The sequence below is a fragment of the Watersipora subatra genome, chromosome 8 (assembly GCF_963576615.1).
Source record: "Watersipora subatra chromosome 8, tzWatSuba1.1, whole genome shotgun sequence".
Classification (NCBI taxonomy): Eukaryota; Metazoa; Bryozoa; class Gymnolaemata; order Cheilostomatida; family Watersiporidae; genus Watersipora; species Watersipora subatra.
In genome coordinates, this window is record NC_088715.1 from 23,700,504 (window position 1) to 23,844,682 (window position 144,179).

Here is a 144,179-nt window from a genome sequence, read left to right on the forward strand (position 1 = left end):
GACTCCTTCCTAACTGCGTAAATTGTAATTTTCTCTATTGATACGAATGCTATTGATAGTAATTGATTTACTAGGCGTTTCAACTGAGATATGGTTCAGACACGCTGCTTATTGAATTATATATATCCTTTCTTGAGCATGCATTTTATAGCTGTACAGTTCATACCAAAATGGTTTGTTGGAGTTGTGTTTCCACTGAGAGGGTTGGAATGGCTTCTAATCTGTTTACGATTTGAAATATGTTTTGCTAAGACTTTACACCAACTCAAACTGTGACTATGCAAAATGGGTCATCTTTTTAGCCAATGAAATACAACATTGATATCCATTCCATTTGCTTGTATTTTCGGCCCTATTAACATTGCAAAATATGATTGGTCAGTTTAATGTTGTTCTCTGTCAATAACAGCTCTCAAACAGACAAACATTGTATTCAGCATTTTACCGATCTTGTGTCAGCGATTGGGAAAAAATCAATATTAACGACTGGTTTTCGTTTTACACTAAACAAACTTTGTCGTCATGGAAACAACTCCGATAAATAATCCTAGTGTAAACGCAGCTCGACTCCCCGTTGGTTGATATCAACATTTGCTTTCGTTTAAAATGCTGCCGAGTTTTATTTTCTCAGCTTATCTCTAGGATAGGCTTGTGGACTATCATAATCTCACTCTATGTTTTTTACTCTATAAAATTATTCGGACTTAAATGACTGTAATTAGTTATTGTTTTTTTTTGTCATTCTACAGAACTTTCTAACGGTAAGTAACAGATTTCAGCTAATCTCATCGGCATTCTGGGATGCGATTGATAAACAATCATTGGAACAATGTTTAAACAATTTGAAGGAAGGACAGATTAAGAGAGAAATGAGTGCTGGGAACATAGAATCATGTCAGCTGAGATAGATTCATGGAATGGATAAGTAAAAGGGATATAGAAAGAGGAAATCTTTCTAAGATGATAGGAGAGTTGGCATAGAGAGTGATAGAAGTGGGACAGTCGAGTTTAAGGTGCATTAAGATAAGATGGGATTTATAATAGTCAGGGAAGGAAATAGAGAATGATAAGCGGTAAGAAAAAAGATAAAATATGATGCAATGGAGATTATAAGTAACGCTACCATCTGATGATAGAGGGAGACTAGGTGTTGAGTATTGTGAGAGGGTGTGGAGTGAAGATACAGCACTGCCAGAAGTTATGAGACCACCCAATTTGTTGCAACTTTGTTCATCATGGCACCCTTGCTGGAGCCATGTTAATCTATTTAATTATCACATATATTGCACATCGATAGATGCAGAAATATATATTTCTTCTAGAAAAATAAAGCAAAAGCCTTTCAATCTCATTTCTTTGCAGATGTGATGGAGTTAGTGTAATCATGTTATATCTATATTAATGGTAATCCAATCACTTTTTACACCCCGGTAACATCTTTCAGGGCCAGCGAATATTAAAAGAGTTGTTGAAACTATCTTGCAATACTATCACGAAATTATTTAGTTACGATAAGCAAATAACTATCCTATCTTTTGATTTTTGTCAAGGTCACTTGCATACGCATTTGCATTGAAAAAAAATTAATTGCCAGTTTCTGCTTCCTGAAAACTCACTCCATATGATTGATAAAAAATTCTGCATCTACTGGTGTATGGTTTGTAACGGTCTCTAGCAAAATTAAAGCAGTACATCATCGCAAATATCTCTGAAAATGTGAGGTGGTCTCATAACTTCTGGCAGCACTGTACATGTGCCCATTTGTGAAGTGGCAGCAAAGCTACAGTGATTGTGGCGAATGTGATTAATTTTTCTGGAAATTATTTGAATCATTGTGTCATGATTTCATCTATTTCTACTTCTGATGAATGGTGATTGGTTCCCACATACTGTTTATCCCACTTTCTTTTATCTTCCTTTGATTAAAACCTATTGATGTTTTTAGACTGTTTGACCAAGGTCCAGATTTTTGTACACAACTCCTTTTGCTAGTTGACAGCTATGGATGATTTCACTATAATATTATATACCCATGTATGCAACTCTCTCGTACTTTGATGAAATTATTGTTGTGCTCCTGATGTGTGGAGACGCTACTGGCTTTAAACGCACCCGTATAAAAATTAGTAGTTTATGCGTGTTTACACGGTACACAACTGTAATACAAGTGGTGTACTAATTTTATACCTGTTACCTAGGGTGGGGAGGTGACATGTGAAGGTAGGAATGATGGTGAGGAGTTTGTCAGCATCAAGGCAGCTATGAAGGTCCTCATGTTTAATGATGAAGAGATTTGGGACATCATGAAGATTCTAGCTGCTTTGCTTCACCTCGGCAACATCAGATACAGCGGTGAGAACTCTATTCACTGATCCTGTTTGTTTCAACTTATCAAAAATTCTGTGTTATATGACTAGCACAGTTCTGTTATAAAACCTACCTGTTTCCACCTGTATAACCCAGCATCCTTGTTAACACCACAGCACTCAGACTAAAAGTTAAGCAGGATATTCACTGTTTTACTTCAATTTACTTTAATTTGCACCTATATTTTGAATTATAAAAACAAAATTTACATTTTTATATCATTACGCTACCATCAATATTATTATTGTGTTTCCAGATTGATAATTGTTGTGATAACAAGTTACTTCAGATTTGGAAGGAGCTAAATGAAAATGGCTTTTAGGTCACATGACTTGTTGCAAGCCAATCAAATTTGGTATCATTGTGTGGCTAAAAGATTACTCCTAGCTTAAGTAGAAGTTCTTCACTTATTATGCATATTTGTGGCAGGACATCTCAACAAAATTGTTGTTATATATATATATATGCCATTTGGGTTACTTTGGGGTTAAAGCAGGATGGCTGAAAATCATTTTAGATGGTATCCATTTATTTATGCTCAGGGCTGCTTCAGTTCTCCTTTGATGCCTCGCATCTCATAGGGTTTCTTGGCATTATATCTTGCACTGATACACCTTTTTCAACACGCTAAATTCTTTTTGTCATATCTAATCAAAGTGCTTCTACAGTATCCACAGCTCAAGCGTAGATAAATTGAACTTGCTTATCTTTTGTGGTGACTTGTCGACAAGTATGTTTGGAGTTAAAATAATGATTGATCTCCAGATGGTCTAGATGTGTCGCAAAGTACATTAACTTCCCTCTCGTTTGAGATATCTATGATTGTATAAATGAAGAATGAACAATGAATACTTTCTAACTGATAACTTTATGGATATACATATGTTCAAAATAATAGGAACCTCACTTAACTTTACTGCAAACTATAGAGATCTAAATAGTTCAAAAATCTTGTCTTTTAACAAAATTTGATTTATCCTGAACTATACATATTTGTCATTTCCGTTGTGTTTAAAAATGGATAATATTAGTATATGCATTGCAAGAGAGTAATATTTTTATATACGAGGTTCTCACATCAACATATCTACCTGATTTCTTATCATCATCATCATCTCTCTCTAAACAATTTTGACTATTTGTAGACATTTTTCTGGCTAAAACTGTCTTCTGCATAAACATCCTGTAAACCTGTAAATCCTTTTTCTCCTGTAAACCTCACTGGATTTATACCCTTCGGTTGCCAAAAATTTGATGCCTGATTTTGGTTCAATTCTGGAGCATTTGTGTTGATAAGCTATTTGGGAAAGCTTTACAAAATCACATCACGTAATCTCTAAAGAAAAATGATATGAGTCATCAGTAGAGATTATAAAAACTTTCAAAAAAGTACTAGGTTTCTATAAATATAATTCTTTTTCATAAATATTGAATATCTTCAATATTAAATTATATATTCAATTATATTAAATATATTTACTTTATTCTGCTTTATTGAATGACCGTTGTAAATTGAGAACTCCAGAAGGTTTCTGCATGAGCCATCTTGTATTGAATAACGTCTCCGCTCTGTGGGCAACTCTCATATAGTTTCATAGCAAGTTAAGGGACTTTTCTCATCCAACTTGCAGCCACTGAAGTGTCAAATATCGAGTCAGCCGAAATTCAGGACCGGACAGAGGTGGAGCTTGTCGCTAAACTGCTGGGAGCAGATTCTGGGCGGCTGTACAAGGGCCTTACCACAAAGACCATTCACACAAGAGAGGACTCGGTCACCTCCAATCTTTCCCAGCAATCCTCTCTAGATGTCAGGGATGCTTTTGTCAAGGTATATCTTCTCTAACTCCAAAGAGTTGGATGTTTATCAGGGAGTATTGTCAGGCTGTGTGACATGTACATGTACTATAAAAAAGAATATAGTTGATTAGATATCTAACTGTAGACTTATTCAGGAGGATGCAACTCTAGACAGCATACAATTTCATTTGATTTTTTAAGATATAGTGTACTGTACTTTTCGGACTATTAGCCGCTACTTTTTTCTGATGATTTGAGTCATGCGGCTTATATAAGGGTGCAGCTAATCTTTGGGTTTTTCTTTCACCGCTAGGGCGCGCTAACCAGGATCTCCTGTTAGTGCACCTCTAGCGGTGAAAGAAAATACGAAACAATGCCCAACAGTACTGTTCCATTAGGCACTAGGTTAAAAAGCGTCGGTTAATACGAAACAGTGCCGTTAGGCACTGTCCTGTTTTAAACAGCAAAGTCGCTGCCGCATTAAACAGCACCGTCCTAATTTCTGCGGCCTATACAAAGGTGCGACTTATGTATTGTTTTATTATCGGTTTTTGGAAAATAAAGCAGATGCAGCTTATATAAGGGTGCGGTTTATAGTCCGAAAAGTGCGGTATATATATACACTCACTACAACTAAATGTAATCCATTGTTTTCAGATCCATCCACAATGTGGCTTACAGTCTTAACTAAAATCTTTGAAGCACTTTCATGAATGATGAGAATCATATTCAGGAATGCGATACACCATTGCTATAGATACACCATTGCTATAGATACACCATTGCTATAGATACACCATTGCTATAGATACACCATTGCTATAGATACACCATTGCTATAGATACACCATTGCTATAGATACACCATTGCTATAGATACACCATTGCTATAGATACACCATTGCTATAGATACACCATTGCTATAGATACACCATTGCTATAGATACACCATTGCTATAGATACACCATTGCTATAGATACACCATTGCTATAGATACACCATTGCTATAGATACACCATTGCTATAGATACACCATTGCTATAGATACACCATTGCTATAGATACACCATTGCTATAGATACACCATTGCTATAGATACACCATTGCTATAGATACACCATTGCTATAGATACACCATTGCTATAGATACACCATTGCTATAGATACACCATTACTATAGATACACCATTGCTATAGATACACCATTGCTATAGATACACCATTGCTATAGATACACCATTGCTATAGATACACCATTGCTATAGATACACCATTGCTATAGATACACCATTGCTATAGATACACCATTGCTATAGATACACCATTGCTATAGATACACCATTGCTATAGATACACCATTGCTATAGATACACCATTGCTATAGATACACCATTGCTATAGATACACCATTGCTATAGATACACCATTGCTATAGATACACCATTGCTATAGATACACCATTGCTATAGATACACCATTGCTATAGATACACCATTGCTATAGATACACCATTGCTATAGATACACCATTGCTATAGATACACCATTGCTATAGATACACCATTGCTATAGATACACCATTGCTATAGATACACCATTGCTATAGATACACCATTGCTATAGATACACCATTGCTATAGATACACCATTGCTATAGATACACCATTGCTATAGATACACCATTGCTATAGATACACCATTGCTATAGATACACCATTGCTATAGATACACCATTGCTATAGATACACCATTGCTATAGATACACCATTGCTATAGATACACCATTGCTATAGATACACCATTGCTATAGATACACCATTGCTATAGATACACCATTGCTATAGATACACCATTGCTATAGATACACCATTGCTATAGATACACCATTGCTATAGATACACCATTGCTATAGATACACCATTGCTATAGATACACCATTGCTATAGATACACCATTGCTATAGATACACCATTGCTATAGATACACCATTGCTATAGATACACCATTGCTATAGATACACCATTGCTATAGATACACCATTGCTATGATGTACCAAAGCCCATTTTCCAGCTCTAAAGATTAATTTTTTTAAACTTTGAAATAACATCGAAATAATACCTGTATCCAGCGAATAGTTTTTACTCAAAGTAGTTCCATGTTTAACTCGGTCTGACACTTCCACGTACATGAAAAATGGTTTAGCAAAATGTTGAGGCTGACAAAATTAATGATGCTCCGCCCCTATGAGAGTACAAAATATAGGCAACATTAGCATCACTTCATTCGTAAAGGTTTAAATTTATCTTCCCAAAATTCTGACAATCCAGTTGAAAAATACACCACCACCCTCTATTTAAGCACCACCTCTGATAAAACGTCACTATAGGGAAAGGTTGAAAAATAGAGGTTTTACAGTATATATATATATATATATATATATATGTATATGTATATATATATATATATATATATATATATATATATATATATATATATATATGTTGTAAATCATATAATTGCATATTGTATATATGAGTAATAATAAATGTATACTATATATACTATTCTAACTATAATATATACTTAGTAGTACATATACGCTACTAAGTAACTCATGGCAAATGTGCAATTAATGAATGGTGGTAGGTATTGGGTTCCAAGCAGGAATATAATAGATGGTATCTGCTCAAGATCTCTACTCTTATAAAGGTCTTTATCTGTTCTAAAGATTATAGCTAAGTTGTACTACTGGACTAGCACTAATGATATTATGCAGCTCGTAATACTGATCAGGAGTCGTGCCGCCCCAGGGGGTTATGATCATAATATTGAGGCCAGACCGATGAATCAATGGCTATTGTAAAATTCCTCGTCTGGCTGTTGTAGGGAATCTATGGAAGAATGTTCATTTGGATTGTGGAGAAAATAAACTCTGCTGTGTATAAACCGACAAACCCAGGTCAAAAGGTCAGATCAATCGGAGTCCTTGACATATTTGGCTTTGAGCTCTTCGATAATAACAGGTGAGACTAGAAACAAGATCAGTGTAAGACACTGACAAATAATTTTTTTAGAGTATTTGATGTTTGGAAACCTTAAAGACATGAAGGTTGCATTGATAATAAACTGGAAGATTTTAAATTAAAATGTAATTAAACCTGAGAAATATTTAGCTTTGCTGGTGTTTTATGCAGAGGGAGACAGCAGCTTTTTCAAAGGTTGTTCGTTCGTTCTTACAGGCCTGTTAATCTCAGCGAGTAGTTTGAGGTTCTTATGAATTGGTTCACTTTTGACGGGCATGTAACAACCCCCCTCACTGTCCCTCATAACTAATAATTTATTCGATGTACATACATTCTTTTTCACTTACACTGCAACTCCATGCTTCAATTGGGTTCAGATTTGCTCCCACTCTAAATCTTAAGAGAATTGGTAAAATTTGAATGCATTTGACACATTTATTCGAAGGCATTTGCCATAAGAGTACTATTCGCATCATAGCTCACTGCTGAAGCATCCGACTCGATGATATTCAGCTAAACTCTTTCCAGAGAAGCTAAATAAATTTATCACATTTTGACCAAGCATCCCTGCTTAGTCAGTGCGATTAGTTGCCTACGCATGCACTGAGACTAGTTGCCTACGCATGCACTGAGACTAGTTGCCTACGCATGCACTGAGACTAGTTGCCTACGCATGCACTGAGACTAGTTGCCTACGCATGCACTGAGACTAGTTGCCTACGCATGCACTGAGACTAGTTGCCTACGCATGCACTGAGACTAGTTGCCTACGCATGCACTGAGACTAGTTGCCTACGCATGCACTGAGACTAGTTGCCTACGCATGCACTGAGACTAGTTGCCTACGCATGCACTGAGACTAGATGCCTACGCATGCACTGAGACTAGTTGCCTACGTATGCACTGAGACTAGTTGCCTATGCATGCACTGAAAGTGACCATGACTCGAAAGCAAGTTTAGTTAACAAGTTTATTAGTTTATTTTGAGGGGTACATTGGGAATCTTAGAAAGTGTTATATAGTGCAACTCTTAGTCGTTAAAACAATAGCGGGCAACTCCAAACCTATATGAATATATATATTTAGATATATGTATACTTAGATATTTATATATAATTATATATATATATATATATATATATATATATATATATATATATATATATATATATATATATATATATATATATATATATATATATATATATATATATAAGTATACTCATGCTACAGACAGTAATGTTTCGGCTATTGAAGCCTCATCAGTGCAGCTCAGAGCAGGTAAGGGACACAAATCATAGATATATATAATAATAAATAATATAATATAAATAATAATAAATATATATATTTATATATATATTTTATATATATAAAACTGATAATGTATAAATATATATATAAATATTTATTCACTATACATTTATACACTATATATTTATACACTATATATTTATACACTATATATGTATATAAAGAACTTATTTAAATAAAACAAACATGTTTAGTTCCTTTTGCGTGACACTTGTAGCTTTGAGCAGCTCTGCATCAACTTTGCTAATGAAAATCTTCAGCAGTTCTTTGTGCACCACATCTTCAAGTTGGAGCAAGCAGAGTACGACTCAGAGGGAATCAAGTGAGTCATAAACATGACTTGATGTGACACAAGAGGGTTTCTTCAAAGCATACACTAGAACTTCTGAATGAATACCATCAGTTAACTAGCATGCGCATAGACTAATTGTTTATGTCTGTGTCAGTTGTCTATGTCATAAACAAAAAGTAATTGTTCAAGCCTTGGTTTCTACACATGCTGTTATATTAATCTAGTCAGCAACCTATGCACAAACCTGAACTCTTTTTTAGAAAGTTCATGACATTATTTGCAGGTGAATTCTTTGTTAGAATAAAAAAAATTGCAGTCAGCATTACAACCCCTTGTCAGCGTTTGCAGATGGCGGCTGTCTACCGTATTACATGTGGTTCTCCTTGATATGACAAACCTTTTTAAGTGATGCATCTTTGTATTGTCTCTCTCTTCTATACCACATATCAGTAGTTCTCTGACACTATTTTGAGGTGATATTCACCCCACATTGTGGCACAACTTTACATATGATGTTAACAATTGCTAACAATGGTTGCAGGTGGGAACATATAAAGTTTGTAGACAATCAAGACATTCTCGACCTGATCGCTGTGAAAAGATTGAACATCATGGCTTTGGTAGACGAGGAGGCTAAATTCCCAAAGGTAGCTTTTTATAATCAGTGTCAGGATGCTTGATAAATATGCGTGTACTGTATATCTCCGCATTTAAGCCGATCTCCCACATAAGCCAACTTTAGAAAACCAATCATAAAAATTATGAATTTCTAATGTGGCACTATAAAGTGTGAGACGCCGTACCCACCTATCACAAGAAAAGATCGCTGAAAAAATTTGTTTAAAATAATAACCGTTACTGGTATGCTTTACTTATAATAATAATGGTAAATGTTTTTCAACTGTGGCTGCTTTACTGCAAATAAACTGAATGTAGGCTGAATGAATAGACTGCGTGTAAAGTTTTATGTGACAAGTGTAAACACGCACGCGATGACGTGGATGACCAACCAAAATGACTGTTATTGCTGTTCTAGCATGGTATTATCAACCAAGCGCTGCTTCGTGTGTGTGCGTGCTTTTATCGTGAGAACAAAAGCTGTACAAACAAACGAAATGCATAAGTTTCATTGCATTTCTTCAAGATTTCTTGACATGCTCCTTTTTGGCAAGTGCAAGCCCTTAGTATGATACAAAACAAACTGACAGGATACCCACTACATGATTCACAGGATTCGAGTTGTGGTTGTTAGAATTAAGTTAGCATGAGGTCATTTTATTTGAGTGCGATCAGAGTTGTGAGCAGATAAACCCATCCATTACTTTGTTAACTTTTTTACCACCTTATATTCGAGAATATACCGTATTTATGAGATTATAGTTAGGTATGGGCATTTGTGTTTATTTACTTATGATAGTATTAGTGCTCTGATGTTGTGTGGCTAGTTGGTGTTCTTTAAAATTTACTACGTTTGCATGAGGCGCAAATTTGAGTCAATCCACAAGAGATCCGCATCATGGAAACGGCAAAAATGCGCAAGTTAAGCGAGTTTTGCTATTCGCAAAACTTTCTCAAATGTTTCATGATTGCGAATGATGGAAACGGCACTTGCGAATCATGCTCATTAAAATATTGCGTTAGGCTATTCCATTATAAATATTTTCTCACTTGAGTTGTTTTTATTTCGATTTTAGCAGTTCTGAATGGCTAATGTTCGGAATGCTGCCGAGCTGTGACAAGACTGCATCACTATTTATTTTCCTGTGGGGTCAATAATTAGCGATATAGTTTAGTTTTCTTATCAAAGCGCTGGTGTTAAATGGCATCGTACGGATGTTCATTGAAACACTCAATTGCAGGGTAGTTCAACGTGCGCACAACTCCAAATGCGCGTCGTGGAAAAATAGTGAATGCTGAAGACTAGCCATCACTTTGGTAGACGATTGTAGCCTGGATAACGTTTCAAACTAAAAAGATCGCTTTTGCGTCTAAAATGATTTCGTGTTCTTAAAAATGAACTTATTAAAAATTTTAGTAGGTTAATATCGGGATGTATCAATATTTTTCTATCATTTGTGATTGTTTTTTTATGTTTGAAGTGATCTGACTGCCAGGTTGTTTCAAGATTACAATAAAAATTTGATCTTGGGTAAAATGTTCAGATTCATGCTAAAGGGTGATTTTGATGTCTATAGTTGCACTTGAGCAAATAGACTGACAAAATAGAGAAATAATGCTGCCACTTAACACAGTAGCCGATAAGTAGGAAGACAGGCAGCCGCGCAACTAGTGAAATTTTTAGCATGAGTTTTTTTCCGAGTGTTTTAATCAAGATCAAGTTTTGCCGATTTTAATCTTGAAACATCCTGGCAGTCAGATCATCTCAAACATCAAAAAATACCCAGACCTTCTGATAAATTTTAATACAATTGGTCATTTAAGCAGCCGATAATTATTGTGAAAAGTTTTTCAAACCCAGTATTATCATGGTGTACTAAGAGATGGAAGGTCTTTAGGCTTTCAGATTCTGCCTCTATATTTCTTTTAGGGCACGGATGAGTCACTCCTCAACAAACTTCATCAGCACCATGCTAAGAACTCAAACTACCTTATGCCAAAATCATCTAAGGCTGCACAGTTTGGAATCTCTCACTTTGCTGGCAATGTTTACTACAATATCAAAAGTAAGTCAGCTCTGCCGTTGTGTCTTGTTCTGCAGTAGTGCTGCACGATAACACGATATAATTCGATATGACGATATATTTCAGTAGGTGATTTTATATTTGGTCAGTTTTCGAGTCGATATGAATATCGAAGCCGATATTTTATCGAAATATCGGCTTATTTTATTTTGCAAAAATTGAGTTGTCTATTCTCTTTATTGTAACGAGGTGACAACTCCTGTTTGTCAACCAATATTTACCAGTATCCTCTCATATCGATCATGTTAAAGCCTAACACTATATATCAAAGGAAGACAACTCCAACATTTGATATTTTTCGATATTCGATATATTTTGAGACCAAATAATTGAATGTACATGCAAAGATATCGTGCAGCGCTATTCTGCAGACTTGTTACTACTTGTATACTTACATACCAGCTGAATGCCCGACATTGCACGGGGAATAAATTAACTAACCAATGAATTTGAGTGACTCACCTGCTAAGCTAGTAATCTTGTAGTCTAAATCTTTACTATAATGATAGCCATGTTTGAAGCCAGCTTAATCGTTACGTGTAATGATCAACCATGCTAGTAATAAACAATAGGAATTTCTTTAGCGCTTCAAGCTTTTCTCTGTGGAAACGTATCACCCTATGTTTCCACAGGGGGCTGTAGTGGAGCCTGTTGTGCAACACATATAAAGCAACAGGAAAGCAAGGCCTATGCGCATGCACACGTTTGCCGCCGTTGGCCGCTGAGGCCATTTCCATGGTGCAAAGATGGCGCATCGTGCAGTTGTTTCTGTTCCAACCGCAGCAACGAATAATGTAGAATGAAAGTGACATGTCTGTATCTATGAAGACATAGCAGCGCCATATAAGTGTGTGTCGCTACTCCGTCGCTGGATGAAAATTTAATCATATTCTTATCTGGCTTAGGGTTTTTCCATGTTTTAGTATTTGGGTTTTCCCAAAGGCCATTCATCAATTATCTTGTTTTTAGAAGTTTAGGTACACATAGTAGACTCAACTGTGTGTCTTTAACTTGATCAATCTGGTGTTGCTCTTCTGAGTTGCCCAGTTGTGATGTCTAAGTTCTGACAAATGATCTCGTTACTTCATAATATTGTCTATGTCAGACATGGAGAATGTTATGAGGAAAGGAAATCATTTGTCAGAACTTAAGACATCAGAACTGACCAACTCTAAAGAGCAATATCAGATTGATAAATTTAGAGACACAAATTTGGGTCTACCACACATACCTAAAATACTAAAGCAAGATAACTAATGAATGGCTTTTGGGAAAACCCAAATACTAAAACATGGGAAAATCCAAAGCCAGATGAGAATATCAGTCAATTTTCCCATATGCAATGCCATCATGGAAACAGAGGTGTTGCTTTCATGTCGGTGCATAAACGGAATCAGGGCTGCTTTGTAGCCATGTAGGTTTCCATTGTTATGAGCATTATAAATGGGAAGATAGCAGAGTCAATTATCCCATACTATTTTATAAGTTTGTAGGTAGATATCGATATTTCTATGTATGTTTTTGTAGGCTTCCTTGAGAAGAATAGAGATACATTCTCTGTGGATCTTATGGAGCTTGTGCGAGACTGTAAATTCAAGTTTCTTCACAACCTTTTCAAGGAGGAGTTCAGTGTGAGTCTTTATCTTAGTGACATAAAAAGTTTATCTTTTTATGTCTTTTTTATCTTTTTACATAAAAAGTTTTGGTCGGTGCTTCTGACACGCATCTGCCTACTGCTCATGTCTTTCTCCGAGCTTTGCTAAACTTTGTTTAATGTGAAAATGTGAAACCTTTTTTACAAGAAGGTTTGTTTGTCGGAAATGCATATGTCTGCTGCTCGTGTTTTTCTACTGCACTTGTGCATAGCCATAAAAAAGTGTGCCTGTTGGAATACAGTTATTTATGAAAATTGTCTATGACTAGCATTAAGCCAGGAGTTGCTTGAGATTTATTGTATTTTTAATCAGATAGCCGTCAGCGAGCGTGAATATTTTTAACAGAAATCGCTACGCCGCTTTGATGACAACCCTCTATTCACTGAGGACAAATGTTCGTAAGGCCTGTGAAGGCGCATTCTTGAATTTTAGCCATATGGCTGTTTAAGAAGCTGATTCTCACAAACCAGATTTTGAAATTAAATATTTTTAATTATTTGGCGGAAGGCACAGAACACATGCGTGGAAGTTTGGACAAAACCGACAAAAAATGTGAAACTCAAAGCTTTTACTCAACCTAACAGACAGACATGCAATGACAAAGTTTGATTTAGTATAGCTGAAGTCAAAGACTGGTTTGTTTTTCGTTCCCAATCACAGAGACAGCTCATCTCAAAAAACCCGTAGTCAGGTGGATTTGACATGTTTTGTATAGTCCTTTATATATTGTCATCATTGCCACGACATGAGTAAACAACTATAAAACCATTTTACGAAAAGACAACATACCCTAAATGTTTTTTGATACGTGAGAGTTTTATCTGTATTAGTAATCGGTACAGGTTTTAGTGGTCTTCTTGTGGAACACATTTTATGATGAACACCTAATCATCGACAGGATATTACCCTGTTGGTAATCAGTTTATATTGTATACTTATAATTAACCCCTAAATCCAGCATTGTAAATAAAATAATTTTATATTTGAGGTTGTTTTTGATTGATTTTTCAAGAATTATGAATACCACGGGATCCAAATTTTTTGAAATTTAATAATTTTGGTACTCTAAATTGTAGGTAGCAGATTGGTTCAATTTCCACTTGATCAGCAATGGCAGGAGATTTCACTGATATGCTATTTTTTGCAGATAAGTGGCAAGAGCACGTCTAAGAGAACAGCGACTCTTGGATTTCAGTTCAAGAAGTCACTAGAGTCACTAATGGCTACCCTCAGTGCCTGCCAACCATTCTTTGTTCGCTGTATCAAACCAAATGAGTTCAAGAAGGCTCAGGTACGCAGGCTATGTAACTCAGTGGTTTTTGTTTGACTTCAATAGTTCAACAGATTTTATTTTATTGGTCAGTTATTTTATATTGAAAGAAGCTTTACATTGGCGCGCCTTTGTGCAATATAATGCTTGTAAATGTATTACATGAAAAGCTGAAGAGAATAGTTTTTAAGGTTCATAAATTAGTTTTTCTTATTTACATTCATCGGGCAAACAATTTTGTCAATAGATATAACACTGAAGTTGTCCTCTCATGACAACGGGGGTTACGTTCTGAAGACCCTATCGTTAAGCTTTTTTGATGTTGAATGAAGCCCCACTCCTCAAACCTGCCATCGATGAACATTTTGCTTGGTAGGAGGCTGTTGTATTTCATACTTATAGGCTATTTTCATTGTAATTCTTTACCTTCCTTCTTCCTTCACTTTTTATAAACAATGTTCAATCAATTTTTTTAGTTATTCGACCGGGAGTTGTGCACCCGTCAGCTGAGATACTCTGGTATGATGGAGACGATTCGCATCAGACGCGCTGGCTACCCAATCAGACATCGGTTCAAGGACTTTGTTGACCGATACCGTCTCCTTGCCAACGGCATCGGGCCAGCTCACACGGTTGATTGCCGACAGGCATCTGTCAAGATCTGTGATAACGTGCTGCAAGGAACTGACTACCAGTTGGGAAAGAGTAAAGTTTTCCTTAAGGTATGCTAGTAGCCTCAGAAGTCTGTATTGTCATTCTTGCTAACCGATTGTGGGTAAAAAGTGATGTTGCTTATGAGAATCCAAGCTAAGTCATTGCTTTTATCCATGCCCACCAAGGACTTGTGATTGGTCTGACTATTTGTGACTGGTCATATCACTTTCAATACAAATGAGACATTTCATATAGTCCACAATGGGCTCCCAAAGCAAAAAATGTCAATATGGCTTAGAATTTTGTGAATCCAAGTCATTCCCAACATTTATGAAAATGTAAAGTTTGTAGCGTGTGGTTGCTATGACCTTCCTAAACGTCAACAAATAATACTGCTTAAAATCCAATCCATCATCTTTGAAGACGAATTTTTCAGTAGTGTTGAGCATTTTGACCAACCCAACATTCGATAAAAAGCTGTATCGCAGGCTAACTTGCTTCGATTTCATGTCTGAAAACAGTTTTGAAAAGCTGAGAAATTTGTCTATTACATAGGGCAAAATACTATTTTGTGCATCTGACCTCGTTTGTATTGAGAATGATATGACCTTCACATTTGTTGTCGTGACGAATAGGAGTCTTCAAGTGGCTTTTTTCAGCTGAGCATTTTATTATTTTCCGCAAACTTGGTAAATAACAGTTTGGATAATTTATTTTGGACTAAATAATGAATTGGATAATAAATAATTTATTTTGAAAAAAAGTTTCACATTCAGAGAAAGCTAAAGTATGTGTAACTCGTACTAGCGGAAGAATTGATTGGCTGAAATGTATGTTGCCTTTGACTCTCATGCAAAGTTTATTTTCTGCTTATATGTTCCATATAGAGTACTAACATTCCATCTAATGTTTGTTCTCTTAACAGAGAAAGGTCTTTGAGACGCTATTTATTATACTCGATTGATTCACTGACTCACTTTACTCATGTATAATTTAGAAAACATTTCTGTCTGAAGTTGAATTATTGCCACTAAAGTAATAAACAAATTGTGTTTTTGCTTGCTCAGGCTACTGTAATCAATGTGAACGATTTGAACCATTTTCATACATTGAACCCAAATGCTTTCCATTCTTTTTCACCCAAAGCCGATGCCGCAAACAGTTTTTTTTACAACTGGTAAGAGATGTGTCGCATGTGGACATTGTTCTGATTTTATCATGTTCTAATGTAGGATGCACAAGATGTCTACCTCGAGCATCAAAGAGAGCTTACCATCTCAAAGAAGATAGTGATCATCCAGAAAATGGTAAAAGGCTGGCACCAACGCAGGAAGTTTTTGCTCATGAAAAAGAATGTGGTGATCATACAGGCCAAGTGGAGAGGCTACGCCCAGCGCAAACGATACTTGGTCAGTTTGATGATTTGATTGGTCAATTTTGGATATTTATGTTTAATCTCGGTCCATATACAATTTTCGAAAACTTATTCATCGGTTTGCCAACATATCTGTGACATTATCTTCTTTGTTTGTCTTGATTACAATCCTTTGTTTTTTCATGGCGTCATTCTATCATGGTCCGCCATTTTTGCAGACAACTAATTTTCGTGAACGACGCTGTTTGCAATTATTTTATATCGAAGCGGAACACTCTTTTCCAGAGAATCCCAATATAATATCGAAACAACACCAAAAATATTCAATGACGTAAAGGGAACGAGAATGACGTTTGTTTGTCTACAAGTATGATGGTGTTTTCGCGAATGAGCTCATGTGCAGACAAATTGATGACGTCAAAAAAATCTAAGGATTGGAGAATATACAGGAGTTTTTGGAATGGCTGATAAATTTCACCTGCAAATCTTTTCTGTCAATAGGATTTGAACAGTTTTGGATTTTTAACCGACTGCAAAAAAAAACAAGTGAATATCTCACAGTAAAGTTTCAAAAAATGGAAATATCTGTGGACCTGCCTCCTCCAGCTCTTTGCCATCTCCTATGTCGTGTTTAAGCCCACAGATCTGGATTTTGCCCACCTTCTAATGACAGTGGCATGAACCCTGCGTGTTTAGCATGGCATTAACCAATGCACAACAGAGACTTCCTCAATTTTGGTTTTGTAAAACTGATAGTATACCCTGATTTAAATGCTGTGAATACGATCAAGCCTTGTCTAGTGATGACACGATTAGGTAATGAAGGCCAAAAATTCTTCGGCTAGTGAGGGAGTTATCTAACTACAGATTGCCATTTTATCTTTTTACTAGGAACATCTGCTACTGTTTGTAGCAATTTTCACTCACAATGTTTACTAGTACCTTCAGGTTAATAATAAAGGTTATATGAAGGTCAAGCTCTTATAGTTGAAGGCATTCTACAGTAGTTAGACTATTATTATGTTCTATGGTCTGCAGGCTATCAAGAGAGGCTATATGAGGCTACAGGCTCTTTTCCAGTCAAGGGTTTTGACGCAGCGGTTTGTCCGGACACGCAATGTTATTTGTGGCTTCCAAAGGTACGCTCGTGGCTACCTCGCTCGCAGAAGGGCTCGAAACTGGCACAGAAGTATTGTAAAAATACAAGCTGGCTTCCGAAAGATTCTTGCCCAGAGGCAAGTCAAGAGAATGAGGCTTGAGGTAAAATTTAATTTTGTTGTATATTTGAATTGTTTAGGATTATCAATGGGTACGAGTCAGGAAAAGGAGTTAGGGCATGAGAAAACAACTACCTAATCGTTGTTCAATTTTATTGTTCATGCCTCTTAAGGGTCCATGGGCGATTTTTGATGGTTTGGCATTGTCTCATGGTTGATGTCGTAAGGCTTAGCTGAAATTCTTGCTGTACAACTGACCTCTTAGGCAGAAGCGTAACTGTCACACATTTTATTCCTTGAAATTTTTTTAAGTGAAACACGTGTTTTCAACTCCTTACCAGGATATAGAATCAGCTACTGGCAATGGAACACGCTGTATGTTCTCGCATATAAGCTGAGTTTAAAACTAAAAAAGTTAACAAACTGAGGGGTCGGATTATACACGCAATTTCCAATACGTGCACATTGCAATTTAGTTCCAACAACTACAACTCGAGCCGTGCTAAACATGCGGCTGGTAGTCTGTTCCAGTTTGTTTTATTATTGTACCAAGGGTTTGTGTTTGATAAAAAGCGACATGTCAAGATTCCTTCAAAATTTGCAACGAAACTGGGTTTTTCTGTCTTGATTTTGTTCTCGTGATAAGACCAGAGCGTGCGTGCACACCTAAGATTGAAGCAGTGCTTGGTTGATTATGGTACACTATAACTGCAATAACAGCCTGTAATTGGCTGGTCATACAGATAGTTGCTTGCGTGTTTACGCTTGTCACATAAAGCTACATTCAGTTAATTTGCAGGACAGTTGAAAAACACTTATCATTAATAATAAAAGTAAAACATGCCAGTATCGGTTAATATTTTCAACAGTTTTGGTCAGCAACCTTTTGCTGTGATAGGTGTGTACGGTAGGCCCCTATGTTGCGATTTGTCGGGTCGGCATATATGCGAGGTCAGATTATATGTGAAGATATACGGTAGCTACATAGCCAAAGTTCCCTATATGCTTTTTGGTTCTCAAGGGAGAAGGTGGTCCATGATTTTGGTTTTTAGGATCAAAAAAATTCAAACATCAGATTATAGCCAGTAATTTGTCAAAAAAAATTGCTGAAATGCATTGAAAATATAAAATTATTTTATTTACAATGCTGGATTTAGGGGTTAATTATAAGTATACAACATAAACTGATTACCAACAGGGTAATATCCTGTCGATGATTAGGTGTTCATCATAAAATGTGATTCGATTCTAACCTCATTTAATTAGATTGAATTTCAAAAAATTGTCTCTTAACAATATATTCCATAAGAATTCCATTTTCTCAATATATTTTTGTAGAGAGCGAGGAAGCTCGAGGCAGACAGGATCAGAAAGGAGGAGGAAGCGGCGCTTAAGAAACAGCTCGGTAAGAAAGAAGCTAAATTGGAGGCTGAACGAAGGTTACGACAGAGATACGATGCTATTGAGCAGCAGGTGAGTTTGCATCACTGTTCAATGACATCAACCCTGGTTTTGGGTAAAATTATTTTTTTAGTTTGAGTATGACTTAAAGATGAACTTATGCAAAATGCAAGTAGATTTTATCAAAAAAATATCATTATTTTTCTATCGTTTGAGATTGTTTTTGATGTTTGAGGTGCTCTGACTGCCAGGATGTGTCAAGATTCTCTGGTGTACTCTGGTAGTATAAGGGGGAATATGAACACTGGCAACTCCTGGGTAACATGAAATGGGTATTCTTAAAATACAGTTATGTGTAACATGTATCTAGAAATATTATGGAGATAAATCTCAATTGATAAGAATTTTGTTCAGTTATATGACCAGAAAAGAAACGGTTGGAAGGAAACAATAATAAAATTGTAACATCTCTGACGAATTCAATGAAATATCACTTTTTAAAGTAGATATTGTTAGATATAGATTGTAAAACTGTCAAAATACTGGGAATTTTAGCCGTATTGGCTAAAATTTTTATATAAAAATATGTTTTTATGAAACATGCTTTTTATAAAAAGTGTGAGAATACGAAGTTTAAATCGTGTTCAGAAATAGTTTAATTTTTTAGCCAATGTTTTAGGACGTTATTGTTGAATAATATGATTGGTCGCCTCAAGCTGCAGATTCTGCTCTCGAAAAGCAACTAATGAATGATTTTGCATGAAAGTCACAGTAAAATAATTTTTGGGTATCTTTCAAATGTTGTGTGAAAGTTTCTTAGCTTTTTGCAATCGATGTAAGTTTCTCCTGTGGTAGGTTAACTAGGGTAACCGTTGTTTGCAAGTAATTGTAGATTTACTAAGGTCACCCTAAGGTCACCATAAGGTCTCTCATTGAATTATGCCGCAGGTGATCGAAGATGAAAAGCTAGACAGGGAAGAGGCCAAGAAGAAACGAGAGCAAGCAGCACTGCTCGAGTCACGTAAAGGTCGAGAGGTCGATGAGTCAGATCTGATGAACAACATGTTTGGTTTTCTTGATGATGAGAACGCGCCTAGCGATGGTCGCACTACCGACGCCTTTGGTGAGTATTTTTAGTTAAACCTAAAAATACCTGAACTCGAGTAAAATCATTGGATCATTCGTTAGCTGTCACACTTGTCATTGGCTGATCATTCTGGTTTTCAAGTTACTGTTTACTATTCACCCGGAATCATGATTGGATTAACTATAACTCACGTTTTGGGGCATTTCGTTTGCTTTATGTGAAATATGAACACTATCAACTTTTGAGAGTTTCTCCCTCATGGAAAAATAGCATCGTCATTGTATCTTTTGTTTGTTGTTCTGTCATAGCATGAGCTTAGACATTTTATACTGGTAATTGTGTAAAAACATTTGAGTGGGGTAGCGGAGAATTTCAAACTGGTTGAAAAGCTGTTCAAGTATATTCTGAACCTGAGAACAAAGGTTTTAGGAATGAAAACATGGCAATAACTTAATTTGACTGGTTTTTGTCAGGCGGAGTTGGTGACAGGTCAAAGAGGGGCAAGGTCATAGACAATGGTTTCAACACTGTTTCGAGGCCTCCACTGGCCCCCATCGAGGACGAAGAAGATCTCAGCGAGTTCAAGTTTGTCAAGTTTGCTACCACCTACTTCCAAGGTCAGTTCATGGGTCAAGGTCAGCTGTGTATTAGTTCATGCTATGACTTTTATGAGCTAGCAGATCACTTAGAGGTGCTTACTGAATAAATACCTCTAAAATTGGTGCAGAAAAGCAAGATTTTTATTTACCTTTTTAATGATGAGCTTGCACAAAATTTTTGTAAAATTTTACCAGAAAGTATTGCTATTTTTTATCATTTACGATTATTTTGATTTTTGAGGCGATGTAATTGCCAGGATGTGTCAAGATTAAAACCGACACAACTTGATAACGGATTAAAACACTCAGTTCAAACAAAAGTGCAAATTTGACATCTATAGTTGCAAAGAGACCTACAGAACGGAGACGCGTGACGCTTCAACTTGAGTGCAATAGCCGATATCAACTATAGCAACGATAGCAACTACTGATGTCATTTTGTATGTAGTTTTCTTGTGGGCATTTTTAAAATCTTGAAACATTGAAAAATCCTGGCTGTCAAATCACCTCAAACATCAAAAACAACCACAAATGATAGAAAAATACCGATACTTTCTGACAAAAATCAATTAAATATTTTTCTGTGAGTTCACTTTAGTATCGACACATTGCGATGCAGTGTGTACCAGCCTTCAATGCTGTAACATCGTCTGTTTTACCTATAGGTGGTGCGACTCATACCCACACAAGGAAAGTTATAAAACAGCCCTTACTAGAGCACAAAACGGAGGGAGAGCAGTTGGCTGCTCTTGCTGTTTGGGTTCTTATCTTGCGTTTCATGGATGATATGGCAGAACCACAGCGAAAGAATCAGCATGATACGACATCAGGTAGGTTGGAGGGTGCAGGTGGCCTATCTGAAGCTTATATAAAGATTAAAAAGCTCCTGATGCTCTCTGGTCTTGCATATTAGTGTCTGTGGATAATGAGGTCTGGCTTCCCTTGCGATGAGCGAAAATCTGAGATATAGAAACTAATTTTTAAAGTACAGTCGACCTCCGCCATACGAAATTAATGTGTTCTGGTGTTGGGATTGTAAGGCGAAAATGCTATATGGAGGGGCTCTATCGAGTGAATCTATAAAGCCTAGGGGCTGTATAGATGTATGAGCCAAAATTTTAACATCAGAACACTTACACTCTTTTCTAAACATATTGTATTTATTTCCTTGTAGATGTAAACTTGTTGATTAATCACGAAGTTCCTATTTGGTTTATTTAAAACTGGCTTTGTTGTGAGAAGGAAGTCACACACTCGTGAAAGTTCTTTTTAACCACTGTTAAATAAGTATACTTTATTGGAGTGTCTACTGTACTTTATTGGAGTGTCTACTGTACTTTATTGGAGTGTCTACTGTACTTTAGTAGAGTGTCTACTGTACTTTATCGGAGTGTCTACTGTACTTTATTGGAGTGTCTACTGTACTTTATTGGAGTGTCTACTGTACTTTATTGGAGTGTCTACTGTACTTTATTGCAGTGTCTACTGTACTTTATTGGAGTGTCTACTGTACTTTATTGGAGTGTCTACTGTACTTTATTGGAGTGTCTACTGTACTTTATTGCAGTGTCCGCTGTACTTTATTGCAGTGTCTACTGTACACAAATTTAGTAGTTCTTATATAACTTAATGACTTAGTTCTTATTTACTATACTTTCTAGTCCTCACTTATGCGATAAAATTGTTTGAAATTTCAAACTCAACTCATTTTTTGTACTTCAATAAAATTTAAATTTTGTTGTTTTATAATAGATTCAAATAAAATAAGTAGAACTAATTTCTCATTTTAAGTAGCCATCTAATTTGTCTTTCTAACTATAGAAACAAAAGATTTTTTCAGTCTTTTACAAAAAAAAGTTTTCTTGGTTCTATTACGCTGGATTACCTAAGATAACAGAAATTTATTTGATAATATGCAAGGATAGAGGTTTTCAACCTTGTTGGGCGTACTGAATTTCACCAGCTTCTGATGTGCTTTCACCGAACGTTTTTTATTGAAAAATATAGTATGACTTTTTTAAATTCTCGAGATAGTATATGTTTGACTAGTGCACAAAATGAACTGCGCATTGACAACATCATGTTCAAAGAACTTACAACAAATTGCATATCATTTCATTAACACATGCTTTTGCAAATCAGTGTGACTCTCCTGTTGCCTTCGAGAGACCTCCACCGAACTCTTGAGACTGACTCACCAAACCGCTAGAGTTTAATTGAATCCAGTTTAATCACCACTGATCTGATGGGACAAATTTAGACTGGCATTAAATCATAACTACCACAAACAACTTGTATCCTTTTTTTAGGTAAATCAGACATGTCACATATTTATGGGCGGAGCTTGTTATGCCGACTGTGTTGTTTTTGAGACCGATATTGAAACGCTGTAAAAAAGCCTTCATGACTTTAAAAGCTGGTGGACCAATCTTTATTTTGAGTACAAAATCGGAATCAGCTTGTCTGATTTACCTAGAAGAAAACGATAAAAGCTGTATGCGGCAATTATGGTTTAATTTAACAACTTTTAGAAGCAATCTTTTTTTCAGTAGTCTAACTTCAAAAAGTTTTGTTTCCTTTTTTTTAGTTTTCAAGTTTATTACTCTATGGACAATAATATTGATTTGCTCAAACTCCCATATCAGAATCACAATTTTTTCAATGGGTGTTTTGGAACGGCTGATAAATTTTGTAAAAAAGATTTTCAGTTAGTAGGAGTTGAACCTGGACTTTTTCAAACAACACATGCAAACACAAAAACATAGGAATAATTCACAGCAAATTTACAAGAAAATTGGAAGTCTCTGTGGACATGCCTCCTCCAGCGCCTATGCCGTCTTTGTGTTAAAGCACACAGATCTGGATTTGCCCACCTTCTCAGGACAGCGGCATGCACCCTGTGTGTTAAGCATGGCATTAACCAATGCACCACAGAGACTTCCTCAATTTTGGCTCTGTAAAACTGATAGTTTATTCTGGTTGAAATGCTGCCAATTTGATGAAGCCATGACTAGTGATGACATGATTGCGCATGGAATGCCAGAAATTCTTATGCTAAGCACAGGGCATCGTCTGCAATAATGTTGAGATTATTCCGCTCACAACAATTGACTTGTTCTGAAAGGTTATATATGCAATGCTGTTAGAAATTATAAGAACACCTCACACTAAATGGATAGTAACTTTATTTACGCAGGTCAAGGCCATTTAGAGAAAATTAGACCATGATACAAAAACAAAAATAGCAGAGTATACTGGAAGAAAGAGCTCTTTTCGCATAAAGTTGTTCAACAACGTAAATTGGCAAGAAGCTGGTGTCTGGTGTAAGGGGCAGAGGTTTTTTTTATAGAAAATATGAATGTAATGGATGGGCAGGCAGATTGGAGATAGGATTTTAATACTTATTTGCCGTGATTTTTTGCTGATGATTTACTGCCTTAATTTTGCTAGAAACCGCTACAAACCATGTACTGTTAGATGTACGGAGAACTTTCTAACTATGAATATGGAGAGAACAAGCGGCATTTAGCAATTCTTTTTTTTTCGATAAAAATGCATATGCATGTGACCTTGACAAAAATCGAAAGCTAGGCTAGCTATTTGCTCATTGTCTTATCAACTAATTAGTTTTGTAATACTTTTGCAACATAATTTGAACAAGTCTTGTAATAGTTGGTGGTCCTGAAAAGGGCCAGTTCCATTAATATTTGGTAGGCAAACCTTTGTTCTTGATGACAGCTTCACTGTGTCTTGGCATGTTGCCAACGTACTCTTCCAGTTTTTTTGAACTTGCTGGCTCAAAAGATGTTAGCATAAATAGTTCAAATATGTCAGCATAGATAGTCGAAAATATGTCCGCATAGATAGTCCAAAATATGTCAGCACTGGTGGGCTCAAATCCCTTAGTCATTGAGCCTAACACAGGTTGATCAATCAAAGCAGCAAGAGCCCAGCTCAGTGCCAGTCATCAGAAAGATATTATTGGCCCTCATGTAGACCTGCCCACCTATGGCGCTATTATTATAATTCAACACTTTTGTTGCACTTGAGCTACATCATTATCACTGTGTATAACATTGTGGTCGAACCCCTGAATGTAATATTGTTGCTACATTATTATCATGTAGCTACAATATTACATTGTAGCATTGTAACTACACTATTAACACAGTGTATAGCATTGGAGGGACATTAATAGCATTGTGTATAATATTGTAGCTACGCTTTGGTTGATGTTAAGGTGTGTTTGTGTTACAGCAACTCTTGGCCTTTTTTTGGTAAAGTCCACTTTTTAAATAACAGAAAAGATCGTTTCGGTGTGAATCGTAAAATGTTTGAAAGTCATCTCTGATTTATTGGAGCAAGAAATCGTTCATGAAGGCCAATCATTGGACAGTCTAAATAAGGACGTGTCTACTTGTTGTAATTTATTATAAAAATTGAAATATTTTTTGTGCAAATAAATCTTTCACTTGTATGGCATACATTAGGTGAAGTTCGGAAGTTTCAGCCAAACAGTCAATACTTTTGAGTTGATTGAGCTTTCTGACAATGAGAAATGTTGGGAATTCCCAAAGCCTCTCTAGATACGATAGCTTATTACAGAACGCTTGTCAGCCATTTCCCTAATGACTTTGCGTTTTTGATGAGACTTTTAAAATTGGTGATGTGCCAAGCTTCTACCATCAGTTTTCACCGAACATTACGTCAAGGTTTCCTAGTCTTAACCAGTGTCGTATAGTTTCACATAGTCCCGCGACCAACAGAAGCATAAACGGGAGCTCGCTTGATTCCAAACAAACAGGCCACGCCTAGTATTTTTATATAAGTTATAATGGAAAGACCGCAACATTAATCAACAAAAGCTACTCCCATTAGCAGTCGCTTTAAAATTGATTGTTGTGTCATGAACTATTTGAAAGAAAACAAAATTTCCTACAAAAAGCTGCTAATAACGTTTTTTTGTAAAAACGTAAAGTAAATGCAAAAAAAGAGCGGTATTGAGAGCGAGGTATGGTTATTCTATTAGAGATCAGTATGTCGATCCGGTTTGTTTGGAATCAGACGTTTTTATTTTCTGTTTTGGTCGCGAGACTTTTTAAAGCTATATGACTGCCAGTACAGAGCTGTATAACTTCACAGAGTTTCGCTGCTAACGGATGCGCATATCGCACTATTGTTTTATATAAGTTATAATGGAGAGGCTGCAACACTAAGCAACAAAAATTACTCCCATTGGCAGTCGCTCTGAAATTGATTGTTGTATTATACACCATTTGAAAAAAGACAAAATTCCCTACAAGAAACTACAAATGATTTTTTGTAATAAAGTAAAGTAAATGCAAAAGAGTGAGATGTTGAGAGCGAGGTAAGAATATTCCATTAGAGATCAGTATGTCGATCGGGTTTGTTTGGAATCAAGCATTTTTGTTTCCGGTTTTTGGTCACGGGACTCGGTGAAACTATACGACACTGGTCTTAACTACAAACTAACAGTCAATGTGGAGTTGTCTCACCACAGGCTTAAACTAGTGCAATCTACGGAAGGTCCAAGGTAAGCCAGCACATGCTGAAGGTGGCTTCTTTTTTGGCCCTGAAAATAATTTTTCGGTCTTGCAGTGATGACAAAGATTTATCAGACCCTTGGCAGGAGGTTCAACAAGGAGGACCTGGAGAAAGCTATGCAGGCCAATCAGCAGCTAGAAGAGGAGCCTAACTACCTTAGCCAGAAGTCTGTTACCTGTAAGTATTTCTTCCTATTAGCTGCGTGTTTAGAGGGTGGGCTGGATGGTGTTCCATTCTCTCTCATGGTCGTAGTTTGGGGTTAAATTTAGTGGTGAATTGGCACAAAGTTCTAGTAGATATCAGAGAGTATCAGTATTTTTCTATCATTTGTGATTGTCATTGATGCTTGAAGGGATCTGACTGCCCGGATGTTTCAAGATTAAAATCGGCAAAACTTGTTCAGATCAAGTGAAAGTGTTATTATGATGTCTATAGTTACAAATAGACAGACAGAATAGAGAAGCGTAATACTGCAACTTGAACACAATAGTGGATATCAACTAGTGACATCATTTTGCACATTTGAGTGTTTTAACCGCAATCAAGTTTTGATGATTTTAATCTTGAAACATCCTGTCAGTCAGATCACATCAAACATCAAAAGCACTTACAAATGATAGTAAAATACTGATAGTTTCTGATAAAATCTACTAAAATGTTTTGTAAGCTCATATAATAGCAGATCTTCCAACCAAAAATTTAGTTAGTTAAAGTTAGTTGATTAGTGTTCAGTAGTTTTCAGTCATGAAATTACTTCCTTTCTAGTAGGCTATTATATATTCATGTGAAATTCACAGAACTTGTAGTCTACCACAGTCAAGCTTATCGCTCGCTCGATCTGATTTGCCATTCAGTTGTAAAAAGACTTTAGCGTTGTAAATTTGTAACGCTAGCTATCGTATCACCACGCTGTTATTGCTTTCATTTTCGTAAAAGTTGGAGTCAATTTTTTAAATAGCATTTTGCTAATACTTTAGGTTTTCTAAGCTTACGAGTGTTTTCATTTTATTCAAATTTCCTACTGTTGCATTCTTATATTATTGAACTTTCTCGTGTCTTCTCTGTGCCATAATTAACCCTTTGGCTGGGTAAAAGCCCGGCAAAAACACCCGAAAGTCGTGTAATTTATTTTTCAAAGTTCAATAAAATCGATATGTTATGAACATGCATTGCTCAAACTAAAATTTATTTCTATGAACAAAATCTTTTGTACATAAACATTCATTTACATATCTACTACCACAAAAAATACAACAATGTGCAACTGTCCCTGTATGAAATGCTTGGAAGCATTTTTTTCGGTAAAGTTCAACGCTATAACGTAGCCGTGCGAGCTACCATAACAGTTGTTTTTCTCTGTATATTCCAAGTATATTAAAAGTCCAAAAAGTTTACATCACTTCTATCATCTGAATTATTTTTATTCTGATCAGACAAAAGATCACTAACGATCGCAGGATCAAATAATCTTTTATTTTGCCGTTTTGAAAGTCGAGCCGATGTTGACTGGTTTTTCCAACTTTTATTCTTTTCTAAGGAGACGCGATTTGTTTAGCTTTTAGCACAAAGCAACGCCTTTCAGATAATCGTTTCATATTGTAAATCATCGACTAATATCTTGTTGATGATATTTAAAACTTACTAGTGTTCATATCCTTTGTTTAACGTTACTAGGCGACAGTTTTATAAACGTCTACAGAAAGCAACATAAATTTTGTTTCCGCATGCAAGCGATAAACGACATTTTGGTCGTTTTCCCAGCCAAAGGGTTAACATCTTATAGGCTAGCGAATTTTCCCTTTTTGTAAGTAGGTCTGGTTTTTGGCAGACATCTTCCAATTTACCAATTGACACTAATGATTTGAGAGATGTTCTTATATTCATCCAAGGTTTTTGAAATTTGAGGCATGAATTTGGGAAGCTTTAGAACTGCAGGGAACTATGGCACAATTAATGCATATTGAACACCATCACCAACATATCACCATTTTTTACGAAAGCGAGTTTTTCTAAAACGGAAAAATAAATATCCAGTAATGTGTAACTAAGCTTTTATCTGCCACGGCTTCATAATGAATTCCTGAAAAGACCCAATCTTCACCACAATGAGAGCTGGATCCATCTCTCTCAAGCCTTGCTTATAGCAATATAAAAAAGTTACACTGCATGGAAATTGAAGTCAGATACTCCGATTCGCAATCAAAAACACTACCAACCGCGCCACTGGACCACACTGCAGCATTATTGAATAATTGTGGACATATTGATATTCTCTCACAGTGCGCGAGGACTGCTAAGGTCTCAAATAAAATGAGCTGGAATGTTTATTTCTTGTCAGAGAATCTATGAATGGGTCTGGCTATCATGATCTTCATCATTTTCTTATTCGAAAGCCATTAAGTTGCTTTAAATCTTCACTCTTATTGTCTAAAAGCTTCTGTTTGAGTCCTTCCAAAAGTTTTATCGACAAAGTTGTTGAGCAAAACAAATAAAACTATCTTAACAGGGTTGCTAGATATCACTTTCATGTGCTAGTTATGCTCATTTCTACTTTAAGTTATGTCTTGTCCTCCACTTTCACCTTCTGCTTACTTGTTGTAACCCAAGTATTGTTACTCTTGTTTTCAGCTCCGTCTAGTGAAGGTATTTGTCTGTGGTAGGATCATGTTTTCCGCTTGATATTTCTTTTAGTCGCTCTAGAATTTATTGTTTTTCTTTTCTTGTTATTATTTACAATGAATGATGATTTCCTTTGTAAGATTTCTACCCGCAATGGCATATGGTAACGCTCATCAGAGTTCATGTTGCGCTTCATTGTTTGTTAATTTGCATGCCCCCTCTCCCTGGCCCACCACCTGCTTGGTAAACTCTGTAGGTGTTAAAAACAAGAGACATGAGCCATAACTCTATGAGAGGCTAGTTATATTCTGGATAAACTTCAGTGTTTTGGATCTGGGGTTAATTTTCATCTCACTCAATAATTCCTGATTTCTGTCTTCATTTTTTTTTTGGTTTGTAAAGGAAAGCATCATTTTATTAATGATTACTAACGTCCATAACAAGTTTATCGAAACTTCAGTATAATTTCAGCATATTGCTTCGGTATAGCTTGCTTTAAACCTAGAGGCACCTGCAAGTGGTGTCAAGTTCTGCTCTGTACTAGCTGACAGCGATGAGCAGGTGGAATTAGGGTTGCAGATTGTACATCTATTTATTCACACATTCCCTTAACTTCCTACAGCACGCGATATGAAGTCTTTAATGATAAACTGATGCTGCATGTATCTGCTCCATTAGGTGGCAGTTTCCTGTATATTCATCTTGACAAATTATTAGCTTCTCTCTTTATTTTACACCTACCATTTATCTCTGTATGTCCTTCACCTCCTGTTACATGGTGGCAATTATTCATTTCCCGGTGTTGGCTTTCTTTATGGTATTGCGAATATGTACTTTTTGTAGTAATAGTTGATGAGTTCAGTAGTGAACATATGTCTAACGTTTTTTTTTTTTTGATTATGAATAAAATTAAGTTTCTTACATTTTTCAATACAGAGCGTAACAAAAATATTGTTTTCATCAGCTTTCTTATACCAACGAAATTTATAAGTGGACCTTTATTGTCTCGTGGTATTCAATGCGCGGACAATTTTTATTTCTTAATTTAGGGGTTACACACTTCCTAAAGAAAAAAGTAATAAAAATAACATCGTTTTTCAAAAAAATTGATGAAAAAAGTCTTATTAGATTTTTTAATGTTCAATAAAATCAGTTTCTTCTCAACAGTTACCCACTTTTAGGGTTTTGGAGAAACCTCAAAAATCAGTGCGATTTGGTTTGTCTCACGATAACAGCCAATTAGAATGTATCAAAAAGTTCCTAAACAGAGCAATTCATCATAAACTATAAGATTTGGTACCTCCAGTGCAAAAGAAGAGTGTGAGGAAAAAGCTGGTCTCTATGACGCTTCGTAAGAAGTCGAAGATAACGAAGGAGATCTCTGATCGACTGGAAGGGGACGAGATAGTTCCCGTATCAACGGGAGGAAATGCTCTGCTCGAAGACAGATACATGAGCAACCTGGAAAAGCTTCATTTCATCATCGGGCATGCCATCCTTCGCCCCGATCTCAGGTCTTCCTTTTGTTTTTCTTCTAGCTATTCTTAAAAAATAATGATGAAAAACAAAGAAAAGCTGAACTTTCTCATCTTTTTAGCTGAATTAGTGTAATTGTAATAATTATATTTTAGTTTATGGTTTCATCAGTGGCAATAAGTTTACTTAAACTTTTTCACTGAGATAGATTCATTTTTTTTATAAAATTATCAAATCCAAGTGTTATCTTCAGTGAGTTCTGTTTCTGCATTCGCAGTAAGAAATTAAAACATGCTGCTAGTATTCCAGAGATAATAAAATGCAACTGCCTTCTCCCTTTTAAAGTGTACATAGTATTTTGTTGCCATAAAAAGTCATTAAGGAAAACCTATTTCACGAGGCTAGGAAAGCATTCGTGTCTATGATATGTTTACAGTCACCTACTCAGTCAATTTAAGTATGGGAACTTTTCATGTAAAGTGGGTCAATGCTTGAAAACGGTTTTGGTTTTAAGATATAGGCATTAAAAGTTGACCACAATTCTGATTTCTTGCAGCAAAAATATTCTTTGTAAGATTTCTTATTTTGTTGAGAAAGTAGTTCGAGCACATCCACTGCAGTCAAAGAGATTGTGGTCTGACACAATTATCCTAAATTAGAGGTTATTGTTATACGAGAACTAAATTAGGCACACAGACTTAATACATGGCAATCAAATTATGCTGCCAATAGCTAATTCAGTCATCTGTCTTTAGATTAGCAGGAGATGATTCCATTTGGGAAGCAATAGTTGATGCTTGGTTTTTTGTTTTCAGTTATGACTATACTAGAGGTTTTGTTTATTATTAATATTACGTATATTTATTTATTTTATATTTAACTTTTGTATTTATTTATTTTCAATTATGACAATACTAGAGGTTTTATTTATTACTAATATTACGTATATTTATATTTTATATTTATTTATTTTCAGTTATGATTATACTAGAGGTTTTATTTATTAATAATATTACTTATGTTTATTTATTTATTAATATTTTTATATCATCTCGTGTCAGAAGTAAGCCTGGTAATATCTGGAATTTCTTTCATTCTGGTTCTCAGGAACCAGATGGAGTTTTAAAACCAAATATTTTTAGTGACACGTGAAAGGCGCGTAGAATATATTTATAAGGTTTGTTTGAAGTCGGCCAAAAAATGATTTACAGACACACAATAATAAAGAGGGGTTTATCAATATAGATTTAATTGTGTAATTAAGTTATTACACAAATTGCGTACATATAAAAGAGCCGTATAGCCAAATTACAAAATTAGTAATTTTTTTCATTTTTTAATTCTGTTTGGATATGAAAAGCTGATAGTTGAAATCTTCAAAGATTTTGATTCCACTTTTGACAAGCCGATATTTTTAACAAATTTATGTCACAAAACAGCTTTCTGTGCACGCTTATACAGTTCCATGTATTGAAAGGTGCTAGGATATTTGCAAATCTTTGAAACTTGGATGATTTGCAGTCCTCATTGATGGTGACTGGTTATTGATGACTCAAAGATCACAGGATAGTTTTATGTTTGTAGAGATGAGATTTACTGTCAGATATGCAAGCAACTTACCCAGAATAATGGTCGGGCCTCCCATGCCAAAGGCTGGATATTACTTTCTCTCTGCGTTGGTTGCTTTGCTCCTAGTGAGAGGTAAGCGCTAAGTGCTGTAAAATCTCTGGTTCAGAAAGCGAGTTCAAAATCTTCAGGAGTAGCTCTCTAGATCCTCAAACCACTAGTATGTTTTAGGTTTCTGAAAACCAGAAAATATTTTCTAGATAATGATGTCATAGATGTAGGTGTAGTAAATGCTATGGGTAATCAATTTGGGCAGATGTATCAACAGGTATGGTGATGCAACGCTGGAACAAGATAATGAGACATTATTGTTTGTTTATGTTCATTTTACATGCAGCAGCATGTATATCAAGCAGTCTGTCGTGTTGATGATGGCAGTTTCATATTAGTAGGGAAACACATGAACTCGCTTAGCAAACAATCAATAGTAAAGTAAATAAGGATGAGAAATTTTTTAAGTAATGAAGAGTTGCCTGCTCTTTTTCTAGTGTTAGATAAAGTGGAAGAGGAAGCAAATCTCAATTCCATGAATCATTTTTATAATAATTTGTATGCCTCATCGAACTTTTACTCAATTTTTTTAAATAGCCAGAGACCCGTCTCAACAATACCATAGCCAGAGACGACATTGTCCTTTAGCAGCCAACAACAGCGCAGCTTTTGAAACAGCAGCCAGTGGTCAAACGGCGTACGACACATGATATGCGTGAAATTTCTAAAAAAAGTTTACGATTATTAATCTATATAAAGGGGTTCACCAACAAGCCTATGTATATATGGTGAGCCCAGTAAATGCCTTTTCAATGTACTCGTAGGTTAAAAATCTAAATATATTAGCAGAACGTAAATGGTAGTATCGTATAGCTCTGCCATATTTTATACTAGTCAGCTTCATCTCTAGGTTTATCAAGTATCTCAAGAACTTTATAAATGAGGGACCCACAGGCTACGGCTCTTACTGCATGGAAAGACTTAGGAGGACATGCATGAATGGGACAAGGACACAGCCCCCAAGCTGGCTTGAGCTGCATGTGGGTAGAACATGAGGCTCTATTTATTTAGTTCTAATATTGATAGAGTTGTCCATCAAACACTTTTTATTGTATTACGTACCATCGGTAACCGACATAATTTGCTAGATGAGTAAGTATGTGGGTCTCTAATCTAAACAGTTAAAGGTGAACTTACACAAAATTTTAGTAGATTTTATTAGAAAGTCTCGGTATTTTTCTATCATTTGTGGTTGTTTTTTATGGTTGAGGTGATCAGTCTGCCTGAACGGTTCAAGACTAAAGTTGACAAAATTTGATGGCACTTGAAGCGCTCAGATCAAGCGAAAGTGTGATTATGATATTTATAGTTGCAAAGAGACCAACAGAATAGAGACACGTAATGCTGCAACTTGAATGCAGTAATCAATATCAATTATTGCAACGATAGCAACTATTGATGTCATTTCTTCTGAGTATTTTAACCCCTTTCAAGTTTTGTCGATTTTAATCTTGAAACATCCTGGCAGCCAGATCACTTCAAAAACAATCGCAATTGTTAGAAAGATACCGATAATTACGGATGAATCTACTAAAATTTTACGTAAGCTCATCTCTAAGTAGGCATAAGATCATATCCTGTTGCATATCATTACAAACCTCCCCCTCTTGCGAGAATTAATATGCCAGAATTTTTTAATGTGCTTCAAAACAAAAACTTGTAGACTTGGTTTTAACAAATAAGGTTTACTTGTGTATGTGTCTGTTTGAACTGACAGCATAAGTTATTAGTCTCTGATTAGAGCGGATTGATTAGGGTGTATTTATTGGGGCGAGTTGATTAAGGCGGATTGATTAGGGCGGACTGGTAAGAGGACCTTGCATAAGATTGCCATAGTTGTTTCAATAGTTACTGCGAATAGTGGGGTAAAATTTACTCACAAAAAACATGTTCTGGTGTTTCACAGGCTACAAAGTCGAAAAAACCTCTGATGCTGCCGATTACTTTCATGGATGGCAACACCAAGACTCTTCTCGCTGACTCAGCCACCTCAGCGAGAGAGCTGTGTGACCAGCTGGCAAATAAGATACAACTAAGGGATAAGTTTGGCTTTTCCCTCTACATCGCTCTCTATGATAAAGTGTCATCCCTCGGCTCAGGTGGGTGTCGTCACTCAGGCTAGTGTGCGTCAGACGTAGCTCTTTATTTTTAGGAAAGTGAGTAGAGGAGTGTTTGATTTTTATAAAGTTAGCAGTGATGATGGCCAAAAAATTGTGTGCATATCGTTTGTAGCAAGCTGTATATAATTTTTTTTGTTTCAAATGTTTCTCAAATATTGTCAACTTTTTAAAGTCTTCTAACCAAGTAGAATTAATCTTGTGAAAGATTGTACTTTTAGTTCCCATGTAAAGAGAATTTGAGTTCGGCTTTATGCATTTTCTAAAACTGCATAAAAAGCTCTTTTTCTCCGTCATTTTTTGCTTTGAACTTTGCTATATTTATGTAGGCATATATATAATATTATAATGTATTTATTATAATCTATAATGCTATATTTTTAAATAATATAAAACATTAATATAGTATATTAATGTTTTATATAAATATAACTATATTTATTTTAAACAAATAGTTTTGTCATTTCAAAGTCAGTAAGTACAACAACCCTTTTTCCATCAATTTATGCATAGTTTCTGTTTCAGGAGGGGATCACGTGATGGATGCAATATCTCAGTGCGAGCAGTTTGCCAAGGAACAAGGAGCATCCGAGAAACATGCTCCTTGGCGGCTGTTTTTTAGAAAAGAGATTTTTGCTCCTTGGCATAATCCTTCAGAGGATGACGTCTCCTCGAATCTCATTTACCAACAAGTCGTTAGAGGCATCAAGTTTATGGAGTACAAGTGTGACAAGGTAAGTTGTGAATAAACAATTCGAAGAAGCGTTGAAAGCTTTTGAGTATTTTATCTTGTCAGGTAAGGCAGCAAATCAGTGAAGAAGGTTTCAAAACTTTGCAAAAATTCGGTTTTTGTAGAAACATTATAAAATTAGCGAGTGGTTAATTAGTCACATTAGTGTGATTTGCAATTTCACCAATATAGCATCACATGACATCTGTCAGAAGTGTCATGTAATTGGGCAGACACGTGTTGACATGTGTCAGTGTCAGCCTGGCATGTGATGATGTTTGACACTGCCACACGTTGACATGTCAGTGTCGGTCTATTATGTAATAATGCCTGACACTGACACATATCAGACTGAAGCCGTTCAAATTGTCTCATGCCAATTTCATCACACCTCCGATGCACGCTGCCTGATGTTATCCTGGTAGCATTTCATTAGCACAACTAATCAGAAATCTGCGCGTATCATAATATTACTGCAAAAAAAGAATTTTTGTCAAATGTAATAAAGTTAGTCTGTTAAAAGATGGTGTAATGACTCATTGCAGCTGTTACTTTTCATTAGTTCATAATTGCTCCCAAAATCTACTTGTACCAGTTAGAGGAGAGGAGTGTGATGTCATCAGGTTATGTTCCATGGGCAGTTTACAATACTATCTTATCACGCTTATGTGCCTGTATAATCGTTTCATTCTGATCACATCTGTGCAGGAAGAGGACCTAGCTATCATAGCTGCCCAACAATATTATATAGACTATTCTACTGACATGAATGTGGAGAGATTGGCCTCCCTTATCCCCTCGTACATACCAGACCACCTGATCACAGGCCGTAACAGTAGAAGAGACCAGCTAGGTTGGGCTAAGGAGGTCAACAGGGCGTTTAGCAAGTGCTACTTCAGCCGAGAGAAAGTTCCAGCCCAAAAGGTAGCTTAGGTTTTTGATGATCTCACTTTGCCAAGTCGTCGCTTTTTTATGGTTTTGTTGAAGTAAAAATTAATGCAAAACAATTGTGGTCACCCTTTTTTATAACATGAGCGATAAAGGAACAATCATATGGTAGCGACAGCTTTCTAAAAAGGCCTGCAACTAAAGACAACGTGTTTCTCATCATCATCTTGAGGGAATCAAAGATTTGTGTAAACTGAACTATGGGCTAGTTTTCCGATATTTTGATTATCAGGTCCTGGGAATCATAATAAAACAAACTAAATATTTAATACATACGTTTAAATCACTAATGATATAAAAATGAAAAATCATTTATTAATAGGACATCACTTAAATAAGTATTGATTAGGTAGAAACTACAATTATTGCGGAAATAACAGAAACGAGTGACATGGTTAGTGACCCATGAATCGATGGTCGTGTTCACTGATTGCCTGGAAACTGATTTACTTTCAGTGGTTACACACTCTTTGGGCTACTGGTTCATCTTGTGTCAGCTTATAGGAAACATGTGACTGAAACACTCACTTGCCAAGTTTTAGAAACTGCTTATCAGGAGGTCGTCGACAGTAAAAACTAGTATATATAACTAGTTACTAGTCAGGATAGAGCTATATGCCTTAAGATAAAATCGTTAAGTTTTGTCTTTCTTCAGTTATTTATATAGACAATGATCATGACTAGTTTTATGTAGACTTTTATGAATATAACTATTGGTTTGGCCATTGTGTTATTGATCGCATAGTTTTATATTTAAAATATAAAATTATATATTACATAATATTATAATACAATTTATTATTTGTAATATATACATGTGTTATATTATAATATAGATAATGTTAATATATTTTATTATATATAAATATAATATATTAATATTATTATAGTATAAATATATTATAATATTATTTATATATATTATATAAATATTATTATAATCTATCAAAATATTTATTATAATACTTTTTATAATAGAATTATAATATATATAATACTATACATTTATATATTATATATAAATATAATATATAAATATTACTATGATACACATAAATATATTATAATAATATTTATACATATTATGTATAAATATTATTATAATATATTAAAATGTTTATAATATATTTAATTGATCGTATAATTGTGTGTTGCAGCTGAAGGATGACATTGTGGACTATGCAAAATACAAGTGGCCCCTACTCTTCTCCAGATTTTATGAGGCCTACAAGTTTGCTGGTCCAAGTCTGCCAAAGAATGAAGTGATCATAGCTGTCAACTGGACAGGTGTCTACGTGGTTGACAACGAAGAACAGGTGCTACTCGAGCTGAGCTTCCCTGAGATTACCGCAGTCTCTAGTAGCAGGTGAGTTTTGGACCTGTCTATTGGTATCTCGGACTTATAAGGGATGTTTGATTTTTCTATAAACAAACGTTTGATTTTTTTTGCATTTTGTGTAGCGATGCTTGTTTATGCTGTGGCTGGTATCTCTATGATACAATAGAGCCCATAGTCATTCTACAAGCTGTTTCCATAAAGCTATCACAATCTAAATAAACACATAGTAAGCTGGATGCATCATTAAAATGGTGGGCCTAATCAGTTGTTAAATTGTGGCATTGTCAATCACAGCATATGGTTGTTGATATCTTTGGCCTCAACTATAATAATATTACTATAATAAATATTATTATAGTAATATTTACTATAATTAGAGCCAAGTCTGTCTGTGCACAGCCACAGTTGGAGGCTGGGGAAAACATGACATGGTGCAGGATTTGAACTTACAGCTTTCAGCATGGTGGACTAACACTATAAAAATTGCCCCAATCAGCCTATTTTGGCAATGTAGAATATTTGCATGTATAGTTATTACACCCGAAAATCATTCACAGCACACCATACTGCTAGGGTACTAGTCTTTATAATTTTGGCTATAAAAACATGACAAATGAAATACTTTAACAGATTTTCATCTGCACTGCTGTGTGAGCAACTAAAACGGTGTGTGCTATTACACCACATAGTAATTTTAAAAAAGCAATGATAAATAGCTCAGTGGCCGACTGAATGCATCAGTTAGTCACTAGGAAAGAATGCTGGAGTTGACTAGTTCAGTGGTTTAAGAATAAAAATATTTATACATTTATTATATTTGTTGGATATTTATGTGTCTTTCTAAATTTCTACACAGAATTATGTTTAAATTTGTTATTTGGTTCACCTGTATATCTATAACAAGATTTACATAAGAAGCGTGTTTATTGTTTTTTGTTTGCTTATTTTTTTTAAGGTCTGATTCTTTTTTCAACATTTTCTTTAAAATGTTTGTGTTTAAAGTAATTCATTAAAATTCCAATAATACTAGACTTGATTGGTCATTTTCAACAAAATAAGTCAGCTTTTAGATATTTTTCATTCAATTATTATACATCCGGCTAGGGAAAGTTGGTTGATTTTAAACTGTTAGCAAAGTAAGACTTTTGATATTCATTTCAATCTAGAGTTGTCGGCTCTCTGAGCAGAATGTGTCTTCAGAAGGTTGCTTAATTATCTCCTCCCAATTTGACCAAACTTGACTTTCTAATTTTCGAAGCGTTTTATCAATCACCTTCTACAGACTCGACTGTTCTAAAAACGGACCGAAAAATTATAAGCTGTGTTCCTCTTAGATGGTCCTGGTTTTGTTCAAGTCAGTTGGCTGTATAGTCTCCTTTCTTCTAGTAAGTACCGGCTGCTGTTTGTTTTAGGACTGGTAAAATGCACGGACAGAGTTTCACTCTCGCCACTGTCAAGGGAGACGAATTCACTTTCACGTCTCCGAATGCGGAGGACATCCGAGACCTTGTTGTCTATTTCCTGGAAGGGCTGAAGAAGAGAAGTAAATATGTGATAGCCTTGCAGGACTATTCATCAGCGGGTGACGGCACACCGTTCCTAAGGTAACCATGGCAACATTGTGTAGCTTTTAATGTCTGTCTGAAAATGCCACCCAACTGGTTGTATGTAGTACAGTTTAACTTTTCGATTTGAAGCTCATCTCTTCTGATATTTGCTTTGTCTGTCAAAACTGATACATGTTGGAGTCAGTATGCCTATCCTTCGGTTTTTTGTAACGTCATTCTATTGTGGTCTGCCATTTTTGTAGATAACCTTTGCGTTTGAAAATACGAAGCTTCTGCAATTATTTTCGCAAACGACACTGTTGTTCGCAATTTTGTATAGCGGCGCTGAATACTTTCTTCAGAGAATCCCGATATAATATCAAAATAACACCAAAAACACTATTCAATGACGTAAGGTGAACGAGAGTGACGATTTTTGTCTACAAATATGGCGGTCTCTCCGTGAACGAGCGCATGTGCAGACAAATTGATGACGTAAAAAAATGAGCAATAAGAATACGTTGTATACTATTTTCTTCCGGAGCACAAAAACCTAAACCATATTAAAACAAATACATGTGTTATATGAAATAGTACAAACTAAATTTAAAAATAGAAATTATATGCAAAGACTAACCTAATAAAAAATAATAATTAGTAAAAAATAAATGTTTGTTACTTTGTGTTACAGAACTGTAAACATAAATATAGGCTTAGCGATGATTAGGTTTGCTTGCAGAATCAGTAAGGGAAAGATGGCGTAATTTAGGCTACTCTAACGTACACCAGGTTTTACATAAATTAATTTACGTTAACTTACATAACATCTGGGCAAATTATTTTGCGTTTTGTTTTTCATTTTCACTAACAAAGCTGTCACTTCATCAGAAACATCATACCTTTTGTTTGCTTAATTTTTATGTTTTATTTTGAAAAATCTGTGTTAGGGATCGTACGTCGAGGTTCAACTGTGTCAACTATCAGAGGTTAGCGACAGACCTTCTTTGTGTCACCAAGTGAAAAACTTTGCTATAGTTCTCAGTTGGGATAGCATAGGGCTTTGGACTATGTTTCACCAGACTTGAAGAAAGCTGTTAGCAGTCTTCAAGAGCACTAGCAAATAATATTTAAGTATGGCTTATCATCTCAAGTCAAGCATGCATTTGGATCAGACTTTTTAAGGTTGTACTATTTGTCAAGTCATTCCTTAAAATTGTTTCACAGACAAAAGCATTAGGTTCTTGTTGCAGGAGTTTTTGTTGGGAATACCTTTTAGCAATTTGTTTTGTTCTTTAGACACAGGACAGAATTTGTCATTGTCATAGACTATGACAACATACTATGACTAATAGTATTCAGACATGATCCATTTAAACAAGTCATAGAAGTACACATTCATTCATAGACAAGTCATAGAACTAGACATTCATAAACAACTCGTAGAACTACACATTCATAAACAAGTCATAGAACTACACATTCATAAACAAGTCATAGAACTACACATTCATAAACAAGTCATAGAACTACACATTCATAAACAAGTCATAGAACTACACATTCATAAACAAGTCATAGAACTACACATTCATAAACAAGTCATAGAACTACACATTCATAAACAAGTCATAGAACTACACATTCATAAACAAGTCATAGAACTACACATTCATAAACAAGTCATAGAACTACACATTCATAGACAAGTCATAGGAGGGAACATTCATAAACAAGTCATAGAACTACACATTCATAAACAAGTCATAGAAGTACACATTCACGCACAAGTCATAGAAATACTCATATATTTTAGATATGGATGAATATACAATACGGACAGTCATAAATAATGGTCTTTGTCTCTTTTCTTTTAGCTACAGGAAGGGAGATTTGATTATCCTTGAGAAGCAGCAGTCAGGAGAAGATGCGATGAACAATGGCTGGTGCCACGGCGAGAATGCGAGGACAAAAGAGAGGGGAGATGTGAGAGTTGAGTGTGTTTACATCCTTCCAGGTACTCGCCATTATTTATTATCATTATTATGTTTTTATATCGATCACCGATACTTGTTATGCATAAACTTTATCCAGAAAAATATTGTCTGAAAGGTTTAATTCAACAGCATTCTTAGTTTGAAGTCTTTGGCGTGTTACAGTCTTTACTATAATAAGAGCCGTGTCTGTATATAGCTGTTGCCATGGTTGAGGGTTTGAAAAAAGATTGCATCCTACGGGATTCGAACTCATGTTACTATTTTTAGGCACAGCTGGCTGCCATCTAAGATCATTGTTATCCTATCTGCGTTTCCTTTTACTTATGTATTGTTTTTTCTATTTAAATCGTTGGCACAAATAAAAGTGTAAGCGAACACTGGGCAATTTAATTACAACTTTTATGACCGCTTCATGAGTGACTTGAGACTGGACATTAGAAATATCGTTGGTAAGTTGTTTTTCTGTTTGGTTTCTTATTAACCTAATCCATTTCTGTCACGGCTAGTCTAATTTAGATCACTTGTGTCCTTCAGCTATCTCGAGACCACCCACAGAGATTCTCACTCTGTTTAACGAACAGTCAGAGATTGGTCAAGTGAGAACAGAAGCGGTTAGTCACTACACGGAGGGAGAGAAACCACACACGCTGGAGGAGTACTCTCTCGACCATTTCAGGTATATAGCATATGAAGAAAGTTAGTCTGTTTTAGACGGAACGCTCTAGCTAGACCAAATTAAATTAAGCAACCCCTTTTTAGCGTTTTAGCTCATTTTAACCATATCGAAGGAAGCTACTGCCAGATTTCAGCAAACCGCTGTAATTTGGCCTCGTTCAATAAATTGAGCCCTTTTTACAGTGTTTCAGTTTATTTCATCAACATTGAGAAAGCCTATTAAATAAAGCCTGATTTAGATGAAACGCTGTAATTAGGCCTAATTTAATGTTTTAGTTTTTGACATATTTTCAATGTCTGATTTTGACACGTTGCATTAAAGAACTATTTTAAATATCTTTAGTCATTCTTCGGTAATAGATAAATGACAAAAAATGATCTTTAACCAGAGAAGATGACTTGTGGATTGTAGCGCAACAGAAATATGTTACACTTATACATATATATCCTCTTTAAAACATTTATCCAATCTATGACTATCATATGAGGAAGGATGTCCAGGTCTATTAATCAAAATGTGTTTCTGATAACTGACAAACATGCTCTCTGATCATCGAAAAAAAATTGACTTTATGCTCATAAACTTCTTTTTCTAGCTGCGGCATGAATTTTTCTATTCACTATATTTTCTATTTTTTCCTCATTCTTATTCTGGGGAAGTTTTGGGTTTCCTTATAAGCAAGTTTGATCTAAAGCAATATTGTTTTGTCATCGGTTAAGCTGATGAGTGTATGAAAGCAAACCACATTCATTGCTGCTAGATATGACAATGATATAAGTATTTTTGCTCGAAAAATTTGATTGCAGTTGTTCCACTATTTGTTTGCAACTATTGTTTCAACACGTTTTGAATTAATTTCTCCTAAAATCATTCCCACATTTTAGGTAAGTTATATTTTGTGCAACTGCGTCATTTCTCAGTTTAGACAAGTTAGGGGAGAGGTAATACTGATATTTTATTTGCTGGCAGACCACCCCCGAAGCGAACTCTGAGTGGAACACTGAGGTCAAGAGGTAAGAGTAAAGATGTGCTCTGGAAACACTCTAGGGAGCCAATGAAGCAGCCTCTGCTCAAAAAACTGCTGGGTGAGTGCGGAAGATTTTCAATTCAAATTTCAGTTTCTTTGCTTGCAGCACATTGCACAAATGAGTAAGATAGTGTCCAGCTGTATGAAAAATTTACGTATATTTTATTCCTTTCTCTGTTTGAAGTGCTGTTTTAGTTTTATTCAATTAAGAGAGACACAGATTTTTTATTTCATTTCTGCATCAGCTCTGTTCGTGTATTCACAGCTGTTTTACCAAACTAAAGCTGCATTTTGGTAGATGCACTATAATGCTGACGTATATTCGCCATTCTTACATTATTATACCATATTATATATTATGTATAAAATATGATATATAAAATATATATACGTATAATAATTTATATACATATACTATGTATTATGTAATACTATTATTATGTATTATTATATGTAATACATAATATATGTATTACATATAATGCATTAATATATATAACATATTTATATATTTAATTGATATATATATAATATAGTATATATAATATAGTATATAATATTAGTATATATATTATGCGATATTATAAAATAATATAGCATAATATATATACTATATTATATTATATATAATATAGTAGATATATTTTATATATTATATATTTTTATACATATATTATGCCTGCAGTTTCCGGTGATTACTCTATTAGTTCTATGGCATCATTTTGAATAGTTATCTGTTGTTTCTCAATTAGTCTCGTATTTTTATTAGCACTTCATGGTCTAGCTATTAATTTTTGTAGATTGGCTTACCGTCTAGTTTTTTCTACGATTTTTTGTTTCTTGTATCTTTATCGGTTCATTGGAGTATTTTTATTATTTCCATTGGATGTCTCCATTAATTTTTACTCACATCTCTATTATTAATTGTATTAATAATTACTCAGTATTTCCGAGATTAAAAACACCAATTAGAAATGTTTGACCTCAACTCAAACATTACTATATACAAGTGTATTGAGTCTATGAGTTGCCGTGCTTTAGCTAATCAATTTGGTTTTTGTAGTCAAAAATATGGTGATATTAAGGAATCAGCCAAATTCTTGCATTTTTGTTTGCAGTTAAAGATGAGTTGGCAGCCATTGCGTGTGAAACCTTTGTGAACATCCTCAAGTATATGGGTGATCTTCCAAATGCCAAGAGGTCACGTTTAGGCAATGAATGCACAGATGCTATCTTTGAACCTCCTCTCAAATATGTGAGTTATTACCCATTGGATTTGCAGCTGTTTGTCAGAATCAAATCTTGTCATACTGTATTGATGCTCGCTATGAAATCTGTAATTTGGTGTTTGTAAGAATTGCATACTTTATATATAGCTTTGGTTTAGGCTGTAGAATGCCAAAATCAGTTAGCTGAAAATGAGTGTTTGTGCCAAGACGAGGTACCTACAGTCGTGATCAGAAGTATTAACACCCCTCATCATTATGTGATCAATTAGGTTTTTGCTCTTTTACCACCGCTTTGTGTCACCAAGACCAGACAGTATACATATCAAATTATTCCTCAGAAAATTTTCCATCCCTTAATAACGTTTACCTAAAACAAAAACTATCTCAACACTCTCTGGAGGGCATGTAAAACTTGATATTTTTTTAGAAAACTCTAGAGTCAATCTAAAGTTTAAATCTAAAATGGTTCTATTATTAAAAGTTTTAATCTCATTAGAACGATTTGATTCTCAGTCTTCTAATGATGTGCAATACGCATGGTCTATATAGATTATGCAGTAAGTAAAGTCTATTCAAAGTTAGTCCAATTTTTAAGGTCAAGAAGGTCTCAAAGGTCAACAAATATTGAAAATTGGTTTATTGAACTATTTGTAACCTGATAAAACATTGATGTGTAAGGTTTTTCACAGCCACAGCAATATTCATCAAAATTTGCATATTGTAGCAGCAAAAAGAAAAATAGCATTATTTTTACTCAGTTTATATCGTTCTCGGTAGCCTTGTTCCCATACAGTTCTCCCGATATTGACTTTAACAGTGTTTAAGGTGTTAAAAGCTATCCAATGGAAGGGTCACTTTGTATTCATCAATTGTTATAATCTAAACATTAAAAGGCTACTGATACAGACCAGCTTATAATAGATGTACATCAGCTAAATTCTTTGCTTCTGATTCTTTTTACGGAATCCCAGCTTTTTCTGAAACTTTTTAAGACTTGACGTTTTTCCTTGTTTTTCTTTATGCACTAACAATTAAAGGTGAACTTGCACAAAACCTTTGTTGATTTGGTCAGAAGGTATTTTTCTATCATTTTCGATTATTTTTATGTTTTCAGGATGTTTCAATGACGTCTATATTTGCAGAGACGGAAAAAATGAAGTTGTGTAATACTGCAACTTGAACGCAATAGCTGATACCAACTATAACAACTAGTGACATCATTTTGCACGTATTCTTCCTCTAAGCTTTTCAACTCTGACCAAGTATTTTTCCTTTAAACATTCCAACCGTGATCAAGTTGTGTCGATTTTAATCTTCAAACATCCTGGCAGTCAGATCAACTCAAACATCAAAAGCACTTACAAATGATAGAAAAAGGCTAATCTTTCGTTTTTTCGTGTCGTCATTTTATTGTTGTCGGCCATTTTTATAGACAATTTTATCCTTAAAACACAAAGCTTTCGCCATGAATTATTGAAAACGATGCTTTTGTTTGTAATTTTGTATTATAGTATCAAAACAACACCAAAAAGTACTATTAAATAAAAGAAAAACGATTTATTTCTACAAATATGGCGGCTTTTTCATGAACGAGCGCATGTGCAAACAACTTTATGATGTCAAAAAAACGATGGATACATTCTGATGAAATTTACAATAAAATTTGTGTAATTTCATCTTCGTGTTTCTCCTTATTTGACCTTTGACCTTCACTTAGTCAGTTTTATCATAACTTTGTTAGCATCAACCCTGTGTGTAATAGCATAAAGGTCTCACTTTTCAAGGCCATGATCTTTGCTCACTGATCTGCATTCTGTTTCATCACTCCTTATGCTCACCTCCATACTTTTTCCTCTCATTGCCTTGACCTCTAGCCTCGCCTCTGATCTGCAGGATCTGCTGAGAGATGAGACGTATTGCCAAATAATCAAGCAGCTAACAGGCAACAGAAATCGGACGAGTGAGAAGAGAGGTTGGGAGCTGCTCTGGCTCTGCTGTGGCATCTTCACTCCATCGGCAAACCTTCAGAAGCACGTACTCGACTTTCTGAAATCTCGCAACATCGACCTCGCTGGCGACTGTGTGCATAGACTCAATCGGACGATAAGGTATGTTTACGAAGTTAGTATCGCTAGGTGTCACATGTAATCTTTATTTCTTCGTGGAAGTAGTTTGGGTAGGTTAAGTACTGGCAAGCAACAATGTTGCAACCACAGCTTGTCCGTGGACCTATTAAGTTACTCCGCTTATGAAGTCCTGACCTATACAGATGATTTATGGTGGTTAATTGTAATGTCATGATTAGTTATGATATCAGTGATGCAGGGAGTGCGGTCATCTGCAAAAGTATAGGACCACCTACAATAATCTAGTATTTATGAAAGTTATATAATATGTAGCAAGTTTTCGTTAAAACGTAAAAGAATACAGAAATTTGTTATAATATTAATACTAAGAATCTTTTCTATCTGTTTCTCCGGAACAGTGTGTGGCTCGAGTTTCATCCAAGTTACTCTTCGGTGATTCACTGCACTCGTTTCATTTCATGGCTCCAGCTTTTGTCTTACAATATCTCTGTTTTTAATGAATGATTTTACTTGCAAACCTTTTAGACTTGTTATAAGCTTTGGTAATCATAAAGATTATGCCACCTTGTCAATAGGCACGGGCAGCGGCGCTACCCTCCTCATAATGTGGAGGTTGAGGCTATTCAAGTGGAAACAACTCAAATTTATCACAAAGTTTACTTCCCTGATGATACAGATGAAGCATTCGAGGTAGGAACTTTACTATGATTGGATCAGTCGTATCTATGTCTATGTGATTAAGATGACGAAAGTTTAGCTCTGACTCTGTATATCTAGTAACTCCTAGAGTTGTCCTCATTTTTTAAACTACAGCATGCAGGTCTGCTGTTCTTTTACTGGCGGGCACAAATAACTCTACTTCATGCGGTGTGTTTCTGCATGGTAATCGTTTTTCAAGCTGGTTTGATTGTCTTTGACTGTCTCCCATTGTTATTCAAGCTCACAGCATGCTCACTGAATTAAGGAAAAAAGGGTTCAGCACTGGCTCCATCATCGATATCTAGCAATTCATAGAGTTATCCGCATTCTTTAAACTACGGCATCTAGTCCTCTTCTCTGTTTACTGACAGAGGGGAATAGCTTTTTGCAATCTTCAGAATATTTTTATGGTAGCCATTTTGTACGCATATCTAACTATTTTTCATTCTCTCATGTTATAATGCAAGCTCAGAGCATGCTCACCAAATAGCTTTGTGTGCATTTATAGGTGGACAGCTCAACCCGTGCTAAAGACTTCTGTCAGAATATAGCAAACCACCTGAAACTTAAGTCATCAGAGGGCTTTAGTCTCTTTGTCAAGATTGCAGACAAAGGTATTGCTTTGTATTTCAACAGTTCTATGTGTAGTTCTATGACTTGTTTATGAATGTGTAGTTCTATGACTTGTTTATGAAGGTGTAGTTCTATGACTTGTTTATGAATGTGTAGTTTTATGCCTTCCTGTTACTTCATCATGCATCTATCTCTTTTAGTTTATAACTAATTGTATACCTCTATGGATCTTCCTCAGTTATGTGGGGCTGTGTATGCCCGTGTAATTGAAAATTTGTGTTCTATGAACAGTATACAGCGAATAATCTATGGCATGTGTATACATGAACAGACCCCAGGACTTTTAAATTTTGTGTAGCTGTTCCCTTAGCAAGGTGACGCATGTGTCTTTTTCATTATCAGTAATTTGTGGATACGCAAGTTTTCAACAATTGTAATTTGTTTGTTCGTATTTTTCTCCAATCTCCACTACACTAGTTTAGTATTTATTCACTTTTTTGCGCTGCAAAACTCACTTGACAAATACTAGGAATCTGCGTTTCAGTCCGTCAGTTCAGGTTTAAATATGTTGCTGAGTCGATGCAACCGTGTTACGAGTACCAACAGTTGCAACTGGCTTAGTGTATGAGAAGATGTAACGCATTAAGTATGAATCACTCAACAAGGCAATGTACATGTACTTTTGAGCCATGGCTACTTGATAATTGTTTATAACTCTAATTAGATGTCTAGCTCTAGCACCGCTGTGAGCCTGATTTGGTCACTAGATGTCTTTATACAACTTTGAGAGTTGATATGTCTGAGTCAGCGTGGCAATCCTGTGAACCATTACGATTTAACATGTTGTATAAGTTCTTGGCTTTTTATCACTGTGTAGGGTTAAATAGACTTATGAGTTTATGTAGCCTTGAATGTTTATGAAGCTCGGTTTATTTACATTGTTATATCGTTTTATGAATCTGTTTGACACTATGCACTTATATAACACATTTATTAAAAAAAATTCCGATGGCTAAAAGTCTTACCTCTGGTCTTCGTGTTGTAGTTATAAGTGTTCCTGAGGGAGATTTCTTTTTTGACTTCGTGAGGCACCTGACTGACTGGATGAAGAAGTCAATGAGAGATGTGCCTAGAAGTCAATATACTTACCAGGTGTTTTTCATGAAAAAGCTCTGGACAAGCACTGTTCCTGGAAAAGATCCACAAGCCGACATAATCTTCCACTATCATCAGGTAGATACCATTCTTCAGTGTGTTACCATAAGAGAAGTAACCATACTCGGTCCTGTAGTTACAGAACTAAGGCGATAGCCTTGTAAAGTGTTGAAGGATTTAGGGTGCTTCCAGCTTCTTCACGCATAAGGCCCGTGCACACTATCGGTCAAATCAACCATTAGCTGTGCGATGGATCGCAACGATTAGCTGCTATGATGTCGTTTTGTGACAAGCAGCAAATGTAATCATCGTTAACGACTATGTGGTAGACTTTCAACTAGCAATCAATTTATTCAATTATTAATCAATTAGCATCTTGATTGGCTGTTTGTTGACGGCACCCAGATCTAATTTCAACAATTGCGAAAGTCAATGTCATTCGGCAAGCAAAAGGCCCTGCGATATCAGGAATGCACATTCGGCGATTTCTATTAGTTGTTGGTTAGCAGTCATCGACAGTGAATCGCTCGTAGTATCACCTTATCATTGGTGATGACGTCCAAACAGCTAATCATTGCGACCAATCACACAGCTCAAAGTTGTTTTGAGCGGTAGTGCGGACGTGCCTATAAGGAGTATGCAGTATGGTTACGTAAGAAATGTTCATATTACAGTTGCAACCCGCTCACCATTTCACGATAACCACCATTGTCATTCATTTGTTATCATCGGGTTGATTATAACAAAGTCGACTAAGGTTCGTTGGCAGTGGATAAGTGCGTGTACAATGATAACCATTAAAACTGCAGTTCTTTGTAAATATGTTATCTTGGGCGAATGAAAATTGACCGATGGCCTTATAGCATTTGTATTCGGTATAAGCTAAAACTCTCTTGTTAGATTCAATTATGGTAGTTCATAGAGTTGTTATTGCGTTGACTGTAGAAGGTAACTAGAAGTTTATTGTTGTGTGTAGGCCTTAATGGTTGTTTATCCCAGACGCAGAGTCGTGAAAGATAATACTTTGTGACAATTTTACCCTTTAGAGTTTGCGTAGGGAGAACTCTTTAAGTAGATGGCTCAGGTAATAGGTATTGTATATAGTGTGTTAATACTTACAATATGTTTCTTTCAGGTAAGCTTTATGTTTATTTTAAATGACAAGAGCTGGTTACAGACTTACTGAAAATCAAGAGACCTCGAACTTAACAATGCCTTGTAGATCTGTGGTTTCTTCTTTCAATGTACCAGTCTTGTCGAGCTCTACTACATATTTTACATATAATCTTAAAAATATGTTCACATTTGGGCATGTTTTACAGTTATCTGTAATGTGAGTGTTGTTCAGCAAATATTTCTGATGACACTTCAAGCTTGGTCATCACAAATTTACATTTCTTTTAAAAAGAAGTGATAGGGAATAAAATAACTGGCTGAAACCTTATTTTTGCGATTTGTAGGAGCTACCAAAGTACCTCCGTGGGTACCACCGGTGCATCACGGCTGATGCCACTCGACTGGCAGCACTTATCTACAGAGCTAAGCATGGTCTGGATAAGAGCCACCTAGCCGCTCTCAGGTACATTTCTAATATTTCTTACTCTCCTCCTTTTACTCTTTGTTTCTCTTTTCCACTGTCTTGTTTTATTGTTATGTCTCTTTTTTGCTCCTTTCTCTGCTTTTATCTCTTTTTCATCTTCCTTTTTCTCCTTTTACCTTTTTTCCACTGTAAATACCCTTCTTCCTAGTTTGCTTTGTATTTTTTTCTTTATTTCTGTTTTTTCTCGTTTGTTCATCGATCTTTCCTTATTGTGTAGCTTATAGTCGATCTTAAATGTTCTGGGATAGTTTTTCATCTGCTTCATACTTTCTAAGTGATTGTTTTTAAATGATTTGGTAAATAGTTTCTGTTTTGAATAAATATTTATTGGTTAACTATTAATTGGTAGGGTTTTGTTGAGGCAAATCACACTTGTATAATTGGTTCACTTGGTCTGCTTATAGCGATGCTAAAGGCCTGCGTGAAGTCGTTCCTTATGATTTAATATCTGTACAGTCAGCAGAGAATTGGAGAAGAGATATCGTACAAGCATACAACAGCTCTGATAGCAAGACAGCTGAAGATGCTAAGGTACTGCTGGTTCCTTTGTAGTCCGCACTGCAGATTTAAACTGCTAGTTTATTATACAGCCATCCGTAGTTATTCCGCTGCTAAAGATGACACATTTTAGCAGTAACTAGCCTAGAGAATATTCCTGAGCCTTCCAGTGAGGCTCGGCGGGCAGAATGTTGCTCTAGGCGTTGACTGCGTTGATTGCTGAAACCTAAGTAACACAGTCATTCATACTTTGTGGGTAAACATATGTTGTGGGACATACGCTTCCATTGAACCTTTTGGCGGTGATAAATTAATTAAACCCACAAATTCTGACTTTCATGATAATATTGGTTATTTTGAAGAGGTCAAGATGTATAACCACCTTGAAATTTTCAGCATGCGCTTTTTGTGTGTGTGTTTTATTTCATCAATTAGCAAAAATATAACATTAAACAAAAGAAAAATAATGTAGTTACAATATTGCTAAAGTTAAAAGATAAATGATAGCCTAATTGTTACATATCAAAATAGGATGAGGCTCTCATGGGCAGTAGTGGTGACCACTTAGTGGTCACCACTAAGTGGTCACCACTTCTGCCTCACTAAGTGAGGCTCTCATGAGGCTCAAGAGCCCATGAGGCTCTCATGGGCAGTAGTGGTCTAGCTCGTCGAGGCGCTTGGCTTGTGTTATCTTCATTGCCGAGTTATGGCAAGTTGGCAACTTGGCAATGAAGACAATATTCACCATCTCATTAAAATCAGAAAACTAGGCTGTTCTTGGTTATTTTAGGTTTAACAAGTGGCTCTTGACATTTCTTTTAAAGTTACTAAGTGTTGAAATTTTACGCTAACGTTGGCTAATCTCACGAAATGTTGGCTAGCCAACATGCAGCTAGTCGTCTATATACCGATCTGGCTGGTAGATTTACGCCATTGTTTATTGACAAATAATCATCTCAGTATTTCCAGATGCTAGTGTTATAAGTGATATAACTGGGTAACTACATCTGCATAAGTACGCATGTTGAAAACTATTGCTACATTTCAATACAAATAAACATTAAAAAGTCTCCAGGTGTTTTTAGACAATCTTTAATATGACCAATCTTCACTATAATAAGAGCACTATAGTCTTTATATAAATATTTCTCAGTTTTTGACTGTGTTTGTCCAGCTATAGCTATTAAAATTTTGGAATAGTGAATCCGTAGCCTGGAGGATTTGATCTCGAACTCTCCCATTCACCAGCCCGTTGCCCTAACAATTCACTCACATCAGCTTGATAGATTCATTGGACAATATATGTCGCTATATGTAAGCAAATGCGCTACTGCTTTTCGTTACGACCCAACGTGATGGCGCAGCATCATAAAGGGTAGCGTAATTTTATGCGTGCTCAATCGTTAGAGTAAGCAGTTAGCTTTTATTAGTAGGCCTACTCAAACTATCAATTGGCAATGTGTCAGGCTAATAGCAAGTGGCAGGCAGCTACATTACCCCCATTGTTCATAGACAGACTTTTAAAACCCGGGCAACACCGGGCATCCATCTAGTATACATGTATAGAAATAATAATAATTTTTGTAATATTTTAGTATTTGCAAGGCATTATGATATTATTATCATTATTGTTAATTAGATTTTTTTTCAGAATAATTGTGCACATAGCTATTACACCGGACAATCTCCCATGACACACGAGATCGTCAAAGTACTAGTAATAATAACATGTTTATGATTTTTAAAAAAAGGTTACATATAACCTCACAAGTTTATATACATGTATAAGAGTTTCTATATGTATGCAGCATGATACGATCATCCTATGAGCCCTTTGAAAGCTAAAAATCAAGTTTTTACCTAAATCGTCTGGAACAAAAATCACTAGGAACATCACTTGCATAGCTGTACTAATATGCGTTTACACTTTTTATTTTGATGTCATTCCGTGACTTACTTTATGTCTCTCTAGAATTGTTGTTGCATAGTCACACTCAGCTGCGGTCTTGCAGATGGAATTTCTCAAAATAATTTACGAGTGGCCCACATTCGGTTCCGCCTTCTTCGAAGTGAAACAGTCTACCGACCCGCACTACCCTGAGAAGCTACTCATCGCTATCAACAAGATGGGTGTGAATCTTATTGACCGCTCTACCAAGGTCAGTTCTTTGTTAAATTTTAAGAAATTCATTTTCTGACTCATCGACTTATGATTCTGATTGCTAGATTGTTTAACAGGGTTGGAAAAAACCACGGTTTTTATGAAAAAAAACAGGTTTTTTTGGTTTAAACCGGTTTTTATGGTTTAAACCGGTTTTTATGGTTTTTATGATTTTACCGAGGTTTTTGCAATTTTAAGTCTAATTAACATCACTTGCTATAGCTGCATGATTGAGTATTGAACATACATATGTTGAATCATCTGTTAAAGATGGTACTGTGGGAGTTGTTATGGGGAAAAAAGAGAAAAAACATGGAAATTTCAGAATGAATCTTTAATCAAACATGATTGATGAAATACAGAGCAGAAATCTTATCACATAAAGTGACTATTTTACATACAGCTCTATGTATAAGTAGGAATTTTAATCCCAGTGATTAGACGTGTGGTAGTGTAGAGCAGAGCACAATGCAGATGCATTGCTAGTGTTTGGAGCAGTGTAGATGACTCAACTTCTATCACCTAAATATTAGCATCACTGTCTAGATTTGTGTTTTCAACTTGGCATTTTGCTACGTGAGCTTTAAGCCTATCTGCGTGACCTCGCGTTACGACAGAACACCTATTACGTTTTGCCTTAAAACCTTTGCCTTTCAAAACTTTTCAAAACACAAAAAACTTGATAAACTGAATTCTAACAATCCAACAACTTTGGCTTGTGTCCAATAAATGAAATATTAGTTTGCAAACTTAAAGCTTTTGTTCAAAAAGATCTTGTTTTAATTTCTAATTATAAGTAATACTTTCTCACTTGCCGGATTTGAAAAAGTATTCATTCATTATTAGAGACGATGATTGGATTAGTATGTTTCACATGGTTTTTATATTTCATCAGTAAAGAGCTCATCATATCACTTGATAAAAGCAATTGAAAATGAAATTCTCTAATTCATTGTTGTGCTAGGATTTCATGTAGTTTCAACTTGAGCTCTGCCATCACTTTACTACTGTGTCCTATATAAACTTCCACAGCTGATAATTATATATAATTGCATTTCCTCCGCACATGAACCATAAGGAGCTTTAAATATTATGTTTTTCATAAAAAATTAATAAAAAAAACCATAACAACCGGTTTTTTGGGCTGGTTTAAACCGGGTTTAAACCACTCAGTTTAAACCAAGCCAACCCTGTTGTTCAAGTAAAGATTCAGTATTCTATGATTAGGTAGCTCGGTGGGATGAGACAACTTCGTGGTGTCATTTCATCACCAACGTTCTATGGTTACCGTTGGTGTTTGTATAAATGCTTACATCTCACTTTGATGTTTTGCCAATTAAAAGTCGAAGTATCGATTCATTTGGTGTTTGTAATTATATGATGATGTAACATGCAAATATTTATTAAACTGCAAACCTGCCTCCTTGATATTAGAAGTTTCCTATATATATGTATATATGTGTATATATTTGTACTAGCTGTGCTACACGGCGTTGCCCGGGTAATAAAAAAGTCTTTGGACAGAACATTTATTTTTATTTAACATATAACAACATTTACCATTTTAATTTTTAAACTTCACATCATGAGAAAATATTTTTGTGCAGTTCAAATGAATTAAGAAAAGAAAGAAAACAAATGTAAAGGTTTTCAAGCTTTTTCAAACAACTACAACGTATAAATTTGGTATCGTGAAATACTTAAGTGTTTTGTTGAAATAAATTAGGAGGAAAAATAAAACTGTAAAGGTGTTTAAATGTAAACGTGAAATAATTAGCAATTAATGGCTAAATATAGTATGTTTTATTATTATTACAATGAAAAATCACTTAGTATACGATCATATGGTTTTAGTTTATTTCAGTTTTGACGTCATAAGGTGAAAATATGGTATAGACGTACAGAAGGGTATAAAACCCATAGAAATTATCTAATGCGATTGCTGCCTGTTAAAAATTGTCATCATTAAAAACTAGTAACAAATCAATATGTTAACCTTAGTAACTATATCTACTGTAATAACGTGACTGCAATTTGTAGGTAAGATCTGCGAAAAAATTTAACATTACAACATACTACGTGCAAAGTTCTTACCTTCAAGACAGACATGTAACATAAACTCTGAATCTAACTTATATGAAGTTATCTTACCAAAAACATACTTGAAAAAGGTTTTGTATGGATTTTAGTAATCTTTTAATTAAAACTTTATCCCTTATTTGTTTGCGAACCCGATTTTTATTATAACGGATGATGCTGAACTGAGATACAATCGTCAAGTTTTAATTTCGAGGAAGATTATTATTTATAGCGTTTTGCGGACAACAAGTTAGCCCTAGTACGGCGAGGACGAAAAAGCATTGTGTTTCATAAAGTTAGTAGAATTAATAGAGTTTTAATTAACACGTCATTTAGCGTGGAAATACCTATAAATTAATCAGAATTAAGGAAACGTAGTGTGGTCAGAAAAAAGTCTTCGGAGCAGCTGAAATAACTTAGGAGAGCAAATAAATGTAGATGTGAAATATATAGCAAGTACGTGAACTACGAAACAGATTATTTTGTAATAATACAATTAATAAATACAAACTGAGAAAACGCAAAAATAATTTTTTATTTCGTCGTACAATTGTTGAAAACCAATTAGCGCTAGTACGGCGAGGACGAAAAAGGATGTCTACGCTAAGAATGATGAAATGTAACTGCTTTCGTAGTGTCGGGGTGAATTGCAAAACTGCAATTGCAATGTTTGTGAGTTCAAGTCCAGCAAAATGTGAAATTTTAATTACGAATTTTAAGAGCGATAGCTGGACATACCGAAAACAGATGACAAACTTTGAGAAATATATATAGATATATAAAATGTATGAATATATTTAAGAAACTTGTAATATTAAGGAGGCTTACTTGCAGTTTAATAAATATTTTACAGTTCTATTTAATCTTTGAGAAAGACTTGTTATTACCGATGAATCACTTTCAATTTAAAATCAAAAGATATACACTTATAATTGATCATTGCATTACTGATAGATATTGTATATATTATTTTAACATTATACAAATATTTATTATAACACAAGTCAGTCACTTTGACGTTACAAGTTTCTTTGATAGCATTTCATTAAGATTGAAACAGGTTTTGTAAACACAGCGAGTATCCCTAAAAATGACAGTTTACCAGTGATTGTAGAGCAGTGAGTCTGTTTGACACACTTTCAGCTAGTTGTATGCCTCCTTTGCTGACCTTGATGCGTGTTTGCAGGATATTCTCGCCACTCATCCATTCACAAAGATATCTAATTGGTCAAGCGGTACAACCTACTTCCACATGACTATTGGCAACCTAGTACGAGGCAGCAAGCTGCTGTGTGAGACCATGCTGGTAAGTCAGCCAGCAGTAGTCATTAAAACTTGAAGGGCTTGCACAAAATTTTAGTAGATTTTATCGATATTTTTCTGTCATTTGTGGTTGTTCTTAATGTTTAAGACAACCTGACTGCCAGGATGTTTCAAGATTGAAATCATCAAAACTTGATAGCGGTTAAAACGCTCAGAAGAAAAGAAATGTGCGAAATGACATCACTAGATGATATCGTTAATAATTATAGTTGATATTGGCTATCGTGTTTGAGCTGCAGCATTACGCTTCTCTATTCTGTTGGTCTCTTTCCAACTATAGACATCGTAATTGTACTATCCTTCGTTTTGTCGTGACATCATTGCATCGATGTCAGCCATCTTTATATACAATTTTATCGTTAAAAATACGACGTTTTTTGCAATTAAATTTTGAAAATGATGCTTTTGTTTGGATTTTTTTATCATAGTATCTAAACAACACCAGAAAGTGCTATTAAATAAAATAATAACGATCATTTTCTACAAATATGACGGCTTTTTCGTGAATGAGTGCATGTGCAAACGGCTTGATGATGTCAAAAAATCATGGATTGCCTCATCTGAGCATTTCAACCGCGATCGAGTTTTGTCGATTTCAATCTTAGAACATCCTGGCAGTCAGATCACCTCAAACATTAAAAAAATCGTAAGTGATAAGAAAATACCAACAATTTTTGACAATTTATTAAAATTTTGTGCAGGGTCGTCCATTTTTTAGCAATTGCTAAGTATCTGATTGGTTCCTTCAAGAAATTCCATGACTATTCAGCAGCATATCATAAGCAAGTGATAGAGGCTAACCCCTGTTTTTGAGCTCCTGATACATAGACTGTACTGCTGGCAGCATGCGTTAAAATAGGCTCTTGGTGTTGGGCATCACTAGTTCCAGTGGCATCACTAGTTCCAGTGGCATCACTAGTTCCAGTGGCATCACTAGTTCCAGTGGCATCACTAGTTCCAGTGCCATCACTAGTTCCAGTGCCATCACTAGTGCCCTTGTTGGCTAAATAAGATTGGCAAAGTTAGTATCGCTGTCAATTCATCACCTGAAGTGTTAGTTAGCCGAAATAAAAGGGGGTCACCGGTTTTCTTCCTTCAGATACACTACTCACAACTAGAGCTTCATAATCTCTAAAAATCACTAGACAATTCGACATTGCAAGTTTGCAGTATCAAATCGCAGATATATCGCGAATCTGTTATTATTTGTAGGATTTGTTATAATTTTATAAAAAACTTGTAAACTTTTGTTATGATTTATTCGTATATATAGATTTTGGAAAAATTAGAAAACTTTTATTAGAAATGTTTTAGAAACTCTATTACATGAATGCTCGTGTGCGTGTAAATCATGGAATGAGCTTATTATAAGACCGGAAGGCCCGTGCATTGTAGTTCCAGTATCGATCACTCTGAAAATCATCAGATGTGAGATAAATCGTCATTACACGATAATTCGTTTATATGATTGGTAATATCTCTTTAAATAGTTACGATTTTTGAGTAGTCTACCTTCAAAATTGCCTTCAAACAATTAAATCGCCATATTATGAAGCTCTACTCATAACTCTAATTTTTTCTTGCTATTTAGGTGCAAGCTTATTCTATAATTCACTTGAAGGTAATTGGAATTGTTATCTGACCAACAATTCCATCTCTCTCTAGAATACATATCATATAACAACTCCTATGGTTAGAATGTGTAATTGGTTTACTTGTTTTACGATTTTATGTGTTTTTATTATAAGGGATGTCACTGTGATACAGCAACTTCACATATAATATAAACCTGCATTCTTATTTTACACATTTCTATATCGCACATAATTACTAAAATGTTTATTTTTAATTTTAGGGCTATAAAATGGATGACCTCTTGACCTCGTATGTGAATTTGATGGTGTCTTCGTTGAACAAAGGTCGACGGTAGTCGGCGCTGTCTAAGGGATAAGTAAGAATTAGGCTACACGTGACTCCACCTACCATATTAGCTGCATTATTTATATTTCAATCATCACAAACGTTACTTGGTATAGTAGCATTCTATAGCTCAAATATTTGGTATGGATACTTTGTGTAGTTATGTTTTACTTTGGTAAACTGAGCTCTGTTATTCTGAGAAGTTACTCACTTTGACTCTTACTGATTTACTGTCTTGTACTTAATCTCATATCCTTAAAATTCGAGCTCGTTTACGGGTGCCCTTGACTCACCCCCAACTCAATGAAATTACATTTTCTGTAGGTTACTGTTGATCACCGCAATTATCTGATATTTGTTGCTCCATATTATCAGTAGATCGTATTTAAAGAATTCATTGTTTCATATTTCTTTTCACCGTTTGTATTGGTTTCACCCACAATGCATCAACATAAGAATGGACTCTATGTATTATTTTTAACTAAGTTAATTTAATGTTTTTAATTTTCACACGCATTCCTTATTGACCGCACTCTAATATTGTATGCTTAGAAATATACCTCTACTAAACTGTTAAACCATTCTCAGTTGTTTAGTCGCTGTTGAGAGATGGACTTGCGCAAAATTCTAATAGATTATACCAAAAAGGTTTCGATATATTTTTATTATATTTTGGTTGTCAGAATGTTTTAAGATTACAATCTATAAAACCTTATCGCGGTTTAAATGCTCAGAAGAAAAACGTGTGCCGAAATGATGTCACTAGTTGCTTTCATTGATTTAGTAAATATCAGTTATTGTGATCAAGTCGGCGGCGTTATGGCATCTCAATTCTGGCAGTCTTTTTGCATTTATGGGCGTCATAATTGCACTTTCACCATATTTGAGCATTTTAAATGAAATCAAGTTTTATCAATTTTAATCTTGAGCCATCCTGTAAATCAAATCATCGTTAAAAAGCGTTAAAAACAATCACAAAGGATAAAAGAATGCCGATGCTTTATGATAAAATCTACTAAAATTTCATGCAAGTTCATCTTTGTTTGCTACAGTGTATGCTATTCAAGTACCATCTAGTTTTGGATCGGCAGCAGCAATGTGCCAGGAGTTGCCTGAAATCTCTTTCATTTTCAAGCAGATGACCTGCCGCCCGTGTGTAGACTTTCAACACGAATCGCTACATTGCTTTCACAACAGCGATCCATAAGCGTGTTTGTTAATCCATAAGCGTGTTTGTTGAGGCAGATTAATTGCTCTTAATGCGCATGAAGGTGAGCTCTTGAGTTTCTCATCAGGTTGCTGTTTATGAAGCTGATTCTCAGGAACCGGATGAAGTTATGAAACCAAATATTGGTAGCGGGAATTTCGGCAAAAAAGATGAAACGTGCTTGTGAAGTTTGGACAGAATCAGCCACAAATATAGAAACACAGCACTTATGGAGACTAACAGACAGACACAATGTCAGAGTGTGATTTGTGAATATGGATTTAGAACTGTCAATAGTGTTGTGACATACAGCTGTATTCTTTTCTGTTAACTAGTTCTGAAATTAATACATTATATTTGTCTGTAGGCTTTATTGTTAAAAAGTTATTAGGTTGAAACAATTTCAGAAAAGATTTAAGTCCTTTTGGTCGAATATTATGCTATTTTCATATCTTGAAAATGCTACTAGGTCTTGATCTGTTTTTGCCTGTTAGATACCATATCCTTCTTGTCAAAAGATTGACTCCGGTCCAGTGGAAGTCAGAAATGACTTAAACATTTTCATGCAGTTCTGCGAAATGTCACTGCTAGTAGTCGAGGTGATTAGAGGTCTGCTATCGTATGTAAGCAACTACTATAGACAGTCTCAGCCACCTCGACTGACCGCAGGAGAAAAAGATTATGTTATCAAAAATATGTTTCTTTAGTTCACAGGCTGTGAAACTAGTTTAGCGAATCGCAAGAGAAGACGATTTTGGTTATTAGTATACTGCTTCAGGTTATTATTGACAGATTATCTTGTGCAAACAACACAGGTAATAGCCTTCTCTGGATGATACGGCGGGCAGGGCATTCCTTTATCACAGACTGGTTTGTTGAATACAAAGAATGCTCCGTTGTCGGCAGCACTTTCTCCGTAGACATGTTCTGGCTCGGCATCAATACATTCGAATGTCGTCTGGTGATTGCGGTTGTACCATTCGGACATCAGGTAGCCTGAGAATACGCAATTATGTACAAATATGTTTGATAGTTCGGCACAATTTAATTACAAAAAACTCAAATTTGATTTTTTTCTACAAAATTGATGATTGGTTACCACTGAATTAATCTACAGTAAATTTACAAGAGTAATGAAATTATTGAGACGCTAAATCAATGAGTGCGGATTTAAACTTTTTGTTAACTTTGTTAAATAAAATTTATGGTAAAGCTGTTGATGTACAAAATCACTCTACTCTGAGACATGTCATAGAGGTAACACATAGTCACAACATAGAGGCTACACTCTTTGGCTGCCTCACCACTACGAGATAATTTTGCACATACTGTTTACTCATTATGATCTCTCACGATGCATGAGACTGCCAATGGTACTAATGTAGTTAGCAGAAGAGTTTGACTATCGTATAGTTGTGAAGTATTTTCCCTATGGTGCCAACATACTATACCTTCATATTCAAACGTCCATTCATTGTCAGGGCAGCTTCTTTTACCAGGTATCATTGTCACAGCTGATCTGTTGGCAGCATAACAGAGAGCGCAAGGAGCATTCTGTTTGTAATCAGCATCGCTGAATACACCAAAATTGTTAGTTTCGTACTCGGCGCCTGCCAGAAATCCAGGCCATGAAATGGCTGTGCTATGGCTGTTATACTCAGGGTCAGTCACCATGCACTGGAAGTTAACTCCTCCTCCAGGCTGGTCTTGACGTGATACTGCTGTTAAACCTGTCATTACAAATAAACAATTAAAGTTGATATGACTTAACTATAAGAAAAACTACTATTCTGTGTAAATTGATTATATAGATTCTTGAAACTGCACAATATATGAATTCATAAAATTACAGCTCAGCAGTATAATTTGTACCAAAAATTCAACTCTGCCACTGTTCAAAAGATTTGGTTTCTCTGACATATGACCCATTAAAATCTGATTTTTAGAAAATAATTTTTCCTAAAATGTTTGGAATAAAAGTAATAATTAAAATTATTGAATAATATATATAAAATATAAAAATATATCAATTTTACAAAAGAATATTAGATAAATGTACAACGTTGCCTGGGTAATAAAAAGTCTTTACGGAGACTTTCAAACTTCCGATCATGAGAAAAGTGTTTTTGTGCAGTTCAAATAAATTAGGAGAAAAATAAACAATGAGAACATGGAAGTGTGTATATAAAAAAAGCTACTGTTGCAGCCGAGGCTCATGGTATTCAAAGTTTTGATGGACGATACTGGTACCTCTTGATACTGGTACAAATGGGAAAATGAGATATCAAACTTTTATTGTCTGATACTTTGTCTGACTGCATGGAGAGAGAATGCAGAGGCAATTTTTACTCTCGATAATACAATTGTCGATTTTGAAAAAATTTAGCTTGTGCATATTTACCGAAACTAAAATATGAGTGAAATGGCTCATTAAAAAAATTGGTAATGGTAAAAAAATAGCATTCAAAAAATAGTAAAAAAAATTACCAACGCAAAAGGTGATATTAATTAGTAATAATAGGTGCACATTTGGAGTAAGAAATTGTGAAAAGGGTATATAGTATATGGTAAGAGTAATGGGAATGATGAGGTTTAGCCTTGCGGTTATGCATGGTATAGTAGACTTACAGTTAGAATGTCGCAAGTTCAAATCCAGTACGAAGGTGATTTCTCATTGCTAAAGCTTTATTGTTGTAACTGGACAGACGAACCACAGGCAAACAAACTTTGAGATTTATATACAATTATAGTACATAAATATTATTTTTAAAAACACAAATAATTATTATAAAATAGATGTGTTAAAAATTCACAACTTGTTCACACAAAAATATTACTAGAAATTCCACTGTCATACAGCCCACGACCAAAGAGATGGCCAGAGATATTGGCAAAAAAATAAAGGGTACTGATGGTTGAGAAATGCAATATTAGCAATCAAATGGCTCTGCAGTGCAATAGGATAACTGCAATGGTAGCTGTAATGTACTGGGTGTGGGTGTTATTATATACAACAATAAGCAATAATGAATGGAAAAGATGTTTATATTTTCCCCCTGCAACAGGAGAAATGCAATATTGGCCAATATTAAAAGTAAAATGCACTGATATTCTTAGAATAATCAATTTTATTAATATAGTAATAATAGAAAACCAATACAAAATTTTGTTTACATTTCAAAACGTCATAGGTAGCAATATTGAGAAGTTGTGGTATTTATATAGGTTTTTAGAAAATTTATTTAAAAAGTGTTTGGTCATGACAAACAACAACAATGAAAGGAAAATATTACACGTTTATATCTCTCCCTTGCAATAGGAGAAATGCAATGATGGCCAATATTATAAGTAAAATGCACTGATATTATTAAAATAACCAATATTGTTAATATAGTAATACAGCAATAATAGAAAACCTATGAGCGTTCATGCGTCTCGAAGATTTCTGCAAACTGCAGCAAAATAAAAGCTGTTATAAAAGTGTTATAAAGCTGTAGGCCTAATTTACTGTAATGTATGTAATTCAACAACAATAAAGAAATATGTTTATTATAACTTTGAAATGCAAAATTAGAAGTAAAATGGCAAGCTACTGTGTACTATACACAGTTTGAAAGTTGGTTGCGTTGAATGTAGAATGGTTTTGATGAGCGATCTTTAACAGAAAGCGGGTAGGAGCATTCACGCGTATAAAAATGTAGCAAAATAAAAAATGTTCTCGTCATGAAGGGGCGTTGTAGTTCGGCCCTATCTTGTACATATGTTGTAAAGAATTTCGGCTAACGTTTCAAATAATGAAACCTTCGGTGATTGGACAAAAAACACAGGCTGATAAACTGTGTACCACAATTTCGTACCTGTAAATCGGTCTACGCCTCAAACGGTCTACGTTTATTACAGAAACCTTCGAATAAATTCGAATACAAGTACAAAAGGCCATAGACTGATGAAATGAGGACGGTTTTCTCGTGAAATGCGCACTGCTAAATAGTTCTACAATCGGTCGCACGGCTTTATTGGCGTTTCAATTTTCGGTCTTAACTTTTATTAAACCGAGCTTTTCAAGCTTTTTGTGGCAATTTTCGTTCAAATTAATCTGTCTATTTGTGTATAATCCGATCAGATGGGTAAGTTTTAAATTAATACCGACGGTTTACAAAGACTTGGTAACATATTTAAATAGGTTTAAATGTGTTTTGTATCGTTATTATACTTTAACGACTTTACATTCCGATGCTTAAATTTTTCGATGAAATTTCTTGACGAGGGTTCGTCTCATTGTTGATGAATAATTTTCGTAAGTTGTGTGCACATGCATTTATCATAAAAACTCCCACACTTCCGCTCCGCTCGTGTGGTCGTGGGACAATAATGGTCAGTTTTAGGCTATGCTGTTGCTGCTAAGTTTTTTAAGGGCAAATAACATTTTCATAGTTTTCATAAAGAATTTTCATTAAATGGTTTAATAACAAAAAAATATTCCCCACTTGACATGATATGCATCAAAAACGTGTGGTCCTCTTAATATGCATTACCTGTTTTTATTATTACGAAATTAAAAAACCAACTCAAATAGGAGTTTGACCACAAATTACTCTACGAACCAACAAGCGTAGTGTGCTGAACAAATTATGCGACGCAGCAGTTAAACCTAAATTTAGTAATTATGTAATCCTGTAGCAGAAAAAATTTTGGTTTTTTTCATTGATGTGAGCTTTATATTAGAAACACCTTAAGCAGCTTGTACCCCTTTTTCTTTTTCAGCAAACTTAACTTACATGTGTGGCCGAAAACTTCATCTTAAGGTGACACTTAATCAGCTTATAGGGCAGCTGTAGCCGAGTAGTCCAGAATTCCTGACAGGTAAGCAACAGGATAAAGCTATTGCTTTTCGGTCAGCAAGCAATTTTTTGGAAATTGAGCAAAGGTTCAATTTCAAATTAAAGGCCACTGATGATGACATGCATGATATCCAACTTTAACTTACTCTCTGCAACTGAACATGTCTCAAGTAAATGAGGTTTCCTAGCCACTAAACTAAGAGATATATCCAACATCACAGAGCCATTGTTTGCGCAGCAACACTCTTAAAAACTGTGCAGACAGCCTCTGTTTGCAGTAAGCTAAGTAAGTATCACTCTCAATTTTCAAACGATTGCTCACACCTAATCAACTTTTAGAATGAAATCTTCGAAAAATGTTTAATTTAGATAGTAACAAACATTTAGAACTAAGAATTTACCACTACATGTAGCAAGAACCAAAACATGCTAGAGTTAGATGCATTTATCAAATACTGCAGTTAGATTAAATGCTAGCGGTTTTAAAACCTTTTGGATCTTCAATAAGCTTTAAATATAGTTGTAATACCTTCATATACAAGCACAGAATCAGACCCGCATATGCTCCGTCCCCACCGTGTATAGACCACGCCTCCTCCTCTCCCTCCTGTTTCTCCTTTCATTCCTGGTTCACCTACAGATTCATCAGGACTATCAACTCTAGAAAAACCAAAGAACTCTCACATGTGTGAGCTATATTTAGATAGAAATTTTGAAGTACATATGATAGTAACTTGGAAAATTAACTTTTGACAAATATTTGTTTTTGAATAAGGGAGTCTGGAGCAAGCATAATTTTATTTATGAAGTATGCAGTTTTTTGCTCAAAATTTACTTAAATTATGGAACAACAATATACTCTAAATCAACAAACCTCACCTTGTCTTATATTATTCTACCGGAACGTCTGGCGTTGCACGATTATTAAAGAACATGGTGTTATAACACTGTGGTTATAAGCAGTGGCAAGTGATGTAGTTGCCTGCCACTTGCTATCAGCCTGGCACATTGTGTCAATGGCTAATTTGAGCAAGCTAGTCTTTGTATTGCTGAACTTGATAATAAAAGCCGTGATAGCAAGCTTTAGTGATGTCACGCTGTAACATAATTCAGAGTCGCTATGCGTATTTTAATCTAGATAACCACTCAGATCACCTAATGATTCCAATGCCTCTTGCGTAGCTCCATTGGTAAGCTTATTACCTGGTGAAAGGGAAGTTCTGAGATTAAATCTTCTGTGATACAAATTCTTCATTATTAACTACTCATCGCTATATCTGGACAGCCCGAATCACAGATGACATGCAAACACTGAGACTTATACCATAGATAAATATACATGTAAGATATATAAGATATACATATATAAGACAGATGTATATATAAGATATATATATATAGTATATATAAGATATATATATAAGATATCTATAAGATATATATATATATATATAGAATAGGCTATATATAAGATATATATATCCTATATATAAGATATATATATCCTATATATAAGATATATATATAAGATATATATAAGATATATACATATATATATATATATATATATATATATATATATATATATATATATATATATATATATATATATATATATATATATATATATATAAGATATATATTAGTTTAAAGAAACAGTTTGTTATAATGACTAGCGCCATGAGAGGCCATCAGGTGTAATAACTATAAGCACAATTATTCGGTAACGCAATTGAGTCGCCGATTGGTGCAGTTGTTAGAGTTAAAATGCCGAATGTTCTGAGTTCAAATCCTATCAAATGAAATATTTTTGAAAACTTCAACAGTGACTTCAGATGGGTAAATAGATTTATATGTTATCAATATATTTATATTGATAACCAGTTCTCTTATGTAACAAAGTATTTTAGCACATTTCATTTAAATTTTTAAACAGGAAAATTATTTTTTAATGAGTGCATTAACATGCTTGAGTTTAATAATTATATTATTATATACTATTAGCTTTATACCATATACTGTTATTAAATACTATATATTATTACATACATTATATATACTATGTATAATATATATGCTGCAACCGTACAATATTTAAATATACTTTACAAAATTCAATAATGTACTATATATTATTATATGCATTATACATACTATGTATAATACACATGCTGCGCAAATACTATATTTATATATATATTTATCTATTATAATACACAATAATGTAATTTATATTATACATTATATATATACATGTGTATTCATATTTTCAACCCTTTTCGTCATCCCTACCTGGAATCCCATCTTTACCATCTATTCCATCTCTTCCAGGCAAACCATCATCTCCTTTTTCCCCATCTCTTCCATCAACACCATCTCTGCCATCAACACCATCTCTTCCATCAGTACCATCTTTACCATCTCTTCCAGCTACGCCTGGTATGCCAGGAAGCTCTGGCAGTCTTGCTAAAACAATAAAATTTGATGACTTTTCCAATTTGAGCCTTTTGCCCCTGCGGCATTTATTTTTTTCAGATGATGCTGCCACGTACAGATATTAAACGACTAATGCTAAAAAAAAGCTAGAGTGAACAGCATGCTAACATTATGCTGCAAGAAACAAATTCTGGCTAATGTTGTCTGCTGTGGTTAAACAAACTTTCTTTTTAACGCTCTGCCATTTACATAAATTTTCAGTTGGTACTTGATTGTAATGCTTGTTGTGAAACGGTTGCCGTGGCAACTCAAAAGCAAATGTGTGGGAAGAACTACAGGGTCAGTTGGCTAGAATGGGAATGGCTTGAAATGCTACAACTTGCATAGCCTCTTAAAGACCAAACTTGCAATCTTCAAGAACAGAGCCTCAAGCTTGCTGGCTTGGAACTGAGGCATGCTCGTTCCACAAGCAATGGAAAGTGGTCACGTAATAGCAGTAAACTAACTTTTTCCTCGTCAATTTGATTGCATTCACGTAAAATATAGTCAAATTTAGTTTAGTTATATAGAATGCAAATATGGATACTCTGGTAGTTTTAATACTTATGGGCGGATGCCAAATTGATCAGAAACAGTTTAGTAACTACCCTAGGACACTTATCTTTCGCTAGTATTTAGTTTCGTGAGTAGCATACAGAGTAAAATTTTGCTGCAACTTAATTTCGCAGCTCTGATGAGTGCGAAAATATAGTGATGTGAAAATAAATGCAGTGGAACAAACATAATTAGATCCCTCAGGTTCAGTTCACCGATAAGAAAAAACATTCAATTTGGGACTAGTTTGTAATTGTGAACCGCAGGTAGAATGGTGTGGACGAGATCGATAATGGAATTTGATCGCTTGCTGCCATTTGTTTCTTGGACTATCAATGAACAAAGCTATTTAATTTCTCATTTTCGCTCGTTCGTTATGATAGTTTAGTTTCGCACATGAAACTTCCGTGACAGGATGACTCCGCGAAAACGCTAAAGTTAGATGAGGTGAAGGCATAAGTGTCCCAGGGTACGTAGCCATGGAATACAACGTATTATTCATTAATGAGAGATAATTTTCCTGTCTTTGTTGTCTCGTCCATTTAACGGAAATTGGACTAACTTTGAAAAGACTTGACTTACTGCATAATCTATTTAAGCCATGCATACTGCACATCATTAGAAAGCTGAGAATCAAATACTTCTAATGAAATTAAAACTTTTAACAATGAAACCATTTTCATTGAAGAATTGGCCTCAGAGATTGACTCTAAAGTTTTCTATAAAAAAATTTCAAGTTTTACATGCCTTCCATAAACTGTTGAGGTAGTTTTGTTTTAGGTAGATGTTATTAAAAAATATAAAACCTTTTGAGGATACATTTGATATATATATTGTCTGGCCTGGGGGACATAGAGTGGCGGCAAAAAAGCAAAAACCTAATTGATGTCACAAAATGATGCAGGGTGTTAACAATTTTGGCCACGACTTTATATTATGCCCAAACCAATATAGGTTATTATAGTTAACAGCTTTCTTTCTCATTTATTTCAGTGCCTTTTTCAGAAACCAGAGGTTATCTCCCCATACAAAGCATTTTATGACACATCAAGTTTTACAACTAATCAGCTTAACAGAAAATAAGATATTTTGAGGCAAAACGGAGATCTCCCATGTGCGGTGCTTTTTAAACAGTGGGTTACGCCCCAACCCGCCAACCTCCTAACTTCCAATCACTTCCGTAACAAGGAGGCGTGAGTAGTATATAGAGAGCAGATCTACACATAAAAGTGATGGATCCAGCGGGGGGATAGAAAAAGGGGGTTGTGAATTAAATTGGCTAGGGGTGTAGATTGAATCGTGTGGAGTTGAATGAGATGTTGGGGTTTGGGGGGAAATTGTGGTGTAGAGTAGGGGGTTGAATTCGAAGGGTTACGGATCCGCTCCTGGCGTAATCGGCGGATTATCTGTGGATGAGTCATCGGATTAGCGGGGGATGAGTCATCCGATTGAACGCGGATTATCGCGGGATTAGTCGGGGGAATCGTCGCGGATTAGTCGGGCGAATCGTCGCCGATTATCGGTGGAATAGTGGGGGTGAATATCTGGGACATCGAGGGCTGGATGGTTTTCCGGAGTGGATCTCGCGGATTATCGAGGAGAGCGAGAGATTACCTAGCGGATGAGTGAGGGGGTTAATATCTGGGACACCGAGGGGCTGATTTTTCGGAGATTGTTATATATTTGAAACATGGAATATATATGAGAAAGTGTTTATGTGCAAAGTGGAGAATGTTATATATTTGAGAACGTTGAATATATATGAGAAAGTGTTTATGTACAAAGTTATTTTTTTTGAAGATTTGATGTTTTTGTAATGTTGAAGCTCTTGAATGGTTAAGAATTTTAAGGATTTTTTTTTATTTTCGGTTTTTCATATATGTTGAATGAAAGATCAGTTTTATTACAAAATTATTCACTTTAAAAGATATATTTATATGTATTATTCATTATTCCCATCATCATTTCGTTTCAATAAAAATAAAATAGTTTATGTTTAACTTGAAATATATGAAATGTACAAGTAGATAAGTCACAATAAAGATAATATAGTATAAATGAAACGTTGAATATATATAAGAAAATGTTCATGTACATTCTTTAAAACGAAGTGTACAAGTAGATAAGTCAGAATAAAGATAATATAGTATAAATGAAACATTGAATATATATAAGAAAATGATCATGTACATTCTTTAAAACGAAGTTTGTATCGAGTTGTTCATCAATCACTCATCGTCATCGGAAATAAGTGAGATAGAAGGATCCTTTTTGCATTGTACCGAACTCTTGTAAAATCTGCTTGCTTCTTCATGTCCCATGACTACTACATCGTAGTATTCGCGAGTATTGTGAGATGTTACTAGCCCCTTGTATATAATGATACCCGGACAATTTTCTTTCAACGAAAGGGCACATCTCGAAGGCATCGTTAAAGTTCCTTGAACTTCCTCTCCATCAACTTTGGTTGAAAATGCTACAGTTGGTACCACATCCACATTGCCTTCACCATCTTTGTATTCACTTGCTCCAACATTGTGATAGTGGAAAATAGATGGTGCTTTGAACTCCTTGAGATGACGAATCTCGAAATGTTGTATAAGTTTTTCAAGTTTCTTCGATCTCAGATTGGCTAGAGTACGTTTCATGTCTGAGGGAGTTGAGGTTCCTTCTGTTACTCTTCTTAAATCATGGTAACTTCCCTGTCCATTAGCCTTAGGTTTTAATCCAAGATATACCATAATACTTGGATAAGACAGCGATCCATCCAGAAATCGTTTTGGAGCAAATACAGCAGTAGATTTACTAATCCCATTTTCCACATAGTTGAAGTGAATAATACAGCACGCTCCATGGATCGAATGAGCTTCTTCCGTTTTTGTCACCTCCATAATCAATCCTATTGAAAGATCTGACATTCTCTGCAGTGATTTTGCTTCCATTAAAGTAGCCTTACTTAATGTTCTTAACTTGTCTGCCACATCTTTTACCCTTTGCTCCAAATTCGTTTCGATTTGGTTGGATTTCTTCTTCTTCGTTGAAGGAGCCGTGTTAGAAAGAGTTACAGGTGAAATTCTCTTTTTCGTCATCTTCACTGAACTATTCGATCCAGGTTTTATCACTCCAGATTGAGTATTATCCTCCATAGTTGTGTAGTGTGTTAATTCTCTGAGTTTGAATGAAGAACTGATATCGTTTTAGTAAAATTCTGCTGGTTATATACAATTCTCCTCATCAAATGATTAATGAGTTTTGATAAATTTAGTTGCATCATCCATAATATCAGAAGACTTTTCGCGAAATTGAAAATCGCGAGATTCAATTTCGCGAAAGTTGACTATATAATATATATAATGTGTAATTTCGCGAAATCCAATTTCGCGAAATTCCCTTTTCGCGAAATTCAATTTCGCGAAAGTTGACTATATAATATATATAATGTGTAATTTCGCGAAATCCAATTTCGCGAAATTCACTTTTCGCGAAATTCAATTTCGCGAAAGTTGACTATATAATATATATAGTGTGTAATTTCGCGAAATCCAATTTCGCGAAATTCACTTTTCGCGAAATTCAATTTCGCGAAAGTTGACTATATAATATATATAATGTGTAATTTCGCGAAATCCAATTTCGCGAAATTCACTTTTCGCGAAATTCAATTTCGCGAAAGTTGACTATATAATATATATAATGTGTAATTTCGCGAAATCCAATTTCGCGAAATTCACTTTCGCAAAATCCAATTTCGCGAAAGTTGAGTGAGACAAGTTGGATTAGAAGTGATTTATAGTTTTTGTGCGGGTTCCACCTCCTTGAACTTGACTAGTATAAATACAGCCAAGTTTGATGGACTCACCATTATCGAGAGTTTTTTTCGAACTATTTCTATACCTAACTGGATTATATATCTCACAAAAGTTTGGATTAATTCTACAATTTGGATATCTACGTATAATCTTCTCTCAGAACTTTGGATTATATTTCTCCGAACTAACTGGATTATATATCTCACAAAAGTTTGGATTAATTCTACAATTTGGATATCTACGTATAATCTTCTCTCAGAACTTTGGATTATATTTCTCCGAACTAACTGGATTATATATCGCACAAAAGTTTGGATTAATTCTACAATTTGGATATCTATGTATAATCTTCTCTCAGAATTTTGGATTATCTCTGTTTCACTGGATTATATTTCTCCGAACTAACTGGATTATATATCTCACAAAAGTTTGGATTAATTCTACAATTTGGATATCTATGTATAATCTTCTCTCAGAACTTTGGATTATCTCTGTTTCACTGGATTATATATCTCCGAAATTTGAATACATCAAGGAAATGTATCCGGCATCTTCCCATTCAGAAGGAGACTGGAGCAAATCTGATGAGGTGAGTTGATTTACAATAATTGGTGGAAAAATTTTTTAATGAATGAATAAATGTAGAGAGAATAGTAAAATGAGATTTTTAATTCTTGGCAGCTGGAAATCTTCCTCAAAGATGTTCAAGCTTTCACGAGAGCATAATTTAATTTCATCGGAAAATTCTGCTCCTTCCACTTCAATTGATAATAGAGAAAGAAGCAGAAGTAGGGAAAGAAGTGTATCATCCGTTTCAGCTAATAAATATATCTGCTTAGAATGTTCGACTTCATTTAACAAAAAATCAAACCTCAAAAGACATGTTAAACACATTCATCTCCAATCGAATGAAAGTTCAGAATCGTTTACAACATCAACTAATGATTCTTCGGAACAATATCACGAATATGTTGATGATGATGATGCCTCGATTATTATACAAGTTTCCAATCCCCCTTTCATTTTCGAAAAAGTAAAGATTGTTTCTCATCATTCTTCATTTCGTTCTGCTTCAACTCAAATTGGAAGAGGAGATCTTAGTCGATCTAAGATAACAGTAACTCCTATTACTCGAAATCTTGCTGATGATGAATCCGATGAATCAGATGTATCAGAAGAAGAAAATACAAATGAAATCGAAGAAAATAGATATTTATCTGATCAACCTACAAATCAAATCGAAAGAAACGAAAATGAAGTGGACGCTGATGATGACAATTTAGTTGGTATTAATGATAGAGTCGAGCCCATCGTTCCTATCGAAAATGAAAGAGAACAAGATAATCAGGATATCATTCCTGTTAATGATGATGAGGAATGGGATGAGTTAATAAGAAGATATTGGAATGCTATGAAAACAAAAAGACGACGAGGAAGAGTTGTTGAAACGTTAAACGTAAATTTATGGAATGGAAATATTCCTCAAGCAGAACTTCCAACTCCAAACCATTCGGAAAGAATATGGAACGAGATGTTGACAACTTGGAATGGGTTACAAACAAGAGCTAAGTTAAATTGTAGTGTGGGATGCATTCTTGAACATAAAACTTCAGGAGAATTAAGATATTTTCATGCTTCATCGAATAATGCTACAATTTTCAAAAAAGCAAAACTGATTACAACAAGACAGGAACTACAGAATTTCTTTGAAGAATTGACAAGACAAGATCTTGCTGCTATAGCGATTCGAGAACGCCCGAATACAGCTTGGAAATTGAATGTAATTACCAATATTTCATTCTATTTCTATAAATTGATTGGAATGGGGCAAATAGGAATGGCTTCAGATCTTCCGACTCACATTCTTAACAATCGACATGTAATCACTATGCATAACATTCCTCATAGCTGCACTCCTTACACAGACAATCTCTGTTTCTTCAGATGTTTAGCATTGAAGGAAATGTGTAAGTGTTCAAACCGATGTAGTTGCACCAGACAAAGACCAAAACAGCTACTTGTGAAGGTGCTATTTCAAAAGTACTCGAATCACATTTCTTCTTCCTCATCCAACAAAGTTCTGATGAATAATTTTCCTGGAATTGAGTTAGGAGACTTAATTTCTCTTGAGAAATGTTTTGACCTCCGTATAACCGTATTTTCTCTGAATGCTGATGAAACCTCAACATTCATCTGGACATCGTCCCAAAAAGAGGGAAAGGAACTCTTCCTCGATTTGCAGAACTCTCATTTCAGTTTCATCAAGGATGTTAATGCTTATACTAAAGGGTTTAGTTGTCCTTCCTGTGAAGTGAGCTTTACAAAAAGAGGAAATTTCAATAGACATAAATGTAGTCAAGAAGTAGTAACAAACTTCATCTTCGAAGGAGGAAAGTTTAAGGCAACACCTACAATTTTCGAACAACTGAAACGAGAGATAGGAATATCCGTGGCTGAGGAAGATACTTATTATCCTTTTTTAATCACCTATGATATCGAGTGTTATCTTCCAAAATCCGACCTTCCACCAAATTCCAATTCGGTTACATTCACATCGAGACACGAATTGATGAGTATATCAGTTTGTTCAAATGTACCCGGATTTAAGGATCCAAAGTGTTTTGTAAGTGAGGGAGATACTGATTCTTGTATATCTTCTTTTGTTCAGTATATTTCCCAAATTGCTGATGAAGCCCGGGATATCCTTGAAAAAAAACTTTACTACATTAGACAGTTGATGAAGGCAAAAGCTGAAAAGCAAGGCAAAGTTGAAGAAAGATTTAAATCCTGCAAATTTTCCAATCCTCGAGTATACCATTCAAGAGAGGAATTTTGTCATTTATTTAATCGTTTCGACAAATTCATCTCATGTATTCCGATTCTAGGATTTGATTCACAAAACTACGACCTGAATGTGATGAAAGGACCTCTACTTCGATGTCTTCAAGACACAGAAGACGAAGATTTTGATTTTGTAGTGAAAAGAACAAACAAGATGAGCTGTATTCAATCAAGAAGATTCAAATTCTTGGATATTTCCAACTTCATTGCTCCAGGATTTTCCTATGCAAAGTATCTCAAAGCTTTCAAATGCTCTCAACAAAAAGGATTCTATCCTTATGAATATATGGATGATCTTGAGAAGTTGAAACAACCGTTTCTACCAGCTAAAGAATGCTTTTACAGTTCTTTGAGAGATGAACATATTTCGGATGCTGATTATGAAATCTGTTTAAACATTTGGAAACAAGAGAAGATGAAAACGTTAAAAGATTTTCTAGTATGGTACAACAATCTCGATGCAGTACCATTTGTTGAAGCTGTAGAAAAACAAAAAGAAGTTTACAGAACCATGGGAATCGATATGTTGAAAGATGCCATTTCACTTCCTGGATTGGCAGTAAATTGGATGTTGAAACTTTCAGATTCACCTCCTCATCCTATGAGTTCTCATCATCAGACAATCTCATCACATCATTTCAAAGCTTGTCAACCTGTCTGTCTGATCAAGGAAAGTGATAAAGATATTTACTTTACTATCAAGGACAATATCGTAGGTGAACCTAGCATTGTTTTTCACAGACTTCATGAGTCGAAGAAAACACTGATTCGAGAAAGAAAGTTTGGAAAGGAATCCAAACTTTGTGAACTTATTCTAGGAGTTGATGCAAATGCATTATATTTGTGAAGTATGATGCAAGAAATGCCTACTGGAAACCCTAGAATAAGACGATCCGAAAATGGATTTGCATACACTCATTCTCGAAAAAATAGCATGGCTGCTCATGGATGGTTACAATTTTTGACTTGGAAGGACAATATTCAAATCTTACATGAAAACAACGATAAAGAATTTAGAATTGGACAACATAATCTTCCTGTTGATGGATATTGTGAAGAATCGAATACAGTGTTTCAATTTCATGGATGTTTCTGGCATGGACATAACTGTAACAAGACCAAAGGAATAAGTATACATCCATATAAGAATCGACCCATGAGTGAAGTTCTGGAGGAAACGATAAAGAAGGAAGAATATGTTAAAGAACTTGGATATCGTTTAGTAAGAATCTGGGAGTGTGAATGGAACAAGATGATTGAGGATAACACCGAGATTAAGAACTTTATTAGTATCTTCAACGAAGAGTTTTATCCTTCCAATTCCTTTGCCACCGAGGATGAGATTATTCAGCAGATTATAAAAGGGGAGATATATGGATTCATTGAATGCGATATATCTGTTCCTGAAAACTTATACGAAAAGTTTTCAGAAATGAGCCCCATTTTCAAGAATACATCTTTGAATAGAAATCATCTTAGTGAAAGTATGAAAGAATTTGCTGAAAAGGAAGGAATGCTACCTCAAGAACAACGAACTTTGGTGGGGAGTATGTTTGGAGAAAAAATTTTACTACTCACCACTTTAGCAAAATGGTATCTTAATCATGGATTGATTATAACCAAAATATATCAAGTCATAGAATACATCCCTAGAAGAGTTTTCCAGTCATTTGGAGAATCTGTCTCAAATGCTAGAAGAGCTGGTGACAAAGATCCTGACCAAGAGTTGATAGCCACAACCAATAAACTCATTGGAAATTCATCGTACGGGAAAACAATCACTGAGAAATTAAAACATCGAAATGTCAAGTATATTCAAGGAGATTATGAAGCATCCTTGAGAATACGATCACACAGATTTGAATCTTTGGAGGAAATCGTTGATAGCTTCTATGAGTTGACTCAACACAAGCCTTCGGTTAGTAGTATATATTTATTATCTTATTGATATAATTGAATCATAATGAAAAATTTACTTGAGCTAATATATGTAAAGGAATCTAATAGGACTGTATATATATTTATTCAGATGAAAATGGATATACCTGTACATATCGGATTCTCCATATTACAACTGGCTAAACTTCGGATGTTGGAGTTCTACTATGACTTCATGGATAGGTAAGTAATCTCATTTGTATCTTTTAGAAAAAAATATGTATAATGGAAAACATTTGAATGATAATTTTTGAAATGGGAGTATTATAATACTAAGATAACAAGAATTAAGGATTGAAATTTTTTTATTTTAGATACTTCGACAGAAAGGACTTCCAGTATGTGGCGATGGATACAGATAGTGCCTACATGGCTCTTTCAGCACCTATGGATAATATCGTTAGAAAAGAGATCGCTGATATATACTACAAAGAATATGGAAAATGGTTTCCTAGGATGTATTGCGATCGACACGCGGATGATTTCCAACTCTGTAAATCTGTTCCTACAAAGTTGTGGGAATTACAAAATTGTTGCAGAGAAGTATATCAATATGATATAAGGACTCCTGGTTTATTCAAAGTAGAATTTTCAGGACATGGAATAGTAGCCTTAAATTCTAAGACTTACTTTTGCTGGAATGATGAAACTCATTCTACAAAGCATAGCAGTAAAGGATTAAGTAAAACTACGAATAGTTTTACAAAAGACACTTTTTTAAAAGTATTACATTCAAGATCTCCCAAGGAAGGGGTAAACAAAGGTTTTGTAAAAAAAGACAATAGAGTGTTCTCATACACTCAACTTAGAACTGGATTAACATATTTTTATTCAAAAAGAAGAGTATGTAACGATGGAGTGAGCACAGAATATATTTTAGCATAATTTTTAGAAGTGAATTTGTTGTTAAGTATATATGATAGTAGAGTTTTGCTCCTCGATGTATTATTACTATAAAATTTTATTTTCTTCATTGGCTCTTCTTTTCGTATATACAATATCAATAATATATAACTAAGCTCATATAAATTCAATATACTATCCAATGTAAAATCATTTCGAATGTAGACTTTCTCATAGTAACATGACTCAAAACATTCTGATTAAAGATTTTGTTCCATTCGAGGTTGCAGAAATAATCCCAGATAACATCTTGGTTCATCTTGACAAAAATGAACAAATTCGTACACATCTTACCGAGGAATGTTTATACTACATTCTAGGAACAGCTGCTTTTAGAAAAGTTGTGTCATTGAAAAGATTAAAGTCCAACTGTGTCTGCAGTGCGTTGGAATGCAGGGAATGTTTGGAATCAACATTATGTGTAAAAGAAATATCGATAACACCCTCAGATTTGAAGATGACCTTTGAATGGGTTGATCTTGAAGCTACCATTCGAGAAGGTAAAATTGGAAAAGAGGTTGATTTAGAATGGATTAACAGATTTATCGCGACCGATTTTAAAACGATGGAAGAAACGATTTTTGAAACCGTGTTTTGGAATAGAATTCGGCACTACATGACTCATCCTACTCAACGTGATGAAACGAAACAACTGCTCTTCAGAAGACTCATTCATATAGCACAATTTCCATTAATCGGAGAAAACGTGGAAGAGGAAATCGAGCATGAAATTGATGATGTAATTATAGATGAAAAATCTGTTGGATGAAAATAAAAAAAAAGATTCGGAATGATATTAAGTCTACTCCTCTAGATTTCTCCACCATTCTTCAATTTAGCTCTGTTGGTGAAGGAACCAAAAAAAAAAAAAAAAACGAAGAAAACAGAAACAATGTCGGTTATATTTCTAGAGGAGTTTATTCCAGCTCATCTTAAGGATGGACAATTATCAAGAGTGGTTGTAAAGAAAAACACAAAAAAATTCATCAGAAGAGTTACTGAAGAAACTTTTTACTATGTTATCGGATTCTATATCTATAAACGTTTCGTAACATATTTAGAAAGTCGGTGTGGATGCTTCGAGGGAGCTCGAGGATGTCAATATTGTATTAGAATAATGCAAATACGATATGGAAATGAAGGATTGACTCGACAAGAACTTCATGAGACTTTTGCCGAACTCGATATTGGAATGTGTTTGGAATCTGCTCAAATCGGACCAAGGAGTGACAAAGTCCAACTATCATTATTATCCTCACTTGATTGGAACACACCTTCAAACATAATATTAACCGAAACAAGACTTTATCCATATTTGAGAGGAGAAACCAATGATCAACATGCTACAAATCGTTACTTCAGTGAACTCCTACATATCAATGGGAAGAATTGATAATCATCACAGTTAGACTTTGCATAATTCTTTATATTTAATCACTTTATATCCAAGAAGGATTGACTCATCAAATAGAATTGAATAACTTTTTTTTTGTATAGTATTTCAAGATAATTTTGAAGAATGAACTATATATATTATATTGACATACTTTTTTATGCATTTTCTTTGCCTACTTCAGTCAAGAGAGTAGTATTTTAAAAAGACACTATGACTATAATGAATTTGCACATTATAATATTTCTCATTTTACGCTTTACGGGAATAATAAATGGAAATCAAAGAATTCAATATGTTACCGATGCGAATAACTGCTTAAGCAGAACACTCAATGAATTTGAAGTTTCATTACTACTTCCATTCGAAGAAACTACTTTATATCACAAGAATAATGAAACATGCGGAAGAATATTTCCATTGGACTACATTCATTGTGGTTATCCATTACCAGGCAATCACAGATTTGCGTGTAAAGAACTACTAAATGAAGATGAAACAGATGGAAAAAACCTATACCTTAATCCTATAGTGTCAGCTTCATCTGAGCAAGTTCTAACATATTCTGAATGTGAATATTCAGTTCAAAATTCCACAATCGATATTCTAATTGATTTCAAATTATTCTACAGAAGAGAATTATGTGGATATAACTCTACTCTTTCAATGTTGCAATGTCCTCCAGGATCGAATTTTCAAGATATTGACTTTATCTGTAATCTTCAACCTATTTCAAATTCTACTACACCTAAAGATACCTTCATATATGATAATATTGGAAATAATGAAGGATTAGATTTGTTACTTCCTGTTCAGTTTCTCAATTCTTTGGGAAAATCAACTCTTATTTTAGTTCTTCGATGTGACACAGAAATTGATGAAAGATGTATTCCAAAACTTTCCTTTTTAAAACGAATGACAGAATGATTTTGAATTTTTTTGTAACATTTATAGTTTATATTTTACAATAAAAACTTATCTCTCATTCAACCAAATATATAACAATCTCCGGAAAATCAACCCCTCGGTGTCCCAGATATTAACCCCCTCACTCATCCGCTAGGTAATCTCTCGCTCTCCTCGATAATCCGCGAGATCCACTCCGGAAAACCATCCAGCCCTCGATGTCCCAGATATTCACCCCCACTATTCCACCGATAATCGGCGACGATTCGCCCGACTAATCCGCGACGATTCCCCCGACTAATCCCGCGATAATCCGCGTTCAATCGGATGACTCATCCCCCGCTAATCCGATGACTCATCCACAGATAATCCGCCGATTACGCCAGGAGCGGATCCGTAACCCCTCGAATTCAACCCCCTACTCAACACCACAATTTCCCCCCAAACCCCAACATCTCATTCAACTCCACACGATTCAATCTACACCCCTAGCCAATTTAATTCACAACCCCCTTTTTCTATCCCCCCGCTGGATCCGTCACTTTTATGTGTAGATCTGCTCTCTATATACTACTGGCGTGAGGCTCACTAAGGAAAGACAGTTTGACTCCAGGAAACATGTTTTTTCACTTTTTCATTTTTATAGCTTTAGAATAAAGCGCAGCCGCACCTTCACTACAATAAATGGTAGTAGGGCTCTCAATGCTACGTAGTGGAAATGTTTTGTTAACATTTTTAAATCTTTACTGTTACAGTTATTGAGGGTATTCTTTATTGTAAGTTGGTCCATATTTTTTCCTTTTTTATCTTTAACGTTATTAAAATACATTAATAAAATTATTTAAATTAAATATCTCTATAATAGTTTAATAATATTATCACTAATATTATTTAACTATTATAATAACATTTAACAGCATTATTATTAAAATAATAATACTATTAAATTAATTAATAAATATTAAAAAATATTTAATGTTTTTAACAAAAATATTAAAAGTATACAGAGGTGTTTTATAGACAAATGATGCTATTAATAGTGACAGCAGAAGGTGCGAGATATTTTTGTCTTCTTACATGGAGGGTGTGGTTGAACATTATTTAGAGCCACAGTATTTTGTGTCCAAGCTTTAAGCTAGCGCTGTTCACTTCAGTTCCATCCTGATAATGTGTGTGCAACCTTTCAGTACAGGAATGAACTCGGGTAAAAAATCAATTCTAGTCAACATGCTTCTTCAATTACTAAAACGTAAGAACTGGCTAGCTTTGTTAGTTCTTAAATTATAATTAGCGCTAAATTTGCAATCAGCACAAACTAAAAAACGTTAGTTGTTTTTACAAAAAGATGTATCATACTTAGTCATATTGCTAGAGCGCTTTAATTTGCTAAATAGTTTAATTTCTCTATTAAAGATGAACTTACACAAATTTTAGATTTGAATTGAAGTAAATTTTTAAATTTAATTTTAATTTAAATTAAAATTAAATTTAAACATAGATTTTATCAGAAAGTATTGGCGTTTCTTTATCATTTGTGAGTGCTTTTGATGTTTGAGGGGATTTGACTGTCAGGATGTTTCAAGATTAAAATCAACAAGACTTGATGCGGTTAAAATGCTCAGAAAAAAACGCATGAAAAGACATCCGCTAGCTGTTATTGTTGCAATAGTTGTTATTGACTATTGCGCTCACGTTAAAGTTTTACTCGCTTTCATTCTGTTGATTTCTTTGCAACTATAGTCGTTATAATTGCACTTTTGCATGATCTGAACTTTTTAACTGCGATGCATTTTTCTCGATTCTAATCTTGAAACACCCTGACAGTCAGATTATCTCAAAAATCAAAAATAATCACAGAAGTGCTAGAAAAATACTGATACTTTCTGATAAAATCAACTAAAACTTTGTGCAAGTTCACCTTTAACAAAAGTCCAAAGACCCCATGAGAAAATGTGATGAACTCTATTTAGGCTTTTAAGCTTTACTATAGTTTTTACTATAACAAGAATCGTGTCTTTCTGTTTATCCATCGGCCTTAAGTCATGGCTGAACATTGAGAAAAATATTATTTCACAGGAAACTCCGATTTGCCTCTTTTGACATAGCATCTCAGAACCCTACCATCAGTGCCAATCAACCACCCCATAGCAATAAAGAATAATTGTACTCCTAGCTAGTACACCTAGTGATACCTTATGGCATATGAAACTACCAGGTTACTAGTTGCTATGATACTGTTTCTCAGAAAACATGAATTCTTAAAGTTTGTCAAAGGTTAGGAAATTTTTTGAGGTATAGTAGTCTAGAGATCATAGATTGATACTTGCTAAGTTTTATCGTCTGTTATCATATAATAGAATTCAAATCAACCTAGAGGTTGTATTACAGCAGCCAGTGGTTAAAGCAACAGATTATGATTGGTCAGTGGTCTGAGTCACACAGACCATTGGTAGTGTGAAGAAGGCCATTCAACCACAATTGTTCCTGTGCCAAATCTAGTTGGGTTGTCGGCAACTAAGCCGGCTCCCCACATCGGCGCTCCAGCGTGAATGAGATAGATGGCTAGCAACTCAGCAGGACAAAACGAAACCTGACAAAGGGTGGAGTTGCCGCTCTGCAAGCCAATGGCTAACTAGCTAGAGATGGTGTCTTACTGAAACATTCAACCAAAGGCAATGGTAAGCTACTGTTGAAATCTGTCAAAAATGTCATGGTTATAAAAAAGAGGGAGAACTATGATCACATCTTCAGAGGACACACTACTTATAAATTACTATACTACTATTAATACTATACATACTACTACACATTATATTCATATTTGGATAAATCTAGAAAAAAAACATAAAAGCTAACATAAAATATGAAACAGTAGAGCTGACTTTTTCATTCACTTTTCTTACCTCGAGGCTGATAAAGACGGTTTCCTGCCAAGGCTTCCTCCACCTACAAAAATAGTTAATACAGAACTACAAGAAACAAAAGGTGCTAACATTTTTATAAACACAATATCTAAAGCTTTGAAGTTTGATTTTTTAGTGCTTATGTTTGTCATTGACTGTTACAAAGGCCTTAATTATGTGGATTGTTTTGATAAAGTTTTATTAAAAATAAAGTTTAATAGGTTCACTCGTATGTTTCGGTTGCAGGAGACCAATGAGTGTGTTCACAGAAAACTTGTACCAAACTTGTACCAACAAATCCATTGTAGATGGTCGAACTAACAAAAAAGTCTGCATAAATCTACATAAAATAACAAAAATTTCATCTTGCTGCACACACTGCATTGGGTACACAGCTTCAGATCAATAGGGTTATGTTATGGATATACATCTTTCACAATTCAGGATACCTGTATTAATGTTGGATGTAAAGATTCTTTTACTTTTAGAATAATACATTTCTAATTGCTCTAGCCGGATCTTATTGGTAAACACTTATTTTAACATGTCTCCTCTGCTTTCCTGATATCTTCTTCTCTTCTAATCATATATCTATTAGATTTATAAAGTAGTTATTGGTAAATTATTAAAAAATATTGTTTTTAAATAATCAGCTAAATTGTCTTCTATTGTACAGTTGTCCTTTAAGCCGAGCTTCATATCAAACTATTTACTCGATGTAACAATAACCAAAAAGCAAAACAGAAGCGATCAAGTTTGAAGGTTTAGAGAAGCGTTGTTTAAGGCTGGTTCACACTACATCGCTGTATGTTAGCATTTCCCTTTCGGTGTTCATCGTTGATTATGTGAACCATAAACCGATGGCATCGACAAAGCACCGCGTACACGTCAGGAAGGTTGGCAGCTGTCAAACTTTCCTGATATTTTGCCTTGTATCGACGACTGTTTCTACAATGTGAACCATTTGGGCGATGGTAATTTGCAGTTGCAGATAGCTTAATTTATTTATTTCCATTTATGATAGTTGCTGCGGGACCAGTATTTGATTCTATCATGCAAAAACAAAGAGGTTTTTTGCAAAAATTTAAAAAGAAAAGTGAGAACACTACATCACGGAGTATTTGCTGATGCAAACACAAATGGTTTCTGATAGTGTGAACATTTCTATCATCGATGATCACCGAAGTATTGCGGCATCCACACTGAGATATGGCGATATAGTGTGAACCAGCCTTTAGCAAAGTCTGAATTTGTCTTTTTTTCTAGACTTCATGAGACCGGCAGTGTAAGAACAATGGAACTATACATTCTATACCTAACAAATCAATAAGGCTGGTTCACACCATGTCACCGTATGTCTGGTTTGTCCTCTCCGTAATTATTCTTCGATTTTGTGCGCCATAAGGCGAAGGCATTGTCATAGCAACACGGATACTCAGATAAATTTTGCAGCTGCCAAGCTTTGCCAATAGTTAGCTAAGTATCCATGACAGCCTGTGCAATGTGTATAACTTCTGTGATAGTGATTGGCTGTCACGGATTGCTCGATACATATTTTATTTTATGACGATTGCGGCAAGATTAGTATTTCATTGTTTCCATGTCGGTATTGTAGAATGAGAATGGTATGTAATAGACATTTTGCTGGTATAAACGTGGATAGTTTTGTGTTAGTTTGAACATTGTTATTGCGAACAATCACCAAAGTATTGTGTGATTAACACAGACATACGACAATGTAGTATGAACCAGCCTTTAGCCTGCTGTGCTGAATATACCATTTTGTTTTGAAAATGTTGTATAATAATGATATAAAGAGTTCTGAATGGCATACGATGTCAACACCATTGCAGCGATCTTTAGTATATTATTTAGTATAATAATGGCTATGTCTGTAGCAATAGTTGAATCTAAGCAAAAGGGATTGAACCATCTGAGATTTCAATTCAAGATATTTTACTTGCTAGCCTGACACTTACACCATGGCTTATTGTCTGCCCTTCAGCAAATCAGAATAGTTGTGCACATATTTATTCTCTGTGATTTATCAGAACACTTAAACCAAGTGTAACACAAATTAGAGATGTGACAGTGTACATCTCTCCCAGCACTCCAGACTGCCGGGACACTAGTGTGATGATTTACCTAAGAATCTACATGCACAAATTAAGCGGCTTCAAACTAGATGAGCGAGATTTTTATCATTTTTATAGCATTCTCTTATTTATATAACACAATTTTTTACAATTCAAACTTCAATAAATTTTTTTGTATTTTGACAAAAATTCAAACTTGTTGAAATACTTTGTATCGTAGTAAGTTAGGTCTTGTTTATTTAGCTGTGACACTTGCGTCTCTAGCATACCCTGTATACCTTTCTGTTTTGCGCTTATTATGCACTTATCAGCACTCATAATGTACCCATTGCCTGCCCTGCCTGTATAACCATTGCAGTCGATTGTAGACAATATTTCAACAAATAAAGGTTCTTCTAATTAAAAAAAGAACATTTAGCAACTTATAATTTACTAGGTTTTGGGACCAGACACAAAAGTTCTTTTTAGCTAGTTTGGACTTTTACTGTCTATTACTACCATTTTTACTGTGAGTTAATAATACTGAGTGTTTTATGTTTGTTTGTAGGTGTTGGTTCCAGTAAGTGTTTCAGAGCAGGTTTTATTATTCACATGCGTATTCTACCACTCTTTAGCTAGCTCTGTAGCTCCTTCATGCTGAGAGCCACATAATGCGTATATAATGAGTATGTGATATTATTGCAAAATACCAGATAAACAGCAGTAATAACATTGGCCTCGCTTTGACTGCAGCATTTGTGAATAAAAACCCTGTCATATCTAGCAATACTGTGACACTGAGAAGCTACTATCATGGAATCTAGTAATACTAAGTAGAGTGTTCATAAGTACTTACATTTAGATAAGATCTAAATGTAAGTAATTATCATACTTTACAGTTTTAAATGCAGCATTTACTGCTAGCTAAAGGACTATATAAAATTACTGATGGCTCAGAAAAAGAAATTGATGGTGTTGTAAAGAAAGCATACAAGAAGTGCTCTAGTGTATAGAGACTTTCTCACATATCGTGTTGAGTGTAGGCGCAGAGCTGTTGCATCTTATTACAGACTGCAATATTGTTACATGTATAATACATATTATAACACTATTTCTGTAATAATCTTATTACAGCTGCTGATGCTTGAACAAAACTTCAGAGCCATTTTGAAATGAAAACTCCAGTCAACAAACTATTTTTAAATAAGCAGTTCTTTCAGTGCTCAATGTAGGAAGGTACACCTGTTGAGTAAGACATAAAACACATAAAGGACCCTTCTGATAAACTTTTAGCTGTTGATGCTGCCACTTCAGAAGAGGACCAAGTGGTTACTATGCTGGATAGGTTTGCCAAAGCTGTGCTAACCTTGTGACTGCTCTAGACATTTACTCTTTGACTCTTGAATTACTAAAGCAATAACTAACAATGAAGAACAGAACCGACGTGATAAACCGTCTGACAGTAGAACTGTTGCTTAACAACCTGATACTGCGTTGCTATCAAAAGCTTGGAGACCAAAGCTGTCAGTTATTTTTTGGAACTGTAATGGTAGTGGTCACATCAGTAAGAACTGTACCAAAAAGGGAAAGGAAGTATGCAACAGCATAAGGCTAATCAAACAAATTCTACAAAAGAGTCTCTAACTATGACACAGCATGCCTTCGTTTAAAAAGCAGCTCTGAATAAACATACAATGCATCTTGGGTTATAGATTCAGGTACCTCTTGACACATGAAACCACATAAAAGCCGGTTTCTGACTATGTAAAACTATCTGCTCTAGAAAAGTTTGGATTAGGTAATGGTCACAAACATGATACTGTAGGTGTTGGCACTGTTTGCATTACGCTGAGCTCAACCTGTAAAGTGAATCACATAGCCGCTATACATAATGTTCTGCATGTGCATGATCTAGCTTAAAATATTTTTTCAGTTAAATCTGCTACTGAGAAAGGAAAGGTAGTGCAGTTTGGTAACAAGAGGTGTTGGATAAATGATGCTAATCACAAAGTGAGTGCTACAGGACCTTTGAGGGAAAAACAAAACTGTGAATTACCACGTAGCCTAAGTGGTGGAGAAATTTCTTCAGTGGATATTGACACCTAGCATCAGTGGCTTGCTTATGCAAATGAATCAACTACCAGTGAATTGAACTCTAGCAATATAGATACTGAACAGAATTACAGTAGGCCTATATAATATAATATATATAGGCCTATATAATTACAGCAGCCTATACTTTATGCTAAAGCTTCTTCCTGTCAGAGTTGTGCACAAAGAAAAATGTCTTGTAATCATTTTACTTCTATGAGAGACAGACATTAAATCCAAGCTATGTTTATAACTGGTGCAGATGTACATATGTTCTTTTGAAACTGAATCTGTTAGTGCTAGCAAATATTTTTCATCACTCATAAATAAAATTTTACATGCTATGCAGGTTATTTCTGGCATCACAAACCAAAAGTTTTGACAAATTTTAGGAATTTAAAGCCAGAATGTCAAATTATGTAGGGAAAAAAATAGGAACACTTCTAGGTTAAACGGTGTTGAAGAATACATGTTTCATGAAATCTGTAATTACCTCTAGAGACAAGGTATTAAACATAAAACCACTGTATCATACACCTCAGAGCAATATGGTGTGGAAGAATATATAGCATGTTCTATGCCGTCTCACGCAAACCTAGCAGAAAATACTAGGCAGAAGCTGTAGCTACAGCCTCATATTTTAGGAATTATCTGTCTACTTCAAGTTTCAGGGTAACATGACTCCATATAAAAATGGTATGGACATAAACCAGGTATTCGCCAACTACGTGTTTTCATGTGTACTGTATTTGCTTATATTCTTAGTAAAAGACAATAGAAGCTGGAGGTTAAGGCTGAAAAGTTATGTTTTGTTGGATATAACTTGCTTCCAAAGTGTACAAGCTTTCAATGTACAAAACAGAAAAATGGTCATTAGATGTAATGTAATTTTCAATTGTTTTGACTTTGAACACTAAACTGTGAGTCAAAGCAAGTCTCGACTAAAATAGTAATCGACCTTGAAATGCAGGAAAACGCTAGTATGAATAATGAAGCATCGGAAGCACAAGAGCTTTCAACATGCCTTTGTCTTATAAGTCATTTTCCGGTGTGTGATAGTATTGGTGAATATGCCATTAAGGTGGCAAACATCCAGCTAAAACCTTGTCTGCATTGAGTTTGTGACATTACTGAGCCACAAATTTTTGATCCAACAAAACAAAACACAGAATCTAATGAGTGGTTATCTGTAGCTGAGTCGAAATACCAGCCGGTTATGAATGATTATGTGTGGGATCTTGTTCTACTGCCACCTGATAGGAAAACAACAGGATGTAAATGAGTTTTCAGAGCAAAACCTGATGCTGAAAGAGTGGTGGAGAGGTTTAAGGGTTACTTGGTAATGAAAGAATATGCACAACAGCTAGGAGTAGGCAATGTGGAAACGTTTGCTCCAGTTGTATGGTTTATAGCATTTCGAATTTTGTTAGCATATGATGTTAAACCTAATATATGCTTATTTATCTGATGGAGGTTGAAAAACATTTTTGAATGGATTGCTGAATGAAAAAATATATATGATCCAACTCTATGGGTTGATCAGGCTTGTACAAGAACATATTGTATGCATGTCTTTGTACAGACTTGAGCTGTTTTGGTAATGTCAAAATTTAGTTCTGAATGAGTATTTTCAGTCTTTAACATTTGCAAACTCAGATGCAGATATGTGTGCCTATATCAGAAATGATGACAATAATTGGCAAGTATATGGCAAAGATTTAATTTTTCTGAATGGTACCAAGCAAAAATGACTGATAGTACCTAGCTAGTAGAAGAAAAAAGAAAAAAGACCTAGCTAGTACCTCCAACATGAAAGATTTTGAAAAGCTGCATTACTGTTTAGGCATTAGCTTTGAAAATGAGAATAAAAATCTAATTACACCAGAAACCATATCTCTCACAGATGCTTAAGAGATCTAGGATAAAAATGGAAGTCCTGTATCACCCCCAGCAGATGTACATACATGTCAAACTGACAAAAGATGATGGTATCAGCAAACCAGTGCAGCGTCAAAAATATTATGCAATCATTGGGAGTCTTTTTTACTTGTCAGTTGCGACTCGCTCGAGACATTTCCTAAGCAATTAAACGGTTTGATAGCAACCAAAAAACTACTTGGGTATTTTAAAGAGTCACTATACTCTATTATCAAATATTATTCAGCTACTAATATTGATATAGTGGATTATGCAGATGCCAATTAGAATGGTGGCTTAAATGACAGACGCTCAACATCAGACATGGTTTTTTTGTTAGAGGATGGACCTACAAACTGGACAAGCCACAAAGGGTGTAGCACTATCTAGAGCTGAATCAAAAGATATCATGATGTTCCCAAAAGCACTCTGGTCACACAAATTGATAAGTTATATAAGTCATACAAAAGTTGAAAAGCTAATGGGAAGTGGTATTGACATTGAGACTGCAAATAAAATTAAAACAATTTCAACCGGCATTGTTGTATAATGCACATGAACGTAAAGTATTCCTTCACCAATGATGCTATCATACGTAAATAAATCAATCTGGTGTATTGCCTTGCAAATGAAATTATTGCTGGCATTTTCTCCTAATCAACCTATCATGAAAAATTTATGTCAATGGAAAACTTGATGGTTGCCATATATTAGTTCAAACAGTAATCTAATGGTATTATTGAAATGCATCATATCTTAGCAAGTTAGTTTTTGCTTATTTAGTCATGACATCCGCGTTTCTAGCTTACTTTGTACGACTTTTTTGTAATGCTCTCAGTATGCACTTTTTACTTGCTCTGTCTGTATGACAGTTACTGCCAGTTTTTGTCAGGTTTTTGACAAATAAAGGTTGTTTTACTTGAGAAAAGATACCTATATAAATTATGCAACCGGTATTTCAACAAAACTTTGGTGCTATATAATGGATTTGATCAAAAGTAATAGAACCACTTTCAAATATCAAATAGCCATCTATTTTTTTTCAAACTGCGAAAAAGTGGTTTTTCCAGATCATCTACAGACATAAAAGCTCTAGTTTCTCTTGCGCCAAAGTTCTAAGATAACAACACTTTGTTCATATAGCTGGATGTACCTAGCCCAACCATTTTTGTACGCGTTTTCACCAAACCTTTCTTTATTGAATAAATAAAGTATGGCTATTTTCACATGGAAGATATAGGTACATGTTTTGTGTGGTACACAAAATGAATTGTGTATTAATATCAAACTGTTCAAAGAACAAAACTAAATAAAATAAATAACAAAATATAAATAAAACTCATAACAAATCCCGTATCTTTTAATAGATACATTGTTAGAGAAAATAGAAGAAGGGCTCAGAGCCGAGAAACCAATACAGCCAATCAAATGAGCCTTTGAACTCCTAAGACTGACTCACCGCACTCCCAGGGGCTGGCTAGTCAGTCTCAGAAGTTCAAAGTAATAAAGATTGTACCAGAGTCTAGCCTGCATTACTTAAAGATGACATTTTGCATAATAACCTCTCAGCAAAATACAAGCAGCTGTCAATTTTTTTTTATATATTGATAAAACTTACCAAATTTTTCATTGAAGCAATAACTTCCTTTAGATTTTCCATATCAGCCTGTAACTGAATCAGCACTTCATTCTCCTCCACAGGATTGCAATAGCATATCTTAATCAAAACTATCATCAGCAGTATCATCTCTATTTGTGCTGTCTTCATTCTTTCTGTATTCTCAAACAGTTGTAGACAAACTGTCTGAAATGAGAGAAGTAAACTACGATGTGAGTGGACAATGTTTTATCTGAAATAGTCACAATATACATATAATATATTAGTATTAAAACTTGGGTACATTTATATTAACACTTTAAATATATTAGTATTTAAATAATACTAATATATTAGTATTTAAGTAACCTACGACAAGCAAAATCAAAGAAGGCCTAAATCAAGGAAGGGATATAAAGGTATAGCTGAGAAGAGTTTAAAGCGGAGGCAGTTCAATACAACCTCATGGTAGATGACAGCTTGTAACTGAGCTGATTAGAGATCAGCTATCATTATGTAAGCCACAACCATAAACAGTTTTAGTCACATAGATGTCTCGACTGATTGCAAGAGAGAAAAAAAACTTTAATATTTACCCTTCATATAGAATTGCTATTAACCTAAGTACATTAATAATAACACTTTGCATATATTAAAATTAGTGACTTACATTTATTACAATTGAAAATTAAAAATATTAACACTTGAAACTTTTATATACAAATAATAATTGTAATACCAATGGTACAAAAACTACTGTGTTGTATTCATTCTTTTTGTATCTCACACAAAATTTTTTTCAAACGTCAAATTGTGAAATAACATTGTGGTGCTTCGAGGATAACCGATTTTGCCTTTCCCTGTTCTCACCACAAGGTTGAAATAGGTGTCTTCTGCCACTGTTTTCTTCATCAGCAAAAATAGTTAATACACAACTACGCAAAAAGCAAAATATATTTATTAAAACAAAATGTAAAGTAATTCCAAACTTTAAAAAGTATATTTAATATTGCTCATGTTTGCCAAACTTGTTACGAATATCTTTTTGATCATTTCAAACTAAATACAGTGGAGCCCTACTATACGACATTCATTTCTTCTGGTATTGGGATTGGAATACAAAAATGTTGTATAGAAGGGTATAGGAACCCATATTACTTACATGTATCTAATACAAACACTCTCCACTAAAATAACATAAAATTTTTATATACATACTAAACATCTTAAAAACCAGTAACAAAATAGTATATTAACTTTGGTAGATATAGTTACCTATTTAGTGGTTAAAATCTGCAATAAAATGTAACATCGCTATGTGCATGTCATTTTCTGACATGTACCTCTCCCCTTTACATTATTATCAATCCGGAGAACTCATGGCTAACGAATTAAAGTTATAGTAAATATTATATTAAATACTAAAATGCCCAATAACTTCGATTCCGGTTCATTCATGCAAGATCAAGCTTTTGCGAAACACGAAGAATGCTGAACTGAGAAAGAGAGCATCATATTTCTTCCAGCCATTGTATGAAGGACCTCAACAATTAGCACATCAAAATCTTTCGGACTCCGACATATGCATCACACTGACCACTAAACTTGAATTTTGAGAGACATTTTTTATGTCATATGGCTAGAAAAATACCGTATGGAGAGACGGAAAAACTTCGTGTTCCACATCGTAAGGCAAAAAACCATAAGATGAGCATGCCATGGCTTGTGGGTCACCTTTCCTAAAATTATAATTATGTATACAGTTTTAATGAAGTTTAAATGGCAAGATAGTTTAATATTCCTAAATGTTTAAATCTATAATTTTATTAGATGAAAGTTGAAGCAAGTATTTAGATTCAAACTGAATTAGTAACATCCTTATCTGTACCATCTTTAACTAAACTGGCAACCTGTTAACAAAGGCGACTGAGGTCTTTTCTTACCTTTCTCTCCTTAACTCACCAACCTTAACGTGAATTAGAAACAACTCGTTTGCTGCAGTGTAAATAATATTGAAAAGTGATTCTCATGCTTTTACAGGCAGCCTTCAAACTATAGCGCTGATCAACCAATCAGAATGATTCATCCTAACAATAAGATTGGCTAAATAAAATTATGCCTCATGTTACTGTTACGGTAATTAGATATTTTTAAAGTTGGAATCGGATGACTAAAAGGAACTTCGATTCATGGTAATGCTTACTTTGCAATAGGTATGCAATATTTTGCGCAGTTTTAGCCCTAAACTAGAGGTAAGCGCTGCCATTTTTTTACTTTCAATCAAAGAGTGCAGAGGTGGGTGTTTAAAAGGCTAGTTCCCAGGCATCAAACAAATATTTAAAACCACAAACAATTGGCGATCTGGCAAAAGGCATGGAGCATATGCGTGTAACGTTTGGATAAAATCGGCTAAAGATGTGAAAACTCCTAAAATTTACGCTGACTAACAGACAGATGCATAATCACAAAGTGGGATTTATTGATATAGATTATTATAACACCTGAAAATTCATGAAATGATAAAAAGAATTGATTGGAAGAATTGTTGTGTACACGTGAAAGACTTTTTGATTAATAGAAACTATTCTGATTTTAAAAGCTATACTATTTTTGGAATTTTGTCAAGGATATATGAATAAAGCTTTTTCTTTTTGAATTAACTCCTTATTATTTGGACCTTAAAGGGATACACTCACAAGGTGAGTACATCACCTCGTCTAACCATTGCTCATATTTTTTGTTCTTATGTAAACTCTTTTTGCTAAAACTTCATGTACTTTGTTATTAAAAATAATATCAGAGTTATAATAAGCAGATGAGGTTTTATTTGTTGATTTTCTTTCGTTGTTTACTTTGCGGTTTAAATTGGTTAAAAATAGCAACTTTATTCAAGATAAAAAAAATTCAAAATTAACCAGAACATAACAGTAAAAATATTCAAGTCGATTGTTTTAGCAATCGTGGTTGGTGGACTGAAATAAAAACATATTTGTATGTTTATTAGGCAGTCCATGGTAATTTTTTTCAAGAAAAGGTTTTACATAAAAAAAACCAATAATGAAGAAAGTATTGCTATGTGGTGTCTTGTAAAATCAACTTTATTCAAAGAAGACTTTAAACTACTAAGTTTAAGTATAGATCTTATCTGTGTTGACAAAAAGATTAAAAGACTTAACAATAAAATTGATAAGTGCATTTTTTGATAAGAAGCAATTAAAATCACCCATTTGTAGATGTCAAATATTTAAGATTTGAACCATATCAGCAATGTATGAAGGAGTTGAACCACTCAGTATTTTGAATTCGACAATGTTAGTAAAATAAGGTAACAATAACAATCTGGAAATAAGAGCCTATCCACTAACCAAAAGTTAGATGGTATAAAACCAGGTCGTATCACTAAAATAACTAAAGGTTTCCCCAAACATGACCTAATGTGCTTTCACATACAATCTTGCAATGAAAAAATGATTCTCCACAATTTATTTCAACAAGTTTTCAGAACAAACTGTGTTTTGGTGTTTTAAAGAATTTTACATAGAGAAACTTTAATGCTAAAGGTGCCAAGTGAGATTTTTTTTTAGAATTTTAAAACCATAGAATTGTATGGGATTCAAACTCTCAACACACAACTCTGAAAACAGATACTCAAACATTGACACTTATCAGCCACCTTCAGTCATATCAAAATAATTGTACGCACCGTTATTACACCGGATGATCTCTTACAACACATTTGACTGCTAGAGTACTATCAATGTATGTTATTAAAAAGCATTTTTGAGATTAAGTTGTTGCTCAGAACAATTACTAAATAAAATTGTTTGTTTAAACTAAATATCTTTTTATTTGTAAACAACATATCTCATACAACACAAACTTTGGTCCTCTGGTGATCAAACATTCACCAAACCTATCTAGCAATTACATTCCCTCATGTCATATAAAATGATTACATCGTATTCTGAGGTGTCACCAGATATTCTGATTTAAAGGTACCATCATGCTTTATTTTGACACTGACCATACAAAGTTTGTCGCTCACAGCCACTTGTTTTCCACTTGATTTGTCACTTGCCAAATTGTGACACCATCAATTGTGGTATTCCATGACAGATAAAGAGAAACTTTTACATTCATAAATGTGTATGTTGTTATATGGCAAACCACTACTAGACACCACTAAATCACTCGTGACATTAAGGTTTAATATCCGTATATGAGCTTATTAAATTTTAATTCAATCATTGCATAATCAGTGTGAGCATTTTCTTCAATAATTGGTGTTGTCTTCTCTTTTATTAGATTTTTATTTTTTGTATTTCTTGTAATTCATAACTGTGTATGCTGTTTTATGGCAAACCACCACTACACACAGCTGAATATTCGTGACATTAAGGTTAAATATCCGTATATGAGCTTATTAAAATCAAAGTCAATCATTGTATAATCAGTTTGAGCATTCTCTTCAATAATTGATGTCGTCTTCTTTTTTATTCGATTTTGATTTCTTTATTCAAATATTCTAGCTATTATTGTTATATATGCACCCATATCAGGCAAGGTTTAGGAGGTTTTAAATTTTTAAAATAGACTCTCCTAATATAAAGTTTACTCAAATTAGTCACATGGCTTCAGCCAAATTGACATAAAAATTAGTAAAAAAAGGTTATGAAACCACATTGTTTGGTGTAAAGCAAACAATGTAAATCATTGACGATAATTTGGTGATTTGAAATTGGTGCGCTATGAAAGAGTAAAAATTAGCGCGCAAAAATTTATGCATTTTATGTAACAAGTAGATTCCAGAAATTATAACAAAACTAAAATTTTTCAATGTGCTGATAATTACAATGTTTACCTTAATAATGGTGACTACCATAAACTATTCTTAGCAGTTTAGGTGGCTGTTAGTATATCCATTGAATTTTATCCAAACTATCAGCAAGCCCAGCTATGCCAGAATTTTCTTTATTTTAACAAGATGTTTTTTGCAGGCTAGTGCTTAGAAGGCTAGTTTTCTAAAACCAAGTACAGAGTTGAAGCCAATTACTTTAGAAATCGGTCAGAAGAAACGGAGCATCATTGAGTAAAGTTTAGATACAATTGGGCAAAAATATAAAAAAGGATAGCGTTTACATGTGCTAACAGACACACAAAAGACAAAGTGGAGATTTATTAATATACATGCATATTATTAAATTAATAATAATTATTATTTATATATATGTAGACTATTTTTAGCCTATTAAAATCCATTCTAGTATAACATTAGAAATTGATAGATTACCGGTGTGGTTAGAGGTATGTGAACGGTATTTTAGACTGCGCCTCTAAAAATTCATAGTTCATTTAAAAAACTACTATCACAAAATTTTATTGGATTTTATCAGAAGGTATTTTTATGATTTGCTATTTGATTTTATCTGTTGCTAACATGTTTTACATTGAAACTGGCAAAACTTGATTGGAGTTAAAGCGCTGAAATTATCGCAAAAGTTTGATTATGACATCTGTAATAGTTGCGCTTCAGTTGCCAAAGAGAAACCAGAATAGCTTTTACGCAGAAGCTGAGATCAATAATGAGAGAGACAAGCAACCACACAACTAGTGACATCATTTTGACAGGCATTTTTCTTCGAAGCATTTTAACTGTGGTGAATTTTTGTCAAGTTGAATCATGAAACATCCCGGCAGTCAGATCATCTCAAACATCAAAAACAATCTCAAATGATAGAAAAATACTGGTACTTTCTGATAAAATCTATTAACATTTTGTATATAGGTTTATGTACCTTGAGTAGTTTCCCATCCAGCTAGCATTGCCAAACTGGCAAATATTTTGTCAACTTAAGACTGTCTGCTTTCACTGTGAACATTTTTGAACTTTTAGATAGTAAACGTTGTTTACAAGTAAAGCTAAAAATACAGCTCAAACTAAAATATACGAAAGTATAGTAATATATATACTATATATTCTTTACATATATTCGCCTAAAAAGAAGTGCCTTAAAACATGATATCAGAAAAGTGGGTTGCAGGCATCTTCAATTTTCTATTACCTAGTTAGTGTTTTATAAACATCAATGTTCAGTGGAGCGATATTTACTGTACATAGAAAAAAGGTAAATACCTTCTAAAAATCAAACAATTTTGATCTCTTCAGCATTGATGCCATAGCAAATGGCAAATAGCAAATGGCTGCCTCAAAAATGCGAAGAAACAAGTTTAAACAACAGTTTTTACTTTTAGATTTGTTTCTAAGTGTGCTGACTTCTTTTCTTGCACACATTGTGTAAGTTAGCCATTACATAATCAAGTGATGTTTGATGATACTTTCATATATCTAGTGTATATATTCGCATCATCTTTAGGGATTTGGTATATATTCTCCATCTCTGATTTTGTCCACTTGTTTTGTCCAAATCTTTCTCAGCCTTTGCTTAACTTTTACGAATGACCTTTTCATCTTTTTCATTTGATAAAAAGATTCTATTTCTTGCAGCTGCTTGAGTTTTAAATACATTAAATTCATTATTGAAATTTTGAAGATTGTTCCCTTTTTTAAAGATTTAACTTGTATATAGAATATTCATATTTTATACAAAATATTTCATGTTTTTATATTTCATATATTTCATGTTTTTCATAAACTGATTTAGCCGAAAGTATGAATCTAACTGTTTTATCTAACTAAATTAAGCTAAATAGTTATTACAATTATTATACTCGCCCTCTACTAATTTCTCAGGTGATTTTATCAGATAATGTTTTAAGGTAGAGCAAGCACAACTAACTCAGAGTAAAGTGTGTGTATAAAACTGATTTTGAAAACTGGATACAATTGCGCTTTATTTGATGAACAAAGCTGACCAAGAGGTCAAGAGTTCAAGTGTGTGCATTGACATGCTACTAAATTTCATGTAAAAGTTCAAAGTTAATGGGTAAAGTCAGAAAACAACATTTCACACACTCCCTTTTTGTTCTAGAAAGAGCCAGTCAGTCAATTTTGGCTTGAATCAACGACTTCTCATGTTACTCTCATGTTCACAAAGATATTTTCTTAGTTTATCAGAAAATAGATAACCAGTAGTAGATAAGAAGGTCAATATCTCAAAGGAATATAAAGAATATACTGTAGAGTACTGACTGGCTAATATTTGTTAGTACTTTGATTGCTGGCATTACTTTTAGTAATTTTACTGCTTTGATGCATGCTACATCAAGCAGAAGCATTCTAGAATGTTAAGAAAATATGCTTGGGTGTAATAGCAAAATTATCTGCATTTCCTTGAAATAGTAACGTTGAAGTATATTCAATATCAAATGGTTTGCAGAGCTAGTCAGCTCTTAAGTAGCATGAAATCATGATACAAGAAATCATTCGTCTCAAGATCAAAGGAGAAAAAAGGCGATACTTTATTTTGAGATAGAGGTGCACTTAGTGTTGACAAGATCAATTCTGTAGCATGATTTTTGCAGAAATTCCATTTCAACTTACGCAGTATATTGAATTTATAGTTGTGTGCTTTTTAATATTTGTTTCTTGTCTGGTACATCTATGATGATATCTAAAGGAAAAGCGTTTTTACTGATGGTTATTTATCTCTAGTTTGGTGGTCAGTTTGAGATAGTATGATATCAGCTTAGGGTACTGCTAGCAGAAGTTTGGCGAGTTAGTAAGAGCATTGTTGCGCAGACAATGTCTCAGGGATTTTGGCAAGAAACCTCGCAAACTGAAGACATGTTCAGTTTTAAAGAGCAAGAACAGGTTGGATGCTATTTTTGTCAACAACAGTGATTTTTTTTAAAATTGAACCCTCAACCGGGTGTTTGTGGATTAATTTGAACTTCAAACCACCTGTAGTTTGAAGTTCAACTGTTTTCAAACAAAGGGCTACATCTGCTCTCTAAAACCATCATATTTAAATGAGAAATAACTTGATGCTGGTAGTAAGCCAGCTAACAGTGTTTTATTTGAAGGTTTCAAAGTTTTCCTAACATATAGTTTTTAACCGGATTTATTTGCATTTTAATCTTTCTAGATTGTTTCTACTTTATTTAATGGCTAAAAGTTAGACAATACTAAAACTGCTAAAGATAATTTGCATTATTTGCGCTAAAATTAAACTAGGTACTATGTTGCAAAATCTATCTTTTTTGTCCTTTGCATCATATAAATAGACAAAATATACAAAGAAAAAAATGGACTAAAATTGGTTCCTCTGCAAGCCAACGGCCAGTTAGCCAGAGATGGTGTTTCAATAAAAGCACCTACCAGAAAACAATGGCAAACTGCTGTTAAAATTTGCCCAAAAAGTCATGGTTAAAGGAAGTGGGAGAGATTACGTTTGCCTATGTTTTTACAAGACATGGTACTTAAAGAGATGTGCTCTAAAACTATAAATTTATATGAGACACTAAATTAACAAGTCTATCTTTTTGGTTTTTCACATCATATAGTTTGTAGTTCATGCGATACCCACATTGAAGATGTCAAAGCATGAGTGGACTGCAAACTGGTCAGTAGCAGAGAGTGTAGCATGAAGATCGTTTTACCTGTGGGGTTCTTCGATACATCATTCTGTGGATAGGAGGCTGTTTCGGCATGAAATCTATTTTATGACTATAAGAGCCATTCACCTGTGACCTCATCAAATAGTCTAGGCACAGGCTTGCACAGATTCGGTTGTTTGTCATAGCATTTTTCAACTCAAGGTTTGTGATATAATGTAATTATCAATTAAAATCTTATATTTTGTGGCAACTTTAGCTCAGTGTGTTTTAAAATTATTTTACTCAGAAACTATATTATCTTTTTTATTTAAATTATCGATAAAAGCTTTTTATTCTACTGCACAAAAACATTTGTTAGCAAATTTTGACAGGTATTTTGGCATATCAAGGAAATGGGCAAAATGAAGAAGCAACAAACGTGTCAAGCTTTGCTGATCCTCATGCTGACAGCAGTGTGTGGCAGCAACCCTGTAGAAGAGAATGAAGTAGTAATCCAGTTGCAGGCTGATATGGAAGACCTGAAGGGAGTAGTTGCTTCAATCAAAACCTTTGTAAGTTCTTATTTAATCATATGATACCACAATAACCTATCTAAAATAGTTTTAAAATTGTTATTAGAGTTATAATTTTGAGTTTTTCCAAATCTTACGGGATGTTTTATTTATTATAGCTATTTAATTTTTATTAGAATTATGATATAATTTTTTTTACAAATTTACATCATAGTTGTAATTTTGAATTTTATGTCTTTTTATAAAGGGTAAGGAAATATTTAATCATTAGTGTTTTTTCATTTGTGAAATTTTTAAACTAAATTAATTCGAACACAGTCATCACTTTTTTGTGAAGAAGAGTTAAGCAAATTCAAATGCTTTATTTAATTGTTAAAGGTTCATATTGCAAACAATTCCTTTTTTGTTTTTACTACTTTCTCACAGAAAGTTTTGAGAGTTTTAGAGTAAACAGTTTTTGCAGTTGAAATTCATTGCTAGAACAATTAGCAAACAATAACAAATGAAGGTACTTACATGTTTTTTTATAATTTTGCTTAAATGAAACAAAATGTTTGTTTATTGATGCTTTAAGCAAACTTAAAGTGTCAATAATTAAATTTTAGAGACATCGCTAAAAGTGATTCATTGAGCGGTTCTGCTAAAAATCATTTTGCCAATGTAGAATCTATAAAATTAGTTGAAGTTGTTATCTCTATGCTATTAGTATATGAAAGCAATCAGCATATTTGCAGAGTTTATGACTAACTAGTACCATGGCAGTCTCAAGGGCTGTGAGAGATCATCAGGTGGGCTGATGAAGCGCAGAGAACAAAAATGCACTCAACTAATCTAATGCTCTAAATATTGGGCAAATAGCCAAGGCGTTAGTCCACCATGCCAAATCATGAATTCGATCCCTGTAGCACGCAATCTTTTTTTTTTCGAAACGTCAGAAATTGCTGTGAACAATTACAGGAACAAACACAACTCTCACCATAGCAAAGACTAGTATCCTGACAGTTTAGTTCGACGAGAGTGATCGTAAGAAGTGATAAGTATTTTTTTCAATAATTCGATTATGTCAGGAGGAGACTGGTACAGTTGCAAGAGTGTCAGTCTACCATGCTGAATGTTGTGAGTTCTAATCATGCATGATGTAATGCTTTTCTCAGCCTCAAATTATAGCTTTAGACAAATGAAGGAACTTGGCTTTTATTAATGTAAAAGTTGTGTTTAAAATAAATTAGATGTTCGCTGATTTAAAATATAATCTGTAGTTATTAAAGATCATGATATTGTTGAGAATTTCTACTAGCTCAAAAGTGACATCAATATATGACCAGATGACTATTAATTTACTAAACGAAGTGTTTAAATGAACATATTATGTAATAGCTAATTTTAGCAAATAAGCACTCATTTCGTACAAGTCTAAAAGTGCCTAATCTCATTCTTTCTACCAACAGCTTGCAATCTTGTGCGCTGCAAGATATCATGATGCGTAATGATCATATGCGCGATTAATTTCCAAATTAGTTGCAAGGTTTAGTGGTAAAGCATTTCGTTTTAAGTCTGTGCACATAGATACCTTGGTTCACAACCAGTGGGGTATATTATTTTTTCCTAATGTCTTTAGCTGGCTATGGCCGCACGAAAAGATGGACGGATATGGCTCTTATTATATTAAAGAACTCGTCGAAATTCTGGCGTTATCCGAGTATTAGAAAACAGTTTATAAACAGTAACAGCTAATTTAGTTGCCTGCCACTGACTATTAACCTGGCACATTGCCAATGGCTAATTTGAGTGAGCTAGTATCTCTATTGCTGAACTTATTAGTAAGAGCTGTGAGGGCAGACTTTAATGACGTTGTGCTGTAATGCAGAGTGCTATTCGTATTTTAACCTAGATAATGAGTCATATCGCAGATGAATCTACTGCATCTTCCATAGATCAATGAGTAAGTTTATTACCTGGTAAATGCAAGGTTCCAAGATAAAATCTAGCATGATGCAAATCTTTCACTCCTAGATTTTAATAGCAATAGCTGAGAAGACTGACAGACTTTGAAATTCATCTATATAGATTGGTCAATGTTGGTCCCAGTAGACTTTTAGGTGAAGTATTGATTTACTCTATCAAGGTTTAAAATAATAATGATAACAACTTAAAACCATATAAACTTGTGTTGATTTGGCAAGAATTATAATAGTTGCAAATAATTTAGGTCAAGTTTTTGCCTTATCTCAATTTTTTTACTGTTTCTGCCAAGATCTGAATTTAACTTTACCAATATTATCATTGTTTTTGCAACTAACTCAGCAGCCTCTCAGCAAAACTAATAAACTGACAATTTTTTAGATAGAAGAACTTGCAGCTGGGAAAGATCCATGGGAATTAAAAGGTGGGTGACTTTATTCACTTTAATAAATATTTAGCAAAAAAGTGCTGAGTACACTGCGAGAAGGATGGTTTGGCATCATCTAATTGCGGCCAAAACAACAGCGAAATTCCTGCAGTGTGCAATCTTTCTGCTAAATAGGCTGAAAATGCTATGTATGGCTGACGCATGCTTTGACAGTGCTATGATTACATTACACTTGACAGCACATATTTACTACATCGATTGGGTGCCTCATGTTTGTTGCACAGGTTGATAGCACTAAGTTTGCGCCATGTCATACACTAATTGCGTCATGCAGTTAGTGCGTCAATTCTAAGGCTAACCTTAAAATTGCATCTTAGTTTATACACTCTGGTAATATCCATAAGCTAACGGCATACAGTCTCACCAAATTAATCTATATGATTATAAATCAATACAACTTGATAAAAAGAAGTTAGGTAACAGATAACCATAAATTACATCTTTTCTTAAACATTTTGCTACTATTTGTACACTATCAACATATGACTTTTCTAAGTGAAAATGATACCATAATATGTAGTCATTGATGATAATCCGTTTAAATATGGCGCCGACGACGACAAAGAGAATGTCGATGATTAAATATGTTGGTCTATTTATTTATGATCTAATAGATGTTTATATAAGCCGACTGCTAATTAGCTGACCTTCTGAGTTTATCTCTGAGTAGTTAAATGCTCTTAATATTCCCTTCTTTGTTATTCTTGTTATTAATGTTGTTATTATTATTCTAATTAAATCTTGTTATGTCATATTACTCCTTACCAGCGCACATGATGACAAAGCATCATTTACATGTATGTGTATGCGTGTGCCTGTGTATGTCTGCTAGCCTACATACAACCCTTTGCGCTCCTACATGTTTGACCAATTTTGTTCATATTTGGCACGCATATGATCTGTGCTTTTTGAAATGTCACATAAAACATTAGTTCGAAATCTTGGTCTGTTTTTTTGAAACAGCCCTTTGATTAGAAACTCAAAAACACGCCTTCACATCCATTAAGGACCATTTCTGTCAACAGACACCTTTTCAGATTGTATTGTCAAAGGAGGGTAGCAGTTAGCATTGAAAATATACACACGTGTAACCAGCTATCTGATTGATATTAAAAGCCCATGGTCAGCTTATAGCCATGGCTTGCTGCCAGTCAATTTCTAAAACCATAAAGCTTTTCTGTTCCAATATTATACTTAAAATAAGATGAATCAAGAAAATGTGATATGTTATACAAACTCATAAAACGAGTTTGATATTTTGCTCTTCTTTTACCTGCATTACAAGAGTTTGTGTAACAAGCAGCTTGCACTAAGAATATCAACCTCAATCATTCCTTTCAAGTATCAGATGTCCTTAGTAAAACTATACAAGTCTATTAATACTTGAAGATTTCTTCATACAACTTGATACAATCTACTATATAAACGGCAATCGTCGTCTGTCTATCTATCTGTCTATCTGTCTGTCCGCTTTATAGAGTACCGTACTTTTCGGACTATTAGCCGCTACTTTTATATAAGGGCGTGTCTATTCTGTGTTTTTTTTCACCGCTAGGGCGCATTAACGAGAATCTCCGGTTAGTACACGCCTCTACTATAATACGTAACCTGCTATTCATCGTAGGGATGGACGATAAATACTGATATGCTAATAGTATGAGTTGTCTTCTCGATATATTGAGTCACCGATAACTCCCAAATATGAGCAGTATAAATAAATTATATGGCGGTCTTTTTTTTTTCGATTCGATCGTTAGTTAGTTAGTAATCTTTTATTTTGCTGATAACAAAATACCAAAAAGCCTCTATTGGCAGGCATATCATCCAATAAAACGGAAACTGTAGAAGAATCCTGAATGCAAGATAGTAGTGAACAATTCATATTTAGTTTGAGATTATTTGTGTAAAAGTTAAAAGAAAATTTACATGAGAGGATGACTTCAAATAAGTAATGCAGGATAGCTTATACAAAGATAAATTGATTGATATGTACTATATACAAGGGTTCAGGGCTGAAGAATAGATCCTCTATGAGTATTGATTGTGGCAAGATTGTAACAGATTCGATCGTACGAAGCAAACTTAATTAATATGAGTAAGTAGTAAAATTAAATTAGTAGTAAATATTAGTAGTGAATTAAATAAAATTTACTACTCTTTAAATAAATTAATGAGTAGTAAATTACATCTAATTAATATTTACTGCCAACGTGTACCGGAAAGGTCATGTGAACATTTGTTTCTTGCAACCACTAGAAAAACGCTGTTCTCTATCTACTATATAAACAGCAATCGTTGTCTATCTGATTGATTGTCCGCCTTATAGAGCGGTCTTTCCTTTTATCGTCGTACGAATTTCGGTCGTACGAAGCAAACTGAATTAGGTAATATGTGTAGTAACGGTAAACAAATTATAGAGCGGTCTTTCTTTTTCCATCCGGTCGAACGAAGCCAACCGAATTAATATGAGTACTAATTATCGTAATATCGTAATTTCGTAATATGGACTATTAGCCGCTACTTTTTTCTGACGATTTGAGCCAAGCGGCTTATATAAAGGTGTGGCGATTCTGTTGTTTTTCTTTCACCGCTCGAGCGCATTAACCGAAATCCCCGGTTAGCACGCTTTTTAAACGGCAAATTTTCTGCCGTGTTTAAAAGCACCTTTCCTGAGTTCTGCGGCCTATACAAAGGTGTCTATACAGCTATACAAATGTACTATTCATTAAATAAAAAAAATTAACAAGTAGTTATTTACATGCAATTAATATTTACTGCCAACGTGTACCGGGGAGGTCACGTAAACGTTTGTTTCTTGGAGCCACTGGAAAAACGCATTTCTCACCTACTAAATTTCCACATCAAAAAGGTAAGTGTTTCTTATACGATGTTGTATTGTCTATGAATTGCCACATCTCCACTACTTAATAACGTTGGATTTGCCGCTTTTCGTGATAGTGGGTCATGTTCATTTCCTTCAGCAGCCGAGTTACTAATTTTTTTCCAGCTACGAGTAGGCCTACTGTAACTTACTATTACAGAGCTTTCATGAGTACTCCGAGGTTTGCGATACGCTATTGTGAAAAGAAAGAGAGCAGCTGCTATCGACTTACTGTCACCCTGCATCAGCCATGACCAGCTATATGTTGCCTGCTCAAAAGTAGGCACACGCCGAAAACTGTTTCTTCATACGCCCGACAGAAAAACCAAAAATGTTGTCTATCCGCATGTGTTGCGTTGAACTAAGGGAGAGAGAGAGAGGGAGAGAAAGGGAGAGAGAGGGAGAGCGAGGAGGAGAGGGGGGGAGAGAGAGGGGGAGAGGGAGAGAAGGGGAGAGAGAGGGAGAGCGAGGAGGAGAGGGGGGGGGGAGAGAGAGGGAGAGAAAGAGGGAGAGAGAGAGAGGGAGAGGGGGAAGAGGGAGGGAGAGAGAGAGAGGGGAGAGAGGGAGAGACGGAGAGAGGGAGAGAAGGAGAGAGAGAGGGAGAGCGAGGAGGAGAGGTGGGAGAGAGAGAGGGAGAGAGAGAGAGAAAGAGGGAGAAGAGGGAGGGAGAGAGAGAGGGAAGAGAGGGAGAGAGACGGAGAGAAGGAGAGAGAGAGGGAGAGCGAGGAGGAGAGGGGGGAGAGAGAGAGGGGAGAGAGAGGGAGAGAGAGGGGAGAGACGGAGAGAGGGAGAGAGAGGAGGAGAGAGAGGGAGAGGGAGAAGAGGGAGGGAGAGAGAGAGAGGGGAGAGAGGGAGAGACGGAGAGACGGAGAGAAGGAGAGAGAGAGGGAGAGCGAGGAGGAGAGGGAGGAGAGAGAGAGGGAGAGAGAGAGAGAAAGAGGGAGAAGAGGGAGGGAGAGAGGGAAGAGAGGGAGAGAGACGGAGAGAAGGAAAGAGAGAGGGAGAGCGAGGAGGAGAGGGGGGAGAGAGAGAGGGGAGAGAGAGGGAGAGAGAGGGGAGAGACGGAGAGAGGGAGAGAGAGAGGGGGAGAGAGAGGGAGAGGGGGAAGAGGGAGGGAGAGAGGGGAGAGACAGAGAGAGGGAGAGAGGGGAGAGAAGAAGAGAGAGAGAGGGAGAGCGAGGAGGAGAGGGGGGGGGAGGAGAGAGAGAGGGAGAGAAAGAGGGAGGGAGAAAGAGAGAGGGGAGAGAGGGAGAGGGAGAGGGAGAGAGGGGAAAGAGTGAGAGATGGAGAGAGGGAGATGTAACTGCATATTTTGAGTTGTTTTACAGTATGAAAGACAACTCTCAATAAACCTTATGCTGCGCGTGAATCTATTCCTGTAGACGGGTAATGCAGCTAGTGATCTATATAATAAATCAAAGAGGTTAATAACTAGGCATTCAGGTGTTTCCTTTGATACATTGATCTGATAGGTGTCAGATGACTGATGTATTATACATAAACCAATAATTTCGCATCTACGATGGGTCATGATGGCTGATCAATGATGGCTAATCATGGAATTTTAGATGGGTGTATTTGTGTACACACTGCCATTGGCTATAGAACTACAACATACAAATGGGTTTTAAGTATAATAGTACATTATACATGTCAAATTAGACATTGCATCAAAACCAACGAAATGTGAAATTATGAATTTTCATAAATCTCAACATTTGTTTCACCCTGTGTCTAGTTTTAGCAGTTAAAATATAGCAATGAAAAATCTTTAAGCCACTGGATTAGATCTCAAGGCTTCCAGATATGTGGCGCCAAACCTAATCATTAAGCTGCATAAATTCATCTCTAGTTACTTGTTGGTCTATATAGATAATCAATGCTGTAAACACAGATTTTGTCGCTTATCAAAAATTGACTATTAAAGATTAACTTGCACAAAATTTTAGTATTTTTTATTAAAAAGTACTGGGAGTTTTTATTATTTGCGATTGTTTTTGATGTTTAAGGTGATCTGACTGTCAGGATGCATCAAAATTAAAATCAATGCAACTTTGTCACAGTTTAAACACAGGAAAATACTGGGCAAAATGACATCACTAATTGTTCTCGTCGTGATAATTTATGTCAGCTATCGCATTTAAGTAGCAGCGATACGTGTCTCTATTTTGTGTCTCTTTGCAACTATAGACATTATAATCACACTTTTGCAGGATCTGAGAATTTTTATTGTGATCAAGTTTAAGTAATTTTGTTAATTAATAAATCTTTTATTTTTAGTATCTGCTAAAAAGACCGGTTTTTGTATGAGCTAATACTTCACCAAACCTTAGCTGATTTAAAGAAGCGACTAAATATAGATAACAGTTTTAACACTTTGGTATCATTATTTTAGCTGTGTTTCAGCTTTCTGCAAGCAAGTTTTTGTGATTTTACTTACTAGATTGTTAGAACAAACATTCAAACAATGCATAGAGACAAGAACAGTTTGCTGTAAGACATGGTATTTATAAGAAAGTTTTCTGTACAAACCTAATCCTACTATAACATTTAGAGTCTTTACTGTATTAACAGAATACAGCGGTACCAATGCAGCAATACAAAACAAACAACATTGCATAGCATGTGGCCAATGTACCAATTAAGAAGTTGTTTTTGTGTAAAATATCTGTTGTATAGTGAATTCTACTTAAATATTTTGATTTAGGAAAAGAAAAATAACCTTTCTCTAAAACCGTTTACGGCTGTTAAAATATTGCTAAATATTGTTTTATACTAAACTTTGAAATTGGCCGTTTATGTGAAAATAAGAGCTTTAACACGTTGCATGGGTTTGTCCATGACTTCCTACATGGAGTTCAACACTGTTTAATAAAAAAGTTCAACCTTGGTGCCAGTCTACAATATTATAAGTAACTAATACAAAATAGCACACCAAAAGTGTTTAGCTGATGCCACTATCTTTATTGTTTTCACATGTAGTTGGACCACCTGGACCTCCTGGACCACCGGGAACTTCCGATAGGAATGGACGAGATGGAGTAGATGGTAGAGATGGAGAAAAAGGCTTAAATGGTAGAGATGGCATCAATGGAGAGAAAGGAGCAGATGGTAGAAATGGCATCAATGGAGAGAGAGGAGCAGATGGAAGAGATGGAGTAAATGGATTGCCAGGAAGAGATGGTATGTATGTGAGTAGAGATGGAAAGAATGGTAAGGCTTTGCTAAGAGTTTGTCAACTTTTAAATTCCTTTACTGAAAACTTGCTGAGTAAAGATAAGAATTAAATGCAAATGCATAGACAGGTATACAGTTGGTAAACTTTTATTTAAGGGGTGATTCACATGATTGCACCATTGATGCTGCTTAGCGAATTGTAAACAATACTTTTGAAACTAAAGACAACTAGCACTAAGCGAATGCGCAGTATAAGAAGTAAGAAATGTTGTTCAACAATCTGTTTCAGCTATGCCTTAAGCTTTTGAATATTCAAATAATGCATTGGCCAGACACACACAGAAATAAACAAAAACCTTCGTTTATAAGTTAGGATGGTAAATGTTGCATATGTTGATTAAAATAAATTTCTTATGCAAAAACGTTTTCATCACTTGTGCAATGCCAGCATGCACCTAGTAAGTATACATTTCCAGATATAATAATAACAATACAAACATATACAATAAAGGTGCAAAGTGCTTCAATCTCTCCTTTATGATTGCTTTGTATTTATACGGTTTTGGTTGATTAAGCTCAGCCTTTCAGCTGGATGCTGAACCAACCTTGTGTTGATCTGTACTGGAGCTATTTCGTCTTCTATCTGAACTGGACCAACTATGAGCTGATTGGCTCCTACCACAATATGTATTATGAACAAGTTTTTAAATGTTTTTCAAGGAATTGCTGGGCCTCCTGGTCAGCCTGGAAGCAAAGGCTCACAGGGACTAACAGGTGAACCTGGACCGGAAGGAAAACCTGCTGACAAAGTTGGGGCAGTATACACCAGATGGGGACGAACAATGTGTGGATCTGATGCTGAGCTTGTATATGAAGGTTGGTGTAGTACAAAGATAAGTTTACAAACTTTAATCTATCAAAATAGATCTCACTTTGTCATTTTCAGTGTCTCAGTCCACATAAATTTTTCAAACAGTTTTTATCTGATTGTATCCAAACTTTACTTGTACATATATGCTCTGTGCCTTCTAACAAATTGCTAAATTACCTGGTTTCAAAACTGTCAGTTTGTGCTTCTTCAACAGGAACCTGCAAATTATTGGATTGAAAATGGATGGAAACCCTAAACATCACCAGGCGTACTGTTAATGCTTGATAATTCAATGCTATTCCCTGAGTAGTTCCAGTTTTGTTGTTCTAAATGTTTTTGAATCCACTAAAACCTCTCTTGAAAGACTAATGCGTTTTCCTGCAACTGTTCATCGCATGTACAAGTTGAATGTTTTTTTGGTTTATTTTTTTCTGAATTTTACACTCAATTTTAAATTTGGCTAAAAGGTTTTTGAATCTTGTTTATTCAGTAGTGATATCAAATACATTTTTAGAAAATAATTCTATCCAAGCACTTAAAACATAAAAGGCAGTATCAACAGGTTTTTTTAAATTTTATTTGGCTTTATGTCATCATTGATTTTTGAAAAAAAAAAACAAATAAGAGCTGTTTTTGCAGCACTTGTTTTGGAACTTCGTAATTTCACTCTACTCATCCTATTTCTACAGCAAATAAAAAGTACATTGAAGTACATTTTGCGAAGATAAAACAATTTATCAATACTTTAAATAAAAAATAAGTTATTATGGTATAAAACTAGCATGTCATAGGTAAGTATATATTTGATACATTTTAGTCCATTTCTTCTAATGAGATAAAAAACTTTCGTTGCATTTCCCTTTATTTTTTACTTTTGCTTGAACAATTTTGAGTGCTACATAGAGCCTATAGAAAATTTCTAACAACAATCTGAAACAAAAGTTGTTAATAGTCTTATTATTTCAATTATGTTTTATGATTAATTTAATAGTTATACCAGTGCTAATGTTGTCTGCTGCCATTCCAATGTAACTTGATGTATGAATGTGTTAAGCTCGTTTCAAAGAAATTTTAAATAATTTAAGACAGAATTTTAAACTTTTGCCATTTTCATACTGTTTTCTGTGATTTCAGGTTTCGTTGGAGGGTCTTTACACAGCCAGCCTGGAGGACCAGTAAACTATCTGTGCATGGTGAATGATGCTGTGTATAAAAGTAGTGCCAAGGCTGGGTGGTCTGCTTTTTTAGCTGGTACAGAATATGACACCGGATCATACGGTGGGTACAGCAACGCTCCTCATGACCAGAATGTTCCATGCGCTGTCTGCCAGGCCAAAAACAGGTCAGCTGTGATGATGATCCCTGGTAAAAGAAGTTGCTCGAATGATGAATGGACATTTGAATATGAAGGTATATGAGTGATAATCTATTAACTGTAAGGGTATCACTGCGAGCAAAATGCTTTGTTTTTAGTAGATTGATATAGAGAAATAAGTGGATAGATCAATTGACACACAGACAGACCGACTGATAGACTTATTGACGAGCCAATAATTTGACTGACTCTTTGTTTGATGGATTAGCAAACCGATGGTTGAGAGTATAGATTGATAAACAGATGTACAGATCAGGCGAATAAATTGACATAGCACCAGATGAAAAATAAATAGACAAGGAGATAAACGGATAGACAGATAGGCAGATAGACAAATAAACAGATACACAGATACACAGGTAAACAGATTGACTTTACAGTGGTCTATGTGTCTATGTGTCTACTCGTCCATCAGTCGATCGGTCGATCGATTGCACAGAAAAATTGCAATATATATATTACAATTTTCTATATATATATTTACCGTAAGTCCTTATGCTCAAGCCACGCGGCTTGTCATTGGGCGCGGCTTCTGGTTCAAGGTCATGGACCGCAGGCTTATGGCTATTCTTTTAAAAATTACGTGGGGCTCAGGGCGGTTTCTCGATAAATGCGGTCTCTGCTCAGCTCCCGCGCTACAACCATAGAATAGCATTCATGATACACTTTTATGTACAGGGCGTTTTGGCGACCTACTCGTTTATTTTCAAGGTCATGTTTATGGAATATGTACTTTTTACTAAACAAGAGTTTATCACTCTAAGTCGAGATGAATTTGTGACAAACGAGTCAGAGCCAAGTGGTTGGGAGCATGTTAATACCTGCTGACATCGAAGCAGAAACTATGGACCAAACTGAGTACAAAACAGCTTTTCTTATTCAAGAGGACGAGAGAATAGCGAAACCCGTCTCAACACTTTGGCTCCCGACGGTGCTAAAGATGACCAAACTTCAGTCATTAGCCGTGGTCTGTGGGCATATGCGGCTTGTTGGTAAGGGCGGCTAGATACCACTGACGGCTTGTTGGAGGATTATTTTTTCCTTCGTGAGTCATCTGTTTGCGAGCACAAGCCGCGCGGTTTGAGCATGAAAACTTACGGTATATATATATATATAAATATTAATTTTTAAAAGTTTGTCTGTGTTTGTGTATGTTTGGTTCTAGCTATTAAAATATTGAAACTTAAGATTTGGCATTATGATGTGTTTGAACTCACAGAGACTTCAATCACAAGTTTTAAATCTATGCGCTCTACCACTGAGCTATACAAGACGCACTAACCAAAAGCACTATCATATACCAAATAGCGTTTGCACATTCCAAATGACCGATTATTTTAAACTCTTTGAATTCTATTAACTCTATGAAACATGATTATTTTTTTATATATGTTTGAACTTCTATTTGCGATTTTTCATAAGGTTCAATTGCTATATCTGCGGTCAAGGCCAATTCTTATTAAGCGGAGAGTTGTATTATCTTCATAGAAAGAGCCTCGAAATTTTCTTTCCATCTGATTCGACAAAGACAGTAAAATATCTCATTTGTACATTTGTACCAATATCGAGAGTTATCAGTCTCATCATATTCAAACACACACGCACACACACAGAGAAACGCACTCACGCAGAAAAGCACACACACAGAAACACTCATGCTCGCATGCATACAGAAACGCATGCATGCCCACACGCACACACACACGCACACAGAAACGCACGAACACAGAAATGCACGCATGCCAGCACACAGAAACGCACGCATGCCCGCATGCACACAGAAATGCATGCATGCCCACACGCACACACATACTTCTATGCAAGATTTTTTATTAATAATTCAAAATATTCAGGACTTTTATTTTGTTTTCTCAGTTGGTGTCAATCGTATTGTATCATTACTGAATCATCTTTTATTGTAATCACAGCAAAACAGATTTTATTTAGCTAATACTTGCTAATTGTTTCACTTTTACATTTAAACCCTTTTATAGTTGTTTTGTTTTTTTCTAATTTATTTGACCCGCACCAAACATTTTCTTTATAATATGAAGTTTAAAAGTTACAGTTGTTCGACAAAGTTTGAAAACCTTTACAGTGGTTTTTATTTTCTCTCTTAATTTATTTCAACTACACAAAACACTTTTCTCATGATATGTAGTTTGAAAGTTAGAATGGCAAAGGTTGTTAAATGGTAAGTACAAAATAATTTTTTGTCCAAAGACATTTTTATTCCCCAGGCAACACGGGGTAGTACAGTTTTTTCTATATTTATAAAACAAGTGCCTTTTTGCCAATTGTATGTCCAGATTACTGCGATTCGTTAATATACGTCAACTGTGAAGGTACTATTGGTTACTACAAGCATGCTTGCATTTCCATACGCCACGAAAGATCATTATGTGTAATGAAGATGGGCACAGTTAGTCTAAAGTGATGCAACACAGCAGTGTGGTTTAGTGGTAGAGATCTTGGCTTTACCTCTGTGTGTTCAAATGAATGGGTTTGATCTCTATGATGTGCAAATTTTTTTTCCAAAGCTTTTAGTTAGCTTTGGGTGGAAGAACAGATACATCGTATGTACATTTCTTATTATAGTAAAGCTTCAAATATTAGCTTATTTTACAAGCTTAAGATACTTAAATTCATTGGGTAAAAAAGTTAGCCAATGGCAACTACATTGCATACCACGGTTTGTAAGATGTTTTAAGTCGTGAACAAGTGTATAGCATAAGAAGTAAGAAATTTGAGTGTAGTCAATGCTATATATGTTAATTAGAAACTATTTTTTCTATGCATTAAGCTTTTTTATTAACCGGGCAACATCAGGCATTCAGCTCATGTTATGATAAATGCAAATGCATATCACAAAAATTTAGCAAGCGGTAATACAGAAAATTTTTTTGCAGGATACTTGATGTCTGATTACTTCGATCGACACCACCAAACTGCAGCTGAATGCGTTGATGGAAAACCAGAGTATGTAGATGGAGAGAGTGCTAATGATAACCCTGCAGTCATGATTTTGATAAGGGCTCTTTGCGATCGTGGAGTACCTTGTCCACCTTACCACCCAGATAAAGCTATTACTTGTGTAGTGTGCACAAAGTAATTAAGTTTCAGGAAAAAATGTAACAATGGAATATAATCTAGTTCTTGTCACCATTCTAACCTATTATGTTAACTTGTTTCACATTATTTAATTATTTTAAACAGAATCTATCAAATGCTTGCCTATGCCATTTGATAAATCATTTTATGCCAATCAAATTTACTTTTTCTGAGCATATTTATTTTTCTTATAGAAATTCTTTGCTAAAATTATAAGTAAAGTTTGTGATTGTTCTCATAATTTTTGTCAGCAATGTTTAACATAGTTTTTGGTTACAACTCTAGTCAATAAATATCTAATGACTGAAGTAAAATAAGGCTAAAGCACAGAGAAGCACCTACTAGCATTACATACTATGGAGAAAATTGATTTTCTGTACTCAATGGCAGTCTCAGAACATAGTATTTTGTAAAGTTAGCACAAATGTGTGTGTAGTTCACAAAGTCGAGTTTGTTGAATGCTATAAAAGTTTTAACTTGAATCATGAGATAAGGTGCACAATATTACCTCTCTGCATTTGCCCAATAATTTGCATTTCATCACAAAAAGAAAGCTTTGGTATCTTGACCAACTCAATCATTATTTTTTTAAACATAAATAAAATTGAATTCTACAAGTTTTGCTATAGATTTAACTGGCACCTTCTGTAGCAGCTAATAGGTATATAAGACGAGAAAACTTTCATTAGCTGTGCCAAAGAACCAGATCGTAAACCGCTTACTGATAATCTTTCGACAATTTCTTTCATTCTGTAGCTAAGACCTAAAAAACCTATTATCTCCATGCATCAGCAGTCAGTGGGTGGCAGCGCTGATCATTAGATGAGACATCTTAAATTGGTTCAATTAAAATTAACAGGGTAAATTTTAATTGAATGGTAAAATGAAGACAAAAAAAACATCATGTTCCAATTAGTGAGGTGAAACAAAATTGTATAACAGGGAAGTTGTCTCTCGAGGGAGCACTGTATTAATGAATAATAAAAAGTGGACATTTAGCATGAGCAATCGCAAAAAGGATATGCGGTATATGGTAAAAGTGACGGGTGTGATAAAAATGCCCTAGCCTTGAATGCCCTCGCTTTTTATTGCATGCTTGTTAAAAATTGAGAGTTGAATATTGCGAGTTCAAATCTAGTACAAAGGAGAATTTTCATTGCTATAACTGGACAGACGAACGACAGATGAGAAACAGCTGACAGACAAACTTTGAAATTATAAAATCAATAAAATAAAATAATAATAATAAATCAATAAAATAAAATAATATTTAATAATAAATATAATATATTTACTAATAAATATAATATTAATAATAAAATTGTTAAATATTATTAATATAAAATTATTAATATAATTATTAATATAAAATCATTAAATATAATATTTAATAACAAAATATTATAAATTTAATTACAAATTAATAAAGTAAAATAAAATAAAATTGAGATTTTTATATATAGATGCAGACCTAATTCAATGTTTTTTATCATGACCTAGTCTTTTTCCTCATATACTGAATGGTCAACTAACAAAGCCTTGCAATAATTCTCTTTAAATTTCAGCATAAAAAAACTTTAAAGAGCATTTTTTTTAAACGTGTATCACTAATTATACGGTTTATTCTATAAGCATAAATGCTTTTTTATGCATTTCTGGCGTGTGGTTCATTTTCTGCTTTCAAACTTGTTTGTAAAAAAGTTTTAACTTATGTGAACCTCGGATTTTTTAGTTATGCCATCATAACCCAACACAGCCAGAATATTTACCATTATAAAAGGCGTGTTCGCCGTTTTTCTGTCCGTTTATTCGAAGCCATGCTAAGAGCATTAAAAATTGCCTTTCACTGCACAGCAATCAATTTCCAATTTTTAGATTCTCAGCTAAGCATGCTACTACCTGCACCACTCACAACCTTCCAGCATCACAGAATAATTATGCACATAGTTATTACACATGATGATCTTTCATGGCACACGGGACTACCAGGGTATTGGTAGCAATAATATTAGCTTTATTTGCCATGTTGATATCCAACACACTTTTCTGCATGTGCTGGTTTGTTTGTCTAACGTTAGATCACTATTTTTAGAGAAGAGCGCTTTGCTTGTCATTGATGCTTTTAGGCATGATGCCTACGAGGTAAGATGGCTCCTTTAAAATTGAGTGGTTTTCAGGATTTGCAAATGACTCATAGTATTATTACAAGTTATCATGAACGGCTCCAACTTAATAGTCTAACACGGAGAAACAAAAGGAATTATGCAAAGAATGCTGAAAAGAAATAACAAGAAAGGACTGACAACTGCTAAACTAAAACATCAAACTACACAAATTTAACACCCTCCCTTAGCTACAGAGATTTTTGACAAATACAAGAAGCGTAGGAATTATTTTACAAAAGACAACACATCTCACACAAATGCACACAAAACCATAATCTATACTCCGCCTATCATTGACAGCAGTTTGCTGTAATGGCTGCGAGGAGTGATTTTGTGAGTATATCAGCTTACAGGTGTTGGGTTGAACAGCAAAAAGATTTGATTTGCTTGATTACAATCTCCCTATGTACAGTATGTAGTAAAACGGTGGCTACATCTAGCTTGTTAGCAGATAAATTGTCTATGTGTAGAGAAATGTATGTTCAGTTTTAACCAGTAACGTTTCTGTGGGCTTTCTCAACCATGCAACTTTTCTAGAAGCTTCAAATGCAGCCATATACTCAGCCGCTGTAGCAGATAAACCAACAACGCAGGGCCTCTTACTAATCAAAGAGATAACCCTTTCTTCATAGATGAAAACTACACCAGTTTTCACGTACAAAGAAGGATGTCATGTCATGTCATGTCATATTAAATATGTCACCGTGAAAACTCCTTCATTATGTATCATGACATAGTTTTCATGCTATATAACAACCATCAAAAACCATAGCAACCAATAAAAACATACATATAATTTCTGATGGAATGTACTAAATTTTGTGTGGCGGATAAACTCATCAGGCGGATTTTTATGGTGCAAAATTAGAGGGGAGATAATTTAACTAACTCTGAGAACCTGTGTCATAAGTTGCAGCAACAGAATCTAAACTGTTCTTAGCACAATTATCATCTGTAGTTGACTGATGACTTTGACCTTGATGATTTTGAAATCTACACAAGTGCATCCCAATTCAATAAGCAAACTAAAATTTGAATTAAATTATAGCAGAATTAATGCTTTGCAAGCAATTCATAACTGATAGTTGAAATATTTATCACGATCTTTACTATACTAAGAGCCGTGTTTGTTCGACCACTTGTCCGAAGCCACAGTTAAAATGTTAGGAAAAATATTTTTTATCACTGGAATTGGGCTTGGATATTAATCTTTCCAGCCTAGCACACCTCTATGTACGCCACTCAACAACAATTCCTGCTTTAATAATAATATATATATAAATCTCAAAAGTTTGTCCATCTGTTGTCTGTTCTTGTCATATTTTGGTATGTTCAGCCATAGCTAGTAAAATCTAGAAACTTAAAATTCAGCATTACGATGGATTAGAACATAAAAAGTTTGATATTGCAATATATCAAACCATGCGCTCTAACACTGAGCTAGATACAGCGTGATGATCAAAGACGATATCATATACCGTATGCACACGCTAAATGCATTTTTAGCACTGCGCCCACGCAGTACAATACTCCTGTTATGAAATATTCTTCGCTTAACTATAGAAACATGATGTTTTTTTGTTAGGGCGAGTTTTTTTCTGTCAAACAACATCAACAATAATTTCTCTCAAAAATAAAATTTGGCAATTTTTGCACTGATTATATACGTTACCAAGAGATATACGTTGCTCACCGTGACGAGTTCAGCGTTATCCGCTATCATATACGGTATAACGTATGCACAAGGTAAATGACATATTATTTAAAAAATTTTATGAATTCTGTTAGCTTCATGAAACATGATGCTTTTTCACGTTTTCTTGAGCTTCTATTTTCAGTTTTTCGTAAGGTTAAATTATTATACCTGGGGTCAAGGTCTCTTCTTCTCACATGGACAATTATATTATTTCTGTAAGAAGAGCCTCTACATTCTCTCTCTTTATGGTTAGACAAAGACAGTGCGGTATCTCATTTTTAAATTTGTACCAGTATCGAGAGGTACCAGTATCGTCGCATTCAATGTTTTGATAGATAGCTTCTGGTAGAACAGTAACCTTTTTTATACACACGCTTCCATGCAAAAGTTGTTATAGATGATTGGCAAGTATGCAAGCCAATCACCTAGTTAATTGTAACTGATAGTAACTGATATATATATATATACATAAATATATCTATATATATATATGTATATATATATATATATATATATATATATATATATATATATATATATATATATATATATATATATATATATATATATATATATATATATATATATATATGAATATATATATATATATGAATATTATATATATATATATATATGAATATATGATATATATGTATATATATATCTATCTATACATATATATATATATATAGTATATATATCAGTTACTGGTGGATCGGACGGCCTGTCAAGCCAGCAGGAGAAGGCAAACCAATCTTGCCATGGCTTGGATTGACTACAAAAAGGCCTATGACTCAATTCCCCATAGTTGGATACTTGAGTGCCTCAGTATGTACAATGTTCACCCTGCTCTTGTGGCATTCATCAAGATGTCAATGACCAAATGGAAGACGGAACTGGAGGCTAATGGCAACAAGCTGGCGAATGTAAAAATTAAGCGAGGCATCTATCAAGGTGACTCCTTATTACCGCTGCTCTTCTGCATATGCCTAAACCCTCTAAGCAATATGCTGGAAGAGACTCAATATGGGTACCAGTTTAATAGTGGCACCAAGATAAACCACCTCTTCTACATGGATGACATCAAGCTGTACGCTAACAAAGAAAGGGACATTGATTCGCTAATAGACCTCACTCAGGTATACAGCAAGGACATCGGAATGACCTTCGGTATTGAGAAATGTGGAAGGCTAATTCTTAAGAAAGGCCATTCTATGCTTACAGATGACCTAAGAATGCCAAATGGTACCATCAAAGATATACAAGAAGGGTACAAGTACTTGGGGATTATGCAAAGCAACATCAACCACGAAGCCGAGGTACGTCACAAAGCCATTACCGAATACAAAAAACGCCTTCGGCAGGTCTTACGGAGCCAGCTCAATGCCAAGAACCAAGTCATGGCAATAAATACCTACACACTTCCAGTAATAAGATATCCAGCAGGCATAATAAAGTGGACTGAGGAAGCCATCAAAGAAACAGATATAGCAACTCGTAAACTGCTGACCATGCATGGAGCACTCCATCCAAAATCTGATACTACTAGATTGTATCTTGATAGGAAAGATGGGGGTAGGGGACTCAAAAGTGTACAGCAGACAGTGAAAGAGGAGGAGCAAAGCATCAAAGCATATGCCGCCTCCATGGCCATTTCAGATAAGTTGCTAGCTGAATTTCAATCGGCTGCTCTTACAACGGACCTATCCCCTGATGATGAGGAAATTGACTGGCACACGAAACCTTTTCATGGTGCTTACCACCAACAAATATCTAAGGTTGGCGATCTTCACCAGACATATATGTGGCGGAACAAAGGAAACCTGATGGCCAATACGGAGTCGCGAATCATGGCAGCCCAGGAGCAAGTGCTTCCAACAAGGCAACTCCAAACAAAAATCTATCACACTAGAGACGATCCTAGATGGAGACTGTGCAAAGTTGCACCTGAGACCATCCAACACATCATCAGTGGATGAAAGCAGCTAGCAGGAAACGCATACACTGAGCGGCATAATCATGTCACAGGTGTTGTGTATAGAAGTCTATGTGATGAGTATGGCCTTAATAAACCAGAACACTGGTGGGAAGCTCCTGGTAAGGTCAATGAAAATGACCGCGCTAAGATCCTCTGGGACTTCTACATCCAAACTGACAAGCATGTCCTAGCAAACCAACCAGATATAGTGGTGGTAGACACGGAGAACAAACGGGCTACTATAATAGATATAGCAGTACCCAATGATTACAATATAGCCAGCAAAGAAAAAGAAAATGTAGAGAAATATCTCCCTCTTGGAGAAGAGATTGAAAAATGCTGGAATGTAAGAACAACTGTAATTCCAGTAGTCATTGGGGCACTGGGCGCAATAACACCGGCGCATAAAATGTGGCTTGCCCAAATACCAACAACAATCAACTCAGGTGAGTTGCAGAAAAGTGCGCTATTGGGAACAGCTAAGATCTTGAGGCGAGTGCTCAAACTCCCAGGTCTCTGGTAGGAGACCTGAGTTAGAGCAGAATTTACCACCCATACGGGGTATCCAGGGTGAGGAAACAATTTATATATATATATATATAAATTGTTTCCTCACCCCGGATACCCCGTATGGGTAGTAAATTCTGCTCTAACTCGAGTTTCCTACCAGAGACCTGGGAGTTTGAGAACTCGCCTCAAGATCTTTGCTGTTCCCAATAGCGCACTTTTCTGCAACTCACCTGAGTTGATTGTTGTTGGTATTTGGGCAAGCCACATTTTATGCGCCGGTGTTATTGCGCCCAGTGCCCCAATGACTACTGGGATTACAGTTGTTCTTACATTCCAGCATTTTTTAATTTCTTCTCCAAGAGGGAGATATTTCTCTACCTTCTCTTTTTCTTTGCTGGCTATATTGTAGTCATTGGTACTGCTATATCTATTATAGTAGCCCTCTTGTTCTCCTTGTCTACCACCACTATATCTGGTTGGTTTGCTAGGACATGCTTGTCAGTTTGGATGTAGAAGTCCCAGAGGATCTTAGCGCGGTCATTTTCATTGACCTATATATATATATATATATATATATATATATATATATATATATATATATATATATATATATATATATATATATATATATATATATATATATATATATATATATATATAAATATATATATATGTATATATATATAAGTACAAAGATGGAAAAATATTTTAGCAACAGTTTATTACTTAAAGTTTCATGATGCAAAATGATGTTAAGTTTACACCAATCTTCAGATAAAAAATTGCATGACACAAACACAAAACCAAGAATACACCAAGAACACAAAAATGAAGAGTTACCTGTACAAGTACAAAGATGGAAAAAGATTTTACCAACAGTTTATGGCTAAAAGTTTCATACTGCATGCAGTAATCATCAGATGCTAATGTGAAGTGCTTGTGTATAATACTTGGTCAAATCAAGTATAAAAGCCTAACTATTAAATTGGTTAATTGGTGAGCTTAGCCTTAGATAGGTAAAATTTGGTTACGTGTCTACAGGATGTTACTATATCACTTCTCTGATTCAGGGTAGCCATGTGAGGTTGGAAAATTATAAAGTACTTCTCAGTTAAGCATAGATTGCACTTCGAAACACCATTCTGACAGGCCTTAGCTCTTGTTATTACTTTCCAATCAATACTAAAACCCTTTCCCTCGTCTTTTAATTGCCATATATATCTGCTTAATTCGGTGGTCTTTCTCTTGTCACTAATACCAAAGGATGTTTTGTGGTTGTTGAATCTGTCCTTAAATTGCCTCTCTTTCAATCCGATTGGACAGATTAAGGACAGATTCAACAACCACAAAACATCCTTTGGTATTAGTGACAAGAGAAAGACCACCGAATTAAGCAGATATATATGGCAATTAAAAGACGAGGGAAAGGATTTTAGTATTGATTGGAAAGTAATAACAAGAGCTAAGGCCTGTCAGAATGGTGTTTCGAAGTGCAATCTATGCTTAACTGAGAAGTACTTTATAATTTTCCAACCTCACATGGCTACCCTGAATCAGAGAAGCGATATAGTAACATCCTGTAGACACGTCACCAAATTTTACCTATCTAAGGCTAAGCTCACCAATTAACCAATTTAATAGTTAGGCTTTTATACTTGATTTGACCAAGTATTATACACAAGCACTTCACATTAGCATCTGATGATTACTGCATGCAGTATGAAACTTTTAGTCATAAACTGTTGCTAAAATTTTTTTCCATCTTTGTACTTGTACAGGTAACTCTTCATTTTTGTGTTCTTGGTGTATTCTTGGTTTTGTGTTTGCGTCATGCAATTTTTTATCTGAAGATTGGTGTAAGCTTAACATCATTTTGCATCATGAAACTTTAAGTAATAAACTGTTGCTAAAATCTTTTTCCATCTTTGTACTTGTACAGGCTCGGTGGACCACTTTGAGCACTATATCAGTGAAGTCTCAACCATTATCTGTATATATATATATATATATATATATATATATATATATATATTTTGGTCACCTATTTTGGTCTGCAGTATCTGGGAATGCATGTAGTGTTATGAGTGTTATATAAACGTGTGTACTCACATGTGGTTGAAGCAAAGAAGAAAGCTCTCTCAATCTCCCGACGCCTTTATACTCCCGTAACCTCTCGTACTTTCCGTAACCTCTCGTACTTCCCGTAACCTCTCGTACTTCCCGTGACCTCTCGTAACTACCTGTAACTACCATGACCTCGGGCATTAGCATAGCCCGCGGCCCACCAGCTCGATTATACAACATGCCCTTTTTCTTTTCTTTTTTGTATGGGCCACTAACCTTCCAGAAATACATTGGGACTCATTCATCGACTCACCTTGCTGGTGAAGTTTACCTTACGCTTTAACCCAGGTCTTCCTCCATCGACACCTCCTGCGTACCATCACTCTTGAGCAGCCCGAGGCTGACGTCGTACTCGGCCGCACTACTCTCCTGATCTCCTCCACCTCCTTCACCACCTCCGTGACCTCCGTCACCCCCACCGTGACTTCCGTCACCACCACCGTGACCTCCGTCACCACCACCATGACCTCTGTCACCACCACCGTGACCTCTGTCACAACCAACACTACTTCCACCAACATCTCCAACACTACTCTCAACTGGCTCGGAAACTGGTAGTTGGGCCGATAACGACTCCTCAACCTCAGATTCCGCCCCTTCCGTCATGACCACGCTCTCCCCACTGGAGACGGGCCCAACAGGCATCCTGTGAGAAGTCTTCCCCTGGGCCGTAATCGGCTGCTCAGGGGTGGCGCCACAGAGCTGGGAATTGGTATAGGCCCAGACCTATTCACCTCGGCCTGACCCTCCTCCGGTGCAAGCCTACCACCCGCAATCCTCCTCTGAACTTTGGCCAACTGCTCAATGGCCGCCCTGAATGCCTCTGCATTCTCAAACTCACTGACCGCTGCCCTGCGCTCGGCAGCCAGTCTGACCAACTCTGTCTCGAACTTCCTACGTACCTCCGCCTCCTCTCGCTCAATACTAGCGATCCTCTTCCGGCAACCTTCCATGTCCATCATCCCATCACTGGTCACATCTGCTAAAAAAGAGCTCACCTTCCCCATAATGGGTACTGGTGCAGCAACTTGCCTAGCACCGCCACTCACCTCAGCATAACTCCTCACCTTCCTCTGAGGCGCTGGTACTTCCTCACTGCCCTTCCTTTTCCCTGCCTCCGTGCTCACTGGACCACCTGTACCTCGACGGGGGCATCCACTAACAGCGTGCCCGGTCTCCCCACACCACTGGCAGATGGGTACCTTGCAGTCCTTCTGCCAGTGTCTACTTCTCCCGCACCTCCTGCAAGCATTACCAGGGCAATTTACCGCCAAGTGATCTTGCTTAACTCTACAGATCATGCACCAAATCTTACCGCTACTGCCATATACTACAGGCTTTTTAGCCTCACTACCGTCCTTCCTCTCCCCCACTCTCTCCTCACTGTGATCCTTCTCCGGTCGTCCGCCACCACTAGCCTCGCCACCTGAACTGCTTGCCATTTGTGATTGTAGTTTTGATGAAATTTCTTTACAACAATCTGCAACATGGCAACCATCTTTTAACAACGGTTAATAGTAAAAACTATCTTTATCTAGCCGGGGTTTACTAACCCGACCACTCCTTGTAACTGTGCTTTTGGCTATTGCCCCTTCTCTAGTACCCTGCGAGGTTCGGGTATCTCGACTACTCACATCGAGATCCCCACTGGCTAGGCCACTTCCAACCGTCGCGCCGGGTGGTTCCTCCGATTCATCATTTAAACCACCTATTCTCTCCCCGCCTACACCAGGCCTAGGCTGGTTGTCTACCCAGTACTGCGTTTCACCTTCCTCACTATCCTCAAACAACTCACAGAAATCATTAGGGATATTATGGTTAGCACCCTGACTACCGGTGTTAGTATCGTTAGAGGAACCCCAGGAGAGATTGTTATTAAGAGGAAAAAGATGTTTCCTATTTCTCCTGATCTCACCCGAACCAACACGTATCCAATAACTCTCTGGTGTACTGTCTCTCCTTACCACCGTACCTGCTGCTCCTGTGTCAGTAGGCGCTTTCACGTAGACAACCTGTCCTGGCTCTAATTCCAGCAATTTTGATACCCTATGCTGGATATCCTAACTACTTTTCAATTTCAACTTCCTTTCCCTTTCTCTACTTTCGAACTCCTCGTAATTTACTTCCCCTTTACTGCTCACACCCAAATTCGATTTAACCGCTCTGCCAAACATTAGTTCCCCGGGCGAGTACCCGGTTGACAAAGGAGTTGTTCTATACACTAACAATGCCATTTCCTTATCCCGCTCTTTTCTCCACAAACTTTTCACTGTTTTAACTGCACTTTCTGCCAAACCATTACTCTGCGGATATCGAGGGCTACTAGTAATTACCCTGATACCGTACAAATCTGCAAACTTTCTAAACTCTTGACTATCATAACAAGGCCCGTTATCTGACCGCAGCATGCTAAGAATACCGAATCTAGCAAACACTTTCTTCATAACCGCTATTACTTCCCTAGATGTTTGAGCGTTAATGTGCAGTGCCTCAATCCACCTGAAATAGTAATCAACTATCAACAAATATAACTTGCCATCTAATACAAACACATCACTACCGAGTACTTCCCAAGGCTTTGTTGGCAACTCATATTCAACCATGGGTTGGTGCTTGACTGTCCCATGGATGATACAGGTATCACATTGCCCTATGAACTCATAGATATCTACACTAACTCCTGGCCACCAGAAGTGGCACCTAGCTTTCCGACGACATTTATCAATTCCCTGATGCCCAACATGACACTTCTCTAGATACAACTTTCTCATAGACCTAGGTATGTATACCCTGTTTCTAAAGAAAAGTAAACCATCCCGTACCGTAAGCCATTCCCTTGCACTATAAAGCTTTAGAAGCTCACTGCCCAACCTTTTGCCACCTCTCGGCCAACCTTCTGTAACAAATTTCAAACATTCAGCAGCCTCGTCATCTTTCAACATTTCCGACCTTAACTCTATCGTTAAACTGTCCGTAAAATTGTCAGTAGTCACACTGCTAACTACAGCAGTATTTACATCCTCACTACTACCCATTTCATTTTCACTGTCCAACTTGCCATTAGGTCGGCTCAAAGAGTCGGCCAAATACATTTGCTCCCCGGGTGTATGAAATATTGTGTAGTCATACCTCATTAACCTCATTTTAAACCTCTGAACCCTGACTGGTAAGGCTGACAAGTCCTTCTCACCTAACAGTGAAATAAGTGGCTTATGGTCAGTCACAACCTCAAACTTTCTGCCTACTAGATAGTAGTCAAACTTCTCACATGCCCATGTAATTGCCAATGCCTCCTTCTCTATCATCGCATACCTTTCCTCTGCCTCAGACATTTTTCTCGACGCATACTCCACTGGCTGCCACACATTACTCTCTGTCAATTGTAGCAATACTGCCCCTACTGCGTTTCTACTGGCATCTGCAGACACCCTATGCCTCCTACTCAAATCGAAGGCACACAAAACGGGTGCTTTAGACAAAGCTATCTTAACCTTCTCAAAAGCCTGTTCCTGATCTGGACCCCAATACCACTGTGATCTACTCCCTGACACCTTATATATAGGCGTGCACAACTCTGCCAACTCGCTACTGAACTTACTCAAATAATTTACCATCCCTGTAAACCTCCTAGCCTCAGTTTTATTAACCGGCGACTTCAAGCCTAGAACTGCCTCTACTTTACACGGGTCTGGCTTAATGCCAGCCGCACTAACCAAATGGCCCTGAAACTTAATTTCACTTTTTCCAAACTCGCACTTATCCTTCCTTAACGTCATGCCTGAACGCCTGATCTTTCCTAGCACCTCCCTCAACCTTGACCAATGCTCATCTGCATCCCTTCCATATACTAGGACATCGTCCATTAAGCATACTACTCCCTTTATGCTCCCAATAAATTTTTCCATTGCTCTCTGAAAAAATTCAGGAGCTGAGGAGATACCAAACGGCATTCGATTAAACCTATATCTACCCCAAGGGGTGATAAAGGTCGTCAATGACTTTGATCCCTCCTCCACCTGAACCTGCCAAAACCCTGAATTCGCATCTAACTTTGAAAACATCGTCCCCTTAGACAACTCACTGAGCAGATCTGAAATCTTAGGCAAAGGGTAAACCTCTCGCTTGACAGATCTGTTTAGTCCAGTTAAATCAACACACATCCTTATCTTCCCTCCTGCCTTAGGCGCTATAGTTAGCCCTGAGCACCACTCAGTAGGTTCTTCAACCTGCTCAATCACTTTATTTTCCAACATGTCATCTAACTCCTGCTTAGCCTGTTCCCTTAAACCTGCTGCTATAGGCCGAGGCGAGTACAGCCTCACTGGCTCTGTACCTTCCTTCAACTTAATCTTAAAGATACCTGGCATAGTGCCTAGACCTTCAAAAACTTCCCCGAACTCCTTTACTGGGTCAAACTCGCTGTTGCTCACCGCCTTGACTACAGGCAAAAAATTCAGCTGCTTCAACTCGGTTATACCCAACAAGTTTGTCCTAGATCCCTTCATCACGTATACCTCTGTCTACATAAATCTATATTTACTTTCCAACTGAACACCTGCTTCACCGACTACTCTTAGCTTACCACCATCTATTCCCGCTAAAACAGTAGATGGCTCCTCTAGCCGTAGGTTCAGCCTTTTGGCCATCCCCTCGGTTACAGTCGACACCTCTGCCCCAGTATCAAACGTAAATTCAACGTTCTTCCCATAGACCTTCAAAACCTGTACAATTCTCCTTTCTAGTCAACTGTCATCCTCATACTTATCCCTAGAACCAGAGAACCTAACACTTCTGCCCTTACTACTATCTTGGTACCTCTCCTTATACTTCTCCCCCTCAAACCTATCCATACTGTTGTCCCTGTACCTGCCAAATTTGCCTCTAATTTTGCGGGGGCTTTCTCGGCCCCTGTACCTCTCCCCACTACTGTCCCTGCTACCATACCGCTCGTAGCTATTATCTCGACTACCTCCTGACCTCCTACTACTACCTCGCCCATCATAACCTACTTCTCTCCTATCCCTACAATAACGGGATACATGTCCTCGCTGTCCACAACAAAAACATTTAATGGAGGGACAACTCCTCATCTCATGCCCACTACGTTTGCAATTGTAGCATACTCTACCTCCACTGCCTTCTCTACTGCTTGCTCTATATCTAGAGACATGCCTCTCCCTGCTATTATATCTATACTTTCTACTGTCACTGTCCTTGTTATACTCCCTGCCTCTTGTCCCATATCTACTAGTACCTTGCTCTTCGCTACCATAATACTCTCTACTACTCCCAGGGCTACCCCTAGGGGAAGATCTACCTGCTGAATCATAACTTCTGTCTCTATCATTACTCCTGTACTGCGCTCGGCTATCAAACTCTGATACCTTTGCTACTTCTCTCTTAACCTCACTCTTTAACTCGGTACTTCTACCCTCATTTCTCAAAAATCTATCAGAGCTGTTAGCCATTTCACGAGCCCTCAATGCCTCCTGCAATAACGCCCAAGTAAGGTTGGCATTCTTCATTAACTCTCTGCTTACTTCTCTATCTCTCAACCCGTTAACCGCCACAATAAGGGCAAACCTTACCCTATCATTATTGTTAGTCACCTCTGCATATCTGCTCGAACTCTCTACCCGTTGTAAAAACTCTCTATCACTTTCCCCAAGTGTCTGCCTAGCCGTAAGGAACTTATGCCCCTTTATGAACATACTCTCCTGTCTACCATAATAATCCTGTAAAACCTCCACTGCCCCTTCATAAGTAGAATTTACGCCATCTATGTCAAACCCTGCACCCCTCAATACTTCTCTACCACTGTGCCCAATAGCTCTCAATAGTGGCACTAACCTACCTCTACCTCTCATAATAGGGCGTCTATCACCACCTTCACCTTCATAACCTCTTCTCTCAACTGCACTCTCAATACATAAATTCATCTCCTCTATGAATCTCTCCCACGACCCATCACCGTGCTCTCCAAACACCAGCTTCGTAAACCCACTCTCCATCTCTACCCGATACAATATCTCCCTCGCCACGAATACACTCTACCCCACTTGTATAATTAGTGTAACTCCCACCTCCAAATATGTAATAAATAATTACACCTCAACAACACCGCTACAACACCTCACAACACTACCCTACCTCACGTTACCTCCCCTGCACGCCCGTGAAAGGGTCTATTCAACCGTTTTAACTTACCCCGCAACCAGAAAAATTATCGCTAATGATAACAAAAAAAGAAAAAAAATCAGAGCTTCGTCAACTGCGCCATGTTATATAAACGTGTGTACTCACATGTGGTTGAAGCAAAGAAGAAAGCTCTCTCAATCTCCCGATGCCTTTATACTCCCGTAACCTCTCGTACTTCCCGTAACCTCTCGTACTTCCCGTAACTTCTCGTACTTCCCGTTGCTGCCAAAAGCTGGCAACCCCCAGGCTCCTATAAAAGCAATGTTGATCAGTAACAAAATAAATAACTTGATTACTCTCAGCAAAAACAGTCATACGGAAACATAAATAAAGTCATTTAAAAATGATCATTAAAATAATGACTTTAAAGCAGTTTTGAAAAGACTCTTCATCAGGTTTCGGTCAAGCCTAAAAGCCTCAAGCATTTATATCATTCTTAGAACAAAATTGTTAACTTTTTACCAATATGAAAAATTGTATGTCTTTTACACTTTCTAAAAACATTTGGAAAATTCTAACTGCCTATATAAACCATCATTTTCTATGCCAATTTTACAATAAAATTTGTAACTCAAAAATTTGCTTCATTCTACCAATATGCAATAATATTACATTTTATACAGATTGCCAATAAACTGTTAACAAGTCATTTTTAGCATTACGTTGCCAGTATATAATTAGGTCATATAATTATAACAGCACAATTTTTGTTTCTGGTTGCATAAAAGTTCTTGAGTATGACTTTACTTTTTTAACATTTTAACAGAGGACAGCAAATCTTCTTACAATAACCACATCTGCTTCAAGTGGGTCGGTCTCAGGATGCACAGTTTTCAAACGCCTAAGTTTTATAGACACAGATGTCATCAGGGTTTAAGGTGCTTCACTGCGATTATTGATATTTGCATTATATTTTGCATTACTCATAAACACTATTATGAACTCAGACAGAACCGTACAAGACAATCATAAATAGCAATATCTGGCACCTGTCACTAAGTAATTTATTTGAGGATATTCCACTCTTCATCATATCGCTTCATCAACAGATATAAAAGTTATATCAATAATATATTTCTTTAAATTTTGTAAAACAACATTAGTATGTGACATTGCTCTTTAGTCTAACTGCATCACTTTATATTGCTTGCTTCATCATCAATTTTCTCTACCTTATTGGACCTTTGGTTACATCAAATTTGGTGAAAAAATGGCTATTACTACATTCTCATTTGGATTACTTCTGTTGATATGTTTCAAGGAAGTACATATATTGTCTGTACTAGCTGCTATTTAAAGGTTGACTTGCAATAAAACTCACATTACAGTTATTTGGTATCAAAAGATTCATCATGTCTTACTCTGTTGTTGTAGGTGGCAAATATATGAAAATGTGATTACAAGCTCTTAAAAGTTCAAAAACAAAAAGCCGCCATACATTAGAATCTCTTTATTTCTCTGACGTAGTCATGAAATTTGGTTCTTGTCTTGTCACGTGATGTTCTCACGTGAATTGAAAGGTTAATAAAAAGCTCAATATAAACTTATCGTAGCACTAGTTTATGACAAACACTTCGGGTTTTTACCGAAGACCCCGTATCAATTATAGGTGCTCGCTACTTTACAGTTTGGTTTCCGTTTGGTCTAATCGGCAAGTCGTAATCTGATCAAGCAACCCAATACTTTGGAAATAATTTCTGCAGCACTTTTCGATTATCACAAGTGACCAACAAGCTCATCATGATTACTCCTTCAAGCTAGAGCTAAACAATTAAACGAATTTTTACGGTAAGTTATAAAATATCACTGCTAAAAGTGACAGCATTACAATGACGATAAAACAGACGCGTGAGAACAGTAGAGCTGGTTTTATTGAATGTTTGATGTATATTTGTGCAAATACTTCAACGAAGAAGGTGGCATGAAAGTTTAAACAGAAACCATCTACCACAACTATGTCACATTTGAGCCGTCGTGGAAAGAGAATCCAAACTACCGCTGTCTCGTGTGGCTGCAATTAACTGTTCGTTTTTGAGCTTTTAAGGGCTCGTAATCACATTTCCACATATTTGCACCTACAACACAACGAAGTAAGACATGGTCAATCTTTTCATATCAAATAACTAAAATGTGAATTTTGTTGCAAGTCAACCTTTAAGGGAGTTTCTCTGGACATAAGACAGCAGATTTATAAATACAAAGGTTGTGGTAGTAACCACAGGAATAACTTTATCACTTTATTAATAACATTGTTACTTCATTACTTTCTGTTTATGCTAGAACAAGTCTTTATTGATTCTACGCAGTCTGTAGACCGCATGACTACAATGAACCGCTACAACCCGACATTGGTGTGTGATACCATTCTTTTTAGTCTAACTGAATTCCTTTATATTGCCTGCTTCATCATCAACTTTCCCCACCTTATTGGACTTGTAGTTACATCCAAGTCTGATAAAAAGGGCTACTACTACATTCTCATTGGAATCACTTCTATCGATATGCTTCAAGAAGGTACATATGCTGTCTGTACTATAGCTGCTACTTCAAAGAGTTTCTCTGGACATATGGCAGCAGCTTTCTAAATGCTAGAGTAGCAGAAATAACTACCGAAGCATTAGAAGGTCATTACTTTTTGGTTATGCTGGCAAGTCTTGATCGATTCTACGCAGTCTGTCGATCGCATGACTACAGCTCATCAAGAGCCACGAATAACATTGGTAAACTCTCATTAGCTAGAGTTTTTATTACTTTCATCATCAGCATTGCTATCAGATCAGTTCCGGGTATATCTCTATTGACGAAGCTACTTGGTCCATGTTTAACTTTAGTGAGAATATCTATCTGGCTAATATAGTTTCATACTATTATAGTAAGAAACTTGATTGTCACTAATGTGAGAAGAGTTGTAAATGTTCCAAATTAAATCCTTATTGTTCTAACTATTAAATAACAAGAATAAGTAGCACCTTCATTCAGCATTTTCTGTGTCAGCTTTTTTGTTTATCCTCCTTTCTAGACGATTAATCATATCTGGTTAAAACCATATCTGGGTTTTTCAAGTAACTAGTTTTGTTTATTAAAAAGTTTATTAACAAACTCATTTAAAGCCAGCTTTAACCGAAAATAATTTTTTTTAGTCCAATTTATTTCAATTGACAAAGTGAATTTAAAGCTAATTTTCTATCTTCCTTTTTGGTATTATCTCCCAACTTTTAACAGTTAGAAGTTCTCAGCTATCACATTACAATAAGCAAACAGCAACCATAATTTTGTGAATGTAAACTTCTTTTGCATTTATTGTATTAGTAATGGTTCTAAATGGTTTCTTTTGCTACAAGTTTTGTCATTTTAGTCCTGTTTGATAGCAGTGTATCGTTTTGGCAAAACATTATTTTGTTTGTAAATTTAGATAAGTCTGATATATTTTATTTCTGTCACTTGGTAGCACAGCTGGTTTCTCCATCTCACAATTTTTGTAAATCTTGAACCAATATAACAATTAATTTGTTCATGACGAATGACTATAGTTGAAAGCAATAAATGTTTATTTTAGTAAACACAACCTTTAGAAAACAGAGTTTAATGTGACAGTCTACAATATGATTGCTAGAATGTCTATGAAGTAAAGATAATGGTGTAAAATAAAGATCAATACGCCTCTTTGAAGAAAAAACTTGAAAGATAAAAATAAGCTCTTGCATGTTCATTGACTAGCAAGCTATGATTATTAAAAAAATAAACATCTTCAAAATAAAAATTAATATTTTGTAACACTTAGAAATTTTTATCATAGCTATAGCCTATAGCTACATCTTTTGTAATACCTATGGCTTTAAGGTTCTAAGGCTATCAATATGTGGAGTATAATAAACTTGAAATAAATCTGGATGTTAGACATTGCTCTAATATTCACAAAAAATAGGATTCATTTGATTTTGAATAAAGATTTCAACTTTAAATAATAAAAAACCTTCGTTTTGAAAGAAGAAAAAGTTCACTCAATATTTTATAAATTTATCTAATTGCCGACAACACACAGTCAAACTCATACACTCAGTAGTGACACTGATCGAATTTCACTCACCCAGTGACTAGTGTAGTAGAACTAACCAGTAGTAGCACAACTAGTAGTAGACGTAGATTTTAGCAATAGTAATAGAACTAGTAGTAGAAGGGACTAACATGTGAAATTTCCTGTCCTTTCCTTTGAAAGTCCATTTCTTCAGCTTTCGCAATCCATGGAATAGCAATAGCACTGTGCTCCTACCTTCTTCGGTCTGGTACATAAATTATTAGTAGTAATCTCAGTAGTCTGTTCCTTTGATTTAGCAGTGTATTCGTGATCTTCCATAGCTGTTAAATTTGAAACTAGATTTCTTTCTCACAATGAACGCAATGAAGTTTACTCAAACGCTATCTCAACATGGCGTCGGCCGGATTTTCGTAGTTGCGAATGACGTTTGCCATTCCAGGGGTTTTCCAATAGTAGAAACAGTATAGCGATCACTAGATTTCGACTGTCAAAAATCTTTTACTAGTACAGAGCAAAGGGCTAAAACTAATTATCTCTGCTAACTGCTGCCTCAGAAACAGTTAGTTTACTGATTGATTGAGCAAAGGATTTGCAAACTGATAATTTGGAACTTCCGTATTTTCTCAAATACTATATTTTATCCTAGTAAAAGAAAAAAAAATGAATGGAAAATGTTTAAAAAAACCTTCTTTCTAAAGGTGAGACACGATACTACCATAAGGGTAGCATGAGAAAGTGTAGTAAGAAAAAAAGTACTTTGGAGACGGTAACACTGAAATTAATGCAAATTAAAAATGCTAACAGCGAACACGCAGATCATGTGATACTGACTTGTGAGGCAAAGACCTTCAGGCCAGTCGATTCTTAATTGCACACTAAATAATGTACAAAACTAACAAAACCATTAAAAAGCAGTTTTAGTGTTGGTGATAAAAAAGGACACGGTAACATGCCTAGCTGTCGGAATAATCACAGATTGCAAGAGGACAGAATCAAATAGTCTGTCAACCTCTTCCGGCTCCCAAACAAGTACTTAACTGTTGTTTAGTAAAAGGTTTGTAAGATATACACCATAACAAAAATGTGATACTTTAGTTGTAAGGGTACGAAACGTCAACAAGTCAAGAGTTGAAGACAATCTATACTCTTTAGAGATATTGAGAGAAGGTTAGCTACAATAAGTACAATGCTAACATCATTTGCTGTATTGAAAATAGTCCTAATACTGAACATATATTTATCAGGAAAGGCAAACAATTTTTTGCTTTGCCTATTTTGTTTTGCTGACCTGTAGGTGGATGTAGTGTTAAGGGTTGTTATTCTGTGGTCCAACAGGTGTCCTGTGCAAGCAACGTTTATTTATAGCAAAATAACTAACATGGTTACTGTTAAACTTGATTACTGCCAACAGAAATAGTCAGAAACATAACTAAATAAAGTCTTTTTGGAATAATCGGTGATAAATTAAATTGATTACAAAGCGTTTCAGCAAGTTCTAGTTGGTCACAATAACTTACATGTCTCATGGAAACTTTTGAATGAAAATGGTAACTCAAATGTATTTCTACCAACATGCAGCTTCGTTATATTTTATAGAGATTTTCAAACAAAGAAACAGTTAAATAGTCTCTCTGATGATGAAATTGGCAGTATAGACGATACTTGTTACTGTAGCTGTATGGGTCCTCTCAATGCTGGTTGGATAGAAAGTTTTCAGGCATAATTTTATTCCCTTTTTAACTTAGCAATAAACAATTGAAAATAATTTTTCGTACTTAAACTAATTTAAGGTTAGCTGAGAGACTGTCAATATGTCATATTTTCAGAGTGTAGAATAGGAAGTGATATTACCAGACTAAGAAATCCTACTACCTCATTGACATTAATTTTGTAATGTCTAAAAACACTGGTAAACGTTATCATAAAACTCTACGGGTTGATCTATGAAAATAATACCTTGCAAAATATAGCACTTGTTAGAAAATAATATATTTCAAGATATTCCACCCTCTATCATGCCATTTCATCTATACAGTTAAAAGAGGTAAATCAATATCCACTCTATGAAATTCTAATAGAAATATTTTCTAGACCTTGATGCCCTTTATACAGGTTTCCTTTTCAGTTCTAGTGCCAAGCAAGTCAACACGTGTCATAATGAACCGTTATAACACAACTTTGGTGTGTGATACCGCTCTATCTAGTATAACTGAATCACTTTATATTGCCAGCTTCATCATCAATTTTCTCCACCTTATTGGACTTGTGGTTACATCCAAGTCTGAAAAAAAGGGCTACTACTACATTCTCATTGGAATTATTTCTATTGATATGCTTCAAGGAGGTACATATGCTGTCTGTACTAGCTGCTACTTCAAAGAGTTTCTCTGGACATATGGCAGCAGCTTTCTGGATGCAACAGTCGCTGTAGTATGCACAGGGACAATACAAAGTCGTTACTTTTTACTCATGCTCGCAAGTCTTGATCGATTCTACGCAGTCTGTCGACCTCATGATTACAACTCATCAAGAATCACGACTAACATTGGTAAACTTTCATTAGCTGGAGTTTTTATCACTTTCATTATTGACATCGCTGTTGGATCTGTCCCAGGGCACATCTCTCTTGATGAGGTTACTGGGGCCATTTTTAACTTTAGTGAGAATATCTATCTGACTAATATAGTTTCATGCCAATTCTTTTTTCCAACGCTACTTAATGCAGTGTTTTTAACTTTGGCGATCATGAAATTGATGAAAATGAATCGCCAACCTGCCAGGACTCGACCACATCGAGACGTGAAGATCGCTACAAAATATGTTATAGGTAACTGTCTGCTATTTTACATAGCTTTAGTTCCATCTCTTATGCTTGTTGCTACGGCTATTTTAGCAAAGGATGATGTAAGGCTCATTCATGCAATTGAATGGATTACCCTAGTTTTTCAAGCGGTTTATGGTATAGCTAATGTTATTTTATATTGCTATGTTTACCAGAAATACCTACCAGAGGTAAAGACCTTGATTGTCACTAAAGTAAGAAGAGCTGTAAATGTTCCAAATTAACCCGTTAAGTTCTAGCTACACGTATTTAGTAACAAGACGAAGCAGTGTTTTCATCCAGCATTTTATGTGTCAAGCCCTTTTCCTTACATTTCTTATATGTTGAGTGAACATTGTTTGGCCTTTGACGTTAATAGCTTTTTGCTTAAACCTAAATTGACCATCTGCTAAGTAGTTTCATTTGGAGCCAATTTTGAATGAAAAGAAATTTTTTGTCCATTTTATGGCAAGAACCAAACACATTTAAAAACTATTTTCCTTTTTACTCTACTCCTGGTTGTGTTCAACAAGTTTTTAACTGATAGTATTCAATTGTTCCACTAACAAGAGCAGAAAGCTAGTTTATTATTAAGGCTATTGATTTTCTGTGAAATGTTTGTATTAGTATCAACTTGAATGCTCTTTTGTATCTAAATATTGTAGTTTTACTATGAGTCTGTAGCAATCCATGTTTTAGCAATTTACTATTTTGGTGTGAAGTTACATCAATGTAGCTAATTCGATGTTATTTTTTCAGTTTTTATGTTAGTGAAGTTGTGTTTCTCGTTTATTGGATTATATTTGTTTATTTCCAAGCATTAATTCAAATATATTTTGTGTCAACTAATAATTTAGGGTGCAAAAACCTTTAGATAACAGCATTAGCCATGACAGTTGACTATATGATAACCACTGGAGCTTCTATCAAGAGAAGCAACAGTTCAACATTTATATTATTGTATATTTTGAAAAGACAAGCTAAGAAAAATAAAATACAATGTAGCGCTTTGATCGAATAGCAGTTTTAGATTAAACCATACAAAACCCTTTTTCTAAATAAAAATCAATATTTGATCTCATTTGACGTCAATAGCTCTGATGGTCTAAGGCTATCAATCTGTGGCCTATTGACCCTTATAGTTCTGCAGCTATGAATAATTATGTAGACTCGTGAAATTTAGCAAACCTGGGTGTAAAAAGATTGCCCATAATGTGCCGATGACAAAATTATACTTTGTTTTATATTTGGTAAAATATATAGTTTTAAATAGAGAAATGCACAGCGTTGCAATGGTATTAAAATTCAGCTTAGAAACGACGACAAGTAATGTGGTTGTCTGCTACTTGTCATTAATCTGGCAAACTACCAATGACTAATTTGGGTATGATACTGTCAGTATTGTTAAACTTGCTAATATGAGCCATGAGAGCAAGTACTAGTCATGATGTGTTGCATAGCATGACTCATAGCAATTATGTATATAATCGTTAAAAGAATGAATTTAAAACAGTTTTGAATAGATATCTCTTCATCAGGTTTTAGTCAAACCTGAAAGCCTCAACTATTTATATCATCCTTAGAACAAAATTGCTAACTTTTGCACCAATATGAAAATTTTTATATTTTTTCGAGGTATACACTTTTTAAAACCATTCAACAAATTTTAACTTAAGTTTAATTTTAAGACAACCATTGTTTTTATACCAATTTTACAATAAACCTTGTAATTCAGAAAGTCACTGCATGCTACTAATATGCAATGCTATTGCATTTTACATAGACTGACCAAACACAATTAACGAGTTCCTTTTAAAGTTATTTTGGCAGTATAAATTATAAATAGTTCATATGATTATAGCGATACAAATCTTGTTTTTCGTTGCATAAAAAGTTCTTGAGTATGAATTTGCTTCTTTTCTAACATTCCAACAGAGAAAAATAACTCTTTTTTCAATGACCCTATTTTTTATAAGTAGGACAGTCTCAAAAAAGCATACATCTCAACCACTCCAGTATTATACATACAGCTGTCATCAGGCTCTAAGATGCTTCATAGCGATTATTGATGTTTACATTACAAGTGTCAATAACACTCACAAACACTATTAAGAACTCAGTCAGAACCATATATAACAATCATACATAGCAATATCCAGCACCTGTCAGCGAGCGAGTAATTTATTTGAGGATATTCCACTCTTCATCGTATTGCTTCATCAACAGATAAAAGAGTTGAATCAATATTTAATCTGTGGTTTTCTTATGAAAATTCTTTAAGGAACTTGATGTTTTTCTGATATGTTGCTTTTTCAGTTTGAGCACTCGCCAAGTCAACACGTGTCATAATGTATCGATATAACACAACTTTGGTGTGTGATACTGTTCTCTCTAGTCTAACTGCATCACTATATATTGCCTGTTTCATCATAAACTTTCTCCATCTTATTGGCGTTGCCATACCATCTAAATAAAAACAAAAGAGGTTACTACTACATTCTGATTGGGATTACATATATTGATATGCTTCAAGGAGGTACATATGCTTTCTGTACTAGCTGCTATTTCAAGGAGTTCCTTTGGACATATGATAGCAGCTTTCTAAATGCAGCAACTGCTGTAATACCCACAGGAATAATAGAAAGTCATTATTTTCTGCTTACGTTGGCAAGTCTTGATTGATTCTACGTAGTCTGCCCGTCGCATGACCACAACTCATCAAGAGTTACGAAAAACATTGGTAAACTCTCATTAGCTGGAGTTTATATTACTTTCATCATCGGTATTTCTATTGGATCAGTCCCAGGGTACATCTCTCCTGATGAAGCTACTAGATCCATGTTAAACTTTAGTGGGAATATCTATCTGAGTAATATAGTTTCATGCCAGCTTATTCTTTCAACGCTTTACTTAATTTGGTGTTTTTAACTTTAGTGGTAAAAAAGTTAATTAAAATGAGTCGCCAACCTGGTGGAACCGGACCAAATAGAGATGTAAAAGTTGCTGCAAAATACATTTTAGGAACCTGATTGTTAGTTTACATAGCTTTAGTTCCATCTTTTGTGTATTTTGCTCCGGCTTTTATAGCAAAAAGTGAGATGAGGCTAAAGTCCAGGCATGGGCAAACTACGGCCCGGGGGACACATGCGGCCCGTTAAACCTTTTAATCCGGCTCGCCGATCTTGAAGAAATTAATTAAATTAACTTTGAAATAAACAAGCGATAACTGTCACGAACAACTTTTAACATATTAACTAGGTATATCAAACACGCTGATTCCGATTTTGCACTCAAAATAAAGATTAGTCTACTTACTTTAAGAGTAATGAAGGCTTTTTACAGCGTTTTAATATTGGTCTCGAAAACAACACGATTGCCATAACAAGCTCCGCCCAAAATTACGTAACAAAATCTAGCTTTGTAGGAACAGAAGTTACGTAGGGATGTTTAGACCGATTTAGAATAATAGAGAAGGATGTTTTAAAATCCATTAATATCTAAGTTCAGCCTCAAAAATATTATCAGTCTGTTCTGAAAGGTAGCTATGCTATTTAGCATTGCATATTTTAACAAGCGCGATACCAACGCTAGCTTGTGAAAAAACCTCGCTTTTTGAGCTCATTTTTCTCGGCGTTCAGCCCATTTAAACGGCATGTAACAAGCTACAAGCAATTTTAAATAGTTTATATACCTTTCATAAAAAAATGAAATTATTTCACAGGCTGGATTTAGGTAATAATGGGTTTTAAAACACCGATCTCTATTATTCTAAATCGGACTTGTAATTCTAAATGGGCGGAGCGTGTAATGCCGATTGTGTTGTTTTCGAAACGGATATTGAAACGCTTTAAAAAGCCTAAATGACTTTGAAGGTTAGTTGCCTAATCTGTATTTTGAGTACAAAATCGGAATCAGCGTGTCTGATTTACCTAGTAAATACGATAAAAGTTGTTCGTGACAGTTATGGTTTAATGTTTCATTTTCCCTGCAATTCTTATGTGTTCCCACTAGATGGCGCACTCTAGATACATTGACTTTGGTGAGGTTCGGCATATTATGGTGCTCCACGTTTGCTTTTTGACCCCCTCAGTCCTTCTGTAAAGATGAGCGGACCTAAGAAAAGAAAAGCGGACATTCTCTGCAGGTGGACAGAGAATGTCGAGTGTTCAAAAAGGAGTGGACAACTAAATATTTTTTCACTGAACACCGATCATCTGCTGTATGCCTGATATGTGAGAAAACTGTAGCGGTTTTTAAAGAATATAATATTAGCCATCACTTTACTACAAAGCATGCTAACTATGCTAGCAAGCTATCAACAAAAGAACAGGAAGCTACTGCTCAAAAGTTGGCGGCTAATTTACAGGCTCAACAAAACTTTTTTCACCGCCAAACTGCCATTCAGGAGTCAAGTACCAAGGCCAGTTTTATGCTTTCATTCAAACTGACAAAGACCAGCAAGCCTCTGTTTGAAGTCAAGTTTGTAAAAGAATGTACGGTGGAGACAGCAAGTGTCTTGGGCCCAGAGAGCAAAGACAAATTTGAAAAAAATCAGTTTATCGCGCAGGACAGTGACTCGCCGTTTGGAACTAGTAGATGAAGATATCACCAGCAACTTAAATAAAAAGGCAGAGTCATTCACGTTATATTCATTAGCACTGGATGAAAGCACTGATGACAAAGACACTGCTCAGCTCCTCATTTTTATCCGAGGGATTAACGACACTTTTGAAATAACGGAGGAGTTTTTGACAATGGAGTCTCTGAAAAGACAAACACAGGAGAAGACTTGTATGACCGGGTGTCTGCTGTCATCGAAAATATGAAGCTCCCTTGGAGTAAACTTATCAACGCCACCACAGATGGATCTCCGAATTTAACGGGGAAAACGTTGGCCTGCTGAGGAGAATCCAGAATAAAGTCAAAGATGGAAATCCTGACCAGGATGTTATTTTTCTCCTCTGCATCATCCACCAGGAATCTCTATGTAAATCGGTATTACAGCTGAATCATGTCGTGAATCCTGTCGTGAAACTCACCAACTTTATTTGCGCAAGGAGACTTCAGCACCGTCAGTTCATTACGTTTCTGGAGAAAACTGATGCGGATCACCAGGACCGGCTTTATCACATCCGAGTCTGCTGGTTAAGTTTGGGCAAAGTGTTTCAACGAGTGTGGGAGCTCAAAGAGGAGATTGGTGCATTTTTGGAGTTACATGGAAAGGTTGAAAAATTTCCTGAGCTGAGCAACAAGAGCTGGCTGTGTGACTTTGCGTTTGCTGCGGACGTATTTTCACACATGAATGAGCTCAACATGAAACTACAGGGGAAGGATCAGTTTGTGCAGGACATGTACACAAACTGAAAGCTTTCAAATCCAAGCTGGTTTTATTCTCCAGGCAAATTTTAAATAAGTCATTCACACATTTTCCCACACTAGCTGCGCTGAAAGAGGCCGGCGCAAAAGTGAAGAAATACATCGAGCCACTAGATGCGCTGCTCGGAGAATTCTGCCGTCGGTTTTCTGATTTTGATACAAGTTGACAAGTCACTTCAGTTGGTGGCCTGTCCTCTGTCACAAAACCCCGAAACAGCTCCAGAGAAGCTGCAGCTTGAACTGATCGACCTTCAGTCCAACCCAGTCTTAAATGAGAAGTTCAACTCTCTGAAACTGAATGACTTTTATGCTTCACTCAATGAAGCCGCATTTCCAAATCTCCGGAGGACAGCGCAGAAGATGCTGGCGTTGTTCGGTTCGACCTACGTGTGTGAACAGACGTACAGCATCATGAACATCAACAAGGCTAGCCACAGATTCCAATTAACAGACCAACACCTCAGATCCATCCTGAGAACTGCTACAACTAAACTCACTCCAGACTTTGATGCGCTGGCTAAAAAGGGGGACCAACAGCACTGTTCCCATTGAAAGTAAAAGTTTCTCCTTTGTATTATGTAAAAAATGCTTTGGAAATAATTATATCAGTAAGCCTTATATGTTACATGTCATTTCTGTTAAGGAGCGCGCATAAGTGGTGCGCAAATGAACGCACGTTCTCAAAACAAACAATGTGCACCCGATCAAATATAACGCGCTCCGCAGTGGCGCGTTATCAATGTTCTGTCCTTGTGCTGATCGTTGTTGACTTTTGGCACTGGAGACACAAACTGAATAGAAGGAGCAAGATAAGTACATCTGAATCTCTTACTGTTTTTGAAATAAATACAGTCAGGAGGAGAGTGATGATGATATCCAGAAGGTAACAGAACTTGCAGTGCTTTGAAATAGAAATTGTTAGTAACAAAAACATTGTTTTTTATTCATTTAATTTTCAGTGTTTTAAGACTCATTTCAATAAATAGCTAAATACTGTGGGGCTTTAAAGACAGATCTTTTGTTGTAATGCTTTTGTTCATTTTCATTTGAAATTAAAGCACATGTTTTCTCAATATCTCATGATATATATTTTTTATTCTGTGAGGTGGAGTTACCAAAACACTTCATCCATTTGCTCCTGGTCCGGCCCCTCTGTCAAAATTTAGAACCCATTGTGGCCCACGAATCAAAAAGTTTGCCCATCCCTGGGCTAAACCGTTACTTGCAATGGACTACCTTAGTTTTTCAATCAGTCTATGGATTAGCTCATGTTATTTTTTATTGTTAGGTTTATCAGAGATACCTAGCAGAGGTGAAGACCTTGACATTCACTAAGAGAGAAGAGCTGTAAATTTTCCAAATCAAATCATTGTTGTTCTATTTAGTAACATGAACAAGCAGTGTTTTCATTCAGCATTTTATGGGTCAGCTTTGTTATTTGTTCTCCTTCCTAGCCAATTAATTATATGTTGTTAAAACCATATCTGACATTTGACATTAGTAGTTTTTTTTTGAAAGTCTAGTAAAAAAATTTGTTTATATCCAGCTTTAATTGAAAGAACTTACTTTTAGTCTGAATTATTTCAGTAAAAAATGCATTTAACCCAATTTTCAATGTTTCCTTTTGGTAGCTTTTATAAGTTTTTAACTGCTATTATTTTCAAGCCATCACATTACAATAAGCTGGAAGCTACCAGAATTTTGTCATTTATATTTTTTGCTTTGTTTCCATTAGTATTGGCTTTAAATGTTTTTTACAATAAATCCATTCATTTTATTGCTCTTTAGTAGCAATATATCTTTTTAGCAAACATTTTGTTCATAAATTAAAAAAAATTTGTTACATGTCAGTAAAACGACTGGTTTCTCAATTTCATGACTTTTGTGAATTTTTAAAAAAATATGACAACTAATTCAGCTCTGACAAATAACTACAGTAGGGAACAATAAATATTAATTTTAGTAAGCACAACCACTACAGAATAGGGGTTGCTGTGACAGCTGATTATATGATTGTTAGAATGTGTATGAAGCAAAGATGAAGGTGTAATATAAAGATCAATATATCTCTTTGGAGAAACAAACTTGAAAGATAAAATACTGTATTGCATGTTCATTGAACAGCAGACCTTGATTCCTCTTCCAGATAAAAATCAATACTGAACACCTATAGCTTTTGCTTATAGCTAAAGCTTATAACAACACTTTTCTAACATCTATGCAGGTTGTAGCTTTAACGCTCTAAGGCAATCATTGTGTGAAGTAGAGATTTGAAGCAAATCTTGATGTTAGAAAATGCCTTAATATGCACATATTGTTGTGGAAAGTGATCCACCGAGAGCTGAACCGATCTTTGCGCTAAGCCGAGCAGGGCTGTGCTCAGCCAGGAAAAATAACGAGATGAAGAGAGTTCAGCCGAGCAGACTAAAGGTGAGCAGACTAAAGCCAAACCTAGCCAACCTCATTATATATATATATTTATATATATATATATATATATATATATATATATATATATATATATATATATATATATATACGCAAATATAAGACATATATAAGACACAAATACTAAAAGTTTACTTTTTTCGCAATAATTTTTCAAATATTTCATACTCCACTAATAATCTTTTAGGTTTTTAGTGTAGAGTTCTCTTTTTTATATGCTTGTGCACTTGCTTTTAGTTAATATATATATAAATATATATACATGTATATATATCTACTATATAAACGGCAATCGTTGTCTGCCTGCGTGTTTGATTGATTGTCCGCCTTATAGAGTACCGTACTCTTCCGACTATTAGCCGTTACTAAGTATCTAGGGCGCATTAACGAGAATCTCCGGTTATTGCGCCTCATAACCTATTCATCGTTTGCCGTTTTCACCCGAAAATGACGTAATAATGACAACTCTACGGCTTTCTTTTAGCTACATGACACACGATGCTTTTTTGTCCTCGACGTATTAGGGCTAATTAGTTTTCGGCAAAACGATATCGACAATAGACTCTCTCGATATTAGAATTTGGCGACTAAATTTTATTAATTCTATGAAACACGATGCCGTTTTTGTGAACCTCTATTTCTGGATCTTCTTAAGGTTCAACTGCTAAATCGCTGTTAAGGTCACTACTTTTCACGCGGACAATAATGTATTATCTCGAGTAGGAGTAACATCTATATTCTCTCACCTTCGATCAGACAAAGACACTACAATAATTTACTTTTACATAACATATCGTTGTAGCAGTATCGTCGTATTCAGAAGTTTGGTGGATATCTGTTGGTGGAAAAGTAACTTTTTTATACACACTTATGCAAGAATTGTTATTATTAATTCAACATATTCACGAATGTTATTTTGTTTTCTCAGTTTGTATTAATTGTATCATTACCGAATCATCTCATATTGTAATCGTAGCAAAACAGACTCGATTTAGCTATTACTTGCTAATTATTTCACTGCTACATCTAAACCCTTTATAGTCGTTTTATTTTTAAAGATTACTTGACCTGCACAAAACCTTTTTTGTCATTATATGAAGTTTAAAAGTAGTTTGACAAAGTAAATTTGAAACCCTTCACAGTTGTTTTAGGTAAAATGGCAAATGTTGTTATATGTTAAATACAAATCAGTTTTCTGTTCAGTGTTTTTTTTATTACCCGGGCAACGCTGGGTTGTACAGCTAGATGTATTAGCTTACACACCTTTCCTGTTAAATCTAACCAGTTAGTTTTTCGTAATTATTTTCACATTTTACAACAAACATTTGTAAGATTGCTGTAAGATTTATCGTGTAAGATTGCAAGTATCAGTTATTCTCCACTATCTTATATTTACATACATTTACATATAGTAGGTATTAAAATTCTCTTATCTCCACTACTTAATAACGTTGGATTTGCCGCTGTTCGTGATAGTGGGTCATGTTCATTTCCTTCAGCAGCCGAGTTACTAATTTTTTTCCAGCTACGAGTAGGCCTACTGTAACTTACTATTACAGAACTTTCACGAGTACTCCGAGCGTTGTGATATGCTATTGTGAAAAGAGAGCAGCTGCTATCGACTTACTGTCACCCTGCATCAGCCATGACCAGCTATACGTCGCCTGCTCAAAAGTAGGCACACGCCGAAAACTGTTTCTTCATACGCCCGACAGAAAAACCAAAAATGTTGTCTATCAGCATGTGTTGCGTTGAACTAAGGGAGAGAGAAAGGGAGAGAGAGAGAGAGAGAGGGAGAGCGAGGAGGGGAGGGGGGAGAGAGAGGGGGGAGAGGGAGAGAAGGAGAGCGAGGAGGAGAGGGGGGAGGAGAGAGAGAGAGGGAGAGAAAGAGAAAGAGGGAGAGAGAAAGAGGGGAGGGAGGGAGAGAGAGAGAGGGGAGGGAGAGACAGAGAGGAGAGAGAGAGGGAGAGGGAGGGGGAGAGAAAGAGGGGAGAGAGAGGGGAGAGAGAGAGAGGGAGAGAGAGGGGAGAGACGGAAAGACGGAGAGAGGGAGAGAGGGAGAGGGGGAAGAGGGAGGGAGAGAGGGGAGAGACGGAGAGAGGGGAAAGAGGGAGAGAACGAGAGAGAGAGGGAGAGCGAGGAAGAGAGAGGGGGGAGAGAGAGAGGGAGGGAGAGAGAGAGAGAGAGAGAGAGAGAGGGGAAAGAGGGAGAGATGGAGATGTAACTGCATATTTCGAGTTGTTTTACAGTGTGAAAGACAACTCTCAATAAACCTTATGCTGCGCGTGAATCTATTCCTGTAGACGGGTAATGCAGCTAGTACATATATAAATCTCAATGTCTCAATCTCAAATTTAGAATGAGGTATCCGCTGCGAACTGCGTTTGAAGTCACAACCTCAAGTTCTGTAGACATCTATTCAGACTATAGCTAACCAGACTATTGCAATAAGTAAGGATCTGTAGTAGTCACTGCAGCCGGTACAGTATGAATTACATGAATTACACAGAAATACACACAGTGAACAAAAATAGCAAAGCTCACAGAAATATACCAACACCTTCATTTAAAGGTTAGAATGGTAAATGTTGATGTGAATATGTTTAATAAAAGTAAATTTTCTCTACATAAGCTTTTTATTACCTGTACAACGCTGGGCATCCAGCTGGTATATATATATAAAGGTGAGTTTATATTGCAAAACACATTGGTTTTTTCGCAATACCCAG

The 144,179-nt window shown here is 35.4% G+C and overlaps 4 protein-coding genes across 4 annotated transcripts; 3 read left to right on the forward strand and 1 right to left on the reverse strand.

Moving 5' to 3' along the window:
* Window positions 1-4,081: 4,081 nt before the first annotated feature.
* On the forward strand, window positions 4,082-58,365 carry LOC137401681 (myosin-VIIa-like). Its single transcript, XM_068088140.1, has 36 exons — window positions 4,082-4,195; window positions 7,052-7,188; window positions 8,720-8,824; window positions 9,336-9,441; window positions 11,343-11,478; window positions 13,024-13,127; window positions 14,299-14,442; window positions 14,898-15,143; window positions 16,308-16,484; window positions 17,489-17,710; window positions 19,006-19,140; window positions 20,017-20,191; window positions 20,629-20,772; window positions 21,420-21,584; window positions 26,374-26,496; window positions 30,245-30,452; window positions 31,999-32,115; window positions 32,942-33,071; window positions 33,998-34,190; window positions 34,734-34,942; window positions 35,647-35,862; window positions 37,044-37,252; window positions 38,638-38,829; window positions 40,647-40,786; window positions 41,301-41,442; window positions 42,412-42,527; window positions 43,588-43,724; window positions 45,592-45,806; window positions 46,361-46,475; window positions 46,993-47,098; window positions 48,103-48,290; window positions 49,673-49,791; window positions 50,217-50,343; window positions 52,323-52,469; window positions 55,737-55,856; window positions 57,729-58,365. The coding sequence occupies exons 2-36, from the start codon at window positions 7,067-7,069 to the stop codon at window positions 57,801-57,803; spliced, it is 5,325 nt and encodes a 1,774-aa protein (XP_067944241.1). The 5' UTR covers window positions 4,082-4,195; window positions 7,052-7,066; the 3' UTR covers window positions 57,804-58,365.
* Window positions 58,366-59,427: 1,062 nt separating this feature from the next.
* LOC137402009 (short-chain collagen C4-like) lies at window positions 59,428-90,961 on the reverse strand. The gene is made up of 7 exons (XM_068088477.1): window positions 90,896-90,961; window positions 89,266-89,451; window positions 81,565-81,607; window positions 66,134-66,307; window positions 64,371-64,475; window positions 60,452-60,730; window positions 59,428-59,996 (listed from the first exon to the last, which is right to left on the reverse strand). Exons 2-7 carry the CDS (start codon window positions 89,413-89,415, stop codon window positions 59,794-59,796), a joined length of 954 nt encoding a protein of 317 aa, XP_067944578.1. The 5' UTR covers window positions 89,416-89,451; window positions 90,896-90,961; the 3' UTR covers window positions 59,428-59,793.
* An 18,837-nt stretch (window positions 90,962-109,798) lies between these two features.
* LOC137402382 (uncharacterized) lies at window positions 109,799-112,920 on the forward strand. The gene is made up of 3 exons (XM_068088883.1): window positions 109,799-109,979; window positions 111,897-112,081; window positions 112,855-112,920. Exons 1-3 carry the CDS (start codon window positions 109,799-109,801, stop codon window positions 112,918-112,920), a joined length of 432 nt encoding a protein of 143 aa, XP_067944984.1.
* A 26,196-nt stretch (window positions 112,921-139,116) lies between these two features.
* LOC137402383 (EPM2A-interacting protein 1-like) lies at window positions 139,117-139,554 on the forward strand. Its single transcript, XM_068088884.1, has one exon. The coding sequence runs from the start codon at window positions 139,117-139,119 to the stop codon at window positions 139,552-139,554; it is 438 nt and encodes a 145-aa protein (XP_067944985.1).
* The last annotated feature ends 4,625 nt before the right edge of the window (window positions 139,555-144,179 follow it).

What these genes read in the sequence shown, in the direction of transcription:
- LOC137402382 (XM_068088883.1), top strand. Translation starts at nt 109,799, where the DNA reads ATGTTAATACCTGCTGACATCGAAGCAGAAACTATGGACCAAACTGAG. An exon ending in TGGGCATATGCGGCTTGTTG is followed by an intron (nt 109,980 to 111,896) that starts GTAAGGGCGGCT and finishes ATTTTTTTGCAG; the next exon opens with GATACTTGATGTCTGATTAC. An exon ending in CAGATAAAGCTATTACTTGT is followed by an intron (nt 112,082 to 112,854) that starts GTAGTGTGCACA and finishes TTCATTCTGTAG; the next exon opens with CTAAGACCTAAAAAACCTAT.
- LOC137402383 (XM_068088884.1), top strand. Translation starts at nt 139,117, where the DNA reads ATGCGCTGCTCGGAGAATTCTGCCGTCGGTTTTCTGATTTTGATACAA.
- LOC137402009 (XM_068088477.1), bottom strand. Translation starts at nt 89,415, where the DNA reads ATGAAGACAGCACAAATAGAGATGATACTGCTGATGATAGTTTTGATT. An exon ending in TTGCTTCAATGAAAAATTTG is followed by an intron (nt 81,608 to 89,265) that starts GTAAGTTTTATC and finishes CTATTTTTGTAG; the next exon opens with GTGGAGGAAGCCTTGGCAGG. An exon ending in TTCTGTGCTTGTATATGAAG is followed by an intron (nt 60,731 to 64,370) that starts GTATTACAACTA and finishes TTGTAATGACAG; the next exon opens with GTTTAACAGCAGTATCACGT.
- LOC137401681 (XM_068088140.1), top strand. Translation starts at nt 7,067, where the DNA reads ATGTTCATTTGGATTGTGGAGAAAATAAACTCTGCTGTGTATAAACCG. An exon ending in TGCTTTGCTCCTAGTGAGAG is followed by an intron (nt 32,116 to 32,941) that starts GTAAGCGCTAAG and finishes CTTCATCTCTAG; the next exon opens with GTTTATCAAGTATCTCAAGA. An exon ending in AGACTCAATCGGACGATAAG is followed by an intron (nt 45,807 to 46,360) that starts GTATGTTTACGA and finishes CCTTGTCAATAG; the next exon opens with GCACGGGCAGCGGCGCTACC.